General features: G+C 55.5%; 6 protein-coding genes across 19 annotated transcripts; 5 read left to right on the top strand and 1 right to left on the bottom strand.

Moving 5' to 3' along the window:
* Positions 1-17,082: 17,082 nt before the first annotated feature.
* TAB1 (TGF-beta activated kinase 1 (MAP3K7) binding protein 1) lies at positions 17,083-38,627 on the top strand. Of its 5 annotated transcripts, none has more exons than XM_037160223.2 (11): positions 17,083-17,157; positions 26,516-26,652; positions 27,002-27,155; positions 28,145-28,231; positions 28,733-28,871; positions 29,781-29,894; positions 30,470-30,581; positions 32,235-32,379; positions 33,827-34,049; positions 35,082-35,244; positions 36,875-38,627. In XM_037160223.2, the coding sequence occupies exons 1-11, from the start codon at positions 17,125-17,127 to the stop codon at positions 37,080-37,082; spliced, it is 1,515 nt and encodes a 504-aa protein (XP_037016118.2). In that variant the 5' UTR covers positions 17,083-17,124; the 3' UTR covers positions 37,083-38,627. The 5 variants fall into 5 exon arrangements, with proteins under 5 accessions (XP_037016118.2, XP_037016117.2, XP_037016116.2 ...); XM_037160222.2 differs by having other exon boundaries at positions 33,757-33,988; XM_037160221.2 differs by having other exon boundaries at positions 17,105-17,157; positions 26,504-26,652.
* An 8,115-nt stretch (positions 38,628-46,742) lies between these two features.
* MGAT3 (beta-1,4-mannosyl-glycoprotein 4-beta-N-acetylglucosaminyltransferase) lies at positions 46,743-96,721 on the top strand. 6 transcript variants are annotated; one of them, XM_053662223.1, is made up of 3 exons: positions 77,767-77,831; positions 78,030-78,232; positions 92,225-96,721. In XM_053662223.1, exons 2-3 carry the CDS (start codon positions 78,048-78,050, stop codon positions 93,825-93,827), a joined length of 1,788 nt encoding a protein of 595 aa, XP_053518198.1. In that variant the 5' UTR covers positions 77,767-77,831; positions 78,030-78,047; the 3' UTR covers positions 93,828-96,721. The 6 variants fall into 6 exon arrangements, with proteins under 6 accessions (XP_053518199.1, XP_037016588.2, XP_037016587.2 ...); XM_053662224.1 differs by lacking the exons at positions 77,767-77,831; positions 78,030-78,232 and adding an exon at positions 46,743-46,892; XM_037160693.2 differs by lacking the exons at positions 77,767-77,831; positions 78,030-78,232 and adding an exon at positions 65,010-65,110.
* Positions 96,722-105,227: 8,506 nt separating this feature from the next.
* On the top strand, positions 105,228-107,536 carry LOC119060218 (MIEF1 upstream open reading frame protein). Of its 3 annotated transcripts, none has more exons than XM_053661717.1 (2): positions 105,228-105,343; positions 107,293-107,536. In XM_053661717.1, the coding sequence occupies exon 2, from the start codon at positions 107,321-107,323 to the stop codon at positions 107,531-107,533; it is 213 nt and encodes a 70-aa protein (XP_053517692.1). In that variant the 5' UTR covers positions 105,228-105,343; positions 107,293-107,320; the 3' UTR covers positions 107,534-107,536. The 3 variants fall into 3 exon arrangements, with proteins under 3 accessions (XP_053517692.1, XP_053517693.1, XP_037016096.1); XM_053661718.1 differs by lacking the exon at positions 105,228-105,343 and adding an exon at positions 105,362-105,788; XM_037160201.2 differs by lacking the exon at positions 105,228-105,343 and adding an exon at positions 105,810-106,226.
* A 17-nt stretch (positions 107,537-107,553) lies between these two features.
* MIEF1 (mitochondrial elongation factor 1) lies at positions 107,554-119,467 on the top strand. 3 transcript variants are annotated; one of them, XM_037160198.2, is made up of 5 exons: positions 107,554-107,643; positions 113,110-113,260; positions 114,102-114,279; positions 114,483-114,745; positions 115,376-119,467. In XM_037160198.2, exons 2-5 carry the CDS (start codon positions 113,117-113,119, stop codon positions 116,180-116,182), a joined length of 1,392 nt encoding a protein of 463 aa, XP_037016093.1. In that variant the 5' UTR covers positions 107,554-107,643; positions 113,110-113,116; the 3' UTR covers positions 116,183-119,467. The 3 variants fall into 3 exon arrangements, with proteins under 3 accessions (XP_037016093.1, XP_037016094.1, XP_053517690.1); XM_053661715.1 differs by lacking the exon at positions 107,554-107,643 and adding an exon at positions 111,695-112,507; XM_037160199.2 differs by lacking the exon at positions 113,110-113,260 and having other exon boundaries at positions 107,558-107,643.
* A 2,403-nt stretch (positions 119,468-121,870) lies between these two features.
* ATF4 (activating transcription factor 4) lies at positions 121,871-123,973 on the top strand. Its single transcript, XM_037160200.2, has 3 exons — positions 121,871-122,071; positions 122,649-122,966; positions 123,071-123,973. Exons 2-3 carry the CDS (start codon positions 122,741-122,743, stop codon positions 123,898-123,900), a joined length of 1,056 nt encoding a protein of 351 aa, XP_037016095.2. The 5' UTR covers positions 121,871-122,071; positions 122,649-122,740; the 3' UTR covers positions 123,901-123,973.
* A 2,432-nt stretch (positions 123,974-126,405) lies between these two features.
* RPS19BP1 (ribosomal protein S19 binding protein 1) lies at positions 126,406-129,655 on the bottom strand. The gene is made up of 4 exons (XM_037160807.2): positions 129,570-129,655; positions 129,277-129,405; positions 127,172-127,269; positions 126,406-126,932 (listed from the first exon to the last, which is right to left on the bottom strand). Exons 1-4 carry the CDS (start codon positions 129,619-129,621, stop codon positions 126,798-126,800), a joined length of 414 nt encoding a protein of 137 aa, XP_037016702.2. The 5' UTR covers positions 129,622-129,655; the 3' UTR covers positions 126,406-126,797.
* Between the last annotated feature and the right edge of the window lie 963 nt (positions 129,656-130,618).

Raw genomic sequence — 130,618 nt, 5'->3', positions numbered from 1 at the left:
CAGAAGGGAGGGAGGAAGGGAGAAAAGCATCGATGTGCAAGAGAAACATGGATTGGTTGGCTCTTCCATGCCCCCCACTGGGGACCTGGCCTGCAACCCTGACTGGGAATCAAACCAGCGACCTTTTGGTTTGCAGGATGACACCCAACCCACTGAGCCACACGGGTCAGGGCTATTACTATGATACCTAATTGATCATTAGATTTTCCTGCAAATTCATTTATTTGGTCATCCAAATGTGTACTTTTGCCAACTTCGTTTCAGCTGACATATAAGCACACCTTACTTTGCTTTAGTGAGCTTCCCAGACGTGATTTTTGACAGACTGGAGGCAAGGCCCTCCCCCCGGGTGAGAAGATGTCGACCTGCCTTGTTGCGGTGGTCACTTTATTACAGCGCTCTGGACCCGAAGCCACTCCAAAGCTCGCCCGTTAGTCAAGTATGACTGGTGTTCCTGGCAACTGCAAGATCACAAATAAGTGTTTATAATTTTTAACTTGGAGAGTTTTAATAATTCGGTGAATGCAACCATCACTGGAGTTGTGAAGAACATTTCATGGGCTGTCACATTAGGAGACACTTCTGATCAATTATTTCAAAATATAAATTTTAGTACATCAAAAGCTGATGATTCTTGTGGAACATTTTTCTTTAAAAAACTTTAAATTTTTTAAAAGTTAATTTTATTTATTTTTAGAGAGAGGGGAAAGGAGGGAGAAAAAGAGGGAGAGAAACATCAATCAGTTGCTTTTCGCAGGCGCCCTGACCAGGGACCAAACCTGAAACCCAGGCGTGTGTCCTGCCGGGAATCAAACCTGCGGCCTTTCGCTTTGCGGTACAACTGCAAATGAACCATGCCAACCAGGGCTTCTCTAAAAAAATTTAACTCTCTGTGCAGATCAATTCCATATAAGTCTGAATTTAATTGTATATGTAAAAGTACACGGTGAGACTTTAATGTTTCCTCTAATGCTTTCTGTAACTGGTGGCACAAGAAATGGACAGCGAATTCATGATTTATATATAATTTTAATAACCTCTTTAGGCATTTGATTGCTGTATCTTTGATTACAAGGAAAACTTGATTTTAAAATTGCCTTTCTCATTAATAATGAAACTTCACACAAAATAGAATTATTTTTATAGTATTATTATTCTAGAGAATGTGATCTTTAAACTTAATTTTTATTTCAAAGCCTGGGACTATTTGCTTGGCAGTGTTGCAGCAATTTTCAAAATCAGAGATGCTAAACGCTGAAGAATTTTAACTCTCAGATGCTTTTTTGCAACGTCCACACGGATGCCCTGGTTCGTAAATAATGTGCTCATGGGTGGCTGCATGAATGCTGGCAGTCCCCACCCCAGACCTGGGCTGCAGCACTTACATTTGTGTAGCTGCCACACCACCGGCTCTGCCTTGTGGGGTCCCTTCTCTCACCTCGGCCTTGGTGGACCACAGCCCATCTTCTGCTCCTGCCAGTCTGGGCACAGATCCCGGCCCGGCTGCCCCCTGGCAGCCCCACGGTGTCCCAGACTGCCCGGCCATGTGGGTGCACGCCAGGTGGCCAGGCCAACTGCTCAGCACCCGTGGAACCCACTGCTCCGCCGTGCTTACTGGCAGGGGCCTGCTTGCTGCCACCTGGTGTATCTTCTCTGCTGACACACATGCTTCATTGCTGAATTGGACTTCTCTTACAAAATACAAGTTCGAAGACAAAATATTAAGAATTTCAAGATGGCAAAGGTAGAGAGATTTAGACCCTGAGCGGAGTCTATTCCGAGAGCAGCGCCCTGTGTGGCCTCACGGGTCACACACCCCTGAGTCCAGCCTGGCCCAGAACACCACTGATTCCAGTCCCCTCTCCACTTCCCTTTATCCTATTGTGAGGCTTTCTTTTCTTCTGCTTTTAGTGTCTTTGTCAATTAGACAAGTACGCTTGGTTGTGGGCTTATAACATTGTGCTATAATAAGAAATACACATTTGGTCTTCATCCTGTCCCAGTTCCTGGCACAGAACTCTTAAAATCTTTGAAATGCCTGCATGCTGGGGGTTAAGAGGAGCACCTTCCGTCGTTTGGAACCAGGCCCTTTCAACTACACCTGGGTGCATTTTCATGAGGTGCTTTTGGAGAGCCCCTAAAAATGGGAGGGAGGAGGGGTGGTGGCTGGGACAACCAGCCTTGTGATTTGAGAGTCTGAACTTCAGCCCCTGTGCCCCCCACCCCCGCCCTGGCCTCTGGAGAGGAGGGAGGAACTGACGATTGAGTTCAAGCACCAACGGACAACGGTTCAATCAGTGATGCCTGCGTAATGAAGCCTTTATACAATCCTAACCACAGGGGCTCATAGAGCTGCCAGGGTGAACACATCGAGGTGCCGGGAGGGTAGTGCACCCAGAGACAGCAGAGAAGCTCCGCATCCCCTCTGCAGACCTTGCCTGATGCATTTCTTCCATCCGGCTGTTCCTGAGCCAAATCCTTTTAAAATAAACAGGTACTAGTAAGGGAAGCACTTGCCTAAGTTCTGTGACCCGTTCTAGCAAATCGTGGAGCCTGGGAAGGGGGCGTGGGAACCCCTGATGTACAGGTCACTAAGGACTCAGGATTAGCCTCTGAAGTGAGGATGCTCTAGTGGGACTGAGCCCTTCCCCGTGGGACATGACCCCTACTCTAGGTAGACAGTGCCAGTGAACTGAAGGACACCCAGCGGGGATCAGAGAATTGGCCGGTGTGGGAAACAACCCTGCACACTTGGCGTCACAATTGTTGGTGGCTTTTCTTCTGGGGCCAGAGCTCCACCGAGCGCTTTGCTGTCATTTTCCATTGTATTTTGCTTCTTTCAAGGCCTGCGATAGAGGCACTGAGCTGATCCCTCTGTACAGATGAGGGGCGGGGCCAGAGAGGTGGGGCACAGCCAGGGTCACCCCTGGCAGGGCCTGAAGACCCACAGGGCCTCCGTCTTCAAAACTCACACTCTTGGCCACTCTGCTGCCTTTTATTAAATTATCTTTATACACTCTTGGCAACTCATATATCCTGAAAGCTTTGTGCAAACGCTCCCTGGCCCTGCATGTTTGGGGATCAGCAGACTTCAGCTCTGGCTACCCGTCCATCCTCCGCGGTGTTCACCCATTTCTGAGTCTTCCCAAGCCTGTCCCGGTTAGACATCCTAGAAACGCTACTTCAAGCATTTGAGATGGCTCCAAGACCAAATGCCCTTCATGTCAAGCTTTTTCAAAAGTCTGCAGGCTTGTCAAAGGTGACATCCGCTGGGCGGTGGCTTTGGTGGAGCCCTCGCTGTCAGCCTGGCAGACGCCCAGGCCTGTCCTTGCTGAGTCCATCTGGTCTCACGGCTTTAAATATTCACTGTGTGCTGACCCGTCCCGACCACGTGTCCCAGCTGGGGTCACTTGCGCATGCAACTGCCTTCACACTGAGATATCTAGTTGTCGTCTCTGATTTAACACGTTTAAAGCTGAACCCCTCACCTCCCTCCCCCAAACTGCTCCTTCCAACCTCCTCATCTCAGCAAATGGCAACTTCACCTTCCAAGTGCTCAGGACAAAATCCTTGGAGCCACTGTGGCCAGTCTAGTCCAGGCCACTGTCACCATTCTCCTGGACTGCTGCAGCAGCTGCTCCAGTGACATTCGGCTTTCACGCTGGCACCTGCAGTTCGTCCTCGACGCCAGCAGCCATGGTGATAACTATCATAGTAACTGCTCCGTCCCTGGCCGGAGTGGCTCATTTGGTTGGGCAGTGGTTGTCCTACAAACCGAAAAGTAAGTGGTCTGATTCCCGGTCAGGGTACGTGTCTGGGTTGTGGGTTTGATCCCTGGTCAGAGCGCATGCAAGGGGCAACGGATTGATGTTTCTTCCTCACGTCAGTGTTTACCTCCTTCCCTCCCCCTTCTATAGAATCAAGAAAATAAAACAATTTTATTATAAATTAGCCTTGGCTGGTGTGGCTTAGTGGATTGAGCACCAGCCTGTGAACCAAAGGGTTGCTGGTTCGATTCCCAGTCAGGGTACATGCCTGGGTTGTAGGCCAGGTCGCCAGTAGGAAGTGCACGAGAGGCAACCACACACTGATATTTCTCTCCCTCTCTTTCTCCTTCCCTTCCCCTCTCTCTAAAAATAAGTAAATAAAATCTTTTAAAAAATACTCAAGCATCCTCCAGATCTCGTTGACTCAGCTTCCTAAATATTTTTCAAATCATCCACTTCCCGCCATGGCATCAGCCACTGCCTTGGTTCCGCCCCTCCATAATGAATGTCTAGAATGCCTACGATAATATACCGAGTTTTCAGATTTGAATTTTTCAGAGTCCTCTCCATCTTCACCCTACTCTGTCGATCCCCAAGACCTCCCAGCCCAGGTCCACGCCAGCTCCTCCTCCAGTGCTCCTTTCTCGGTAACTCGGTCACCATCTCCCTGGCTGCCTGAGCCATGCACCTGAAGTCACCCTCAGCTCCCCTCTCTCCCACTTCCCACCCACTGCTCTTTTCTCTTTTCTCTGCCAGTCTTTCTCTTTTACTATCTGGGTATTTCTGAAAACTGTCCACTTGCCTTCATTCTCGTATCCTCAGGGCCACGGCCTTAGGCGAGGCCATCACCCACTGTATCTGGGTATCTCAACAACCTCCCATTACCGGGCTCTCTGCCTGCTGCCCAGCTCTGGGTGATCTTAAAACTAGTAAGTATGATCACGTGACTCTCCCACTTCACTGAATCTCTGCCCCGTCCGGGCACTTGCACGCTTCCTGATGTGTCACCCCAGCCTCCGGCCACACTCAACTTCCGCCACCGCCACTCCCACTGTACGTGCAAACTGTGATCATGCTCTTCCCTTGGCTTAGGACGCCCTCTCTCCCTTTTCTGCCTGTCCAATTCCTCCCCGTCCTTAGACCCAGCTTCAAGGTCACCTCCCCTGTGAAGTCTTCCCTGACCTCCTCCCGCACTTCCCCAACACTCAGTAATTACCATGGTGGGGGCAGGCTCACTCAGCAAGGTCACACTGGCTGAAGTGCAAACAGGCCCAACAGCAGTTTGGGGACCCAAGAGTGAGGCCTTCGTAAGCACCTTCTGTGTATCTGGATCTGTTCCCAGAATCCTGAGATCAGATCAAACGGTAGAAGCACACGGCAGAGGGGCGGCCAATGGGTCTGGAAGAGAGAAAGAGAAGGGAAGGGAAGCAACATGACTGGAGAGGATTCTATGTTCCCGTTCTAAAGGCTTTGAAAATACTACCTCCTCTAATGGTCAGAGCATCCCTGGGAGCTAGAGATTTGAAAAACAAAGGAACTGGTGTGTAAGATTTACAAAACCAATAAAGGTAGCATTTCAACACGTGGAGGAAAGAAGGGATTATTCAATAAAAGACGTTAATACCAAACTGGCCCTGTGTATGGAAACAGTCAGCTGGGTCCCTTGCAGCGCATTAGGACACCAAATGGAGCAAACACACCCACTTAAGTGAATGTTTACACGAATCTGGGTCGGGAAGGCCTTTCTCTGCTTAACACAGAAAACAGAGACCATGGTGGAAAATACTGAGAGATTTGTCTACATAAAAACAGAAATGTGTAGCATGTCAAAAATAAATGAAAAAAGTTAAAAAGAAAGTGGAAAACTGGGAAAAATATTTCCCACATGTGAGCAGACAGAAAGAGAGGTTCCCGATCTAAACAGACAATTTGCAGAGGAAGAAAGTTCAATTCTCCTAGTAGCCCTAAAAATACCAATTAAATCAAACCGAGGTACCATTTTTCATTGGCCACATTACCAGACATTCATTTTAATAAAACGGCAGTGTCAGGGAAGCCATGGGAGAATGCATCTTAAAACTGCTCACGCCAGAAACTGCCGTTTTAGAGGCTGTAAACAGTTTTTGCATTCTAGGGCAGAAGAGGGAATCTGCGGCCCTGGCTGGTGTCGCTCAGTGGATTGAGTGTGGGCCTGTGAACCAAACAACCGTGGTTCGATTCCCAGTCAGGGCACATGCCTGGGTTGCAGGCCAGGTCCCAGTGGTGGATGCATGAGAGACAACCATACATTGATATTTCTCTCCCTCTCTCCTTCCCTTCCGCTCTAAAGATAAATAAATTTTTTTTTAATTTTTTTAAAAAGAGGGACTCTGCGGAGAAGACCTTCCCTTTCTACTGGATTATTCTGGAAGGACCACCGCTGTTGGCCAGGCAGCTATGAAGGAAGAGCCCCCATTGCTCCTGGGGAAGCCCAAAGCCGCTGCTCTAGACTAAGATGTTACATGTTCCATTCAGTTATATAAATGGGGTTTGTTAGGTAGAGAACTTTCTTCCTCTGATCTGGACTTTGAACCGCTCTATGCAGGGAAATTGCATGCTCATTTGCACGCGTATGTGCGTGTGCATGTGTGTGTGCATGTGTTGGTTCCACCATGTGCAACCGAGGGTGGCTGAGGAAGGCAGGCCACTGGAGGGAGGCTGCCCAGGTTTAACAAAGAGCCACTGGCGTGGGCTTTCGGGCTGCAGGCTCTGGAGCCAGCCTGACCTTGGGACACACAGCCACGCGTGTGATGGTCTGGCCTGAACAGGCTCCAGGAAGGGGGCGGGGGTTCCCCCAAGGGAGGGCCAAGGTTCCTCCTGCCCTGAGCGGGGAGGGGCTATGGAGGTCTGCACTCTGGGCGATAGGGACCCAGTCAAGGGCATTCTCACTGGGGGAGGCCAGCCGACCCCTGCTCTGAGGCTAAGGGGGACTGGGAAGTGCGGCCCAGTGGGGAATCTCAGACTACGGACTCAGACTCGGGGTGGTAGCAGCGGCCTCCAGTCCAAGTCTACCCTCTGTTCTCCCCAAACCTGTGTACCGCTTTCCTGGGCTGGCGGTAGTTGTGTTTCAGGGAATTTGGGGAGGGCGCTGAGTTCAGAGAAGCCATCCTGGGAGCTGAAGCCTGGAGATGTCACCAGATGGCAGGATGTGACTCATTTCTGGGGAGCAGGGCAGTTGTCCGGAGGAAGGGAGGTGGCTGAAGTGACAAGCGGCAGCCTGGTCAGAACAAGGAACAACATTGCTTGGAAGTTGCTTGACGAAGGCTTGGTCTCACCGGCAGACACACAGGCTGTTTTTGTGTCCGATTTAAAGAACGAGCAAAGTAGCCACGGAGATGGAGAGTTTGCGGACTCCTGGATAGAGGCGGGAGGTAGGATAGCACACCGTTTTGGACACTGGGTGAGCGGAAATTGCAACTTCAAACTGGACGACGACAACTTGTCAACTGCTAACAAAACTCTTAAAAATGTGCATACTCTATGACCTAAGAAAAGCATCTTTAAGAATAGCCCTGGCTGGTGTGGCTCAGTGGGTTGCGTGCCAGCCTGCAAATCAAAGGGTCACTGGTTCAAATCTCAATCTAGGGCACATGCCTGGGCGATAGGGACCAGGGCACATGCCTGGGTTGCAGGCCAGGTCCCCAGTAGGGGGTGCACAAGAGGCAACCACACACTGATGTTTCTCTCCCTTTCTCCTTCCCTTCTCCTCTCTCTAAAAATAAATAAAAAAAATTTTTTAAAGTATTGGTAAGAGTATATCCTAAGGTCGAAGAAAGGTTACTGGATAACAAGGATCTGTGAACCTGGATGGGGAACAAAAACGTTACATCTCTTTTCAGGGACCGCTGCATGAAACGTAGCATTGCCTTCACTTACCGAATGCAGGCAACAAACTCCTGTAGAAAGAGCAGTACCTGTGGCGTGGCGGAGACCCTGTGGCGTGGCGGAGACCTGGAGCCCTTGTCACCACTTCACAGTTCTGTCCTACGGGCCCCACTACTGAGACCTTGCTATCAAATGCATGAAAAAGAAACTCATCTGCGACTATAGACCTTTTTTTTGTTTGTTTGTTCCAAAATAGACTTTATTTTTTAGAGCTGTTTTAGGTTTGCATAAAAATTGAGCAGGAAAAAAAACCCCAGTTCTCATGTAATTCCTGTCTCCCTGCCCCTAGAGCTTACCCTGTTTATTAACAGGCTGCATTATTAGTGGGATACATTCGTTCCCATTGATAAACCAATAATGATACATTACTATTAACCAAAGTCCAGAATCCACATCAGGGTTCACTCGTTGTTTCCAGTCCCGTGGGCTTTGACAAATGCATGTCACCTACCCACTGTCACAGCATCACATAGCGTGTGTCCACTGCCCTGAAAATGCCCTGCACTCCACCCACTTGCCCCTTCCCCTGTCTCCCTGGACTCACGAATTTTTCACCGTCCCTAGTTCTGCCTTTTTGAGAAGGTCATACAGTTGAAGTCACACAGCATTTAGCCTTTTCAGGTTGTTTTCTTTTGTTGAGCAACATGCATTTCAGGTTCCTCTGTGTCTTTTCCCAGCTTGCTCGCTCATTTCTTCTTATCTCTGATGATGTTCCAAGGTCTAGCTGTGCCACAGCCGTTTGTCCATTCGCCTGCTGAAGGACATCTTAGCGGCTTCAGTTTTGGCAGCGAGGACCACAGCTGCCATGCACATCTCTGTGCGTGTTTTCGCGTGGATGTAACTTTCAGCTCATTCAGACAAATGCTAAGGAGCCCAGTGGCGGGGTCAGATGGTCAGACTAGGTTTAGTTTTTTTAAGAAACCAGCAACCTGTCTTCCAAATTGGCTGCACCCTTTGGTTTCCCACCAGCAACGAAGGAAAATTCCTGACACCGCACATCCTTGCCAGCACCTGACGGTGTCAGTGTTTGGGACTGTAGCCACTCTGATAGGGGTGCAGCGGTGTTGACTTGTTAAATGGGGAGTTCCCTGAGGACACGGGATGTGGAGCATCTTCTCATATGCGCAGGTGCCATATCCACTCTGCATTTAACGACAAGCTCGGGCAAAGCCTTCTGTCGGCAGACGCCCTCCCTCCCTGGAGCAGTCGGCCTTGGCTGTGCAACGCACTATTCCAAAACTCGGCAGCTTCAAAACAACCACCGGAGACCTGGGGCGTTGTGGGGTTCAGCTGACTGTGTCTGGGTGGGGCTGGGCGCTCCAGCCCCCAGGGGTGGGGCTTCTCTGCTTCCTCTTCGGACCCCTTTAGCCCAATTGAAATATGGATTTTGACAAATATGCTTCAGTAGAATCGGTTGCTTTGGTCCTCTTATGCACTTTATACATTCAGCCCCATACCAGCAGTTGCCACGCTGCTCTGCCAGGGCCCGGCCCCTCCTGCGTGTGACCCCTTAGGCCGTGGGCTCCCGGAGGGCAGGCGCTGTGTTTCTGTTTCTGTTTTAAATTTTTTATGATGAAAAATGTCAAGTCGATGTGTAACAGGAGAGAAGAGCACCGGGAGAGCCCACACACCCCCGTCCCAGCTCACACAGCCTCCATCCCGCTGGCTCTCTCTCTCCCCTTCTGATTTGTTTCTTTGCTCAACGAGGGGATAGAGAGGATGGGAGAGCGAGTTGCTTCCCTACGCATTGCATTGCGCTCCTCTCACTCAGTCAGTGGTGCGTGAAGTCGTGAATCACTGTTTGTGGCAGAGCTGTTGGTAGCAGCCCCGACGGGGAACAGGCGTGTTAGCTAACATCTCGAAGGAGGGTGTAACCAGCCAACAACGTCATGTGGACACAGTCACGGGGCCAAGTGCTTGGGACCAAGAGAAATCCAGAAAGGCAAAGAGCCGGTCCAAGGTGCTCTCCACATGCTCATTTGGCAACCAAGCCAAAAGACCTGCCTGGGTTCCTGGGAGAATGGAGGAGGCCAAAAAGGAAGGTGAGGATGAGGATGGTGAGATGACGGGCAGATGTGCTATTCTCCCTTCGGAATATTCTTCAATGGACTTGACGTCATCTTTCCAAGCTGGTCTCCACCAACCAGAGTTGCTGCAGCAGCTGGCTGTGAGGCCCCACGAAGGACTGATGGAGTCCGTGGGCCCCATGGGGGAGCCCTGGGTGCACAGAAAGCCTGCTGCAGACCTTCTGGCAAGGGGTGGGCCTCCCTCCTCCCCAGCCCCCCTCAGGTCCTGGACAGAGACCAAAGGGCTGCATGGCTGTTCATCCTCCCTCCCGGGGTCTGGGGTCTGGAGTCTGGGAAGTTCGCTGTAGAATGGCAGGGAGTGATCTGATCTTCCGGCCACGTGTGCATGTTACAGCACCTCGGGGCCCTCCTCTCCCCAGGCGGCCCACCCGCCCGGGCCCCTGTGACAGGGCCTGGAGTTCACTCAAGGTACCTAAACGGTTTTCAGGTCAGCGAAACACTTGTTGCGGGTTGCCCACAGCAAGCGATTCTCCAGTTCGCTGCAGACACCAACTGAGTGCCCTGTAATCTAAACCAACACCAATACTAACTGTTGGTATTGGAAATCAGGCCCTTCCGTGGGATGGTAAGGAAAGCATTCCAGGAACCCCTGTGGTAGGCGTGGCCTTACTGGCCACACCCAGAGGGGGTGTGGCCTTGTGCAAGGTTTATTCAGGTGGAAAGATGCCCCTGCGTCCCCTCTCCCTGTCCTGTCATGGGAAAAATCCAACCATGTCTTCAGCAAGGCCAGAAACAAGGCCAGTGGCCAGAGTTCCCTGCTTTGTATTAAAGCTCAGTCCGTTGGAGCCCCAGCCATGCTGCAGGCCCAGGGTGAGAGGGCACAGAACAGGGAGAGTGTGGGTCACAGAGGGGGCGGAAGGGGGGGTGCTACTTTGTTCCTTTGGTCCCCTGGGGCTCTAATCAGGAGATTTTTCAAAACAACTTCCCAAGCTTTCTCTGGCTTTTGATGGTTCCACCCCCTAGTTAGACAGACAGGCCTCCACAGTCAAGCACTGCCTCCCCCCCCCCCGCGCCATTTGACTTCTACTGCAGGTGTGCTTACCTCCCCCTGCTCCCCCCAGCAGTCTGGTCCCTGAGGGTGGACAGTGCTCCTGTGGATATTTCCTGTACTCCTAGGATCACTCTCCTCGGTGGCAGTCCCCTGGAATGTGAGAATGAGTCTGTAAATGTTATAGTTTCTTGGCTAAGCAAGTGGACTTCTGCTCCCCAATTTATTGAGCTCAATATCCAATTCCCTTTATTCCCTTCCTTATTAATAATTAGCTAACTATCTACAGTAACATAAGTATCCAAGGTGAGTACAGACCCCACAGGTGAAGGGCAGATGAATGCCTCTTCAGACACCAGTTGCAAGTAGTGGATCCCCAGGTTACCTACACTGTTCAATTTGGCCACAGATCAGGAGTTCCCACGACCCCCTCCTCAGATTCCACACTGTGCTGTAAGAGCTCACAGGATTCAGGGAAACACTTGACTTGTTATTGCCAGTTTATTACAAAGGATACAAACAACCAGATGAAGGGTAAAAGGGTCCTCTCCGGTGGGTCCAGAGCGTGCAGGAGCTCTGCGCCCACAGGGTTTGGGTTGCGCCATGCCCCTCCCCCCGGGTGTGGATGCATTCAACAATGAGGAAACCTAAACCCCTTCACTGGGTTTTTATGGAGGTTCCATTACACAGGCATGATTGATAATCACTGGCCACCAGTGATTAACTGCGTCCCAGTTCCTCTCTTCTCCCCAGAGGTGGGAGTGGGGAGTGGAAAGTTCCAACTCTCTATCACATGGCTGGTTCCTCTGGCAAACAGCCCCTTCCCCCACAACCGGAAGTCATCTGGGGGCTTCCAGCCACCAGTCCTCTCATTAACACAAACTGCAGGATGCTGAAAGGTGCTTGTTATGAATCACAAATGCTGTTCCTATCATCTCCGTGACTCGAGGAGGACGGTGGGGCAATTCTAGTCCAACTGCCTCCCCTTCACCTTCTAAATCATCCTCTCTTGTCTATTAAACTTTTCCTTCGGCATTTAAACAGGCTCCCAGCCTTAGAGACAAAGCCATTTCTCAATCCCACGTTCCCTTCTTTCCCTCTTGCCAGTGCACCAGTGGGGAGGAACTGCCTGTTCTCAAGTTCTCCTCTGTGCCTCCATGTCCCAGCCGCCCCCAACTTACTGCATCTGGATTTCGATCCTACCATTCTGCCTCAACTGCTTGGGCAATTAGTTAGAGACCGTCATGTCTCATGGACTTTCTTCGGTTACCTTCTTTTTTTAAAAAAGAAGATTTTATTTATTTATTCTTAGAGAGAGGGAAAAGGAGGGAGAAAGAGAAGGAAAGAAACATTGATGTGCAAGTGCCTCTCATGCACCCCCTTCTGGGAACCTGGCCAGCAACCCAGGCATGTGCCCTGACTGGGAATCGAACTGGCGACTCTTTGGTTCACAGGCCGCACTCAATCCACTGAGCCACATGGGCCAGGGAGTTATCTTCTAACTGGACCTCTTGAAAGCATGTCACATTGTTGCCTACACCCTCCTTAGACATGCCTCGCCCTGGGTTCTGTGCTGCCTCTGCTCTGCCTGCCTTTACAGCTGCTCGTTCACTGTCTCCTTGGCCAGTTTAGCCTCTGCTTGGAGCTCTCGTCCTCCCCACCTAAGGACTGACTGGACTTCTTTTCTTGCAAGTCTCAACGGTCCAAAGTCAAACCCAACGTGTTCAAACTGAACTCATATCCTTCTTTTCTCCCTCCCCCCAAACTTAGCTTTAATGCCAAAAATCTGATCTTTTTCTTTAAAGATTTTATTTATTTATTTATTTTTAGAGAGGAAGGGAAGGAGAGAAGGAGAGAAATATCAATGTATGGTTGCCTCTTGTGAGTTCCCTGCTGGGAACTGGCCTGCAACCCAGGCATGTGCCCTGACTGGGAATCGAACTGCGATCCTGTGGTTCCCAGGCCCGCACTCAGTCCACTGAGCTACACCAGTCAGGGCCTGATTCTTTTATATAACTCTTCCCATCACCACCCACAACCAATCCTTGCTCAAGCCTTGTTGACTTCATTTTTAAAAATATATTTTATTGACTATGCCATTACAGTTGTCCCATTCCCCTCCATTCCCCTCCACCCTGCACACCCCTCCTCCTCTCCCCCCCCTTTAGTTCATGTCCATGTGTCACAAGTTTTTTAGCTTCTACATTTCCCATACTATTCTTGCCCTCCCCCTATTTTCTACTTACCTTCTATGCTACTAATTTTCTGTACCTTCTCCCCCTTCTCCTCCTCCCACTCCCCTGTTGCTAACCCTCCATGTGAGCTTCATTTCTATGGTTCTGCTCCTGATCTAGCTGTCCTTTTAGTTTGCTTTTGTTTTAGGTGTGGTTGTTAGTAACTGTGAGTTTGCTGTCCTTTCACTGTTCATCTTTTTTATCTTCTTTTTCTTAGATAAATCCCTTTAATATTTCATATCATAAAGGGCTTGGTGATGATGAACTCCTTGAACTTGACATTATCTGAGAAGCACTTTATCTGCCCTTCCATTCTAAATGAAAGCTTTGCTGGGTAGAGCAATCTTGGATGTAGGTCTTTGGATTTCATGACTTGGAATACCTCTTTCCAGCCCCTTCTTGCCTGTAAGGTCTTTTGAGAAATCAGCTGACAGTCTGATGGGAACTCCTTTGTAGGTGACTGTCCCCTTATCTCTTGCTGCTTCCAGGATTCTCTCCTTCATTTTAATCTTGGCTAATATAATTATAATGTGCCTTGGTGTGTTCCTCCTTGGGTCCAACTTCTTTGGAACTCTCTGAGCTTCTTGGACTTCCTAGATGTCTATTTCCTTTGCCAGATTGGGGAATTTCTCTTTTATTATTTGTTCAGATAAGTTTTCTACTTGTAGCTCTTCCTCTTCCCCTTCTGGTACCCCTATAATTCAGATGTCGGAATGTTTAAAGATGTTCTGGACATGAGGGAAGGTTCCTGAGCCTCTCCTCATTTTTTTTTTAATTCTTTTTTTTTTTAATATTTTCTTTCTTTCTTTTTTGAGAGAGGGGAAGGGAAGGAGAAAGAGAAGGACAGAAACATCAATGTGTGGTTGCCTCTCATATGTCCCCTGCCGGGAACTGGCCCGCAACCCAGGCATGTGCCCTGACTGGGAATCAAACCGCCATACTCTGGTTCGCAGGCCCTCGCTCAATCCACTGAGCCACACCAGCCAGGGCTTTTTTTGAATTCTTGTTTCTTCATTGTTTTCTGTTTGGTCATTTCTTTCTTCCTTCTGGTCCACTCAATTGCCTTTAGTCCCAGTTTTGTTTCCATCACTATTGGTTCCTTGTGCATTTTGCTTCATTTCACTTAGTGTAGCCTTCATTTTTCCATCTAATTTGTGACTAAAATCAACCAGTTCTGTGAGCATCCTGATCACCAGTGTTTTGAACTGTACATCCAATAGGTTGGCTATCTCTTGCTCATTTAGAAGTACTGGCTCTGGGTGCTAGAAGGGGAAGAGGAACAGCGATGAGTGGAAAACTTATTTGAACAAATAATAAAAAAGAATTTCCCCAATCTGGCAAAGGAAATAGACATCCAGGAAATCCAGCAAGCTCAGAGAGTCCCAAAGAAGGTGGACCCAAGAAGGAACACACCAAGGCACATCATAATTATATTAGCCAAGATTAAAATGAAGGAGAGAATTCTAGAAGCAGCAAGAGATAAGGGGACAGTCACCTACAAAGGAGTTCCCATCAGACTGTCAGCTGATTTCTCAAAAGAGCCTTACAGGCAAGAAGGGGCTGGAAAGAGGTATTCCAAGTCATGAAATCCAAAGACCTACATCCAAGATTGCTCTACCCAGCAAAGCTTTCATTTAGAATAGAAGGGCAGATAAAGTGCTTCTCAGATAAGGTCAAGTTCAAGGAGTTCATCATCACCAAGCCCTTATTATATGAGATGTTAGAGACTTATCTAAGAAAAAGAAGATAAAAAAAGATGAACAGTGAAAGGATAGCAAACTCAGTTACTAACAACCACACCTAAAACAAAAGCAAACTAAGAGGACAGCTAGATCAGGAGCAGAACCATAGAAATGAAGCTCACATGGAGGGTTAGCAACAGGGGAGTGGGAGGAGGAGAAGGGGGGGAGAAGGTATAGAAAATAAGTGGCATGGATAGTAGGTGGAAAATAGATAGGGGGAGGGCAAGAATAGTAGGGGAGATATAGAATCTAAAGAACTTGAAACACGTGGTCATAAACTAAAGGGGGGAACAGTGGGGGAGGAGGTGTGCAGGGTGGAGGGGAATGAAGGGGGGAATAGAACAACTGTAATGGCATAATCAATAAAATATATTTAAAAAAAAAAGAAGTATTGGCTCTGGGACTTTGAGCTGTTCTTCTGCTTGAGCCATAATGTTTTGGTCAGGTCATGCCTGTTTACTTACGAGGGGCAGAGGTTTAGGTATTCACCAGGGTGGGGGAACCCATGATGCTGGGTTGTGATGCTATATGTGGGGGCAGGGTCAGAGAGGGAGCAATGGCGTTTGTTCTGCTCTTTTTCTGATTTTGGTCCCCTCTGCTGCTTCCCACAAGCAAATTGGGCTGTTCTGGTGCTGGTTCCTGGGTAGGTGGGCTTGTATACATTCTAGGACCCTGTGGGTCTCTTCAACGAATTCTCCCATGAGGCTGAGAGCCTCTCCCAGCACCTCAACACCTGAAAGTTTCTCTAATCAGTGCTTTTAGGCTTTAATTCCTGTTGCTGAGGCCCTGGGTTGCTCGGTCTGTCTCACTGCTCGTTCCTCAGCCAGACCTTTATTGGTCTGGATGAATGGTTCGTTGTTGTTGGACTTCAGTACAGTTCAGTTTTCTGTCTATTTTGGTTGTGTTTTTATTTCTAAATCTTTGTTGTTCTTAAACTTGGTTGTGCAAGGAGGTACAGTATTTCTACCTACGCCTCCATCTTGTCCAGAAGTCCAATTTGATTTTCTAAATAAAGCCCATTCACTGCCATCAGCCACTCAAACCACTACCATCTCTCCTATAGAACTAGTACAACAGTCCCCAAACTGGTCTTCCTGTCTCCACTCCAATCCCCCTAAAAATCTTTTCTGTACACAGTAGTCAAAGGGATATTTCTACCAATGGGGTCATGTCAATTGCTCAGAAGTCCACAACTTCCTTTTTTTTTTTTTTAAGATTTCATTTATTTATTTTTAGAGAGAGGGGAAAGGAAGGAGAAAGGGAGAGAAACATCAATGTATGGTTGCCTCCCACGCGCCCCCTACTGGGGACTTGGCCTGAAACGGAGGCACGTGCCCTGGACTGGGAATCCAATCGGTCAACCTTTGGTTTGCAGGCCCGAGCTCAATCCAGTGAGCTACACCAGCCAGGGTCCACAACTTCCCTTTTTTTTAAAAAAAAAAAAAGATATTTATTTATTTATTTATCTTTAGAGGGGAAGGAGAGAGGGAGAGAAACATCAATGTATGGTTGCCTCTAGTGTGTCTCCTGCTGGGAACTGGCCTGCAGGGAACTGGCTTGCAACCCAGACGTGTGCCCTGACTGGGAATTGAACCGCGATCCTCTGGTTCGCAGGCCTGTGCTCAATCCACTGAGCTACACCAGCCAGGGCTACCTTCCTTTTATCTTCAAATAGTCCAACTCCTGCCTGGGACCCACAAGGTCAGAGCCTACCCTTGACCCCCTTCATCTCACTCCCCTTCCATGTCTGTTCCAGCCACAGTGGCCTTCTGTAACACGCATGCTTCTAGAATGGGCACACTCCCTTTTCTCAGGCCTCCTGCACTGGCTGTCCCCTCCGCCTGGCTTGGCCTTTCCTTCCCTGTTGCCATTGTACACCGCACTTCCATGCCATATCCATAAACTTCTCCTAGCATTTGGCAACACTTGAAAGACGTATGGAAATATTGTCTTCCCCAATTAAAACGTCACCTTTTTGAGGTCCTGTCTTGCTTGTCATTTCACTCCTAAAAGGCCAGACAAGTTACTCAATGAATACTTATTGAATGAATGAATAATTCACCCTCTGCCCCCATCGTGTTCATAGAGATCCCTAACCTGGCGCTTTGGCAGTCTCACCCGAAAGGCATCCTGGGGAATGCACATAGAGACGGGCTGGGCGCGATCACCTAAGGAAGTCTGTAACCTTCGCCCAGGTGGAAGAGCGCGCCTGCGCGCACGGCACGCGCGCGCCTCGGCCCAGTCCCACTTCGGCCCGCGGCGGGGCGCTGGGCGAATGCTCCTGGGCAGGGCGATCCTCCAGGCTGGCTGCTGGCCGCTCTAGCCGCCCTTCTTCTCGCCTGCTCCGTTGGGAGACGGGAGCGCCTACAGGGTCCCTCCAAGATGGCGGCGCAGAGGAGGAGCCTGCTGCAGAGTGTGAGGAACCGGTCCCGTCTCCGGCCGGGGGCTGGGAGCCTAGGGGTGGGATGGGGGGCTGTCTGGTGCAGGTGCGGCTCCCTCTTCGCCTTGGGCTGCCTGCCTCTCCCTGGCAGGGTGCGACCGCCGCCCTCCCCTGCCCCGGGCCGGCTCCCCGCCCATTCCCTGGGACCGGGGCGCCTGCGCGCTGCCGGCCGGGCCGTCAGGGGCTCGGGTTCCAGGTCCGGACTACCCGAGCGTCCGGGGCACGTCGCGGGTGAGAGAGTGCTGGAGCCGGAAGGGCGTGAGGCGCGGGCAGCGAAGAGCGCCGGGGTGGTGAGCCCGACGCGGGGTAATGATGATCACAGCAGCATTTGTGCGCCGCTTACTCCATCCCAGGCTTTGTGCCGATTGCCTTTTCATTTGTAACTTTAATTTTCCTAACAGCCCCATGAGATGGGTACTGGGGTTACTCTTATTTTAGACACGAGGAAGCTGAGGCATTTGCCCAAGACCGCACAGCCGGTGAGTGACAGAGGCAGAGTTAAGAGCAGGCAGTTTTCTCTTTGCTCTTAACCTCTGACCTCCACCGAGGAACGACTTGCTTCCTGGGTTCCGGCCCTGGCTGTCACTCACTGTGCCTCACTGTGCCTCAGTTTCCCTGTCTCTAAGGTGGGAGCAGGCAGTGGGAGCACTGTCTTGAGATGCATCCCTACCCTCAGTCTGGACCCGCATTGGTTTGTCCCGGCGTCCTCCAGCCCCTACATGCTCGGGATACTTGTGCATGTAGAAGCACACACGTGTCGGCACCCGCCAGGTCAGGGTGCTGGTCCCTCGGGTCCTCCGCAGACATACATGGCAGTCTGTTGTAATTGCCTGTGGACTTGCCTGCCTCCGGTTCTGGAAAGTGAACTCTTTGAAGACAGAGGCTTGTCATTTTCAATGAACAGTGTCACCAGCACCTGCCACCACTAGGTGCCAGGCATTCAACAAATATTTGTAAAATAATGAGTAAAGCATTTGTAGCCAGGTCCAGTGCTCATCCCTCCAGTGTCTCAAAGCATCAGAATTGGGGTGCAGGGGTTGAGTTTCACTGCTGCATGTTAATGGCAGGCTTTGTGTAGACTCCGAAATCACTCTTCCAGGACAACTGCTCCCAGTTTGGTGGGGGAGCATGTAAGATCTCTTCCTCTCCACACTTTTGGCCACCCCCTCTTTTTTTTTTTTTTTTTTATTATTACACTGCTTGGCATTGAGTTAGGCGGACCTGGCCCTCTACTTGGTAAGCTCCCAGAGGTCAGGCCCCTGCATAAAAGTCCCCATTCTAATAAACATTCCAGACACACTAGCTGGATAGCAGCAAATGCAGAAAGTGATAACCATGGCAGGCTGACTTGGCTTGCGGAGGAGGCTGGCTGCCATCTTCCCTCCTGTCTAGGCGTGCTGAAGCCCAGGGGCCTCGGGTTAGACAGCAGGCGAGCTTTACCGGCTCCAGAATGTGTTCCTGAGTAGTGGCACATTCTTTGACAAATAGGATAGTTAGCTATAAGCACATAGCAGCAAATGAAAGGCAGAGGGCTGCCAGGCACATCTGCAGCAGGCCCCTTCCACCCTAGTGATGATGGGGGCATTTCTGCTCACAGGGTGGTGAGTGGGGCTCTCTGTCCCGAGTCTGGTGAGAGCAGCTCCAACAACATCGTTCCTCAGTGACTGTGAGGGCTGCTAGCTCGGGCCTGGAAATACGAGGCTGAATGAGGCATTTGGTGCCCTCGCTACATTTGCAGACCAGCTGAGGAGAAGCAGCCACATAGCACTTACACAGGGCATAAGGCTCCCTGGTGCCAGTGTGTGGAGGGAGCTGTGGGCTGGCTGGACCGGCCAGTGGAGGCTGGCAGGAAGGGCTGGTGAATCCGAGGATGGTGCTGGAGGGGTGCGCTGGGGCCAGGTGACAGAGCACAGAGTAGGATGACATCCCAACGACTTCCCTTTCGTCCCCAGGCAGTGTGGTACCTTCAAAGGTGTTCTGAAGAAAAGAAGAGCTTTTGAAGGTAGCTGGATGTGTTCAAAAGAACCTGGGCCCTTTCCCACCTGCTAAAACAGAGTATGAATCTTGTATGGCCTTGGGCAACTCACTTAACACTCCTGAGCCTTGGTTTCCCAACCTGAGAGGCTTCCAGAAGTGTCGTTAGTGTTAAGTGAGCGAACACGTTAACATGCGGAGCCTGGCAGGTCACACCGCAGCCGTGAAGTTCCGCCTTTAGTTCTGGGGTTCATTCCCTCCAACGTCACTGAGCACCCACGAAGTGCCAGGCACTGGGTAGGTGCAGGGAACATGGCCTTCATGAAGCTTATGTTCTAGCCTAGGAAAGGAGACAGGAAACAGGGAACAAATACATATTGCGTATGATGTAATAATATCTGTGACGTAACATCAGTTGGTGCTGTGAGGATTAGTCTGGATTCACACATAAAGGATCGTGGAGGGCCACTTTAGACCAAAGTAGAGGAAGACCTCTCAATGAGATGAGCCCTGGGCAGGCAGCTCAGTCAGTCAGAGCATCGTCCCTATACACCAGGGTTGTGGGTTCAATCCCCAGTTACGGCACATGCAAGAAGCAACCAAGGAATGCAATAAGTAAGTGGAAGAACAAAGTGATGTTTCTCTCTCCCTATAAAATCAATAAATTTAAAAAATAAAAAATACTTGATGAAATGTGGTCGGGGATGTGGGAGGGAGTATTCCTTCCTGGGGGAACAGGGATGCAAAGGCCTGCCTGTTTGGGGAGTGACAGGGAGGCCGGCGTGCGTGGAATGGAGTACGCTGGGGGGGCGGGCGTAGCCGAGGCCCAGGCGAGCCTATGAATCTGTGTGTGGACCCCGGATTCGGTTCTAAGTGTGATGCAGAACTCTCATCTGGTTGTGAGTAGGGGTGTGATGTGGTCTGATTTGTGGTTGGAGAAAGCCCTTTGTTGAGAAGCACTTGAATGTCAAGAGCAGAAGCCTGGGACCTGCAAGTGCGACTCGGTTGTCCAGATGGAAGGTTCCAGAAGCTTGGGCAGCGTGATGGCAGCGGAGTGGCGAGGAGGACCAGGCTCTAGCTGTATATTGGAGGAATACCTGAATGGCTTTGTTGGCAGATTGGATGTGGGGGACATGACGGAGGAGGAAGAAGGGTCGAGAAAGACTACAGGGTTTGCATTGCAGCAACAGCAGGGCCCTGCACTGAGGTGGGGAACCCAGGAGCGCACTGCAGGCCGGGAGAGTCAGGAGTTTGGTTTTGCCTGTACTATTTATTTACTAAGTCATTTTAAAAATCAACTTGAAATCAATTTTTTATAACTTAGACATATCCCGAGCAATTATATCTACACAATCACAGATGCTAGCTATGTATTTTTCTAACGTACGTGAAAATAATCATATACCCATTAAAATAAAAACCTCCATTAGGCCGTCAACACCCACCACCCCTTAGCGGGCAGAATGTGGTCCAGCTGCTCCAGCACACAGTGAGTGCGCCCGTCATTATTTCAGAGAGTGCCGGGCCTGTTTGCGATGAAAACATAGGAACCTTTGATGGAGGCCCTGGTGGGAGAGGTGGGAGCTCCAGTGTGGAGCCGGTCCCAGAGGAGTAAGGGAGGAGAAGGGGGTCATTCAGGAAGACGGGGGCGGCAGCAGGCGTTTCAAGCATTTTGGAGGGAGAACTCGGCCCCCACCCCGCTCCCTCTCCCCTGGGGCATTATTCTCCCCCTGAGCTTCCTCTTTCCCTCTAAGGAGCTCGGTGCTTTCAGCACAGAAACACTCGGCCTTTTCATGCTATAATTTGATATTCAAGCTGTGGCCTGAACTCAGAACTGAGCTTTGTCCGCTTCTGCATCCCAGGAGTTCGAGATGAGCCTCTGTGGGCACTGGAATGAACCCTTTTTATGTGACGTGCCCACGTGGGTATGTGTGGAGCCGACGCTTACATATAGGTACGCAGGGTGTTTATAACAGCCTTAATGGGTTGAACACAATTGGAGCACGAAGAAGCTTTTCATTCCAAAATATGAATCTGGGAAACTCCTTCACACGATCGAGTAAAAACTAGGCTTTTTGAAACAGCGTTTTTTACCATACTTCCTGTTAAATTTCTTGTGAGAAATTAATGTGTAAGCCATCAAAGAGTTAAAGTTGTATGTCGTGCACATGTGCACGGCTCTGCGAGGAGGAGGCTGTGTGAGCGGAGGCGCTGGCCCCCTTCTCAGCTTCCCGGCCAGTTCGCGCTCTGGGTGCAGAAGTGCCACTTGCTGCTGGTGCCGCCGGGCCTGGCATTTGGGGCGTGGGAGAAAGTATGCATCAGTGTGCGCTGGGGTGGGAGGTGGGTGGTTTGTGTGAATAGAAAAATCCACGACCTTTCCAAAAATTGTGCAGAAATGTGGAGGAAGGAAGCAAGAGACCGGGAGTCCGGTGCGTTGGAGTGGAGTCAGCCATGGCGTCTCGGTGTGGAAAATCCCCGGGCAGGTGGAGGGAAGTGGGAACCCACAGTCACCACACAGCCCGCCCACCACAGCAGTGTGGGAGTGACAGCGGGGCCACCACTGGAGTCTGGGGGGACCACATAGTGTCCTACTCCCACTCCCACCGGTAGAACCTCCTGTGACTCTGGCCACTCATTACTGAACGTTTGAGGTGCTGGGGACTGTGGTGTGGGCAGGCCCTTCCACCGAAGGAGGGTTCACAAGTGTCTGAGAAGTTGCCTGTATGTCACTGGGTCCAAGATGCCATTAATTGTAAGGACACGTCGTTATTGTACATGCTACTGAGGAAGAAAACACACTGCTGATAACCACAGTAGGCCAGCTTCAGAGACGTTGAAGTGTGGGAAGTACCTGTGTTTGAATCAGTGGAGCAGGGTAGCTAATGGCCAGGCCACAGCACGAGAGTCGCCACAAAGCCAGATGGTGAAGGGGCGCTGAGCGGGGTGGCCCGTGGGGCCACAGGGCTGGGTTTCTCGGAGAAGGGGCCCCGTGGCCTGGGCGGTGTTTTCCCAGAGTCTGGGACACGTACAGTGAGATGGTTTGGTGTGCCCTGGTGTGGGGTTCATCTTTGTGCATTGTGGAGGGTATTTACTTTTCGGCTCTTTTGTACATTCCCTGATGACGTATGCAGAGAAAGGCTTGGTTGGGTCCTAGCTTACGTCCTAACCCCTTTCTGGTTCTCGCTGATCTCTCCTTTTTGTTAACAGAGAGAGCAGGGCTCCAGCTCAGACTCTGCTGCCGGCAGTTGGTTCAACTAGAATGTAATAACCTTATTTTCTTTTAGTTTTTTCATTATCTTCAAGACACAGCAAATAATGCTTGGTTTCCACTCAGGATCCTGAAAAAGTGTACATCCACAATGAAGTCATTTGCATAAAACGAAGTGTGTCTATTTAAAGAAAAACTATGAAGTGGATGGTTTCTCGAGGATGGTGGGTGGATGGTTGAAGTTTGGGAAGTGCGGCCTCTGGCCCTGGCTGGGCGGCCGGACCGCTGTGGGTGGGGAGGATGGGGAGGACAGTGGAGGGCAGTGGAGGGCAGTGGGGGGGGGGGGGCCTGGCCTCGCCGAGGAGAGACATGTATATTTGGCAAAGTCATTTATTTGTGGTGCTGGTACAAAAATAGTCTCAGCTGCTAACTTTGGTTGTGTTGCTGGTGCCAGTGTCACCATGGATACTTTTTAATATGCTCTTTGGGTGTTTTTTCTTATTTCTTCTTTATGTTTAAGCCAGCGAAGTCACATCGGCTAGGAACTTAATGTTTAAAGAGGGCCGACACGAAGTAAGCAGGGCTTTGCTTGGCAGTGTTGGTACGTGTGGGCCATGGGCTTGTTTGGAAGCGCAGGCTTGTCTCCGTGACTGCTCTCGAGGGTCAGCAGCCCCATCGTTTGAGGCCCCAAAATGGTACCCACTCTTCAGGTAGCGCAGACCCTTAGTGCAGGTGTCGCTCCCATGCTGTGTTGGTGCGGACACCTGCCCGAGGCAGGTTAGCTTTGCACCCTCTGTGTCTGGTACAGGTTTTCAGAAATCAGTATAGAAGGCCTCTCCCTGTACCAGCCAGGTAGCTGAGTGAGATTGTTCATCTGTCAGAGGGCGATATTCAAAACTGCGTGAAGGACATTTAATTTTCGACCAAGATGCAAAGGTAATTTACTGGAGAGAGGGTAGTTTTCATCAGACAGTATTGGAACAAGTGGACACCCGTATGCAGGAAAAAAACATTGAATTAAACCTTTTTTATACAGAGATTAACTCAAAATGGATCACAGGTCTAAATGTAAAACTAAAACTTTCAGGAAAAAACAGGAGAAGATCCTGTGACTTGCAGCTGGACAGAGCGCCATCCACCTGACACCAAAGCATGACCCGTGAAAGAAGAAATTGATCACGTGGCTGCATCAGAACTGAAAGCCTCTGCTCTGCGAAAGGCACTGTGGAGCGAATGAAAGGACAAGCTACAGGCTGGGAAGGTATTTGCAAGTCACCCGTCCGACAGGACACGTGTCCACGTATGTAAAGAACTCCCAAAACTCACCAGTTAAGCAAACAGCAGCCCATTTTAAAAATGGACATAAGGCTTAGCTGCTTCACCAAAGAAGACACGAGGATGGCAACTAAGTGTGTGAAAAGATGCTCCACACCACCATCCTCCGTGAAGTGCGAGTCGAAGCCACAGTGAGACACCACACACTCTTACAGGTCTAAATCAAATTGGAAAAAAAGCACCTTGTGGTGGCGAGGATGCGGAGAGCGCCTGCAGCGCTCGCAGTGCTGGTGGGAGCTCGCAGTTGGGCGGGTTCTGGTGAGGGCGAGCCGCAGCCTCACTCCCCCTTCTTCGCCCTAGAGAAACGCCAGGCTGTGTTCACACAGAACCCTGCCCGGCAGTCCTGACAGCAGCTCTCTTCGTGACTGCTGAGAGCTGGAGGCAGCCCGCACGTCGTCCTGCAGCGGGCCTGGACACGGTGGGCTGCACCGGCGGGATGGAACCCTGCTCTGCACCACAGGGCACCGACTGCAGATGCAGGCCATGGTGTGGGGGGCCGCAGAGGCGGAAAGCCAAGGGAAAGAAGCCTGTCTCAAAAGGTCATGTAGCCTGGCTGGTGTAGCTCAGTGGATTGAGCACGGGCCTGTGAACCAAACAATCGCGGTTCGATTCTCAGTCAGGGCACATTCCTGGGTTGCAGGCCAGTTCCCTGCAGGCCAATTCCCAGCGGGGGACGCACAAAAAACAACCATACATTGATGTTTCTCTCCCTCTCTCCTTCCCTTTCCCTCTAAAAAAGATAAATAAATAAAATCTTTAAAAAAAAAAAAAAAAGGTCATGTAGCTAAAGACACAGGGGTTGGTGGTGGTTGCCAGGGGCTGGGGCGAGTGGAGGATGAGGAGTTGGCACTTCGTGGGGGCGGGGTTTCGATCTGAAGCAGTGAGAAGAGTTTGAGGACGGATGGTGGCGACGGCCGCACACCGTGTGCGTCTGTTCAACCCCACGGAAGTGTTCTTCTAAGACGGTGGATTTGACATTATGTGTGTTTCATCCCAACGAAAGCAACAAGAAAGGTCATGTGCTACATGATTCATGTACAACATTCTCACGAGGACAGTGCAGTGACAGAGCCGTGGTTGGTGGTCACCAGATTCCCGGGGAGGGTGTTTGGGGCAAAACTGAGCTGTGTCTGGGATGGTGGGGGCCCATTAAAACGTGTGGCCGTCACACCCCAACCTTCCTTTGCAGCGTATGTTAACTTAGAGGTGAAAGCAAACTCCCACACCCTGCAGAGGTCCGCTCCAGGGTACAAAGCACAGAATCGAAGCTCCCACCGGTGTCCAGCCTTTTGGCGTCTCTGAGCCACACCAGAAGGAGAGGAGAAGTTGTGGACCACACATCAGATACACAAACACTAATGAAAACTGATGAGCAAAAAAAAGATTTTAAGTAAATGTACAGTTTTGTGTGGGGCCGCATTCGTAGCCGTCCTGTTGGATGTCCCTGCATCATTAAAGCAATTAAAATGAAAAGAGAAGAGAAGGCCATAAAGTCACTCCCTGTCGATACGTAAAGAAACAGAAGATGAAATGTGCTGCAAAAGCTAACCATGGGCTTTTTACATGTCTGACTGCAAAAGCCTGTTGAAGTGGCTTTCACATCCTTTTTGGAAGGTTTACTGCTGACTTGTAAGGAGCTGTGCACAGTGCTCATGCTTACTTAACATTCCAGTAGAGCTTTCAATCCCGATTTTACTCTCCTTGCAGCTGGACTTTGATCCTCCCAATCGATCGTTAGCTCCTGTTCCCCACAGTGGTCCTGGGAGCGCCCGGGGGACAGGCTCAGTTCTCTGGTGGGGTCAAGTGGGAAGGCTTTCACCGAGGCAGTAGATCGTGCGTTCAAGTCGTTTCTGGAGCAGAAACGCAGGTGCTCATAGTGCACCCTAAGGAGATCTGGGAAGTGCAGTACCCCTGTCGGGCTGGGGCCTGCACGTGTGCACATGCACATGCGTGTTCAAGCTCTGCCAGAATTACACTGGGCAGCCTGGTTTGAGATCCGTGGGGGAGAAAGGAGTCAGACACAGATGGGCACGCATGAGGGAGACAGGTTACAGGAAGACACAAGAGGGCTGTCAGCGGAGCCTGCAGAGGGACTCTGAAGAATGCCTTCCTGGGACTGGCCCTTCCTGGGGTGGCAGTCCTGAGGGACGTGGAGGGCTGCTGGAGAAGGATGGGAGGGCGTTCTAGGTGGAGGGAGAGAGTGGGGTGTGGGCGGGGCACTGCCAGCATTTCGTACAGGCGAAGAAGGTGTGGCAGGGTGCAGATGGGAGGGGACACACTGGAGCAGGGACCAGGGAGTAGATGCCTCAGTCCCAGGGAGGGTGACTAAGGCTAGCTTGTAGGTCAGTTTCTCAGAGTGGCCTGGCCGGAACTGACTACAATGCTGATACCCTGGGCCCCTCCGGGAGCAGACATTGTGGGGGTGGGGCCTGGAAATCTGTACTTTCATCCAGCGCACAAGGGATGGGAGTGAGAGCCGCTGCAGGAGCCGCCCAGGAGTCTCTCCCAAGAGTTCACTTCGTTGTGTGCGTGTCTCGTTCATGTTTGAGACATCGCTGGCTCCGGCAGTGCACTGCTGAGCCCTGTGTCTGGGTCTGGGTCCTTTGTCAGGGAACAGGTTTGTGGGCTAGCCATAAAAAAATGCCAGCCCTCCACGGTGTCTGTTCACGCAAGCAGCATCATTTTGCAGAAGGAAGTAGAATCCTCTGTGCAGGCTCTGGGCCCGCTGGGTTTTCGTTGGGGAAGAAAAGGAAGGTGCGGTGGGGCCTGCCTGGAGGAGAAGGTGACACTTTCTAATTTCTTAGTGTCCTTCCCAGGAGCAGCAGCCAAGTTGGACAGATGACCTGCCGCTCTGCCACCTCTCTGGGGTGGGCTCGGCCTCCAACCGAACCTACTCTGCTGATGGCAAGGGCACGGAGAGCCACCCGCCGGAGGACAGCTGGCTCAAGTTCAGGTGAGAGTGCTGGGAGTACACTCCTGGGCATCGGAAGTGGGTCTGCCAGCAAGAAAAAGCAGCATTGTAACTGTCTCAGGTGGGGCTTGCCGGGGAGATGAGGCCCATGGGGGGTGGCATCTGCTGCTGTCCCCTCCACACCTAGACCTCAGACCAGCCTAGCAGCTACAGCTTGCTGCAACAGGGAGCATCCCTGAAAACGATGGTCACAGTGGTCCAGATGGGTACCCGAAGCTGCAGCTGCTGTGCTTTTGGTCTCCCCAGTTGCCCCCCCTGCCCCTCTACTCTGGAGCTGGCATTACTCCCCCGTGAGCCTCTGGTCTCAGGCCGCCTCCCGCCTCTCTGTCAGGAGCGAGAACAACTGCTCTCTGTACGGGGTCTTCAACGGCTACGACGGCAACCGGGTGACCAGCTTCGTGGCCCAGCGGCTGTCTGCAGAGCTTCTGCTGGGCCAGCTCAGCGAAGAGCACGCAGAGGCCGACGTGCGCCGTGTGCTGCTGCAGGTACAGTGCTCGGGCCGGCTGCCTGCCCCCGGGTGGGTCCTGTCCCCTGGGAATGTGGAATGTGGCCCTGCAGCTGTGAGGTGTGGGTTAGCCAGGGGTGGTCTGCAGGCCCTGCCCGCTCCTCTGCTGCAGAGGACCCCGCTTTGGGAGCCTCCCTCAGCAGCAGGGGCCGCCCACTCCTGGGGGTCCAGGAGCAGGCAGCCGGCAGCAGTCCTCACCCCCAGCTGGCTGGGCTGGCTCTGAAGGAGATAGTCCTGGGGAGCGAGGAAGTAGGGATGGAGCCTTGGACAGAGGGGTGTAGCGGGGTGCTGGGCAATTCAAGGTGGCCCCTTTCCTTCGGGTGTGGCTCAGGTGCTCAGCCTCTGGGGGCAGCCAGCTCCCTGGGCCTCACCTCCTCACTTCTGGTCTCCTGGTGCTCCCGGGCCAGCCCTGCATTTCTGCTTGCTCCTGTTGGGGCGATTTTCTTCCTGGCATCTCCCTCTGAAAGCACATCTGGAGGCACTTAGTTTGGGTGAGGAGGACGGACTCCTGTTCCTGGAAAGCGGTGCTCCCAGCTGTTCCCCCTCCTCCACACCTGGGGCCGGGCTCCCTCCCAGGCCTCGCGCCCTGTGCCTGTGATTCCCAGCCAGTCCCCCAGGACAGGCAGCAGCATGACCGATGCAGTGAAGACATCAGCTGTCACTGACGCAGACTTACCCTGAGCCCGTCGCCAAGTGCTTGGCCACCCTCAGAACAGCACTTACCTCTTCACAGACGAGGAGGCCAAGGCTGCCAGCTGGCCTCATTTCAGGCCTGTGCTCTCAGCTTCCATGTCCTTTGCCTTTACTTCTCTGGTCGCTCCACAGAGCCACGTGTGAAGCCCCACCACCTGGTGACCTGCCGTTAATACAGTGTGTTGCCATTAGTCCGGGCGTTTCAACATCATTTGGCAGTGGTGTTCCGAACCGGCCGCGGCCCTGAGCCCTGTGCCTGTCCCCTCTGTGCTCTAGGCCTTTGATGTGGTTGAGAGGAGCTTCCTGGAGTCCATCGATGATGCTCTGGCCGAGAAGGCAAGCCTGCAGTCCCAGCTGCCCGAGGTAACCTCCCAGCCTGCTTCCCGGGAGAGGCGTGTCCACACTGGCTCAGCAAGGAACGTGGACCCATCTGCTGTCACTCCCAAGCCATCGACACCCCTGGGCCAGAGCAGCAGGAGTTAGGGGACATTCCTGACTCGGGGACCTGGGGGGTGATGGGTTTAACCTCCAAGGGGCCTCCTGAGCTGCTATGGGCAGCTTTATTCAGGCTCATTATGGGGTGGACAGTGAAGGGTATGAGGCAAGTCCCTTTCGGGTCAGACTTCAACTTAGATCTGTCCACAGCCTTGACACCCACCCACCCACCCACTCGCATTACCCACCAGCATTTTTGGAGCCCACAGAACAAGTACGGGCACCGCTGGCTTTTTGGAAGAGCTTGCCTGGAAGGGTGGCTTCCACCATGGCTGGGCCCCCAATGCCTGCCCTTTAAGGGGGTTGGGTGGTTGGTGAAGTGGTCTCTGGCGGACCAGGCCTGTGCTGACCCCCAGCGGTGACTTGTAGGGTGTCGCCCAGCACCAGTTGCCGCCTCAGTATCAGAAGATCCTTGAAAGACTCAAGGTGCTGGAGAGGGAGATTTCGGGAGGGGCCATGGCTGTCGTGGCCATCCTGCTCAACGGCAAGCTCTACGTCGCCAACGTTGGTGAGCCGCCTGAGTGTCCCAGGGCGGGGAGGGCCGAGAGGGTCAGCTTTGGGGTCGGTGTGTTCTCTGGGCAGGGAGGACCTCCTGCCATCCTGAGCCTGCCGAGGCCGTTGAGTGCATTTCCCTGTTACTCTCCGAGAGTGTCTCGGTGCAGTGGGGGAGCTGGAGTACCAGCTGGGACATGGGTGTCTTTGGCTGTAGTCCCCGTGTCGCATCTAACCGATTGGCTTGTGGCCTTGTGGGAGGTGTGCCCCTGCCTGGGTCACCTCAGTGGCTTCCTCTTCTGAAGAGACTGTTGTCTGGAGAAGACCCACTTGGCGACCCACAGAGGGGCCATAGGGCAAGGCGTCACAGGGACATCGCGTGGGCGAAGAAGAGGCCATCTGGGACACCGAGAGGGCCGCGCCCCCGACTGCCAGTTACTGCAGGAGCCCGGAGACCACACTGATTGTGTCCCTCTTCTCTTCCTCCCTTCCTTATGATTTCATTCGGAAAAAAACTACAAGTGAAAAAAATGGAACGACTAGCCTGATGACCCCTCTCGTGCCTGTCCCCAGTGCCGACAGGCATGTCCTTATGGCTGGTCTCTTTTCACCTGCAGCCTTTGTCGCTGCGAAGCAAACGCCAGGCACCATGGCTGGTGCCTGTAAATACTGCAGTGCGTCTCCCTAGACAGAAGACACCGCATGAAAACCATCATCGTAGTCATCCTGGGGTGGCACTGGGAGAGTTTAGCCTCATTCCTGCTGCCATCGGTGCTCCCTGGCTGGTGGCTCTCCTGGGGGCCGCTTTCGCTGCTTGTTTCAAGGCTTCTCCGTGTGAGACACCTGCCTCAAGTCTCTGTCCCCTCTGAACGTGGCCTTTTCTCCCACGCCTGGTCTTTGCTCAGCTGCTCAAATTCCGCTGCAGGTACGAACCGTGCACTTCTCTGCAAGTCCACGGTGGATGGGCTGCAGGTGACACAGCTGAACATGGACCACACCACGGAGAACGAGGACGAGCTCTTCCGCCTCTCTCAGCTGGGTGAGCCGGGGACAGTGGCGGGGCCCTTGGGGCTCGCCCTCGCTCTCTCCTGGTGGTCGTCCAGAGAGATGTGTGCAGTAGGTGGGCTGTGCCTTGGGCTTGGGACCAGCCTGCCTGGGGGTGAACCGCAGCTCTGCGGCTTACTGGTCGGTGATGTGTGGGATCGACTTGGGTTTTCTGTGCCTCGGTTTCCCCATCTGCATAATGAGGTAGCAGTCACACTTGCCTCGGGCTGTGGTGAGAATGGAAAGGCGAGTGTGTGGAAAGTGCTCCCTGCGGGAGCTGCTGGCACGCTCACTGCTGTTGCTGGGGTCCGAGGCCGAGGAGGCCCTGAGATCTCGGGCACCGCCGCAGCTCTCCCCCTTCCCAGGCAGGAAGGGCTCTCAGTCCGCAGGTGTTCTGATGGGGATGGGGACAGAGGACCCTGGGGAACGTTGGGTTGGCCGCTCTCCAAGGCACCAGATGTGGCTTCATTTCCTTGGGCCCCTGGTGCCTTGTTTCGTGGCTATGTCTGTCCTCTTCTTTATGTCCGTCATTATGAACAAGGTCTGGCTTGTCATGTTCTCCCCTGGTAGGTTTGGACGCAGGAAAGATCAAGCAAGTGGGGATCATCTGTGGGCAGGAGAGCACCAGGCGCATCGGGGATTACAAGGTCAAATACGGCTACACTGACATCGACCTACTCAGGTAGGTGGCTGGCCCAGTGCGCACCCCAACCCCACCTCTGTTAGGCTCTCAGGACAGAAGGTGCAGTTGAGGTAGCTCAGGGCCCAAAGGGACTCTTCTTTCCTCCCTGCCAGAGAGGCTGGTGTGGGGCCAGGAGTCGGGAGCTGACAGAGCGAGGTTACCAAGGGGTCAAAGCCAAGGAGCGGCATCCCGTGCCACAGAGCCTGGCAGGAGAGGCCAGGGTTAGCCCGAGATGCTGGTGTGGACACGGACAGGCCAAGGACCTGTTGACCAGTGCTGTGTATGTCCTGGGCAGAGGCACAAGACAGGCTGCAGGTTCCCCCAGAGCACTGCCCTTCCAGCTGGCGCCGGGCGCTTGTAGCAATGCACAGGCGGTGAGAGCCACTGAGAGCCTGGACTGTGCCGGCCTGCGCACAGCCCTGCACCTGCTGTCTCCTACTCAGGCCTCGCTCAGGCCCTAGAACACAGGTGCCGTTACTGCCCAGAGGTGTTTTCACAGGAGGAAACTGACCGGCCAGCTATTGGCTGAGGCAGGACTTGAACCCTGAATTCTGAGCATGTGTCCTTAAATAGGTGTGTGCGTGCACATCTCCTCATAGCATTTAATGTCACAACCAGAGCCGCGGACGAATCACCGAAGACCCACGGTCAGAGGCTAGACCGTGCCCTGCCTCGGAGGCACGAGTTAGAAATCTGCTCTCACGGGTTAGGCAGTTGAGTTCAGAGCTGTTTGTTTCTAATTTGTGGGGTTTTTCTGCTTTGTTGGAAAGGATGCCTGTGGTTTAAAATAATTCAAACAGTGCCAAGGACGTGCCGAGCAAAGTGTGTTTTCCTCCTACCCCAAGCCAGGGCTCCTCCCCCAGAAGTGGCTGGTGCCTTGTGCCCCAGCCCGAAGTTCCTGTGTGCGTGCACATGAATGCATGTGTGTGTGCATGTGTGTGTGTGTGTGTGTGTGTGTGGTGGGAGTGGGGCCGGGGTGGGCATCCTTTCCAAACACCCAGTAAGTGCTGGCTTCCCCTCGTGGGTGTGTTGCACCTCGCTTTTTCCATCCAGTGTCCATCCCGTTTCTGCACACTGGCGGCTAGCACTGGCAGCATTCCTCGTAACGGCAGCCCGGCGCCTAGGGCGTGGCCATGTCAGCCCTTTCCACCAGCCCCACTGATGGACCCTCAGGGTGTTTCCAGGCTCTGCTCTCCCAGAAACCTCTGGGAGTCCCTGTGTGCACACACACATGCACAAACAGGGCCCTTCATGCGGACCGAGTGTCCGCGGGGTCCCGTCTGCTTGACACTTGCTCTGGAGGAGCCCAGGAGGAGTGGGCTTTACAAAGAGAGCCCCACTCCCTTGCTGTCCCACCCTCCCCCTGCCACTGCCCAGGTTCCCTGGGCAGGAGATGCTGTGTGGGGCCAGGATTGGGCATTTGACCTTTGCCACCCTGACCCCAGCTGCCCTCAGCCTTTCTGGCCCACAGAACTTGATTTTAGTAGCTGCCCTCAGAAGACAGGTCTGTTTTTCTGCTTTTCTCATTCCTCTCTTTTCCTCTTGTCAGATGTGTGTTTTGTATGTCTGAGCAGATTCTGCCCCTCGGTAGTATAGATGTCCCCTGGGGGCCATTCCAAGCACAGCGGTCCCCTCCACTCTCTCTTTCCCCAGCGCCGCCAAGTCCAAGCCAATCATTGCAGAGCCTGAAATCCACGGTGCACAGTCCGTGGACGCGGTGACCGGCTTCCTGGTGCTGATGTCCGAGGGGCTGTACAAGGCCCTGGAGGCAGCCCACGGGCCTGGCCAGGCCAACCAGGTGAGCTGGGCCTGAGCGGAGCATGGCTGGCCAGCTGCAGGGGGGCGCGCTGCCCTGGGGACCTGGCCAGCCCTCCTGCACAGCACCAGGTGCCGAGGGACTTGTGGCTCTGGTTCTGAAATGCCTTTGCCAGGCTTCCCCTGGGTTCAGAGCTGGGGAAGAAAAAGCCCAGAGCTTCATGAACACCCATCCTGCCCAAAACTTTGCTCATTCTGGGCTTGAAGCAGTGTCAGGTCTCTGGGCCCCAAGCAGAGCCTGAAGGGAAGGGGGTGAGACGGACGTGGACCTGCAGAGAAGGTCCTGGCCAAGGAGGAGAGCTCCGAAGTGTTCTTATCTCTGCAATGGGGATGATAACAGCAGGGGATTGTGGTGAGGGCCGGGTGTGACTGGTGCAGGTCCCCCGCCGGTGGGAACTGCAGCTTTCCCTGCTCCTTGGAGTACACACGTCTGGCAGTCGCCACTAACGCAGTCACTTCAAGGATGACTTTGAAGCAAGGCCACCTCCACCTGACCTCGGGTTGCTGGGTTCAGATAAGTTCAGGTTGGGTTTCTCCTCCCATCTGTGAGTCTTGTAGGAAAGTAACTGTTTCTGCTTTGTCCTTTCTGATGAAAACCTGTGAGGGAGTCTTTGGTGCCAGGCTGTTGATAGCGGCATTCAAAGCTCTCCCCCTGTTCTATCTCACTTCTTCCAGCAGCTTGTGGGTGGAGGGGCAGCCGCTCACCATCACACCCAGTTAGGGAACTGGGCGCAGGAGTTCAGGGTCTGGCCTGAGGCTATGGCTGGTCAGCGAGGGGGCTGTGCCTCCTGTGGCCGGCCCCAGGTCCCTTCCTGTTACCTGTGCCTGCCCACTGCCTCCGAGAGACTCTGGCCAGCCAGAGTCAAAAACCCCTAGAGGGTTTTGTGTGTTTGATTTTATCATTACGATTCTTCTCTTTTCTTTGGTCTTCACAATAGAATTACTCAGTGGCTTCTACCGAGTTCTAGAATGCACTGGACAGTGGACTTCTCTGTGGCAGAGACCCTGTCCTTCTGCATCCCCCATTTCCCGATGGAATTGGCTTACACACAGCCTGCAGCAAGTCTGCTCCAGGAAGGAAGGCTTGGTGACGACCACCGTCTGCACAGGGCCGTTCGGCAGTCCCGGGGCTCCCTCACATCCATCATGTTATTTAAGCCTCATAACAGTCCAGTGAGGGGGTCTGGTCCCTTTGTCATTGGTGAGAAAGCCAACAATAAGAGGGGTCACAGGGTCACGCCATTTCTAACAAGAAAGTTCCAGAAGGATTATCCTGAATATCTTGAAAAGTTTGATTGTAGGCATGGCTGGTGGGGACTTCCTTCACCTGCTCAACCAGTGACCCCTCTGTCCTGATTAGGCTCTGGAGTCCCGGCCCACAGTCCCTGGGCCTCTGTGCTTCTTACCAGATGTGCGCCCCCTGCCCCCAGGAGATCGCCGCCATGATCGACACCGAGTTCGCCAAGCAGACTTCCCTGGATGCGGTGGCCCAGGCCGTGGTGGACCGGGTGAAGCGCATCCACAGCGACACCTTTGCCAGTGGTGGGGAGCGGGCCAAGTTCTGCTCGAGGCACGAGGACATGACCCTGCTGGTGAGGAACTTCGGCTACCCGCTGGGCGAGATGAGCCAGCCCACGGTGTCCCCCGCCCCAGGTAGCGTGAGGTGCGGGCAGGGAGCCCCCTCAGGGGGCCGTCGGGGCTGGGCGGGGTGTGGAGTGGCCGAGGCGCTGGGCCGCGCAGCCGGGAACATGGGAGGGGGAGGGAGGCCTGGCTCTGAGCCATCCTGATCCACGTGCTCTGACTTCCGGCCACTCTGACTGCCTGTGTTTGTTTGTCCTTTTTATCTGAGCAATGAGGAAGGACCATCTGCCCTGCTCCCTCCTGGTGACCTGCCTGCAAAGTGCTTGCAGAGGCGCCAGGCCCTGTGATAGGGGTGATGGCCCACACCGACTGCCTGTAGTCCTTATTAACAACCCTCAGGAAGAAAGCACCCCTTTTGCAGAAAGGGAAACTGAGGTTTGGGAAGGAAGAGACTTAAGTGAGGCTAGGCATCCGGACAGAAGGCCCCCGAAGCTGAGCTCTGTCCCTGGGCTGAGTCGGGGCGAGAGCGATGCCCTTGACTTTCCCCTTTTTTTGTTCTGGAATTGAGTTGCTTAGGAGCAAGGTGATTGTTCTTTCTGCACTTCCGACCCACACTGCTTAGTTCCTGGGTCCTCACTTCTTTTTTCTTTTTTCAAATAAGCCTTAAGGCTCAGGCATGCCTGGATGGATTTGTTCTCCCATGGACACCAGGGTTACTGGAGTTTCTCTAGCTTGTTGCTATTGCGACCATGTTTTTGCTGGGCCAGCCTCCACTAGGAGCCTGCGTCTCCCCTCAGGTTAAAGCATCGTCACAGGAGCAGGCAGTAACCCTTCCATCAAGCAGCTCAGCACCGGGTTCTCCTCCTGCTCTGAGCACCAGCGGTGCCATGCAGCCAAGCGCAGGCCCCTGCCGGCCCTGCAGGTTTCTGCTGCGGGACACTCTCTGTCCCGAGGGGTGCAAGGCCAAGCTGCAGCTTGGGGAGCCTGGTTGGGTCACCCCCTCCCCCTCTGAGCCCTCAGACACCGCCCCGCCAGGCCCTGGAGCAGCCCCCTTTGCACCGCCCCAGCCAGTCCCTGTGGCCCACCGCTCTTTTCCCCACAAAGCTGCAGGAGGACGTGTGTACCCCGTGTCCGTGCCTTACTCCAGCGCCCAGAGCACCAGCAAGACCAGCGTGACCCTCTCCCTCGTCATGCCCTCGCAGGGCCAGCTGGTCAACGGGGCCCACAGCGCTTCCACCCTGGATGAAGCCACCCCCACCCTCACCAAGTAAGCCCTCCCGCACCCCTGGCCACTCTCAGGCCTGTCTCCGGGGACAGCCCTTCGTGTCTGAACAGGAATGCAAAGAGGCCAAGTCCTACAGCTGAGCAACCTTGGGCTAGAGGGCCTGTGGCCCCCACTTCTCTAATGCCCCGTCTCCCTTCCTGGGAGGCAGGAACTGGCAGCGCTGCGGGTCCCTGCAGCTTGCTGAAGCGGGGCCTGGGTTGGGGCAGGTTTCCAGGGGCCCAGCGGCTGGGCCACCAGGAGGGAGCAGGGAGGAAGCAGGCAGCTGATGCTGACAGCCTGCCCGTCACATTTCTTTGTGGGTCCTACGCGTGCCCTTTGAATGGGAAGGCTGTCCTCCTGTTCTCTTCTCCCGCCTTGAAGTGTGTGTCGTAGGGGGGCCTCCCCACGGCACCTTTGTGTGGGGGGTGTTGTTTGGCCAGTCCTGGCTCGTCAGAGCTAGTGCTCTCTGACTCAGATGTCTGATTTGGCTTTGAAGTGAGTTCTCCAGTTTAAGGCAGGGGGAGGGGAAGAAGCCGCAGGAGGTCTGGAGCCTGCGGTGGGGTTGGCAGGCCTCTTCCCAGCTGCGGACCTGCCTACAGGTCTGGTGTCCAGCCCACCCCCTTCACATTGGAATGTGTGCCCCCCACCCCGGAGACCAGGATCCGGTTTCCACATTCCAGCCCTGCCCAGAATAATAGAGACGCCACACCCAGCCCACTCAGGGTGCAGCAATGGGAGGGGCCAGCAGGACGGGAGTGGTGTGGGAGTGGTGTTGGGATGGCAGGGTGCTGAGTCCCTCTGCCCGGAGGGGTCCTCCCTGCCCCCATGCTGCTGCCAATGCCTTCACTGAGGGCTGAGGGGCTCGCCACGCGGCTGAGCGAGGCACCCCAAGCACAGTCGGGGTAGCTTCCCTACCCTAGCAGGCTGCCCAGAGGAAGCCACTGGCTGTGTCCACAAAGGCAGAGCATTATAGCCATGGCCCCAGACCAGGCAGGAGAAACAGCCATCTCTCTGCACCTTCAGCTCCCTGGGCCCCTAAACAGCCCCTTTCCCCAGCTTGCATCTGAGCATTAGTCGGGCCCCACTGGGGGCTGACCTGGCGCCAGGCGCCGGGTACCAGGCAGTGCTGGGAGTTCATAGGACAGTGGGCTAGCGAGTGATGCCCAGCTGTGTGGTCTAGGACAGAGAGTGGGGGTCCAGGGAGCTCTGAGACCGTGGGGGACCCATCTTGCCAGCTGGTGCGAGGAATGAGAAGGAGAGAGTAGGGCAGGTTTTCTTGGAGAAGAGCCTCTGCCGGCCTGTGATCAGTGCCATTTGGATCGGGACGAATGGAGAAACTGGCGTGGATGACCTCTAGCTCAGTGCTGCCCAGAGGGTCGAGAGGCATGTACAGTAGCCACTAGCCATGCATGCTTATTGAGCCCCAGAACTGAGGGATCCGTTTTAATTCTGGTTCATTTAAATGGCCACATGCAGCTAGAGCTTAGAAAACACGGACTTTTCATCTGCTCCTAAGAACACGTGGTCAGCTGGCTCTTTGTTAGAGAGACCTTCGGCCTAAGGCAGGGGCCTCTCCGTCCCCCGGCTGGGAGCTGAGGCCCCTGACCGGCCGTCTCCCCTGTCATCCTCACAGCCAGAGCCCGACCCTGACCCTGCAGTCCACCAACACGCACACCCAGAGCAGCAGCTCCAGCTCAGACGGGGGGCTCTTCCGCTCCCGGCCCGCCCACTCACTGCCGCCTGGCGAGGATGGCCGCGTTGAGCCCTACGTGGACTTTGCTGAGTTTTACCGCCTCTGGAGCGTGGACCACGGCGAGCAGAGCGTGATGACGGCACCCTAGCCCTGCCCAGGGAGTGCAGCCCGAGCAGGGTCTTGCCTGAGGACAACGGGGCCAACTCTGGGACAGGGTGGGTTTCATCCTGTCGCATCTGGTGGCATGGGGGCCGGTGGGTGCCCGGTCCTCAGCCCGCAGCCCTGAGCTCTCAGTGTGGAAGAGAACCTCCTCTCGGGAGCGCCGGTGCAGACAGACCCGCCGATGGACCTCCTCACAGCACGGGGAGCAGGGATGCCTCCAGGCAGCCTCAGCCAGGACTGTGCCCGTTTCCCAGAACAAAGGGTGCGAGTGCAGAAGCTGGGCTGGCCTGCAAGCCCACCACATGGGGCAGAGTGTGAGGAGGTTCTCCTGTGACCCCACAGCTTCCCGCACTGCCTCCCCCGGGGGGAGCCTGTGGCCAGTGCTAGTGCCCCTCACCACTAGGTGGGGCTCCCCTTTCTTCTCCAGCCTCCAGAGTGAACCCTAATTGACAGCTGCACTCTGAAGCCTGCACCTGACCCTGGGCCCCTTGCCTAGGCCAGCCTGGTTGTTCTCGGTGGTAAACATTCAGGAAGATCAGGTTGGGGGTCTGGGATGGCTGCAGAGGGGCCAGGTCAGGGATAAAGGAGCTAGAGATAACTGGTCCTAGAGCCCCCCAGAGAGGTGGGCTGGGCTGGTGGGCTTCCCCAGAGATGGGTGTGCAGGAGAGGTGAGGATGTGTCTGACCCTAGTGCGGGGCTGTGGCTGCCCTTGTCGGGCCCCTCTAGGGGGCGGAGGCTCCGGATCGGGGTGAGCAGACTCTGCTGGGCTGTTCCCTCCTGGAGCTGGAGAAGGCCGCAGGCTGGGGAGCCACAAAGATGAGCGATCTGCAACATTAACGACGATCTCTGTGGGCCCCAGAGCAACAAACAGGCCTCAAGTTGGGCCTGGTTCGTGTTGTGTGAGAGGGAACAGTGGGAAATGGCTCTGAAAGGGTGCAGCTTCACTGGTACCTGCTGCACTGTCGTCAGGCTTGGGCTTGAGATGTACACTGCCTTTACCGATGCCGGGGCAGGCTCGGGCAGCTGGGCCCCGAGTGAGACCGTCATGCTGCTCCCTGCCTGTTGTGGGGAGGGGCTGCACCCTGTGCACAGGGGAAGCGAGCCCTGGAGACTCAACGGCAGAGCTCAGGCCTCCTGCCGGTCCAAGGGCCCTGGCTTCTGCCGGCCCCTCCCCCCACTGTCCCCCAGGCACCGCTCACCAGGGACTGGCCACTGTCGGTAGCCTCCTGAGGCCTGGACTCTGAAACATTAAAGGCCCGTTCCAAGGCCCTGCTTGCGTTGTGGCCCCAGAATGCAGTTCCCGAGGGGAGTCTGGCCCCAACGAAGGAGATGCTACGTCTCCAAAAGAGAGCCCTGCCCCTCCACTAGAACACCATCTCTGTTGTTCAGGGGAAGCGATTTAAAGTTGGTCACAAATGCTTGGAAACAAAGGGAGTTCTCTTCCAGGAATGTCTCAGTGATGCTCTCTGGTCCCGAGAAACAGAATCACTTACCACAGCAAAGAAGTAATAAACGGTGGTGTCATGCATCATTGTGACTGTGGTGGCAGTACTCTAGCTCCTGTCTCCTGCAACACAAGTGGCCTGGGGTCTGGGTGGGCTGGATGCCTCCTGTCTTCCAGTTCCCCAGGCTGGGGCTGGCCCCCACGCTGCCGCCTCACAGTCACTCGGGGGCAGTGCTAGGGCGTGACGCCCTCCAGGCCCCCCCGGCACAGTTGCAGAAGGTGGCAGTTCTCCCCTCTGCGGGCCAGGCCCCCTGGGCCCCTCGGCGGTGGAGGGACTGGTGCAGCCCCCACTGTTCCTGACCGCCAGAGGCTGCAGCTGTCACAGCTTCAGGTCACCAGGACAGTAGATGTTAGTGGGTGTTCAAGGGGTTCTTTTGCGTTATTTTGGTTTTGTTTGGGTGGAGGATATTCTATAAATACCATTCCATGAAGTGCCTCTTCCTGCCTTTGGAGACCTAAAAACTCATCCGCTCACAGGAGCAGAGCGTCTGCAGCTAAAACTGAAACCTGCTGTGGCTCAGGAACAAAGCAAACTCGGTGGGCAGTGGGTGGTGGGCTCCCAGGCACGTCCCTGCCCTGGGCCTCCTCAGCCGGGCCCCCGGGGCCTGACCACCCGGAAGGTGTGTGGGCCCAGCACCCTGGGGAAGGTGGCGGGTGTGTCGTGGAGCTGAGCAGAGGCACCGACGGCCCAGTCCCAGCACAGGTGGCCCATCAGGCCTCTCCGGGCCTCTCCCAGCTCTGCTTTGCCCTAAGCGTGTGGGGGCGGGGCACTGCCCAGCTGGCTTTGTGTCCCCTGTCCCCTTGAGCCTGCTTCCTGAGGGTGTGGGGGAGCCAAGGAGTCTTAAGATTTAACAAGGGGCAAGGGCCAGGACAAGAAGAACCGAGGCAGCCAGCCGAGGCCGTGTGGCCGTGGGCCAGTCAGCACCCCTCTCAGAACACAACGTGGGTAGATTGCCAGCTGGAGCCCACCCAGCCTTTGATCCCTTCTTGCTGGTGGGTGCCTGTTTTCCCTGAGGCTGGGTCAGGGAGAACCAGAGGAACCCACCCCCACCTGCCACCTGTGTCCCCTGGCTCCTTGAAGGCACCTGGTTTCCTCCCAGCACAGGACTGGATCACAGCCTGGACTGAGGCCCTGGCCTGGGTCAGACCAGATGGGGCCAGGCCTTTGGGAGCCACTGTGTGTCCTGGGCCAGAGGCAGGTGGGCAGGACGGGGACTTTGGGCAGGGCCAGGAGCTCTGGATGCCTTTGGGCATCTTCACTAGGGTTTGTGTTGGTGCTTCCATCCTCATCCGGGCCTCCGATTCCCACGACTCAGCCCTTGGGCTTAGTAAGCAGTTCCCACCACTGGCTTGTTGGCACTGAGCCCTGTCAGGAGCCACTCAGGCCTGTGACATGGACTTTGTAGGAAAAGGTACTTGATCATGCCCTTTATGTGTTGACTTCCTCCCTATCACTCCGGCCTCAGCACAAATGCCACCTCAGAGAGGACCGCCCTGGTCCCACACCACCCACTCCCGCCCCTCTCCCTGTTTGCTTCCCAGAAACTCACTGCCTGACATTTCTGGCTCATTTGTCTCTGTAACTAAGATGTTCACTCACTCACGAGAGTGAGTTTCTGTCTACCTTAATCCACTGGGTCCTGGCCCCAAGGTCAGGGTCAGCCTGTGGCAGCCTTTCACATGTGTGTTGAATGAATAGGTGAATGGTCACATGATCTGGGACAAGCTATGTGACCACGCTGAGCCTCCATTTCTTCCTCTACAGAAAGAGGACCTGACCCGTGTCTCCATAACATGGCCTGATCTGTCTGAGCCATAGAGGCAAGGTTTGTCCTGTCCCGCAAATGCGGACGTGGTCAGGGACACGTGGCAAGGGTGTGAGCTGAGATTCCTGCCCCTCCACCACTTCCCGAGCCACCACACACGGTGTGCGCTATAACGTCACCAATAGGGAAGGTGGCAGCTGGGGGCTCAAGTGTAGCGGGTGTGCCTGCTGCAGCCCCTGCAGCCCAGACGCTGAGGAGCGGCATTGGGGCTTGCCCCTTCTCCACCGGAGCCCCAAGTGAGGCTCTCAGATGGGCCCCCAAACGTGTCTTCAACAAGGGCATCTTTCATGATTCTTCCACTCCCTCTCAGTTTGAAACCAAACAAGGACACAGATCACTGCCGCTCCCGGCGGGCTGGACATGAGCACCCGCTTTGTTCCCACGCAGAGGTGATGTCAGCCTGGAGCAGAGACAGACAGGCACTTGACATTTCCATGGGCCTGGGTGGCCTCGGCGGCACAGTCTGGCAGTTGGCTTTCAGGAATACTGGCGCCAGCTCCCAAACTCCACCTCGGCCCTGAGAGGGGTCAGAGGACCCCAAGCTGTGCGGACCAGTCGCCTTGTGCAGGCCCTTCCTTGCCTTCTTGTCCCAGGTCCCAGAGTGGGCCCAGGGCGGGACATGGTGGGCCCCTGAGCCCACCCACTGCCTCCAGGCCAGAACCCCCCAGCTGTGTCCACACCCTCCATGATCTGGCCCCCACACTTGTCACTTCATCCTTCAAGACCCAGCTAATGTGACCTCCCTCTCCAGGGACGCCTTCCCCAGCTCAGCCCCTCTCCCAGGCTCTTTGGCCCCTATGTGCACAGGGCGAGGCCGCAGTGGACCTGGGGCTCCTGGTGAGGGACCCAAAGACCTTCGGCGTCCGCGTCCCAATGCCCCGTGCGCAGCAGTGTCTGTGGTGTTGAAGGCCGCTGGCCCCAACTGTTTCGAGGGGAGGACTGGGACCCCACTCAGACCCTGGGCAGGGGGCGGGGACACATTGGGACCTTTGTGGCCTCTTCTTCCACTGAAAGCTGTTAAAAATTACATTTTGACTGCAGTGGTATAAAGACATTTATTATTAAAACTTTTTAAAAACTAAAAGTCAATTTCTTTTTCTGATTTAAAGGAAAATAAACTATTTCCGTGGACCCATAAAAGTACGGTGGGCCTGGGGCTCCACGTCCGCACAGGGACCACCAGGGCCTCAGTGAGCTGCCTCTGGGGGGGCGGCCTGCAGTCGAGGTCCCAGCCCCAGGCTTCCCGAGCTTCCGAGGGCCCTGGCCGTCCTAGACCCAGGAAGAAGATGCGAGGAGGGTTCAAGAGCAGGTGAAAGAACATCCCATCCCGAGGTGCCCCTCCCTCTTGTTCTCTCTCCAGCAGCAAATCAGGGAGAGCACCAGCCTGTTCAGCCCACACTAGGGACTGTGTTAGGGGGGTAAAGAGAAAGGAGGGTCATAAATTAGTCATTAACTCTCCTGCCCTGGAGGGGCTCCCAATCTCCCAGGGAGATAAGCCAGCACCTGGGATTCCAGACAGAATGGGGCCTGAGACCCAGGCGGAGGGGCGGGTTCCCTGATGGGTTCTGGGAAGCTTCCCAGCTTGGCTCTGGGCCCCGGAATATTTCTGAAGGGTAGGGGCATCCTGGGCCTGCCAGGCCAGAGACGGCAGATTAATTAAACCCATGCACCAAATTTCTCCCCCTCTAAAGCCCTATGAAGATTACAGATGGGGATTTCTTTTCTTTATTTTAAGGTGTTGGCCCCCGAGGATGGGCAAGCAGCACATCCGCACCGTTTCTGGAGCTGGAACGTCGGTGCAGAGCGCCGCTGGCCTAGGGACTCGGGAAGGCCACACGCGGAGCGAGGAGGGCTGAGCGCCAGCGTGATGTGCCCACAGAATCGCCAAGGGTTCTGCCCCCAGCTGGCAACCCCAAGCTGGGGCAACGGGTAGGAGCAAAATAAGGATCAGTCAGACCCTCGAATCCCGTCCCAGAACTGCCGGGCACTCACCCTCTCCGACCATGGCAGCGTACTGGTCCTTCTCTGGTGATGGCAACCCAGGGCTCCCCGGCCCGGGGGGAGGGGAGCCACCAAAAACAGAGAGCCGACCCCCTGGGGCTGCGGGTGCCGGAGTCCCTGCTGGGCCCCTGCCCTGCTTCCAGGGGCAGTGGGGCCTTTCCCCTCCCTGAAGCGTCTTCAGGGGAATCGACTCCCAGACACTGAAGCATCTTCCCTGGAGAATCTGGTCTTTCTGACAACAAGGTCCTAAAAATACTGACACTGGGGGGTCCCCAACCAGCAGCCCTCCAGACCTCCCTCAAGTGGTGTTCAGGGGTCTCTCTTCAGGGTCACACCCTGAGGAGCAGGTTGACTCTGTCAGTGTGTGTCTCTGGTTTTCATACATAAGTAAAGTGAATGTTAAGAAGGACAGACAGAACCCACGTGACCTGATGACCCGGCAGTTCTGCTCCCAGGAACTGAAAAGCTGTGTCTGTGTGGAAATTACACGCCAACGTTCCTAGCAGCCCAGAGGCAGAGACGCCCCAAACGCCCACCAGTGGAGGAGAGGGTGTGCTAACGGGGGTCTGCCCGGGCACGGGGACAGCACTCAGCCGAAAAAGGGAGCGCGGTTCTGACACGCGCCCCCAGCGTGGGTGAGCCTCCAGGTCGTGCTGCTGGATGAGAGAGGCCAGGCCCAGAGGGTCACATACTGTATTGTTCCTTTTAAAGAAATGTCGGGCACAGGCCAATCCACAGACACAGAGAGCAGATTAGTGCTTGCCAGGGGCCAGCAGCCGGGAGATGGGGCGTGATTACTGCATGGAGACACGTGTTTTTCTGGGGTGATGAAAAGGTCTGAAACTAGAGAGAGGTGGTGGTTCTCAAACCCTGGGGATGTACTAAAAGCCACTGAGACTTGTACAGTTCAAAATGGCTAACTGTACGTTATGAAGAACTTCACCTCCATTCAAAATAAGCACACACGGTGCTGGCCACGGCTCCTGGGTTTTGGGCGGCCCTGTAGACTCGGAGAACGGCGGGATTAAACCGCCCGGTGAGACCCCCAACTCGAAGATGCTGCGAGCCACAGGCTCCATGTGGGATTCTCCAGGCATTTTAAAAAGTAAAAAGAAACAAGTTGCAGTTAGTGTTCATGCTGTCGTTTCTTCAACTCGACATAGCCAAAATATCATCATTTTAACAGCAGCATGACTAATTGCTAATCAATATCTAAAAATTGCTAATGAGATCTCTTTCCGACTAAGTCTTTGAACTACAGGCACACTCGCCCACTCGACCGCAGGCCCCGGGCCACATGCCGCTCTGGACATCCCACACTGGAGCCTCAGGACACCATTTGCCGTTTATGAGGCTTTTAAAATGCCGTGGGTTTTGAGTCTCTGAATTGAAAACAAATTGGCTGTTGGCCCTGGCCAGGGCGCTCGGTTGGTTAGAGCGCTGCCCCAAGATGCCAAGGCTGTGGGTTCAGTCCCCGGTCAGGCCACATGCAAGACTCAACCAGTGAAGGCATGATAAGTAGAACAAATTGATCTCTCTCTAAAATCAATACATTTTCTTAAAAGAAGCACTGCGATAAAAATGACTGGGGACAACCCCAGGGTCCATGAGAAATTTCCTCTTTAGAAGAGACGCCCCACGTTGGAGGTTTTGAGCAGTGCCTCGCTTTGGTTTCCGGGTCTGTCTCCCTCGGGGCACAGTCATCTGTGTCCCCACAGGGCTGACACTAGAGCCAGTCTCAGAACTGTCTTCTGAGTGTGTGAGTGAGTGGACACATGCATGCAAGTGGACGGGAGGGGAGAATTCATTGTGGGGCTGGGTGCAGAGGGGAAGCATCAGGGAGGGCTTCCCGGGGGAGGGGGTGCAAGAGGGAGTTTGAGGACACAGGGTGTAGGTGGCCTATTAGAAGCAAGGTTTCAGTGCCTCCCAGGGTGAGGAGACCAAGCTAGATTCTGCCCTGTGATATCACCCTGGGGACCCAACCTGAGCCCAGCTGTCGGGGTGGGCGACCAAGGTGCCAGCCTTTCATATCCGACACCCCGCTGGGGAGTCGGCTCCACAGGCCCTCTTCCGCCCCCACACAGACAGCACCTGTCCTGTTGGTCTCGCCTCCCCTCTGCAGCCCCACCCCACAGGGCTCAGCCTCCGTCGCCTCTGCCCTCCATCCCTGCGCCTGCCAGTCTGGCCCCATCTGACCCCCTCGGTCCGGCAGTGAGGATGCTCCAGTGCACCCCGGTTCGGGCAGCACCGATTAGGACCAAGCAAAAGCCCTGTTCGTCGGGGAGGCGCACCACAAACACGGAAATGATACAAATGTTCTCTGACAGCGAACAGCGCCAAACTAGAAGGAAAACAGAGGGGCCAGGGGAGGGGTCCTTGTGATGCCTTCTCTGGGCTACACCTCGGCTTCCCCGGGGAGGGCTACAGCAACAGGGATGAAAAAACTGGACTTACTGAGGCCCCAGGAAAAAGGAGGCTCAGGGAGGGCCACTCGCCCGAGGTCACACAGCAGGGTCACAGGGGTGAGGGCTGGGTGGGGGTGCCCCTTGGGTTGGGGCAGGGCCCAGGCCTCTAACCCCACTCGGCCAGGGCGTGGCTGTGTGATCTTGGGCAGGTCACCGACCAAGGCTACCAGCTTCTCCACCCCAGGACGGGCTCAGGGTCCGTGGGCCGGAGCACGCAGGAATCAGCAGGGCCTGGACTTCTGCTGGAAAAGCTGGAGCAGGCGGCGCAGGGAGGGAGAACTGGCTGTCATCCCGACATGATTCAGAAGCAGCCCCTCCGCTGGCCCCGGGGCCGGACACACCAGCATCTCCAGGTGGTTCACAAACACAGACATAAAAGGCCTGGCCTGTGAGCCCAGGTAGCAGGTGCCCCTCCTGCAGCCTCAGGGGCTGCCATGTGACCATCAAAGCCTCTTCCTGCCCTCAGGGCCCGAGTGCCAGCAGGCCTGGGCCAGTGGGTGAAGGGGGCAGGTAGGACGAACTGCCTGCTTTGTGCTGGGCACCGGAGGACACAGGGTTCAGAGCCGGGGCTCTGAAGCCTGCCAACAGGCCTGGGTGCGGGGCTGGCCGCATGTGCACTGGCTCTGGGACCCCTCCCAGCCTCTGTTTGCTCGTCTGAAGATGGAGTTGGGCCCCTGCCTGGAGGCGGTGGCTCCCGACCCGGAGGAGCAGGTGCAGGTAAGGTGGATTGCCCCGTGCTGTGAGCGAGCGTTTGTTTGACCTGGTGATCGTCTTGGCAGCAGAGGAGGGATGGTCACTGGAAATGGGGTGGGGTTAGCGGGGCCGCCTCATGTCCTCCCCCGGGCCCCAGAAGAGCCATGTCCATTTCCTGTGAACTGCTGAGAAGTGGTCAGGAAGCCGGGAGGGAGGGGGCTGAGATTTTGGCTCAGCTCGGTCTCCCTCCTGCTGTGAGACGCGAGCCTGCTGCTCCCCTCTCGGGGCCTCTGCTTTCTCTTTGGGGTCTGGTCTTGAAGACAGTTCAGGAACCGGCACCTCAGGGGGTCCATCCCCAGGACCCAGATGCTTTGAACCGCCTCCCTCCCTGGGGGCCCCTAGTGTGAGGGCAGGGCTGTCAGGACGCAGCCAGCAGTGAGCCGTGAGCATCTGAGTCCAAGGCCAACAGGAAAGGTGGGGGGGGGGGGGAGGCCAGAGCTGAGTGCATGGGTTGAGGTGCTCCACCAGCCTGGGAGGGATGCACAGCTCAGGTTTACAAAAAGGCCAGCTTGCTGTCGAGAACGGCTCCGGACACCTCCATTCCACAAGATGCTTCTTGCACAAGCCCTTCCTGTGTAGAAATCGGGTCCCACAGTCCCTGGGGAGGGGCGAGTGCCCCTGCTTGTCTGTGGCTTCTCAGACAGGAGAGCGGAAATGAGCTGAGGGGGGAGGGGAAGGAACTCGGTGAGAGGGGACAGCAGGTGGGCTGGTGGCTGCCTCCTGTCATGTGGCCTGGCCTCTGCCCCTCTTGGTTCTGGGACTCAAAGCTCTGCCTGGACCATCTTGGTGGAATCCTTCCACGGCTCCTTGCGCCACAGAAGTGGCCCCCCTAGGGACGTGTCGGCAGCCGGGCTCGGTGCGCTGGTGGAGGTACGGCGGGTGCTACCCCTCCCACCGGATGGTGGCCACTGGCCACCTCCAGCTTTCTCAGAAGAGGAAAAGACCGGGTGGGGAGGAAGGACATGCGAGGAGCTGCCAGTCTGGGTTGAGTCACAAACACCTTGACCCTGGGGAAGTTGTGTGTCTCACATGGTACACCTCACCAGAGAGTGAGGCTCAGAAGCGGTGTCGTCCTCATACAGACAGGACTCGGAGTAGGACCCGAAGCAAATGGCCTCCACGGGATCCTGGAACCTCCAGATCCCTGGAGCCTTTGGCCACCGGGGCAGGTGGCCCATCTGACTCAGTCCTGGAGAACCTTTAAACTCTGAAGACCCCAATTCCAGGGGCCTGATGGCTTCCCCAAGGTAGGAAAGGAGAGCACCCCTGTGTCCCTGCTCTGACCACCCGCAGGGTGGGTGGAAGCGGCGACCCCAGCGGGCACTGTCTGTCCGCCAGGAGGAGAGGAAACAGACTGGGTGTTCCAGCAGTTGCCTTCCAGGCCTGGGAGATGCGGCCACGGGGCATCCGCTGGCACACTCACCGTGCAACCTCACCTGGGCCACGTGGCGCTGTCCTCTCTGTTTGGGGTAACCAAGTCCCAGAGAGAGAGCTGACGGCACTCGCCAGGCCACGTCTCTGAGAGGCTGAGATTTCAGGACTGGACGTGTAGCAGGCATCCACTGCTGAGCAACAAGCAGCCCCCGGTGCGGATTTGCTCACAGTTCCGTAGTCCAGACAGAGCTGGGCGGCACCGCTGGACCCCTTGTGCAGGGCAGGCTGGCTGGGCCGACTGGCCTCCCCGGGTCTGATGCTCTGGTGGGAGTGGCCGGACAGCCAGCGGCTCTCCCTCCAGGTCTCCAGGGCTGCTCCCCCACCCCCACCCCCGCCGTGGCCTCTCTCTAGCAGGGTAACCTGATTTCCTCACAGGCCTCTGGCTTCCGGGCCAGAGAACGTGGATGCTGCAAAGCCTCTTAAGGCCGAGTCCTGGAATCTCTCAGTCACTACCACCTCATCCTGTTGGTCAAAGCAAGTTGCACACAGGCCACACTCCAAGGGCGGGGAGGCCCCAAGTTACCAGCTGGGGAGGAAGTGACAGCAGCCATCTTGGCAGACATTGTCCCACCCAAGGATCCTGCCTTCACAGTGTTGCCTGCTGGCAGGCTCCTGATCAACAAGGGGTGGACAGTGGACGGTGGCCCATGAGGTGACGGAGGGGGGTGGGCCCAGGAAGCTCCAGGCTCAACTACAGGGGGACGAGAAGAACAGGCTGGCCTTGGCCAGGCCCAGGGGGACCAGAGGCCTCAGAGGCCTCGGTCTTCAAGCCTCGGGCCTATCCCCCTGGGCCTCACCCACGGTGCCCCCTGCCCCCTGCCCTCGGAGGGTGGGAGCCCCAGGGGGAAATGAGGCCAGGCCTGCCCTTCCCGCTGGGGACCACATTCTGTGGGCCCACTGTGGCTTTGCTGGGATGTCACGCTGGCAGGGAGCCCTGCTGGGTTGGTTGTCCCCCACCTGCCCTGCCCTGCCCTGCGCCTCCCAGATCTGAGAAATGTTCTGCCAAAAGCTCTACCTCACCCCACCCCAGTCTCTCAGGTTCTGAGAAAATAGTGTCGCCAGATCATGACGTTCACGGGTCAGTGGGGAAGAGGCGGTGCAAAGTCTCCCCCCACCTCTATCCTCCGAAGACCTCGGGAGTGGCACAGTGGCCCCCGGCATGGGCCTGGAGCTCAGCGCCCCTCTGCCTCTCATTTACCCTCAGGTCCTGGGCCCGACTGCTGCCACCCTGGTCCTGGCTGGGGACAGGGGCCCAACATTCTGAAGGGGGACAGTGCAGAACCTGGGGCAGTGATCTGGCCTCGGCCTCGAGGTTATGGGGTCTTGTCCTAGCAGCTGCCTAGAGCCCTGGGCAAGTCCCAGCTTCCTTCTGAGCCTGGCTTCCTCACTGGTACAGTAGGGGTAGGCGGAACTCAGTGGCCTTCGAAGTCCCTCCCACCTAGATTTCCATGACCCTGACCTTCTAGAAGGGGAGGAGAAGTCACCGAGAAGGACTGGGCAGACGAGTTTCTAGGCAACCACCACTGAACAGAAATCGCAGTATCCATAGCACCCACTGTGTTCTAAGCCGTTAACATGTCCAAACCCACTTAATCCTGGCGACAGCCCAATGCAGCAGGTACGGCTCTGATTCCCACCACGCCAAAGAGGAAACTGAGGAGCAGAGGGGTCCAATGACCAGCCTAAAGCCCCACTGGGGCAGAATTCGACTCCTCCTCCTTCACCCGTGGTCTCAGCCCGAGTCTTCTACCATCCTGTGGCTGAGGTGTTTTGAACCAAGTTTTTCTGAGCCCCTGAGCTTTTCCAAGTTCTAGGTTCCTTCGTGCAGCAGCGGGCCATGGGAACTGGAGGATGGGCCGGGTAGGGAGCGGAGGGGCCCTCTGTGTCATGTGTCTGTGCTAGTCGGGCTGGGCCTGGGGGAGGGCGGCAGCACAGGGGACAGTGGCTGGGATGGAAAGGTCTGGAAACCCTGCCAGAGGAGGAGCCAGTAAAGAACCTGGGACATGTGATAGAGGGACTCTCGCCAAGTTTCTGAAGGACCGTGGCGCCAATGCAGAAACGAAGTTGCTTTGACCAGTTCCAGGTGGCTCGGTCTAGGATTTCTAGCATCCAAATCTGACCCATGATAAAGAGCTGCCATGGGGGATAGCGAGTGTCACTTCAGAGGTGTGTGGGACAGGGGGACTGGAGGAGATGACCTTGAGCAGTGCAGCCCCCCCCCGCCCCCGCCAAGTCTGCAGGCGTGAAGTTTAATAGAGCCACGTTTGTACAATCCCGAAGGCCTCGGGGTGTGCATATGCACAGGTTAAAGGTCAGCAGTTGAACCTTTTATTGCCCCCTGCAGCCTGCAGAAAGCCAGCCCAGTGGCCTTTCCCTAACTCAGGGCATATTTTGTTGGTGACTTTTCTTCTAGTTCCACTCATCAGCCTGGCTCCTTCTGAACTGAAAGGTTTTCTAGGCTCCGCCGAGGAATAAATGCCAATCAGCCACAAAGTTAGGCAATATAGAGCTTTATTGGGGTTTGTGCGCCCGGGCAAGGTTTCCCAGTCCACAGAGCGGAGTCGAGGAAGTCGTGCCCAAGCAGGGAATATGGCATGTTTTATTTTGGTTGTCTCTCTTCATGGGAGCTGGGGATTGGTCCCCTTTGAACAAAGTGGCAATATATCATTGGTGGCTTTCCCGGGGCTCAGGTTGCTATGAGGATAAAGCCCGCCCTTTTGGTTCTGGTTTGACATCAGCCGGGTTGTAGTTCAGCTGCCATTTTGTCCTACCCCCGCCCATCCTGACATTCCGACCTCTGGAGAAGGGGCACCGTGCTCAGTCTGGCCAGTCCTGCTGTCAGGGGGGCGCGTAGAGGGGAGGGGCCAGAGGTAGGCTGTTTCTGATTCGTCAGGGCCTGAAGCAACATCTGGTTGAAGGGAACCCCTTTAAGTTTGTGTGGGAGACAGGAAATTGGGGTCGGGATGGGAAAACATTGGGCCATTTTAGGCGGATGACGACCAGGGGATGATGAGAAGCCACAGTTGGGGTAGAAGTGTCCCCTACTTGTGGGTTGACGAGGGAAGGGGAAATGGGCAGAGCTGGAGGAGGAATTAGATTTTCTGACAGCGGGAGGATAAGGGAGGAGGAAGGGGTTGGGTTTTGCGCGATCTGACAAGTGGCGCCTAATATTTGGAGAACACCCCTTCCTTGAAGCCAAATAGGGCCGAAGGGTATGACAAGGAATGAATGGGAAAAGGGAAAGCCGTCGAGACTGCAGTTAAGCAGGGGGGTTCGCCACAGGCGAGACGGGGTCCCGTCAACCCCCATGACCGAGATCTGGGAAGGAGTAAGAGGTCCTGAAAAAGATGGTAAAACAGAGTAGGTAGCCCCCGTGTCCACTAGGAAAGAGATGGACTTACCCGCTCCCTGCAGCGTTACCCTGGGCTCGGCGAGGGTGATGGGGGTCTCCAAGCCCGGGCTGCTTCAATCACCTAGGAATCCGAGAAGTTCTGGTGCGGCCAGGGAAGAGTCCACACCTTGATCGGCTGGTCCCCTACGTGGAGGCGCTGAGGACAAGCCTCTAAGGGGACAGGCATCCCTCCAGTGGCCAAGCTGTTGGCAATCGGGGCAAGGCTTCCTTGGTGGCCGAGGTTGAGGACACTGGCGGACCCAGTGCCCTTCTTTGCCACACTTGAAACAGGTCCCTGGTGGGGTGTTCTTTGGCCCGGACTTAAGCTTCGCCCCCGTACCGGTGTTTATCGCCAGCTGAAGGGCCGCCAGCATGGCCTGGATTTGCAGGGCTACTTTTTTCTGTAGGCGAGCTTGGCGGGCAGCCTCAGCCTCTGCTTCCCGGTTATTGAAAACCTTAAATGCCATATTTACCAGATCTCGGATGGGGGTTTGGGGGCCATCCTCAGCCTTTTTGTTTCCTTCTAATATCTGGGGCCGACTGGGAGATAAAGTGAGTAGCTAAGACAGTGACCCCAGCGTTAGAAGCCGGGTCAAGGTGGGTATGGAGCACCATTGCCACAGTTAGTCTGTTGAGAAACAGCACCAGATTTTCTCCGAGGCCTTGGGTGACCTCTCTGAGCTTTCTGGGCAGATTGGTGCATACCTGCTATTAGGCACTCGACCATTTGGTCTCGGCGCCTCCGACCCGCCTGTCCTACCTGGTTCTGCCTCTCGCACGGCTTCAGCCCCTACTGGCATGAGGGGATTGGTGGCATGGGTTTGGTCTACATAAGCCCTAGCTGCAGTCTGGACGTGGTCACGCTCATCCGGGGTCATGGTGAAAGTTAAAATGATGGTCATGCCATGTGAGGTCATAAGCCTGGACTAGATACTGGAATTCCCTGATAAAATTGGTAGAGTTAGTGGAGAATGAGCCTAGGCGTTTTGCAACTGAAGAGAGGTCAGTTAGTGAGAAGGGGACATGGACCTGGACAACACCTTCTGCTCCTACCACTTCCCAGAGGGGGCAAATACAGGAGTCTAGGGGCTCTAGATTCAGGTGGGAGCGAGTACGTGAGCTAACCTGGGAAGAAAGGTCTTCAGAGGGAGGGAGAGAATCCGGTTGAGAGGGGAGGGCCGAGGCTGGAGTAGCCGTTGGCGGGAGCTGATGAGGAGTGGGAGGAGGGGAAGCAAGGTCTTCAGGGGAATCAGAAGAGAAGGGAGGTTCTGGGACAGTAGGCTTAGGAGGCTGGATGGGTTCAGGGTTCCCTTGGGCAAGGAGAACTTGGGCTGTGGAGCATTGGGCCCAGAGATCTGGGTGGGAACGTAAGGCCCAAAATCCCTGAATGTAGGGGACCTCAGACCATTTGCCAGTCTGTCTGCGAAAATTATCTAGGTCAGTAAGGGTAACAAAATCAAATGTGCCTTCAGGAGACCAGGTTTCATGATTATCAAGCTGATATAATGGCCAGGCCCTAGTGGATAGAAAAATCAGCTGTTTTTGCTTGAGGCCAAGGTCAATTACTTTCAAATTTTTCAGAAGGCACCCTAAAGTCGACTTAGGATCTGGCTTGGACTCCTGCCCCCCATTCCTGGTCCCACGAGGATCAGCAGATGGGAATGGGCGTCCCTCAACCCAATCTGCTCATCCGGTCTGGTAAAAATGGGGGTCCGGGTCCAGGGACGTCTCCTCTGGTGCCCAGAACCTCTCAGCAGGGCGGGGGCGGGGGGCAGCCTCTCCCAGAAGGGTCGCCCCGACACAGCGCTGCAGTTTTGGTGTGAGATCAGTCTCTCTTAGCAGACCAGAGCCCGGAATCGGCTTTTGGGGACCAGAAATTTAAGGGCAGGGGCACTTACCCTGGTTCTTAGTCTGGACTGGTGGGGTGGCCGCGAGGCCTCCTTGGGGAGTGGGGAGAGGAGCTGTCTTCAGCAGACAACAATTCCTCCTGGGTTTCGGCACCAAATGAAAGGTTTTCTAGGCTCCACCGAGGAAGAAATGCCAATCAGCCACAAAGTTAGACAATATAGAGCTTTATTGCGGTTTGTGCGCCCGGGCAAGGTTTCCCAGTCCACAGAGTGGGGTCGGGGAAGTCGTGCCCAAGCAGGGAATATGGCATGTTTTATTTTGGTTGTCTCTCTTTGTGGGAGCTGGGGATTGGTCCCCTTTGAACAAAGCGGCGATATATCATTGGTGGCTTTCCCGGGGCTCAGGTTGCTATGAGGATAAAGCCCGCCCTTTCGGTTCTGGTTGACGTCAGCCGTTTTTTCCAGGTTGCAGTTCGGCCGCTATTTTGTCCTACCCCTCCCATCCTGACATGAACAACCCAGCCTCCTGATTGGGGCTCCCAGCAGTTGATTAAATTTCTTTCTTTTTAAAAAAATTTGCCCTGGCTGGTGTAGCTCAGTGAATTGAGCATGGGCCTGAGAACACAAGAATTGCGGTTCGACTCCCAGTTGGGGCGCATGCCTGGGTTGCAGGCCAGTTCCCAGCAAGGGGACTCATGAGAGGCAACCATACATTGATATTTCTCTCCCTCTCTTCTTCCCTTCCCCTCTAAAGATAAATAAATAAAATCTTTAAAATTTATTTATTTATTGTTAGAGAGAGGGGAAGAGGAGAAAGAGTGGGAGAGAAACATCAGTGTGTGGTTACCTCTCACGTGTCCCATACTGAGGACCCAGGCACGTGCTCTGACTGTGAATCAAACCGGGAACCCTTTGTTTCTCAGGCCGGCACTCAATCCATTGAGCTACACCAGGCAGGGCTTGTTCATTAAATTTCTGGTCATCAGAAAGACCAGAGAACCTGCTGACCCAAAGGACCCCAAAGATCCCTTGTGGGCCCCCTCTGGGCCTGTGGCTTTCGGGCTCCGAGAAGTGAGACAGACGGGACACCCCAAAGACTGCCTTCCAGGCTGAGGAGATAGATGTGGCCGTGGGGCTGTGAGCAAGGGCTGGGCAGCTGCAAGGACCGAATCTTGCTGATGGGCCCTAAGAGCTGAAGCGGCTGTAGAAGAACAGGTGGGAGCTGGCATCGCTAGGCTGTCCCTGCCTCTGTTTCTGGCATCTTTGCCAAAGTGGGTGCTGGCTGTGGGGTGAAGGCAGGGGCGGATGTCAGGAGAGGGGTCTCTGGGGGGCTGCACCCTGCCCTGCCCTCCCTGTGGTGGCCCCGTGGAATGTTGCCTTATGAACTTGTGGGGAGTGCCAGCCGGGCTTTGTGGGTACAGGAAGGCGTTTCTGTGTGTGCACGTGGGGGGTGTCTGCGGGCCAGTGTGTACGAGGTTCGGTGTGAGTGTGAGGGTGTGTGCGTGCAGCACTAGGGTGGGGAACCTCCCAACCTGCAGGCAGGGCGCCCCTGCAGGCAGATGGGAGCTTACCCCGCAGGCATGTGCACACAGGTCTGGGTGTCTCTCCTCTTCTCTGCTGGTGCAGCCCCTGGTGTGACCCAGCCTGGTGCCCTGGGGGTCCAGGCCCCAATGCAGCAGGCCACGTTCCTGCGCTGGCCACAGGCTACAGTGGGTGTCACTTGCTCAGCTTCTGTCTCGTGACTCAGACTAACTCTCAGCATCTGTGGCATCCTTGGAGCTTGTGGGGGCCTCAGGATGAATTGCTCCCTTGGTGCTGCCGCTTCCTTTCTGGCTGAAGAGTGGAGGGGGCCAGTCTCTTCCAGCTGCAGCACCTCAGTCGCTCCCCTGGGGACTGGGTGTGTGAGGCCGCGTGGGCAGCCTGGGGAAGGCAGAGGCGTGGAGACAGAGCAGGCTCTGCGTTCCCAGGGGCGGTCACCAGGGCCCAGTTAAATGTGACGCTGTGTTTGCCTCCTCTGTCACATCCTTCTGCCACTGCACTGCAGCCCCGGCCCTCATGGGAGGGCTTCTCTGGTCCAAAGGTCTCCCTTGCCTGGAAGGCTGGCACTTTTCTCTCTACACTCCCACCAGCCCTCACACCCTCCACAGAACTTACAGATGAGGGATGTCCCCCCAAACATGCTCACAGAGGCCACCACAGGGGGTTACTGAGGCCTCCTTCCTGGGCAACAGCGTTTCCTGGGGAAGTTCTGTGTGCGAGGCTGTGCTAGGAGCTGGGAGCCGCCAGCAAAGTCAGGACAAAAATCCCTGCCCTGGTAGTGGTTTTGTTCAACGGGGGAAACAAGCAAAAGAACAAAAACATGGAAAGTACCTCGTGTGACAGAGGGTGAAAAGCACTATGGAAGAAAGGACTGCAGGCCGAGGGATCAGGAGAGGGGAGGCCCTGAGCCACGTGGTACCCGGAGAAGCGAGGTCTAGACAGGGGACGGCCAGTGCAGAGGTGGATGAGTGCAGGGGGTGTGAAGGGAGGCGCCAGGCCAGGCCAGGAGGGCCCCTGTGGCCCCCGAAGGACTCCGGCTTCACTGTGGGGGGATGGGAGCCACAGCAGACTCAGCAGAGGCCGGAGGTGACCCTACAAGTGCACTCCAGGATCATCCTAGCTGCTGGGTGGGGCAGGAGCAGGAGCAAAAACACCAGAGGGAAGTTCTGGCAAGAAGGCAGTTGAGAACCAAGGGAGGGGTTGCGACAGGATCTTAAGAAGCTAGGAGAATTCCTGGGCAAGCGGAATCGAAATCGGAAAAGCCTGTCACTACCTGACCCAATAAGCAGACAGAGGCAGGGATTGAATCTTTGTGGGCGTTTGATTCAGACGGTCGGTGACCTGAGAGGGTGATGGGTTATGTACGCTAACAGACTGTCTTCGACTCCATTTGAAACCGTGCCTTTTCATAAAGAGAAGAAGTGTAGGTAAGGGGTTTGGACTTCAGGCAAAAGGTAATCAGATAAAAGCTGCAGGATTCTTTCATCTGGGTCCTGGGCGGTGGGTGTCTCCCCGCCCCCCCTCCCCAGCACAATGGCTCAGATACCATCCTGACCTCTGGCCTGTCCTCCTTGGGCACATAGAATTGATGGGGTCTCCTGGAGTCAGGGTGGGACATACATTCAGTTCCTGGAACAACAGCTTTTTACAAGCTTATTAGCTGTTACCTAAACTAAAATTTTCCAACTCTTGAGTCACCCATCAGAATGGGGAAACTCAGACAAGAAAATTAAACAAGGCCAAACAGTTCGAGCAATTTACAGCTAGCTGGTGACTCGCAAGACCTTGTCATCCCTACCCGGAGAATCCGTAACCTCCTGGCTGTAAACTTCGGGCGTCCAGGGGAGAGAGCAATCTGGAGCATTGGACTTCTAATTCAAAGCTTGTAGGTTCCGGTCCTACCAGACTCACCAGAACTAAACCTGGAGGGCAACCCAGTCCAGGCCTCCGGCCGCCTGCCGCTGCTCAGCCGAAAAGCCGAGACAAGGATTGGATTATAACTGCTATCAGAGACTAGCAGCCTGAGAAGGTGGCGGGTTAAGACCCTAACATCCCCATTGCTCTGAGCTTTCAGAGCAAGTTTATATAGGGTAAGAGTGGGAATTCGGGAGGGGTAAATTCCTAGGGGGAGGGAAGGCTTGCTGCTTCTCTTGGGAGAGGGAGCTGAAAAGGAAGTCAGCAGCTTCTCCCCAGCCGCCTCCTTTGTTCTGGTGTTATTTCTCCATTTGCATTAGAATTCCTCTCTTCCCCCGGACGCCAGCCGGGACTTTACAGCCAGGGAGGTTACCGATTTTCTGGGTAGGGAAGATAAGGTCTGGCGATCCACTAGCTGGCTGTAAATTGCTGAAACTGTTTGGCCCGACTTAATTTTCTTGTCTCAGTTTCCCCATTCCACTCGCTCAGACATTTTCCCAGCTTCTTACTGTCCTGTCCCATTGCAAGAGCACAATTCTGGAGCTGCCAGGATTCCCTGCTGTGGGAGGAGGCGGGAGGGATGGGGGAGGAGCTTCTGAAAGGGCGGGGGAGCCGGGCGCCCTCCACCTGGCTCCTGAACGCTTTGAGAATCCGGTAGCAGCCAAGGGCCCTCTCCCAGAAAAACGTGCATATGTGTGCACACATGTCCACATGGAGACAGGCGCACACGTTTGTACGTGCCCGCACACACATCCACACAGGAGTGTATTCATTCTTGAGTTTCCACACAGGCATGCACACTCACACGCTCACAGACACACCGTGCTACAAGGAATTTCAGCCCATTCCTGGACCCCCGTCCCCCAGGTAATGCGCCCCTGTCTAATCCATTCCCTCTATGTGACAAGTGTGGAAACAGACTAGATGAGCGGGACTTGTCCAAGGTCACACAGAGAGTCTAACCCTCGTACTGTTACCGAACAAGAGGAGGTGGTCCGAGGGAGGGGCAATACAATATTTGGCCCACCTAGGGATGCCCAAAACTGCTGTACAACAGGGGCCCCTCCCAAAACCAAAATACTAAAATCTACTGGGCCCTTCTGTCCGCCGCCAATTGGAAACACATCTCTTATGCCAGAGATTTGTGAAAAGGAAACAAAATGTTTATTTAATGCTATTCAGGCTACTAAAATATCAAAGTCCTTTAGGTTATACACCTACACCCACACAGCGCTCCCTTCCCTCTTGTCCCAACTCCGGGTACCGTAAATCAGGAAAAGAGCACACGTCTGTGTTGCAGGCCGCTGGCACCGTCAGCTGTGTCACCGTGCAGGATCTCGAGTTAATCCCAAGTACTGTGGTACCCTCTCATGGTCCACTGGCAAGAGTCCTTTGTATCCAGTTCCAGTCAAAATCTCTGTTGCTTTTCAGGCCCCGCGGCCAAAGGGGGCACCCCAAAGCCGTGTGGGCCTCTTCTACAAAGCTGCAGGGGTCCGCACTCCACCAAAAGCATGTGGCTGTCTTCTTCACCTGGCTGCAGGGATCTCCATTCTGGCAAAGCTGCGTGGTTTTTCCCTTTCACCTGGGAAAGAGGGGGTCCACACTCCGCCAAAACCACGTGGTTCCCTCTTTCACCCCACCAACAGGGGGTCCTCACTCTGCTGAAACCGCGTGGCTCTCTCCCAATGGCTGCCGTGCCTGGCTCTTAAATCCCAGCACCCTTCTCTCTGTACCCCTATTTCCGACTCCTCCCAAAATCAGTTACACCTGCCAGTATTCTGTATTAATACAAGTTTACTGGGCTGCCATCGTTAGTCTGGGCAGTAATCATCCCATGTCCTCGAGCCAATCTTCTCCAAGCCCCTACGAAGCGCTGTAACTTGGGGGGACCTGCCCCCAGTTACATCTTGGGGGAAGTGACTTCATCCCCCTAGCTCCAAGCCTGGCCACAGCCATTTAACATATCCAAGTGACCGCCAGAGGCTATAGATATGTTAAAAGACAATGCCATGGATTAGCTGCAAGGCTGTGGCTGTGCAAAACTGTCCCCTTCCCCCCCAACTCACACCTGTGGGGGTGGGGTGAGGACATCTTATATGTCTCTCCATCATTCCCATACACTTTGAATTCTGGACACCATTCCAAATCTTTTTCTGGGGGGGCCCCCTTTGGCTGCACCCTGTATCAGTACTAGTTCAGACACCCAACCTGGGAGACCCCTGCCTTAGGGCCTTTGTCCCCGGCACTGAGCTGGGTGCTAGGGGACACCCCTCTCGTTCTTGTGCCCAAACAGCTCACAGGGAGGCCAGGGTATCAGAAAGGCAGTGCTCAGGGTCCCCAAAGGGCCCCTGACCCTGTGGGGGGCCACGCAGTGAAAGGAAGTGGAGGGGACTCTGAGATGAGGCACCTGAGCCTCACCCCGGAGGCCGAGGTGGTGCAACGCACACCAGCCCGCAACTCGGGGGACGTTCAGACTCGTGGAAACTCTTTGGTGAGTTTATTTGAGCCAAACTGACGACAACTGCCAGGAAGCAATGTCTCAACAGATTGAGAAGTGCTCTGGATTGAGACATGCTCTGAAAAACGGCAGTTAGCACCTTCATTTATACCCTAGAATCAGAGGAGGGGCCATAAGGCGGTTACGCGGAGTCCACTGGTGATAGATTAGGGGGAAAGCAAAGTGGGGAAACCTCCGGGGTTGCATAAAAGGTAACATGTTGGCCACATCCCTCTTCCACATACGTGGGTGAGGAATAGTTCACAGACGACAATTAACATGACAACAATAGCAAGGAGGGGACTTGTGGTTTCCTCTTGTGCCCCCAGGGATTTGGGAAACTGGGCGTTACCTTGACATTCCAAAGGTCTTTCATAGATGCAAAAAGACAATAGACAGTTTAGTTAAGGTAAAGATTGACCTTTGTCAGGGAAAAAAAATACTGGCCTAGGACTGGAACTGCTTTTAGTTAATGAGCTTTAATTTTAGAACATCCTTTGTGGTTCCTTGAGGGCTCTGAGTCTGTGAGGCGCCTCGCAGGCCTCCCCTGAGCTTGTCAGGTTAGGACACGGCCCCTCCTCTTCCACCTACTGACGGTGGGGCTGGGAAGGCCTGGCGCGCCGAGCGCAGCAGCAGCAGCGGCCGAGGCCCTGAGGTGGGAGCTCTCCAAATGGGCACCAGCAGGGCCTCTGAGCACCGGAAGCCAGAGCAGCCTCCGAGGGGAGGGACACTTGGATTGGGTCTGAAGGTCGAGTAGGAGTTTTTCCAGAAAGGCTCTCTGAGCAGAAGGACTAATATATGCCAAGATGCAGAGAAGAGGGAAGCGGAAGAAGCTGCAGGTGTTTCAGAGGGCTGCACGCTGGCTGCCTTGGGGAGGGGCTGGGATGAACACATGAATGAGGAAATGAGTGAGTGAATGGAGTGCCTGTGCCGGAGGGTAGGAGAGGATGCCACGTCTAGTGACTTGATCCAGCAGGTGATGAGGAAGAAAAGGGACCAAACGTGAACTGAAAACCTCTGCTGCCAGCCGTCAGGAGGCCACCACCCTCACGGCCCTTCTGCAGAGGACAAGCCAAAGCCGTGAGCCGGCGGACTCTGCCGGTGGCACAGGTCAGCGTTCCTCACCCAGACCCAGTGCTGGGCCTGAGATGACTCAGAAAGGGTGGAATGTGAACGTGGCTTCCTGGGGCCCGGCAGCAGCTCTTGAAAGAGATAACAGACCTTGCAGTTGTTCCCAGAGCACAGACAGGTCCAGGTGAAAGGGGCTGGCAGAGCTGTAAGGTGACACCACGTGGGGCCGGCTAATCTTGTATCTCCTCTGAGCTCCGGGCCCTGCACAGCCTCCCGGTCGGGCAGCCTGGCCCCAGAGGAGGGGCTGGGGAGGGAGGACCACCTACTGAGCCCCAGCACGCTGCCACACTCCGTCTGCGGATCGGGGACCCAATGGGAAGGCAGGCGAGGCTGGCGGGCTCCAGATTCCACCGACAGCACTGTCACGTCTGGACGGTGATTATCCCCGTTTTCCAGATGAAGAAACTGAGCTTAGGGCACAGGAGAGACTGGAACATGCAGCAGAGACGTATTTGAACCCAGGTCTTCTGAAAAAAATTGATTTTAGAGAGCGAGAAACATTGATTTTTGTTCCACTTATCCATGCATTCACTGGTTGATTCTTGAATGTGCCCTGACTGGAAGGTGAACCTCCAGCCTTGGTGAATCTGGGCGATAAGCTAACTAGCTAAACTACGCAGCCAGGGTCTTGAACCCAGGTTTCAGTCAGGATCGTTTCAGCTTCTCCACCTGTCAGTACCTGAGTGGCAGGCCTCTAAAATGTTGGAAGGGAAGAAAGAGGCTGAGAGGGAAACCTGTGCAGGTTGTTCCCAGCCCTGGCCAGCTCGCTCAGAGGGGGGCTCCTGGTGCTGCTGGGCCTGGGCAGGTTGCAGGTGACCGAGCAAACCACTTGTCATCTCTGTGGAGCCGGGAGGGCAGGCATGTGTCACACACAGATCCCCAGACACTCTGAGAGCTCAATGGGCAGACAAGCTGTCTTCGATATGACCCCAACCAAGGGCTGACTCTCCTGTGGCCTCCCAGGAAGCCTGGAGTCTGGAAAGGTCGGGACACAAAGGCGGGAGTTGAGGGGTGTGGTCCGGGCAGGGCAACTCCACTCCGGTTCCTCCACGTGACTGCCCTGGGGTGGGGGTGGGGTGCTTGCCTTTAGGTTCCTCCCCCTGCATGGGCCTAAAGGTGAAACTGGACAGGACACCGGAGTTCTGGCTGCCTGTCACTACCAAACCCAATAAGCAGAGACAGGGACTGAATCGTTAACAAGTGGTTTATTCAGATGGCCGGCGATCTGAGAAGATGGTGGGTTCATACCCTAACTGACCATCTTGTCTTTCTTTCCAGGCCAAGGTTTTTATAGCAAGGAATAAATGAGATGTGGTAAGGGCATTTGAAATTCAGGGAAATGTTAGTTGGATTAAAAGATGACTACAGCATTCTCGTCCTGGGTGGTGGTCTTTAGCTGTGCCCCAGGTGGTCATCTCACCCTGGAGCACAACAGCTCAGATATCACCTGGAGTTGCTCTCAGTCCTTCTGAGAACAAAGGTGGAACTGCTTATGGTCTCCTGGAGTCGGGATGGGGGGTGGGGGGGGTCAGACCTTCAGTTCCTGGAACAAAAGCTTTTACATGCATTGATTACTAAGCTTATTAGCTATTAAACTAAAATTTTCCAACTCTTAAGTCCCCTATCAGAAGCACCAGCATGTGGGTGGGGGGGTGCCCTGCTGAGGGGTACAGGGTGTAGCCCACTGAAGCAGGACTTAGGGACACAGCTTTCCCACAGTGGCCATTTTTAGACAGATCAAAATGGACAATCACCATTTTTTTTTAGTAAGTGGTAAGTGTGCACACAGGCGGCATTAATGTATTCATTTTTTTTAATGTATTCATTTTTTTTAGCAACATTTATTGAGCGTCTTCTGTGTGCCCAGGCCTGGACTCTGGAGACAGACAGTGGCCCTGTAGTCATAGTGCCAGCCAAGACTGACTGGATGACAGGCCCCAGGTGGGGCACCCCCCCCATATAGGGGTCCATTTCACCCCCGGAGCAGCCTTGTGAGGGAACCCTCCTTATTTCCATTTCACAGATGAGAAAACTGAGAATTAAGCGATTTGTGCAAAACCTCAGACTGAAACCAGTCACCGCTGGGCGAGAGGGCCCTCCCCAGCAGTCCCTACCTCTCACCTGCCCTCTGGGCAGGGCGGTGCGGTCAAGGGCAGGTGGGCGGGTCTGTTCTATACTTGATTTAAAAAAGAAAACGGAGGGGAGTTGGTGCCCTCAGCTTGGGAGTCAAGTCCCAGGACTGGTTTTTAGGTCACAACAAAATGGTTTCAATTCGGCCAGGCTGCACCCCAAAACTCCACGAGGGTGAAGCCCTTAGAGGGGAGCTGGGGGAGTCCGCCTTCTTCCTTTCTGGTCTTACACGGACACCCTTCAGTAATTGTCACATTTGCATAGCTTGGCTGTCATCTAGTCACCCAAATCACTTCACAATTTTCAAAGGACAAAAAGCCGAGCGAGGTGGGGGCTGGGGTGCTTACTTTCTGGTCTTACTTGGACACCCTCCAATGATTTTCAAATTTTCACAGTGTGGCTATTATCTATGTACCCAAATCAATCTGCAATTTTCAAAGGATATCTGTGCATATCTGTAGCTCGGGCCTTGCTCCACGCCTGCAGGGCCCAACGTTTTGGGGGGAGCAGAGGTCGCCATGGGCAGAAAGAGCACTGCCTAGAAGGCAGATGAATGCTGGACTGCCCCTGGGCACCCTGGCAAAGAGAGCAAAGGAGGGAAAGACCCCCACACACACACATGGGACTGGGGATCCCAGTCTTGTTACCTTGGGCAGGTCACTTCACCTCCTCTTCTTTGCTGGGAGCTGTGAAAATTAAGGGCTATGATAATTTGTGCCCAGCTTAGGACTAGGGGGTGTAGGGGAGGAAAACGTTTTATTCTCCTCTTTTAGCTTCTGTTGCTGGTCAAATGAACACAAACCAGATTAACAGAAGGAAAACAAATTTTATTACGTACATACTGGGGCCCCCACAAGACTGTGAAACCAGGAAGGAGTTGGGCAGTTGGGGGCTTACCTGACCCTCTGAGCTAAGGGTCGGAGGCTTCCCTGGGCCCGGGACGAGAACAGATGTGTGGCATTCAGGTATTTGTGTTGCCTTACAGAGATCGTTCGAATAAAAAGTCATCTTTCATTCTGGGCCAGACACCCATCTACATTTTTTTCTAGGTAATTAAGGGAGGGATAAACATTTTTCTTGAGTCTGCTGGGACTTGATTGCCTTCAGCTCAATATTGTCCACATGCCAAAGTGGCACATTTTGGGAAGGCTTGTTCTGAACCCTTTCAGGGGCCAGCCTCGAGGTTTCTGAGATGCCCGGAACAAACCCACTGGGGGAGCCGGACCTCAAACAGTGCTTCTGTCATGTAGTGCCAGGGATGCCCAAGCTGCTGCAGGAGGCCGGGGGGAGGGGAGCAGATTCTCCCTCCGAGGTCCGGGGTCAGGAGAGTGTCTCTGAGCTGGCCCTTCCGGCTGGCAGGGGCTCCCAGGTAGAGTCAGGGAGCCTTGGAGGAGAGCACGTGTGAGCAGTGGTGAGGGGTCCGCAAGAGGTGGAAAGAGAAGGACCGAGGGAGAGTCAGCTGGAGGGGGAGGTGGGGGAAAAGAGGTGGCTGACACTTTGGAAGTGGAGTGGATGGGACTTGGGGACTGCCTGTGTTCATGGGGACACCTGTGAGTAGGTGAGTCCCAGGGGTGGCACGGAGACTTTGGAGGCGTGCTTAGAGCAGTGCTGGCTGGGGACGGTTTTCAGTTTCAAATGGTTGGGGGAAAGCAAGACAATAATGTTTTATGACATGTGAAAATAATATAAAATTCCCATCTTCATGTTCATAAATAAAGTTTTATTGGAACACAGCCATGATCATTCCTTTACATATCGTCTTGAGATTTTGTGCTAAGGTGGCAAAGTTGAGTCACTGAGACAGAGATCCGATGGGCAGCAAACCTAAAACATTAACAGTCTGGCCCTTCCAGACAATAGTCTGCCCATCTTTGGCTGAGAAGGGGCCTGCCTGGAGAGGGCAGTGGGCCGTGAGGCTGGAGAACAGGAGAGGGGCCATCTGCCCTGCCCAGGCACAGAGTGTAATTAAGAAAGTGGGAGTTCTGGGAGAAGGACCTGTTCCGAAGAATGTTGGAGAAGGATTCTCCAACTGTGGCTTCTTGGCAAGGATGCATGGAGGTGGGCCGTGGGCACCTGAAGCAGGGAGACCAGCTCCAAAAGCCCAGCCAAGGCCCAGGCTGCCCTTGAGGATACTTGCTGAGACCTAGCCTTGAGGGGTCTCTGTACCTACGCCCTGCACGTTTGCTGATGGCCTGACCCACAGTGGTGCTTGATACATACCCAGGATGCCTTGCACATAGGGGCGGAAGTCATTGTCCGGTGGAGCCTCCAAATCAAAAGGAACTACAGGAAGGGCGGGAAGCGAGAGAAGCTTGAGGAGGCCATCTTTGAGCCCCAGCAAGAGCCTGATGGGCCAGAGTGTGAAATAGTGGGCGCTGGGAGAACAGCTGCAGGTGGAGACCAGGCTCAAGAGGTGAGCAGGGCAGGCTGGCTTCTCACTCACCCCTAAGGCGATTGGGGTGAGGTTTGCGACTGGGAGCCCTGCGAGGCCCAGGAGAGAGTGGGCACATAGGGCGTATCCGTGGATAGAGGGAGTCGGAAGGATACAGCAGCCGAAGCCCTGTGGAGCTGGTGTACAGTGGCCACCCCCAAGGGCTCACAGACCTGTGTAGACAAGATAACAGGCCCTGCATTACGCTCGAAACACAGTAAGCCCAGGCCTCTCTACACGTCACAGATGGGTATATACCTCCTCACAGCCGCCGGGGGCCAGGCAAGCACATGACAGGAGACCTAGAGGCCGCTCTGCACACGGTCATAGTGTGCACACAATCGCGGTCCAGGTACAAGCAGATGTACACCGCCGCGCACACCGAAACAGTCCCAGGGACACACTGTAGGCCACATAGACCCGTGCACACTGTAAAACACAGACGCACACATCCACGGACACGCAGACCCATGCATACGCCGGACGCGCACACTCCCTGACCCGCCCCGCCTCCCATCGCACACACACCACCGCACAGGACGCACCGGGCCGTGGGCCGGCGCACGCACGGTCACAGGCAGGGGCGCGCGCGCGCGCGCGCACACACACACACACACACACACACACACACACACACACACACATCTGATCGCACACGCGGGAGGCGCGGAGCAGCGGCGGCCGAGACTCGCCCGAGACGCCCCAGGGCCAGCGCGGCGAACAGAGCCCGGCCGGCAGTGGAGGGGAGGGGGCGCGGTGGGGGCGGGGCGGGGACCCGAGTCGCCGGAACCCGGCGGGAGCGGGCACCTCTGCGCGCCGCGCTCGGGCCTCGCCTCAGCACCCCCAGCGCGCCTCCCGCGGAGCCCTCCCCCGCGCCGTCCGCTCATCGGGTCCCCGCCGCGGCCCCGGGGTGCAGCCAGGCGGGGACCGCGGGACGGGGTGGAGGTGGGGGCAAGGGGCGGGGATCCGGGCCGGGCTGGGGCCGCGCTGCCTGCGATGCCGGGCGCCCGCCGCAGCCGCAGCCACAGCCGCCGCCGCCGGAGCCCGGGATGGGGCGAGAGGCTGCGGCGGACGCCAGCATCTCCCCGCCGGGGGCCCCGGGGGCCGCGGAGCCGCCGCCGCCGCTGCTGCTGAGACCCAGCGGGCGATGGGTGAGTTGACCCTGGTGTTCTGGGGGCCCGCGCCGCAGCCCCTTCATCCCGCAGTCCCGGCCCTCCGCTTCCATCTCCGGGCCGCCTCCTGCTTGCTTGCGGCGCCCCCAGTCATGGCTCCCAACGCCCCCTCCCCGAGCATGACCTCTGGGGCCGGGGGCGAGAGCGTTAGGCTGGGGGGCTTGGTGGGGGGCGCTGAGATAGGGGCGGGATGCTGGGGCTCAGGCGCCCCCTCCCCCAACCGGCTCCTCGGTGGAGCTTTCCCTGGCCCCAGGGGGCAGATCCTCATCCTTTCGACCTTTCTTTTCCTGGTCCCGGCGGGGAGCGTCCCGGAGGCACCCGGCTTGAGCGGTGCTTTGTGCCCTGCGCCCCAACAAACCTCCAGCGCGGGGCGGGGAGTGGGAGGCCTTAGCGCCCGCCTTCCCCACCCCCGACCTGGGGCTGCGGCGGCGGCGTTGGAGGCCCAGGCGCAGTTGGGGTGGTGGGCGGGGGCAGGACTGTGGTTGTCGTTGGGGACCAAGCAGAGGGGAACGGGAAGAGACCCGCAACTGCATTGCCCAGGGCAGGGGAGGGAACCTGGCTGGGGGAGGGCGCTATAAATATCTGCAAACCGTGAGTTCTGGAACCTGGGGTGGGGAGGGGAAGGGAGCGAGTCTGGGTGAGTGGCGGGGTAAGGGGGTGCCTGAGCTCTGGTTCCAGGGGAAGCAGAGATGGGTCTCAGCCAGCCTTGGTGACCTGAGGTCGGGGGACTCTCTTAGCCCTGCAAGATGTCCCAGAAAGGGTGTGGGCAGGCACACTACCCCAGTGAGATCCCTGCATGGTCCCCCAGAACTGGCACTCTCTGAGCCCCCAAAGCACTTCTCCTCTCTCCTGGGACACTACTCAGGATCTGCCTTGAGGAGGGAGTTATGGCCACTGGTGTGCCACCTCCCCAAGGGCAGTTACTAAAGATCTGAGCATGGGGCCAAACCTAAGGGTGGAGGGAAGAGCAAGACAATCCAGCCCGCATCCCACCTGGGAGCTGGCCATTCTGTGGGGTCATTAATGCTTCCAAATGCTGGGGGGGGGGGGCGGAGGCACAGGGTTCTAGGGAAGTTGAAAGAGGTGCTGCCGGCCCAAGCAGGGAGAGAACTTGCTGGACGAGCTGATAACTGGAAGCAGGAAGGGTCTGTTCATTTGGTAGAAAACGTAGGAAGGGCATTTGGTCAAGGGAATGGCATGAGCAAAAGCATAGACAAACCAGTGCCCGGTCTGTGTTGAGAGATGGAGGTGCGGGATTGTCAGGCACTGCAGGTGGCCCAAGTGAGAAGCCAGATGCAGAGGGGGAGGGAGCCAAGGCCTCAGGGAGGGAAGGCCAGGTGGGGAGGAGGTGGTGGGCCACACCCCTGGTGAGCTGGCACTCTGTCCTTCCGAGGGTATGCCCAGTGTCCCCGCTGTGGTCAGTACTGCTTGACCCGCGCTGGGATCCCCTTTCTGGGGTAGTTGGACCACCTCAAGCAGTCAGCGTTCTGAGTCTCGGTTTCCACATCTGTCCAATGGGAGAGTCTTTCCTACCCGTGTGGAGAGACTGCGTGAAAGAACAATGTGCGTAGGGTGCCTGGCACCTGAGAGGTACTGGCTGCTGCGTTGGTATTTTTACCTGTAAAACGGGGACATCGATGCCAGCTGGCAGGCTGGGCTCACTTCACCGGGTGGTGGTGAGGATCATGTGCGGGCTGGATGTGACTGGGAGGGAGCCAAAGGCTGGGGGGGGAATCCTCCTTCCAGGAGGAGAAGAGAGAAGCAGGAGTGGCTGGGGGCCGTGTTGTCCTCACAGACATCCTCTCCTTGCTCCTCTGGGTCCCCACCACCTTCTGGCCTCAAGCCATGTCATTCAAGGGACCCTGCTGTGCACTCCAAGGCCAAAGCCTCTTTGTTCCCCATACTGCATGGTGCACCCCCCACCCGGCCAGCTCTAAGCCACCACATGGGGACCAGGGCTATTTTCCAGAAGTTTCTTCAGACATACAGGTCAACAAACATGACTCCCTCCTGTGAGGGGCGCTGTGCCAGGCAGCCAGGTGGAGAGGATGCAGGCCTCACGCTCAGGAGTTTAGAATCTGGCTGAAGGGCAGATACCACTGGACACCCAAGGGCTCCCTAGCGCTTTGGGGAAGGAGGAGAGGCAGTCGCTGCACCATGGGGTGGAAAGCAAGGATCCTGCATCCAAGGGCCCAGGTTCCAATCCTAGCCCCGCCACTTCTCACTGGGCGACTGTGGGCTGTGCTTCAGTTCCTAAAGTGCAACGGGGAGAACGATCGCCGATCGTTTCAACGTTTTGGTTTTGGTTCAATTTCTGGTGAGTGTTCACGACCCTCCTTGCAGAATCAGTCTCCATGCTCCCACCCCTGCCCCCTCTGAGACGACACAGCCGGCCACGGTGCACTCCACATCCCCGTTGTCCTCCTCTGTCTGGGAGTCCCCACGGGCAGGGGCCTGCCTTTCTGTGTCCACGCTTGGGCAGAGGGCCGTGGCATGCTGGCATCTGGCTCTCCGAGGAGCAGCGTCGGCCCATTTCTGTGTATAAATCTTCCCAGCAGGGCCCGTTTCAGATTGCCGACGGCTTAATGGTCTCCTAATGGAAGCAGGTGCACGACAGCTTCAGCACCCAGGCATTTAGTAGGTGCTTCATAAGTGGTGGTCGAACAAGAAGGACAGGCCCTGGGGACTGGGAGACTGTCGGTCGGCTGGATCTGGGGAGCTGCCTGGCCATACTGTCTGGAAGAGGGCCTTCAGGGGCAGGCGCTGGGCAGGCCGAGGATGGGGCCAGAGGCCACCCTGAGTAAACACCCTCAGTGGGACCGACGGCAGAGGGGATGGAAGGCTGTCATCCTCCTTTCTTGGGGCTCCACACCTCTGACCCTGCCTCACTCTCACTTGAGGCCCTTCTCCCAGGGTCTCCCCTTGACCTTGGCCTGGCCTTGGGGCTTTGCACAGAGTGGCCTTTCTGGATCCCAAGATTTCGCTTAAGAGAGCTCTGAGATGTGGTCCAAAGAGATCTCCAGCCTCAGATTCTGTTCCTTCGCTTTTGCTGTTTCCTCTGCCCGATGTTCCTTCTACTCACTTCTGCCCCCTGAAACTCTGTCACCCAGTAAAAGCCCCTTTCATGAGGCCAGCCATCCACCCCGAATCACACAGACCCTTCTCTCCTTTCTACTGTCATCCCTGGCCTCACAACCCCTCTCATGGGCTCACCCATAAAAATGCCAGCAGCCGACATTTGTGGCATCTCTACAGCAACCCATGGCAAGAGTACCACGGCAGTGCTCTCTGCAGATGGGGACGTCGAGGCACCGTGTCTTGTTACCGCTGACCTGTCCTTTACGTCTTAGCTTGAGCGTCGCTTACGTAGGGAGGCCTGTGAGTCTTGGTCTCCTGGCCGTGGGCCCGCAGAGCACCGTCCCTGTGTCCTCACCACGGGGGTCCCACTGGCCCGAGCCCCGCAGACCTGTAGGAGCTCCAGTGAGACGGTGAACGATTTTCAGCCCAAGGGAGCAGCCCTGCTCTTCGGGCCGTCCCACCCTGTCCTTCATCCCCGGTGGAGGAGACTGGCCCTCCGAGGGTAGCCTCAGGCTACGGCGAGGCTGTCACATGGACCCTGCTTGTCCACATCTCCCAGAAGGGGACAGTGAAGCTGCAGGAGGGCTGAGAGCCTGCTGGTGGCAGGAAGCAGGCCAGGTGGGAGGGTGGTGAAACGCTGCCCTGGGGTCTAGAGGGGGGCCCACAAGGGAGCCCGAGGCTTGCCCAAAACACAGGAGGTTAACAGGGTCTCTCGCATGGAAATTTCCCTGTTGGAATGGAAATTCCTCTCTTGTTTTCACTTTTCTTCCTAAAAATAAAATGGAAACAATAGCAATTATTTATATACCTAATTACTTTGTTATTTTAGGAATTCAGAGCTTTTTTGGCTCAAGACTGGTTCCCACTGAAGTGGAGTCCGTGGGGGTACGGGCGGGGCGGGGTGCAGGCCGGGAGCTGGGACCTCCTCGGGCCTGTCCTCCTGCTGCCCTCTCGGGCCGGCTGCCCGCCCGGAAGTCCCCGAAGGCGCAGTGCAGACCGGGTCTGAGCAGTGTGGGCGGGGGCGCAGAGGCAGTGGCAGGCTCCCGGGTTCTGGCTGACAGAGGCCCGTGATAGATGATTTTCCAGGCTGTTCTCCCCACTTCAGCCTCCCAGTCATCATAATTTGCTGCTATTTATTGAGCACTTGCTGGGTGCTAGGCACTGGGCCAAGCGCTTTGTCTGCATTATCCCATGAAGGCCTAACCTCCCAAGAGCTAGTGTGTCTCCTCCCTGTTCTGCAGTTCACGGGAGCCCAGGACCCAGGGTTCAGGGCTGGGAAGTGGTATGGCTGGGACTGTAGGACCCCAGACAGGGCTTTCTACCTAGGTCCCCGTGGTCACCCAGAGGGGACTGCTCTCTGAGGCTTGGGTGCCTGAAACGGCTGCCTCACCCGTGTCCTGGTGGCCTGTAGGCCACCCACCTCTGGGCTCTGCGCCCTCTAGTCCACCCGTAGTCCTGGGGCTGCTGGAAGCCTCGCTCAGTCTCACCTGGGCGGCTTCAGGAAAGTCCCCAATCCCCGGGCCCCTCCCACCCTGCTGAGTTAGAAATCCAACCGGAGAGGGAGGTTGCAAACCCAGTTTTTAAAATGCTGCCTTGGGGTTTAGAGGCCTGTGGACTCCAAGGCCCACTGTCTGGCCCCATGGGGTCCGGGCTGCCTTAGGAGAGCCCCTGTCCCCTGGGTTGATGGTCCCTGTGACTCACGCCTCTGCTCCACGCCGCCCCTGCCCCCTAGCTCTGCACACACCGTGACGACCCCCACCCTGTACCCCCATTGCTTTTTCACGGGAGCACCCGTTGCTGCGGTCTCCCCTGGGAAATAAAATGGGTCCTTGCTGGCTGCAGAACCCCCCCAGAGCTTGCTCAGGGCTCTGGGTCAGCCTCTGGTGGCTGCCCCCGTCTCGCCGCCTGGGTGAGTCGTGGCTGGTGACTGACGGTGGCCGGCAAAGGGAAACCAGCGGCTTGGGCTCCTGGGCTGGCACACGTGCGTGTGCTGGGAGCTGGCACCATGCCCAGCACGGAGAAAGCGTTCACTCAGTGATTCTTAACTCTTTGTGGAATGGTGAGTGTGAGCACGTGGCGTTGCGGCTGGTGTGGGCGAAAGCTTGCGAAGGCTCCGTCCCACGGTATGGAAACTGAATCCGAGACGGGAGGGGTGACTAGCCAGGGTCACGCAGCCGGGAGGTGGCTCTTCGGGCCAGAGTGTCCCTGACTGGCAGAAGCATGACTAGGCCTCTGTGGCCCTTGCAGTTAAAAAGCACTTCCACACCCACCAGCGCCCTTGGTTCTCATGTGGCTCGGGCATGGCTCTCCTCACCTGTGCCCCCAGCCCAGGTTAGAAGACCCGCACTGGGGGGCGTCCTGTGTGCGCAGGGTGGGGGCAGTGAGGGGAGGGCCTCTGCCCAGGCCTGTGGAGACAGAACCGGAGCAGCCAGTGCTGGGGGCCCACGTGGCCAGTAGGGGCAGAGCCAGGCCTGAGCGCAGGCTGGAACACGGGTTGGCCCCGTCGGCTCCTCCAACAGCCAGGACACTCTTCCGTCTCGAAGCCGAGGCCCCCGGTGTGCGGCGGGCTGGTCCAGGGTCACCGCCTTCTTCCCCAAGATGAAGACCAGAGAGTGTGAAGCTCTGCCATGGCCGGGAGGGTTGGGGAGCCTGGCAGGCAGGCTTGGGCCACACAGAATGGCCACTGCAGAGTCATTACACAGCAGGGGCTGGCCCTGAAGGATATCCAGGCAGACTCCCTTTTAGGGGTATCGAGGGGCCAGGCCTCCTCAGGCTGGTTCCGGGGCCTGGCAGGTCACGGCTGTCCGAAGTGTTTAGGGCCACATGTGAGCACGGGCCATGGCCCTGTGGCCACCACTGCGGGGAATGTGGCAGAAACGCCGGCAGTTGCCTCCTCCAGGCCCTGGCAGGTGGGGACGGCAATGCACCGGCACCCAGACCAGAAATCCAGGCACTGGCTTTCTCCTTGGGCCTTCGCAGGCACTTGGTCTCTCTGCCCAGGATGCCCTTCCCCTCTTCTCCTGGGCATCCCTTAAAACCCCTCCAGGCAGCCATGGCTGATGCCCACCCCAAGGGGATTTCTGTCTGTCCCTACGGATGTGGGAACCTTGCGGGCAGGGCAGGTCTGTGGAGGGCCTGGTGGGACATGCTGGTGGCAGGGAGAGAGGACTGGGCCGGGAGGACGAGGCCAGGTCCACAGGCCAGCAGTGGATCTTACCGGCTGGTCCTTCTGTCTGGATGACAAGCCGTGGAGTTCTGGGAGAGACCAAGGGGCCCCTGGTGCAGCTCCCAGAAGCAACCATAAGGTGCAGCGCAGTCCAGGGGACTGTCACCTCATTCCAGAGGAGGCGCCAGGCTGGGGAGCCTGGAGGCCACGTGGCCGGCTGAAGCTACCCATTTCACAAAGGGAACCTTGAGGCCTGGGACCGACCCGCAGTGCCACGGAGAGTGGCCATGGGTCTCCTTTGTGGTGTGGAGGGGGGGAGCCCGGGGCGTGGGGCTGCACTCTGTTCCCGCCCCCCAGCCTGTTCCAAGTCGGAGCCTTTCTCAGTGGGACCTGCCGGGTCAGGTCTGTGTGGGGGATGGGAAGGAACCGAAAAGGGCAAAGTCCCCAGGGCGCAGGGTGGCACTTCAGCCTTTCAGGGTGGAGGACAGTGCGCCACAGAGGAAGTGCGCGTCGCCCCAAAGCCGGCAGGAGCTCTGTGTCGGTGAATCGCTGCAGCACGGAGGTGCGTGGGGAAGGTGCACAGCATCACCTTCAGCGTCGGCCCAAGAGGTGGCGGGCGGGACGGCACATGCTACTGTCCTGCCTCTTCCACCGCAAGCCCCAGATTTTCTAGAATGTGGCAAACTTCTATAGCCAAGAGGATAGGGTTATGCTTTGAAGGAGAGAGGGAAGAAGAGGTGCCCTGAGAACAGCCAGCTCACCATATGTCTGTTCCGGGGTTGCCACTTGTGCAGGGTCTGCAGAGGTGCCCACTGTGGGGTTGCATCAGTGGGCTTGTCTTGTCCCCGGCACACCCCCCGGAACAGGTGCGTGTCTCTCCTTCCTGGAAATTGCGTCAGTGAGTGTCCAGGCCTGGGGCTGCTGGGGTGCAGTTCTGCTCGCATTCAGTCCAAACCTCTGACCCCCCTCCTAGGGTGACGGTCTGGCCTTCACTCCGCTCTCCCATGTTCCCCTCCCATCCTGAGTTCCAGCCTCGGGACCCTTGCTGTTCTCTGCACACGGTCCTCTTCTGCCCGCCTCCACCCTTTGATGTCCCAGGCCCCCTACATGGAGGCCAGCCTACCCCCCTGCAGGTGCTGCTGTCCACCTGGGAAGCCATTCCTGCCCCTTCTCCCAGCCAGCGCCAGCTCCCGGGCCGTGGGCGTCACCTCCATCCCCGCTGCCCAGTGGGAGCACAGCATCGCCATCGACCACCTTCCTGACCGACCAACCCTGTCTGGAGGTGGCCCCGCTGCGACACGGTCCAGCTCTCCCTTGTGTTGCAGGTGTTCGTCACCTCAGCTGAGCCCTGATCCTGGGTGGGGACTCCACCTCTGTCTCTCCCATGGCCCCTGACTCTACCTGGTACAGGGCACTCATGCATCCATTCAGCAGTTACTCACTGAGGGCCCACTGTGTGCCAGGGGCGCGGGCAGACCTGCCCACTTCACGGTGTAGCAGGTCTGTGCTTCCCAGCAGAGGTTTCGTGCATATCACCTGCACACGCACACAGCTGAGCATCTTTGTCATGGGTGAATGTGTGTCCCTCAGGCTGAACCCCTGTGCGATCTTGCTAGTACCTGGGGCCATGCCTGGTGAATTCACTCAGCAAGTGTTAATCGAGTGCCCACGAGGAAGTGCCCTCCGTCCTTGGGGGAATGCCCGTTTTGTTCGGCCACGGCAGCACGGACTGGTGGGGCCGGGGCCAGCAGGGGTGGGAGCAGTCAGGAGGGCGTCCTGGAGAGACGAGCTGGGGAGAAGGGTGGGGAAGAGCATTACGTCTGCTAGACGCCCTCTGCCCCCACACTGGCCCGACTCGCCCTGCTTGCTGCCTGAAAATGCCCCTGAGGGCTGATGGAGCAGTGGCTGTGAGCCCCGTGGCGGGAGGCTGGGAGGAGAACGCGGTGCCCTGTAGAGGAAGTGTGTTGGCTGGAGAACACAGAGACGGAACCCGGGGGGCAGGCTGGAGACTCCAGGCTGCAGAACTTCCTGGGGACCAGACGTCAGAACACAGTGCTCAGAATGTGGAACTTCAGGGGAATGTGGGGCCGCGGGCTTTGACTGGGGACCTTCTGGAACACGGAACATGGATGTCCTCTGAGGTCTGGAGGGAGGGGGTGCTCTTGGGCCTTGGTGAGCAGTAGCTGGGCTGACAGCTCTCCCTGCAGCCCCCTGGTGCTTGACCTTGCAAGCCGTGTCCCCTCTCCAAGCCTCTGTTCTGTCTGTGAAGTGAGGCTGCGAGGATGAGCTGAGATGGAGGGGAGGGGTGCTGCTCTTGGCGCCCAGGGCTTCTCAGGAGGTCAGGGGCATTACGGAGACTGGGATCCTGGCCACCCGACCCCTAGACCAGCCTCGCCCTGTGTGGACGGCTTTGTCGCTGCCATCTTGTGTCGTCTCTCCTCGAAGCCAGTGATGGGAAGCCAGATGCAGCAGGCGGGAAGGGCTGGGCAGCCTGCGGAGCCAGGACAGATGGGCGGCTCCCTTGATATTAAGGAGGCCCACTGCCTGCAGCCCTGCGTGGGGCTCCCTGCCACTTGGTGAGGGCCTCCGGAACGTTCCCAGTGGAGACAGCCAGGTCCCGACCCACGGCAGCTGGTGTTCTCAAAGGCAGGGGCGGACGGAGAGGAGCTGAAGGAGGGAGGAGGAGAAAGGGGCCGTTGTTCCAGCTCCATGGAGGCCTGCCAGGTGCCCAGAGCACGGAGCCAACCAGCTGTGCACCTGCCCCATCCGGACCGCTCCCAGCAGGAGGTTACCTGTGGTGCTTGGGGTCCTAGATCCAAGAGCCGCAGGCTCTGGGCCAGGGGCAGCCTCGTCACCTTCCCAAATCCCTCTGAGTGCCTCGGCCCGCGAGACAGTCAACGGGGTCCGACCACCTACCTAGAACAAATGAGTTGGGGGGACAAGAGGCGCGAAGAATGGCAGCAAGACAAAGGATTCTGATCAAGCTGCAAATTTATTTCAAAATGGAGGGAGTTATATAGAGGAGGGCAGTGGAGGAAGTGCAGTGGATAGGTGGCTTCAAGGCGTGCTCTAGCCTGTGATTGGCCGGGGGGTGCATGGCAGGCGCGTGATCAAGGCACTGATTGGTGTGCCACCCGCATGTCCAGGAGGTGGAGTTCTATGGCTCCTGACTGCAACATCCTGCCATTCAAGGCGTATCTCTCAGGTCTGATTGTATCAGCCTGTTTCAGGCTTATCCCAGCCCCCAACATCTCCTCCCTTATTTTTATTTTTAAGGTGAGGAGTGGACATTAACCGGCTAGGGGGAGGCAGAGGTCTGGCTCCTCCTGAGCTCGTCCCGAGCTCTGAAGCACCCTTTCGGAGGAGAGGGTTGGGGCGCTGACCTCTATGCAAGCCGACTTGCCTCTCAGGAGACATGGCAGGGCCACCTTCGGGGTAGCTTCTCCTTGCGATGCTTTGCTCTGCACCTAGCGGTATCCATTACAATTCATATGTAAAGTATAATGCCAAGAGTTATACTGTTCTCGTAGGAGGTGGGGGTGTAAAAAGGAGTTTATGCACGAGGACATTCTCGGAGAAAACGCTGCGAGTCAGTGCCAGGTTCATTCATTTCTAGCTGGTGATAATGTATCTGGATAGGCTTACCAAGAAGGGAGTTAAGTTGGTCTCGGATGAGGTTTGTGGTGCGCCTGAGAATCCAGGGAGCAAAGGTCAGGAAAAGAATGATAGCTATTAAAGGCCCGAGGAGAGGGAGAAGAAAGGGGAGCAGTCCGTTGAAGGCTGTAAGGAAAGGGCTCTCAGTCAGAGCTTTTCGCCGTTTTTTCAGGTCTTCTTGAAGGGTCTTGATCTTGTCCCGTACGATGCCTGACTTGTTGGCATAAAAGCAGCATCGTTCCTGTAAAGCTAAACAGATACCTCCCTGCTCTGCTGTGAGTAAGTCTAGACCTCATCTATTCTGTAGGACTACTTCTGCTACGGAATCTAATTGGTCTTGAATGTCAGTAATAGTATTTGATAAGGCTTGTACATCATTGACAAGTTGTTTGGAAAGTTTTGTATAGGAGTGAATTGCGACTCCTAATCCTGTAGTTCCGGTAGCTACTGCTCCAGAGACTCCTAGACCAACAAGCAGGGGAATAACAGCTAAGGCTCTTTTGTGTCGTCCTGCGAAGTGGTCAAAAGCAGGGACGGGGACGGGCTCATCTCCTGGGATGATGTCTATGTCAGGTAATAAGGCAGCTAAGGCACATAGCCCTGTCCAATTGGCAGGCAAGGCGGTGAAAGCTAGATTATTACCACACACGAATGCTCGCCCTGGGCCAGGACAGAGGGATGTGCTGTAATTAAGCGTGTGGCTACAATTGGTAAAGCTGGCGAAACCAACAGAAATATCAAAAGAATTATTTTGTGAACTTTTATAGATACAAGGGGAGGAGTCAAAGAGCATAGGCTGAACTCTAAAGGGTATGCTGAGGGTGCAGTTTTGTTCGGTGATATTCAGGGCTGATATGTTGGTGGAGACAGCTAGAGGCATGGGGGTGCCTTGCACGCCGCGGGTGAAAATGGCGGACGCGCCATGTGCTGAAGGCAAAATGGCGGCGGCGGGTGCGTGAGAGGTACTATAAGGAGGCGGTTTGAATGGCGGAAGGACTGCCGCCACGAGTGGTGGCCAGTCAGGATTATTGTAGCGAGCGGCCTCATACTCTAACTCTGCCTGTTCAGAGGGATTTAACTGGTTGCCGGGGAGTGACTGCGGAGAATTTCTTGCCCTTCTTTGCAAAGGCGCTGTATGTCAGGGGGATTATTGTGGTTTTTAATAGTCATTTAGACAGTCGCCTACACGGCGCCAGACACGGGAGTCAATGCTACCCTCCTGAGGAAACTATGGGCAGATTTTAAAAACGAAAGTGAAAAAGGAATTCAAATTTTTTTTACGAACTCTTATCTTGCGCACCTTGAGAGACTCTTTTTGTGAACATGCCTGTCCCATGGCTGCGTCTTACCTTTGAAATGCCGCTGTCGGGGAACGGGGTCCTCTGGGAAATGCCGGCGCGCGCGGTCGAGTAGTCGTGTGAGCCGGGCGAAACGCTGGGCGAAACGCTGCGATCGGAGGGGACAGCGGTCCGCACAGGCGATCAGTGGGGCCCCACGTTGGGCGCCAGTTGCCTCGGCCCGCGAGACAGTCAACGGGGTCCGACCACCTACCTAGAACAAATGAGTTGGGGGGACAAGAGGCGCGAAGAATGGCAGCAAGACAAAGGATTCTGATCAAGCTGCAAATTTATTTCAAAATGGAGGGAGTTATATAGAGGAGGGCAGTGGAGGAAGTGCAGTGGATAGGTGGCTTCAAGGCGTGCTCTAGCCTGTGATTGGCCGGGGGGTGCATGGCAGGCGCGTGATCAAGGCACTGATTGGTGTGCCACCCGCATGTCCAGGAGGTGGAGTTCTATGGCTCCTGACTGCAACATCCTGCCATTCAAGGCGTATCTCTCAGGTCTGATTGTATCAGCCTGTTTCAGGCTTATCCCAGCCCCCAACATCTGAGGACCAGCCTCTCCTGTTGTGTCTCAGCAAACAGGCCGGGAGAGGGTCAAGGTCCTGTCTGGGGTCCCAGGACTGGGGTGGCAGAGCCAGAGTTCAAGCTCATTCCTGCAGTCAGCAGTGACTTGTTGAGCACCTACGGTGTGCCGGGCCCATGGCCACGAGCTGCCGTGGGGAGGACCCTAACCCACTCTGAGTCGTCGCTTCCTGTGCTGCCCCTTCCCTCCTGAGCGGCCTCCCGGCCATCAATCACATCGCTGCTCAGACGGCTGCAGTCCTTGCCTGTCTCCCCTCTCCACCCCCGCCCCCCATGGAAGGGGCCCTGGGAACTCATGGAGGTGAGCCAGCTCCTGGCAGGGTGTGAGCCCCGGGCGCACTGCAGGCAGGACTAGGACCAAAGCCACTTTTCCAAGCCCCAGGCCAGGCCTGAGAGCCCAGCAGCATTTACTGAAAGGTGCAGGTGTGGGGTTTGGTAGAGGGTCATTTATTCATTCAGCAAACCAAGGTTGACACACACCTTCATGTCAGGCCCGGGCCGGGGGAACCCAGAACACCTCTCTGGGTAGCACAGCCTTGGTTTAGGGTAAGGGATGGCGGGGGCAGCAAGACAGGGTCTTTCCAAAATGGAGGGGGTCAGGGAGCCCTGGAGGGCGCCGAGGTCAGTGGACCCGGCTGAGACAGACGGGGATGGGGGTGCAAGGCCGTGCACCGACTTGGAGCCTCCTGGAGGGTTTGGACTTTATCCCAAGGTCAGCGGTTCCACCGTGCAAGGACCAGGCAGCGTCAGATGTGGCTTGTACTTGGCTCGTGGTGGCAAGCCTGGGAGCCCTTCAGGGAGGCTGCTGCCGTTGTCCAGGTGATCGCTGGTGGTGGTGCGGCCAGCACAGACCTGGAGCAGACCTGGCTCAGTGACAGGTGTGTGGGGTCGACGAGAGGGGGAATTCCTGGCGTGGGCGGCTGGGCGCCCGGCACTTCGCTGACGCCCCGGAGGAGAAACTCTGGGGATTCCCGAGGTCCACCAGGCGTTTCTGGGTGTCAGGCTCCTACCCCAGGTCATCGGCTCAGGTTGCTGGAGCCACCATTTGAGCGAGTTCTTTGCACCCCATTTTGCAGTGGAGGGTCCCAGGCAGGATGGAAACTGACCGGACGCAGGCCCTGGCCTTCCCTGTGGCCTGGCCCCATGCCCCGGGTCTGCTCCTCTGTCTCCCAGACCCCACTGGCAGCCAGGCCTCTCAGGACACAGGGGTCTCCACAACCGGCCACCCTGTACTCACGGGGAGGTGCCCACAGGAGCGCCCCCCACTCCTACTGCCCAGGTATGTGGGGGTGCCCACCGCTCCCACGCCCCCAGGTGCGGTGCATGGAGCAAAGCCTCTCCAGCTTAGCTCGGCTCCCCGGCCCTATGCTGGGGAAGGCCCCGTGAGGACAGAGGAGGGTGGGGGTGCTTTCTGGGCTGGAGACGGAGCTGCGGCTCCGCACTGAAGTGGCCCTTTGTATACTGTCCCCGGAGGACACGCAAGCCTGGCGGGGAGGGGCTGGCACTGCCGGGGCTGCCTGGGCAGGACGGGGCTGAGAGGGTGGGGCTTTCTCTGGGCCCCTGGACAGGGGAGGGCCCCCTGCTTGGGGTGGGCATGCACTGGCTGGGCCTGCTGCCCGTGCACCCCCAAACCAGGCGGTACTTTTTGCTCGGAGTCTGTCACTGGCTCTCGTAAGAGTTCCGCTGTCATTCAGCAGCTGTTCACCGAGTGCTGTGCCCAGGTCAGGCTGTGTCAGGGGTGGGGAGCAGCGGTGGCCCGTAACCACGGCCCACAGTGACCCTGCTGTCCTGCTGTGGACATTCCGAGTGAACAGGGTGTGGCTGGGACAAGCAGACCACTAACACATAAACAGGGAGATGGCTTCGCGGCGAGGAGTGCTGCGGGGCAGACAGTCCAGGAGGGGACACTGCTTTAGCTGGCCCGTCACGGAGGGGCAGGTGGCTGGCATGGGGAGATCTGAGGGAAGGGCATTCCAGGTGGCAGGAACTGCCAGCTCCAGGTCCCTGAGACAGGCGAACCCGGGGTGTGGGGGGGACAAAGAGGCAGGGACTGTGGGTGGGGCCGAGTGGACAAGGGGGGGCGCAGTCAGCAAAGAGGCAGGGACCAACCCGACAGGGTGTGTGGACGCAGGAGTTTGGGTTTCATTCTGAGTGTGCAGGAGTGGGGGAGGGAGGGTCCCGAAATTTAAGAATTTCAAGTCAGAATTCTTAAAAAGGGGGAGGTAGGAGGGAGGCCGGTGAGGAGGAGGATTGGGGTTATGTCCTGGGAACCTTTTTGGAGGGAGGTGTCCGCAGGCCTCGCAGCGAGCGCCCCAGCCAGGCACGTGGTGAGGAGCTCAGGACTGGTTGAGGTTAAGGCTTTTCGGATGTTACCCCTTTTAACTGTCACTGAGTGAGGGTCTGGGCTGGTCCCATGAGGAGCCCCAAGGGGTAGGAAGTGACCTGGTCACACAGCGGGGCCAGGAAAAGCAGGGGCAGGGTTTGAATCCAGCCACCCCACCCCCAACCTCTCCTGCCTCCTGAGACACTGGGCGCAGGGGCGTCTTGCACAGCCGGGCCCAGGAGCGAGTTCTTCCCGGGTGCAGGGGTTCAGGGCTCCGGGTTCCGTAGAGTGTGAGTGGTAGGCTGCCTGGGGCTGGGCTTGGTCAACGTCTGTCCAAAGGCCGGCTCCTCTCCACGAATCAGGAAGGGCCGTGTTCTTTCTCTCATCGGCTCTGTTAATGATTACTCACTTGCTCAGTTAGTTATCATGGGCTGGGGCCACCCCCCAACCGCCTTGACTGTGCCCTGGCTGGACCCTGGTCTCTCTTCCTTCTTCCTCCTTCCTCCCAGGGCTCCGCACCTGCCCCTGCCCTCCAGCCTTCTGTCCCGGCCAGGCTCTCCCTGCAGAGATGGCCAGGCCCCTGTGCCCTTGGGAGTCCTCTTGACGGTCCTTCTCACGTGGGCCCTCAGCACCCCACCCTGGTGGGCACCGTCCCCTCTGACAGGGGCCCACTGAGGCACAGAGGGGCGTGGGGCCTGCCCACAGCGAAGTCCTTCACCGTGCGCTGGATGTTCGCCTCCCTGTCGTCCTCTGTGCGGCTGGCTCGGGAGCGGGACTCGGCACACCCTGCGTTCAGGGCAGGCAGGTGGGCCAGTGGGAAGCTTCTCTCCAGGCTGATGGGGGCTGCTCTGAGCAGGCTGGGGTTGAGGGCAGCCCCCCCGCCGGGGAGGCAAGAGCTAACCTGGGCTGTAAAAGAGGGGAGAAGGGGACCCCGGATTATGGGACAGCATCTTTTTTAAAAGATTTTTAGAGGGAGGGGAAGAAAAGGAGAAGGAAAGGTAGAGGAACATCAGTGTGTGGCTGTATCTCGAGTGCCCCCAACTGGGGACTAGGCCCGCAATCCAGGCATGTGCCCTGACTGAGAATCGAACCTTCGACCCTCTGGTTCACAGACCGGCACTCAGTCCACTGAGCCACACCAGCCAGGGCGGGACAGCATCTTTAAAGGCCCTCAGTGCACCCCCCCCCATACGTCCACCAGCAGCGTGAATGGTCGAGGCCCCGCTGCCCAGCTCTCTTCCGAGACAGATTCATGTCTTCGCCCTCCCAGGAGCAGCCTGGAGAGGGTGACTCTGAACAGAGGGACCGCATGCCCTGCTAATGGTGAGCTTGGGCATCGAGCCTTCACGGGCAGAGCAGGAGCTGTTTGGGGGTCTCCTCTGGGGCCCCAGTTTCTCACCCGTGGTCACACACAGACTCCTCCCCCAGTGGCACCAGGACCCCCCAGCTCACCCCACCTGTGAGCTTTATTCAAGCTCTTGCACGTCACTCCTCTGCTTCCCACCTGTGTCCTACTGAAAGTGCCCCGGAGCCCCTTGAGAGAGAGGACACAGTTCAGGGTGGCCTCCGGTCCAGAGGGAACCAGACAGAGAGGCTCCAAGGGGAGGTGGGCCTGCGGCTCCCTGGGCACTGACGGGCTCTCACCTGTACACGGAAACCTGGAGGGCCCTCAGCGTTTGGACCCCCGCCTTGGGGAGCGGCTCCAGTGGGGTGGAGCACGTCTCCCTGCTTGGTCACCCTTTTCTTTTTCTAATCCTCACCCGAGGGTATGTTTACTGATCTTAATTTGAAAGAGAGAGAGAAACTTCGATGGGTTTCCTCCTGTGCGCGCCCTGCCCGGGATCAAACCCGCGGCACAGTTTTCCAACCAGTTGAGCCACCCGGTCAGGGCTGCTTGGTCACCCTTTTGTACAAACAAGAAGACTGAAGCTCAGAGAGGTTAGGCGACTCGGCTGGGAAGAGGTGGGGCCAGGAAAGCAGCCCAGGAAAGGGCAGAACTGGCACCAGCCGGACAAGGTCAGTTCCTCACACCGCCACCTAATCGGGGCCTGCACTGGGCCTGGGGCGCAGGGGGCAGCCCTTGGGGAGAAACAGCTGCCATGGAGCTGAGAGACCAGGCACAGGGTCGAGGGGCGCGCTGCAGCAGCTGGGATGGGGCAGCGCCCCACCCGTGGCCTGTGACCCTCCTGAGGCAGGTACCTGGTTAGGTGAGGGGAGGGGAGGGGAGCTTGGAGGGGCCCAGGCAGGAACCCGGCAGGCCTGAGGCAAAGTGGAGTGGTGGGCACCGACACACCCTGCCACTTACTTACTGGGTGAGTGGGGAGCGAGCCAGGCTGGTCTCGGACTCTGCCATCGTGATGGGTTGATGTGACAGTGAAATTAGAGAAGGGAGCTGAAGCCCTTGCTGGGGTGTCCAACCTGCGGCCGGTGGCATTCACGGGACGGCTTTAGGAATTTTTTGTGTGATTAAGTGTCACAGTGTATTTAATGTGCGGCCCAAGACAACTCTTCTTCCAGTGTGGCCCAGAGACGCCAAAAGGTCGGACACCCCTGCCTTGGAGCATGCCGCAGTGGGTGGCTCAAGAATGGGCTCGGACAGGGTTGAGGTGTCCCCAGGCCACGCAGCCAGGTCCCGCCGACTGGAGGCCAGGGTCAAACGGGAGGCCAACAAACCTCCAGGGTGTGGGTGCAGCCAGTCCGAGACCCTCCAGGAGGCTGTGGACAGGGGCCTGCAAAGCAGAGCAGGAGGAGCCCTGCCCCCTCCGGGGCTTCAGGCCCCCAGAGCCTCCTGCAGGCCAGGCCTCATCTCAGGTTTTTGACTTTCTAGAGCACCCACCCCCTTCAAGCTCCTGGAGACCCAACACAGGCCCCTGTCGGGGAGATTTACTCCCGTTGCAGTTCGTGGGGGGATGGGGCAGGGCCCAGGGCTTGGGGAGATGTGGCTGTGACTCACTGTGTCACAACCCCCTGGAGTGTGGCCTGGGTGGAGAGGGCAGCCGTGGCATGGGGGTGGAGCTGTTGCTCAGGGGCAGCTTTTCCGGGCCACATGCAGAAGGGAGGCCCCCCGGCCCCTGCTGGGGACGTGGGCAGAGGCGAGCGGCCAGGCTGAAGGCAGCAGCAGCCTGGACCCTGTGCCGACCTCCTGACTCAGGACCCCCAGCGGTGGTGTGTGGGTGTGAGCTGAGTGTCAGGCAGGTCCCTCCGCTGCCTGTGCCCACCTCACCACGCGGTCACTGGGAGGATACACACAGAGCAAGGCCAGCGCACACACAGCGTCAGGCACCTGAGGGCATTCGGTAGGTGCCAGCTGCCAAGAAGAAGGTGATGCCAATGGAAGCACCATCCCCTGGGAGGAATGTTCCGGCCCCCGCTCCGCAGCCCTGCCCACATGGAGGGTTTACCTGCGTCAGGATTGCAGACCCAAGGGGGTGGCCACCAAGCAGCCCGAGGTGAGGGGAGTATCCTTGCCACTCCATGTGCTCCTCGCCAGACTCAGGAACCCCCACTTAGCTGCGTGGCACTGGGCGTTCCCAGCACACAGGCCTCTGTGCCCCCCAGACACTGGGTGGGGGCAGCAGCTCCTGCTTGCAATGGCTCCTGCTGGACCTGGGGCCTGGGCTGAAACATCCTCTAGGAGGTCCTCCCTGGCACCTGGCCTCCTCCGTCGGCCCGTTTTCTCATGTGTCCGCTGTCCCTCCACTGAGCTGAGCTCCGTGAGGAGCTCATCCGCCCACCTCGCTCCCTGCTGCCCCCTATCTCCAAGGGCAGAAGCCCTACCAGTTCCCCCTGTAGCCCTCCTCCTGCTGATCTGGGATGTTAGGTGGTCCCCCCAGGGCTGTGCCCCTTCCCCCCTTCTCTCCTTCCATCATCCGGGATCTGAGGCACCTCGGCAACAGCTCACCACTGTCCCCCACCCTTCTGCGTGTCCCAGGCTGGACGCCCTGGGCTGCTTCCTGCCCCCCAGCACCACAGCCGTGCCCCACAGTGTCCTCCCCGCCCTCCCACTGTCTCGCCCCACGTGCTGCCCCACCACTCCCACTGTCCTGGATCAGTGGACCCGGCCTCCTGGCTCTGTTCTCCCCAGTGCAGTCTAAACCGATTCTGTCCAATTTGGTAGCCACTAGCTGCATACGGCTATTAAAATTGACATTGTATTTAAATGACAAGTTCCTTTATTGCCCCGCCCCTAGTCAGTTTCAAATGCTCAGTAGCCAAGTGTGGCTAGAGGCTGGTGCTTGGGCCAGCACAGGCCTCGATGTTTCCACCATCAAAGAGCGCGTCACGGGCAGTTGGGAAGCCAACAGATCAGTCATCTGCAGGCACAGGTCGATGCTGCTGCTGTGCTCAGAGCCTTCAGTGGCCTCGGGCTGAGGCCACCCTGCCTGGTGCCTCCGAGCAGACGCCGCACAGACCTGCAGCCCCGGAGAGCAGTGGCTCCGTGCCGGCGGTCCGAGGAGCGCACTCCATTGTGCTTCACCCTCTCAGCCTCAGTTTCCTCATCTGTAGAATGTGGATGATAATAATAATGCCTACCTCCAAAGGTGACTGTGAAGGTCAAGTATATGTGCAACCCAGCCAATGGCTGGCATATATCTCAGCACGTGGTAAGAAGTGTCCGTCACATCGACATGAATGAGGCCACAGGGCCAGGTCGAGGGAGGCAGGGTCAGAATAGCTGTGGGCCACCTCGGGCTTCTGGGCACAGTTGCCCTGTTAGTTGGTACCCGAGGATGACTAACCTGTTCAGCCTGCAGTGCTGTCCGCAGGACAGTCTTGGTGGTAGGAATGTTCTGTATGCCCACTGGCCTCTGGGGACTGATGTCTCAGGCAGGCCAGTGACTGGTGTGGGAAGGGGAGGGGGCCCCAGGGAGCAAGGGCAGGCAGGTCCAGCCTCGGGAATCAACTTTCCCAGGCACCTGCTTGCCCTCTGTGGCAGCAGGCAGGAGCTGGGACTGAGCGGAGAGGGACCGGCTGGCTGTGGAGCAGGGGGCGAGGCGGGTTCATCACGGAAAGGGCTTCTGGGTATGGGCGTTGAACTGAGCAGCCAGCCCCGACCTGGAGCTGAGCCAGTGGAGGAAGCGGGGCCAGGACCCTTGTGCCAGGCAAGTTGCGTATTCGAGTGGCACGGGTGCCCGGCCCTCCTCCAACACTGCCGAGATGGTTCCCAGTGTAGCGCTTCCTCTCCCTGCCGGGGCTTGGTTTCCTTATCTGTGGCTGTGACAGCTGCTGCCTTGTGGTGAACAGTGTTTGCCAGGACTCTGGTCACCTGGAACAGATGGCGTCCTTGGCCGGGGCTGGCCCCACGAGCTAACTGTCACTCTGCAGAGTGCCAGGGGAGCAGAATTCCTGGGGACTGGGGTCTTGGCACACCAGACAGTCCCTTGGCCCTGGCGTTCGAGGTTAGCCCAGGGCAAGGGCAGGACCCAAAGTCTGCAGCCCCGCTGGGCCCCCAGTCTGTCTGTCTGCAGGCGCAGGGTGCCTGGGGGAAGCGGTGTCGGTTTCCATCTGTTCCCTTCTCACTGGTGCTGTGTGGCTGACAGGTACCCTGACCTCCCCAAGCCTCTGTTTCCTCAACGAGATGGAGACATACATTTGTTCCTCCAGTGCTGGCCTCCTGAATTGGGCCCCAACTCCTCTCCAGCCCTTGTAGCTGCAGCACCTGGCATACAGCAAGGTCTCAGTGCATGGCCACCAGTAGCCTGGATAATGTGCTGGCCGTAGAGTGACCCCTAGTGTAAGCTTGACCTTTGGAGTCCTGCCTGCTAGAGACGAACTGAAGGAATGAATGAAACAATGAGATTTGAAGAAATAAACACAGTGTCAGTTTTGTGCATCTTGCCCGAAACCCTGAATCTGTCCTGTTCTTTGGGTTCACCTCTGCCCATCTTCCATGTAGGATCATGGAACCTCATGTTGGAAGGACCCTTAACTGAGTCCCAGGGACGGAGGAAATACAGAAATGGTCACTGCCTTCTGATCTCAGACACTGACTTGCCTGCTTAACCCTAAGAAAGGACCTAGAAGCAATAGCAGAAGCTCCAAAGAAGCTGATTCAGGCCAACAGAAGAATTTCTAGCAGCCCGAGGGCTTGGAATGGGCAGTTTTAAGAATTGGACAAGAGGAAGTCAGGTGGGCAGCTTGGCAGGACACCTGCCTGGGGTGAGGGTTTGGGCAGTATTCTTACTTCAGGTGCCCTTCAGACACTGGCAGAGGATTCTGAACACTTCCTGGGGCTCCGGATCTCCCAGGTTCTGGCCCCGGGTTAGGAAAGCCCCCTGAGTCCCTGAGAAATCCCCCGGAAGGTGGTAAGCAGCCCTGCACCTGGCCCAGCCCTTGCACAAAGCTGGCCAGGAGCCAGGCCTGGCAGGATCAGTTGGATCGTCTGCGTTTGCTCGTCTGACAGGAAATCCAAACGCAAGGAAAGAAACAGGCACTTTTAGAGCATCAGCCCAAGTGCCAGGCTCTGTGCAGGCAGGTGCTTTGACATTTCGGCTCATTGAGATCTGCCACAGGACTGCAAGGGAGGGGATGACATCGTCCTTCTTCATCTGAGGACGGGCTCAGAGAGGCTAAGTAGATTGCTTAAGGACACATAGCTAGTAAGTTCTAGGGCTGGGATTCAAACCAGGTCCTCCGGACGTCAGTGAAACGGGCAGCCGATATTTCCTGAGCACCTACTGGATTCTTAGGCTGGGTTACTAGTTCTCGGCATGGGTCAGCTGGTTTGATTCTCACAGTAGCCCTACGGAACGGAGTGCTCTGTCTCCCTTCTATTTAGAGGGGCACTGAGGCACGGGGAGGTAGAGTAGCTTGCCACGGTGAGATGCAGTGCTCAGATCTTTGCAGTTGGCTGCAAGGATGCACCTCCTTTCCTCATGGCCAAGGGCAGAGCCTTCGGGTCAGTGCGGCAGGGCGGGGCTGGGGAGGAAGGTGAGCACAGGGAGGTGGACTTCAGCTGGAAAATCAAGATGGCCTTCAAGCAGGTGAACTCTTGAAAAGGTGGGGAGGGTCCATCGAAGGTGCTCCCAGGCTGGGGGGCTTAGATGGGCAGATTCCTGCCCAGGAGTGGAGACTGAGGGAGGACGGCTGACCTCCGGGATTAACCCCATTGACAGAGTGCCCTGAGCACCTACTAAGGGTTGGCCCTGCTTGCTGCTGAACACAGACCACAGCTGGCCTCCTCTCCCAGGTGGAAGAGTTGAGCGACCCCAGCTGCCCTAGAGTGGAGGACACCAGGAATCAGGGCTGTGAGGCAGGTGAGGAAGAAGTAGTCCTTAGGACTCAAGCTCCTGGGCTACGGAGGAGCCTGGCAGGGTCCTGCTGGAGGCCGCCTGAGGGCACCCCCAGGGCTGAGCTAGGGCCCTGGCCCGCATAGGCGAGCTCAGGACCACGGAGAGCTCCCCGGGCGTCTGGTCACCCCAGTGACAGCTGTCGGGGGTTGTCTGCACCTGGGAGGCTGCTGCTTGCCTGGCCAGCCCCCACGGGCACAGCTGGCAGCCTCCAGGGAGCACCCCTCTTCTCTCTGGCTGGGACCCCCCCAGACTCAGCCTGAGCCCTGGCCCTGAGGTCATGGCTGTGTCATGGAATTGGGGCTCAGCTTCTCTGCACTCACTCCCTCGGCTTTCCAGGCAGAGCCTGAGGGGGGATGTGGGGGGGGGGAACCTGCCAGCCTGGGACCTCCTGGCGGCGATGAGGGGGCCAGGGGCAGGCTGATCCTGTGGCCATCGTGGACCAGGGTCAGCTCAGCCTCCCTCGTCCATGATTATCCGGCTACCAGGAAGCACCTGGCCCACCCGCCGCCTCCTTCACACACTCAGAGGAGGACCCAGCCCCTGGGGCTGGGCGTGACTCGTGGAATATGTTGGGGGTCCTGGTAGGGAGGCTCCCAGAGACCCTCACGGTACTTCCCACATTTCCCGGCCCACTCCCCAGTCAGGTGTGGGCTCTGCCCAGGCTCCACTTGCTCAGGCCTCCACTCTGCTCAGCTCGGCTCTGAGACAGGCCCTGCCAGGGCCCAGCTCCGAGCCTTTGCCCTTGCTCCTCCCCCAGCCCCGTTCTCTCGACTCTGCCAGGCTGGGGAATAGCAACAGCAGTAAGAAGAGCTCAAGCTCACTGAGCACTTGGTGTGTGCTAGCACCTCACATGGGTTATTACTGAAAACTTGCGTAGATAAGAAAAAGGAGGCTCAGAAAGGTCATTAGCCTGCCCGAGGCTACCCAGGAAGCGGCAGAGCCAGGGCTGGAACTGGGCAGTCTGGGTGTGCATGGAAGTGCTGCCAGCACTGTCCTTTGGGGAGGCCCAGGGCAACGCAGGGCACTCTTGTTGAGTACTTGCTGTGTCCAGGTTTTGCCCTGTGAGCTCGTGGTCCTGCCATCGGAGAGACAGACATCTGGGGAGATGAGGCCACTGCGGAGGGCATCGGGAAAAGGACAGACTGGTCTGGCCTCCCTGATCCAGTGTCTCGTTGAAGGTGGGCAGGGCAGGCCTGGTCACATTCCATTTTGCAGAGGGGGTTGGACTCGGCAGAGGCTGGCCAGTGCTCCCTGCGGGCAGCCCGGAAGTGGGGTGACAGAGCCCCCCTGCCCTGCCCCGGGGGTGGCAGTCTCCGCAGAGCAGCCAAGTGAGCCATTCAGACCAATGGCAGAGCCAGTCCCTCTTCTCAGAGCCCTCCTGGGACAGCCACATTGCTGGCTGTGACCCCAGGCCCTGCGTGATCCGGACCCGTCCGTCTCCCTCTGGTCTGCTGCCCTTGCAGTTCCCCCGAGTACTGGCCTTCTCTTCCTCCCCTGTAGCCTCATCTTTGGGTCTCACTCCTCCTGAGGCCTGCCCCAACCCGCCCCCTTCCTCCCCTTTATCCTGCTTTATTCTTCAGAGCACGACTCTTCCTAACATACAACATTACTTGACTCGTTTATCTAGTTTATGACTGACCCTTCTCCCACTCACCCAAGCACACGCCTTGCTCCTCAGGGCCGGGGGTCCTTGCTGCCTGGTCCCCTGTGCGCCTGGGCCTCGGCACAGTGCCTGGCACCCGGCATGCTCGCTGGTAGTCACTGCTGAATGAATGGAGGATTCAGGTGCGGTGAGCACCCTGGGGGTGTTGTGTGCGTCACATGCGATGGTGGCAGTTCCAGCCATTGGGTTGTCTTGCCAGGTCACCGGGGGACACCTCATGGGACCTTGTTGTCTACTTGGGTTGAACTTGGCAGATGGAAGGGGCTCAGGACAACTTTACCACGGGACTAAGTCCTGCTGTTGACCCCACAGAATCGAGTCTGACCCTTCTGGATTGTGTGGTGCTGAACAAGTCACTTCACTTCTCTAGCCTCGGTCTCCTCATCTGTGAAACGGGGGTAGCAGCAGTCCCCACTATGTGTTGGAAGGCTTCAGGGTGGTCGTGCGTGTCATGCACTCAGGACAGCAGCCGGGCTGTGTCAGTGGCCATTAGCTCTGTGGTCACACCTGAAGGTTTCTCCAAGAAGCCGACAGTGGACTGGGAAATGCTCCCCGGCTGTAGCCCGCAGCCAGGCCACCTGCACTGGGGAGGGGCACGGTTGCGGCTGTAAGGGGGCGTGTAGCTGCCGGCTTGGGAACAGAACTTATGTTCAAGTCTCAACTAGGCCACCTACTGAGTGTCCCCAGGAAAGCCTCATCAGCTCTCGGAGTCTCACTCTCCCCGTCTGTAAAGACAAAGGCAGTACAAAGACCTCCCAGGGTGGTTGAGACTTAAGTGAGGCCCCAGCTCCCAAATGCTTATTTATTTATTCTGTTTCCTACTTATGTGCCTCTGGGTCACAAGATGTATTTGAATCACTTATCAAAACACATGAAGATAAAAAGGAAGTAGAGCAAGAGGAGTGAAAGTTGAAAAAAATACAAGCAGCTATGAGTGAAGGTGTCCCAGAAAATGCAGTTTATGAGGCACTGACTCTGGGCTGACCCCTGTGCCCTTTAGAGCTTCCTAGTAGCCTAAGTGATGAGAGAAACATGCTCAGTTCCATGATTCTCTGCAGCAAGCTGAGCTGGGGCCCAGTGAATCAGGGAGGTCCCAGGCATTGGTGAGCCTGCCCCTCCCTTGGGCAGAGAGGGCCAGGAGTAACCAGATCCTGAGAGCCAGCCTGGCCAGGGGGGCAGGGTCATGGTGACCTCGGTGGGATCCAAGGGCCCCCCTTTGCATACAGCAGGGTGTTCACTTCCGCCCTGAGCTTCTTACCTGCTAAGGCCTTTGTTGGCTGCTGCCAGGGGATTCAGTCCTGGCCCTGCCCTGCCCCTCCACAGCCCACAGGCCCTTTCAGTCCAACCAGGGCGAGGCAGCGGGGGTGGGGGTTGTGCCTTACAGAGGCAGGTCCCAAGTAGGGGAAAACAGCTTGCAAGAAGGATCGGGGCTCCCTTGGCAAGCCCTGAAATCCTCAGGTAGGTCACTCTGGAGGCTTCTGCAGTGCTGACCTCTCTCCACGGTTGCCTTATACCTGGTCACTGCCACGGCAACCGCCCTCCCCGCCTGCCTTTATTGGGCCTCACTCATTGCCCCTCCACTCACCCTGCTGGCCTGCTCTGCCTGGTCTCACTTTGCAGAGCAGGGCTGGAATCCACTGTGGAGCCCAGAAGACCCCCCTGAACAGGCTGCCGAGGGGCAGCCCCTCCCTTCTGCCATCCGAAACACTAGTGGAGACCAGCCCCACCTCTGTTCTGGGACAGCTGATGTTCAGCAGAGGTTAGGCCCCCACCCCCAGTAGGCAGCTGGGCTAGCCACCTGTGGGGCAGGTTCCAGGAAGGTCAGGCATTTAAGCTGAAGGAGGTGCCGCTCTGGCCAGGGGATTGGCAACTCCATTGTTCTGGACTGGCTTGCTCAGGATTTCCCAGAAAGGTGAGGCCAGGGAGGGTGCGCAACAAAGGAGTCAAGCCACCCAGGTTCACCCAGCTTAATAACTTTGAGCAGGTCCATTAAGTCCGTGGGTTTCCTCCTTTATAAAAAGGAAAGTACCCTGATAGGTGTGCCTCAGTGGACTGAGTGTGGGCCTGCAAATCAAGAGGTCCCTGGTTCGATTCCTTGACAGGGCATGTGCCTGGGTTGCAAGTAAGGTCCCCAGTAGGGGGCATGTGAGAGGCAACCACACATTGATGTTTCTCTCTGTCTTTCTCCCTTCTCCTCTCTCTCTGAAAATAAAATCTTAAAAAGAAAAAAAGGAAAGAGTTGGAGGAAATGATTTGTACACTTAGTTCTAGGTCAGACATTCGTGGTTCTGTGCCCTCCGACCACGGAACTTTTCAGAGAAAATTACATGCTGAGAACTCTGTATCCATCTCACAGAGGTAGCAACTGGGGTTCAGAACGGCAAGCGCCTTGCATAGTGTCACAGCGGTTTAAAGCCAAGTGCACAGTGCCCCACCACCTTAAGTGTTGGGAGGTGGAAGGGAGAGTGTGGCAGGAGGACACCCGAGTGACCCACAGAAACAACCAGAGGAGAAGCCGTGGAAAGGAACACTTTAGGGAAAAGACTTCGAGGTGGAAGGACAGTGTGCCACTCACCAGGATCTGTGGAGGGGAAACGAAGGCACCAGATGCCATAGGCCAGGTGTCTGTCTCAACCCCTCCTGTGACTTGGTGGGTCATTGCAAGCAAGTTCCTGGTCCTGCCCCCCAAAACGGTACAACCTCCCAACCAGCCTGCCCACTTCCCTGGGCTCAAGGACAGCACAAGCCGGACCGTTAGGGTCACACATGAGATTCAGTATTGAACATCCAGATAAAAAGTGGAGTTCAGTCAACAGTGCGGTGCCCATTTCAGTCTCCTAATTGGGACAAAGGTACCGTGCTGATGTAGCTGTTAACCCAGCGGAGGCTGCGTGAGGAGCATGAGGGAACTCTCTGTACTGTCTTTGCAACTTTTCTGATAAACTGCAGGTAATCTAAAATGGAAGGTCTATTTAAATTGTAATATATATGTCTCTGTAGTCATCACGAATTGATAACTTCGTGTGAAGTTAGCTGTGTGAAGAGAGAATGGTTTTGTTCATGAATCACTCATGAATAGAGACTGATTCATTCAGAATAACCATGGATTATTATGTAGAATTTAAAAGGAAATGGCAGGTTTATTTCCACTGATCTGAAAAATCTCTATTATTCATTTAGCAAAAATTTGATTGGACTTGGTGCCCAATGTGATAGTTATGAAACCCTTTAAACCAAGAACTGAAAATCGCACCTAAAACCAGTGATAGACCTCTAACAGGTCCAACTGCGCACCCAGAGAGCAGTGCAGTATAGGGCATGGGGTAATGCGGGGAATTTTCATTTAAGTTTATTCTTTCGATGTTAGAATTAGATGTTGTCCCTTGAGACCTGTGAATTTTTTTCTGTGAAAAGGTATTGGAAAGGCTTGCCAATGTTCCCCACACACAATCAGAAGGTAGACAGGTAGCAAGAAAGAAGGTAACCCCTGGGCAGTGCAGGGAAGGGCCCCCATGCCTGCAGCCTGCCAGCTCTCCCCCTCTTTTGGGGCCTGTGAACCCCCAGGCAGATTCTGCAGCAGGGTTGAGTTTTTCCCAGGATGCATTTTGTACCTGGAACAGTGCAGCTGGTGAGGGGCAGGGGCGGGGCAGTGAGCCAGGTGGAGAAGCCCACTGCAGAGGCTGGATGTGTGGTGAGCTGGTGGTCCCTGGGGGCTGGGCTGGTGAGCAAAGGGCAGGAGTCCTCAAACCAGGAGGGGAGCTTCCTTGACACATAGGCTTTCAGGGGCACTGGGTACAGCAAGCTGGACTAGCAGGTTTGACACTTTGGCGGCAGGAGGCGGCTTCATACAGGGTCACCAGCAACTGGCCAGGACATTCACAAACGTGGTGGCGGCCAGGGCCTCCTCAGGTCCGGTTTCCAAAAGAGCCCCATGCTCCCCTCACCCAGGAATGCAGACCCCTGACCCGTCTACTCTCTCCCTCTTCCCTGTAGGATGAAGATGAGACGCTACAAGCTCTTTCTCATGTTCTGTATGGCCGGCCTGTGCCTCATCTCCTTCCTGCACTTCTTCAAGACCCTGTCCTATGTCACCTTCCCCCGGGAACTGGCCTCCCTCAGCCCTAACCTCGTGTCCAGCTTCTTCTGGAACAATGCCCCCGTCACGCCCCAGACCAGCCCAGAGCCGGGGAGCCCCGACCTGCTGCGTACCCCGCTGTATTCCCATTCGCCCCTGCTCCAGCCACTGTCACCAAGCAGGGCCACCGAGGAGCTCCACCGGATGGACTTTGTGCTGCCTGAGGACACCACTGAGTATTTCGTGCGCACCAAAGCTGGGGGTGTCTGCTTCAAACCAGGTACCAAGATGCTGGAGAAGCCCCCATCGGGGCGGCCAGAGGAGAAGGCGGAGGCGGGGAATGGCTCATCTGCCCGGGGCCCAGTCCGGCACCTGCTGAGCGCCCAGGAGCGCGTGGGGAGTCGCGGCGGGCGGCGCAAGTGGGTGGAGTGCGTGTGCCTCCCGGGCTGGCACGGGCCCAGCTGCGGTGTGCCCACCGTGGTGCAGTACTCCAACCTGCCCACCAAGGAGCGCCTGGTGCCCAGGGAGGTGCCGCGGCGCGTCATCAACGCCATCAACATCAACCACGAGTTCGACCTGCTGGACGTGCGCTTCCACGAGCTGGGCGACGTGGTGGACGCCTTTGTGGTGTGCGAGTCCAACTTCACGGCCTACGGGGAGCCGCGGCCGCTGAAGTTCCGGGAGATGCTGACCAACGGCACGTTCGAGTACATCCGGCACAAGGTGCTCTACGTCTTCCTGGACCACTTCCCGCCGGGCGGGCGGCAAGACGGCTGGATCGCCGATGACTACCTGCGCACGTTCCTGACGCAGGACGGCGTGGCGCGCCTGCGCAACCTGCGGCCCGATGACGTCTTCATCATCGACGACGCCGACGAGATCCCGGCGCGCGACGGCGTGCTCTTCCTCAAGCTCTACGACGGCTGGACCGAGCCGTTCGCCTTCCACATGCGCAAGTCGCTCTACGGCTTCTTCTGGAAGCAGCCGGGCACCCTGGAGGTGGTGTCGGGCTGCACGGTGGACATGCTGCAGTCGGTGTACGGGCTGGACGGCATCCGCCTGCGCCGCCGCCAGTACTACACCATGCCCACCTTCCGGCAGTACGAGAACCGCACGGGCCACATCCTGGTGCAGTGGTCGCTGGGCAGCCCCCTGCACTTCGCGGGCTGGCACTGCTCCTGGTGCTTCACGCCCGAGGGCATCTACTTCAAGCTCGTGTCGGCCCAGAACGGTGACTTCCCGCGCTGGGGAGACTACGAGGACAAGCGGGACCTCAACTACATTCGGAGCTTGATCCGCACGGGGGGCTGGTTTGACGGCACGCGTCAGGAGTACCCGCCGGCCGACCCCAGCGAACACATGTATGCCCCCAAGTACCTGCTCCAGAACTACAACCAGTTCCGCTACCTGCTGGACAACCCCTACAAGAAGCCCAAGAGCACGGCGGAAGGGGCGCCGCGGAACAGGGGTTCCGATGGACAGCCGCCCGCCAGGGCCAAATCGGAAGCGATGGAAGGCTAAGGTTGTGCGATCTTACAGGGCCAGTGGCAGGACAGCGGGTGGCGACTTCCGTCATCTCCCTGACCCCAGAGGGGTTCTTGAGAGGACCAGGAGTGGATGGGTGGGGGAATCTTCCCTGTTCAAGCCCTTGTGACTCAGGGGTCAGGCCTGTGAGCTCAAAAAGCATCATTCCTTGACAGGAGAGGGAGCCCAACCCTTCTGCCCTCCAAGAGGGCTGTGGCCAGGTGGTGTCGGTGGAGAGTGCATGAACGTTTCTGGGTGCCGGGGGAGGGTGGGGGAGGGCGCGGAGGAACTCCGTGCTCAGTGGAAGCTGAGGCCCCCTGGGGAGAAGCCCGCCATTTGGCTTCTTGGTGTTTTGGACCTGCAGTTGGAAGGTACGTGCCAGGAGGTCCCCAGGCTCTGTAAATAATTGTTTGGGCCCAAGAGGAAGAGGGGACACCAAGAAAGGAGAGGATAAACAAAGAGCACCCAGCTGGGAGTAGCACAGTGTCCTCAGAAGTGCTGGGCCAGAAGGAGCCCAGACCACCACCTGCCCGCCCCACAGGGGCACCACTGTGCCAGCTGTGTCCCCCAGCCCCTCCCAAGCCGACATAGGGGTGGGGCCTGGGGAGTCTGGGCCTGGCTTTGATGTTCCTTTTTACTTTCTACATTGCTGTCTTGTGGGCTACTTGCTAGTCCCTGCAAGGCCAGGAGTTCAGTTCTCAGGGTGGCACAGGGCATCAGCCAGCCTAGTAGGTGAGCCCCCGGGGCCCCCCATCACCCCTTCCCACTGGAGTCCACAGCCCTGGCTCTCCACCATCTGAGGTGGAGTTGCCCCTGTGCCCCTCTTTGGTGCTGGCTGGGGGCCAGGAAGGGGCCATGAGGGACATTATGGCCAGTTGTATGTTATCTCATTCCTCATAGCATGCCTCGTGAGGGCAGGAGATGGACTCACGGAAGTAGATTCTAAGCTGCTGTAATTAAGAGACCCCGAAATACAGTGAGTGGTTTAAGTGAGACAGAAGCTCGTTTTGGATTTAACCCTCTGGAGGGAAGTGGTCTGGATTGAGGAGGGCGGCTCTGCTCTCCTCACACACACCTTCCAGTTATTGTTAGGGCACCTGCCCCAGTTCCCACCGGCACACGTGCACCCAGGCCTGGGGCCGGCAGAGAAAGGCAAGGGAAGCGCAGAGCCTTTCCTGTTAGTGGCGTGAGCCAGAGATGGCAAAGTCACTTCTGACAGCATCTTGCTGGTCACAGGTAGCTGCAAGGGAAGCTGAGCTGCCGTGAGCTCAGCGTCAACTTAGTTCTTTTACATTACAGGAAGGCGGGTATAGGGGCAAGGGGAGAGAGCGTAGAAACGACTGTTGCAGTCATAAGATCATCCTGCCTTGTGTGGAGCTCCTGGAACAATCTGCCCCCTCCCTGCCAGCCCGGGGCTGGGGTGCACTGAGAGCCTGCAGTTATGGGAAGGGTGGGCCACTCAGTCCCTGAGGCCCCAGTAGATGCTCACCTGATAACACCAGGACGCAGAGGCTGCCTGTGGAATGGTATGTGTGTGTGTATTTATGGGCATGGGTGCATGCTTGTGTGTACTTACGTATGTGTCTGTGTCGCTGTGTCCCTATACATAATACTTGTGTGTGGATGGCCCCCCTTCCTCAGAATCCAGAGCCTGTGACCCCACCTTCTGCAGCTCCCCAAAATGACTGAGGCAGAAAGCCCTTGGGGAGTCCGGAAAGCAAGGCTGAAGGGGTTGCAGGGGCTGCCCGTTTGTCTGTCTGTCAGTCTAAGGGATGAGAACCCTTCTGAGCTGAAGGCTGCATAGCTGCCCGCCCACCATCTCCCAGCCCCTTGGGCCCTGCCCATACCCTTCGGCCCTGTGCCCTCTGGCCCCCAGCAGGGACTTTCTCTGGGTGTTCCTGCATGGGCTGGAGGAGGAAGGTGTCCCTTTCACCACAGCTCTGTCTGGAGAAGTTCCTGGTGTGGGTGGGGTGTGGCAACTGGCTGAGAAACAGTCTCTGGGGTAGGAATGAAGAAGGCTGAGGGGGCTCTGTTGCCCCCACTCCCCCTCCTGTCTAGAAGGACCTCGAGGGAACCCCTCTCTTGGAGTTATAGCAGCCCCCCTCTCTGATTCCTCTTGGGGCTGACAAGTGGCTCAAGAGGTCAGCCACCATCCCTGCTCACCACTGGACAGGCAGCCTCGGGGTTCCAGAGTCGTGCCTGAGCCCCAGCCCAGACACACCTCCCTGCCTGCGGGCTTTCTCACCCCACGCCCTCTCCTGCTATTGCGGGGCGCCCCCTCCAGGCCGGTCTGCAGTTCAGCAGCTTGGGCGGGGGAAGAAGGGAGGAGCTCAGCCCCGCCTTTCCTTTCAGACCCAGGAGGGCATGTTCATGTCCACTGTCGAGTGAGGCCTAGCCATTGGGTGGAGATGACAGCTGTCAGAGGGGTGGGGGGCCAAGGCACGGGGTTGAAGAGTTTCACATGTAATCACATCACATGCTGGGAATTTGGGGGGCAGAGGAGCCCTGGGCCACTCACCCAACGCGAAGGGAAACCAAATTGTGAACGCGAGTGCTGGTGTTCCACTGGCCCTGACAACACACCCAGAATTCTTATCCCTGGGGCACATGCCCTGGACCTGTAGGCTCAAGGAGGCCCAGCCCACCCTCAGGCCATGCCGGGTCCCAGGGTCAGGTGTGGGAGAGCTTTGGGGGGCAAAGGTGACAGTTGGGGTCGGGAGACAGGACTTACCCACAATGACAGCAGGGCCCTGGGAAATGTATAATTTAAGGACACCATTATTTTTTTTGGAAGGGGAAATTGATATGTACATTCTGAAATCATTTTCTCTGTAAATGGTTGGATTTCATTTCACCCTTAAAGGGATGCTTAAGGTAATATTAATAATAAAAACAGCTATGAAGTATGTAGCGTGTCTGTGTGGCTGGTTTCGGGGTGCCCTGGGGCAGGAAGGGCTGCAAGGGGGTAGCTCCGGCCTTGCCGAAGCCGCTCTGGCTATGGAGGGCTGGGTCTGTGGGGTGAGAGCCTTCCCAGGACGCCACGGCAGGTGAGGAGGGACGCAGTTACCTCCACCAGCACCAGGGGGCATCCTTCCCTCCCACCGGTAGAAATTAGCTGAAGAAAGTGCTGGACAGGGGCCCCCAGAAGGAAGGAGAAGTGGGCCCGGGACTGGCCACACCCACCCTCCTGAGGCAGGGGGTTCCCTGGGGATCTGGGTAAAGACTTGGTGCCTGTTCTGAGGGCAGCAGTCGCCCTACAGTCGGGTTGTCGAGGCATCAGCTGTTTCCTGCCCATGCCTGTGGGTCCTAAGGTCATACAGCCCCTGATGGCAGAGCAGGGCCGGGCGTGGACTTGCAACACGGTCCTCAACCCCCTGGGGCAGGTGAGGATGGCAGCCTCTGTGTTTAGCCTTTTCTCCCCCATGAAACTGACCTTGGACTTGGGCCGTGATGGTACCTGGCGCTGCGGAATGCTGGGGGCGGGGGGTTTCCTGTAGGCTTCCTCCACCGGCACTGGCCCCGAGAGGAGGGCCCTCTGGCGTTTTCTAAGGAAGGTCCCAGAGACGGTGGGAGGGGACACCTCTGAACCCTCCCTCGGTCCCCTGTGGGGAGGCTGTGCAGCCTCCAGGTTAGATGGGGAGACCGAGGCCGGAGATGGGAAGGAGTGGCTGCAGTGTGGTGGCCAGAGCAGGGGCTAGTGACTTCTGAGCACCTACAAGGTGCCAAGCCCTTCACAGGCGGTGGGTGATGGAGGAAGGCACAACGTTCACCCAGGGGCATTGGAGGGTCAGCTCTTCTCCTGTGGGATTTAATGGTATTGGGGGGGGGGGGTTCCTCCCATTTCCCAGCCTGGGAGGTTGGAGGAGGGGAGGCTAGGATTTAGGGAGATTAAGGGTAGAAACTGCTCAAAGGCACGCAGCCGCCAGGCAGCGGGGTCTCCACCACTTCTTACAGTGCTGCACTGCCTCCTAGTGGGAGGGCGAGGCATGTCCGTTACAGGTGGCGCAGGCTTCCCTGCTCCTTCCTTTTTCTCCTCAACTGGAAGCCGCAAAAAAAACGGAAAAGAAATTATAAAAATTAGAATCATGGAAAAGTGTAATGTGAGAAGAAAACCAAGCCTGGGAAATGCCACAAATGATGAAGGCAATGCTAGGGAAACGTCAGAGTGTTGAAGTCGCTCAGAGGGGAGGGGCGTGTCCTCTTTTTCGCTTTTCCAGGTGAGGAAATGAAGCCTCCAGAACTCGAGGGAGGTGGTGAACACTGACGGCGGGCACCTCAGAGCGTCTCTCTTGTCCAGCGGGCGTGTCTTCCTCACTTTTATGTGCCCAGCGCTCTGCTCGCGGCCGGGCAGTACCCACTGAATCCCGCTGAATTGTACTGACGTGAGGTGCATGTAACAGCTCGCCCTTCGGTGGGCGACCCACCCCCCGGCCTCTAACTTGTGCTATTAGTGGTCGTTGTAGATGTTGGCATCGACCCTGCCAGCATGTGCCCCAACAGTCAGGCCCCAAGGACCCCTGCGCCCTGGCAGCCCAGGGTAGCTACCTTCCTCAGTCGGGGTTCACTCATCCCCTCTGGCTCACGGAGGACAGAGGCCCACGTTAGGAATGGCTTTCCCGCTGAGGAGCTGTGTTTGGGGAGGGCTCCTCCTGTTCTCCAGCCTGCGCCTGGCCAGTGGATAGCCGGCCACCCAGGGAAAGAAAGGCTGTTTGCCAGCAACCGAGCAGGAGGGCATCGGTGGGTCACATTCTGAGACTCAAAGGACGGAGAATGTGTGCAAACATCACAGCTCGTCATCTGAACTGCAGTTAGTGTCTTTCCCAGCTCTGCTCCTCCCCTGGGACACACCCTGACCTGGAAATGCAGAAATTGTCTCTTGCTTCTCCTTCTCCCTCTTCCAGTCTCCCCCAAGCAACCCATTCTCCACACAGGGCTGCCCCAGTCCACCGAGGCCTGTGTGCAAATCGGGAAGGGCACCCATTTGTCAGGATGTTTTACTTCCATCTATTGAAAAATTGCCGCAATGGGCCCTGGCCATGTAGCTCAGTTGGTTAGAGCATCGTCTTGACACACCAGCGTTGCAGGTTCAGTCCCCAGTCAGGGCGCAAACAAAAATCAACCAATGAATGCATAAATAAGTGGAACAACAAATTGACCTCTCTCTCTCCCCCTTTCTCTAAAAATTTAAAAAATTGCCATAATGTGCTGGTTTCATTAGAAAAAGACAACTCACTGCCTCTGCCAGAGACATGTCAGAAGAAACACACAACTCCACAGGGCTCACCTTGTGAGGTGTGGACAAGGGCTGTGGTGTCCTTGTTCGGTGTGTGACACAAACGACCACCCCCAGCAGCCCTGCCGCCGTCCCAGATCTGCCCCCATCATGACCTGCGCACAGTCTCCGGTCCCCTGTCACCTGCGGTGCTAAGTCACCCTGCTGCCCCGTTACGCTGGCTACTTGTGCCATCCCCTTGGGCTGGAGTAGACTCCTGACTCAAAGGCAGCGGATCCGCCTACAGGCTGGGCAGTGCTGCCCGTGGCGTGGCTGGGTTTGAAGAGGTGAGCTGGGTCCGTCAGAGGGCGGCGGTCGGGGGGGGGGCGTGGACAGGTTCAGAGAGAAGCAGCCATGGGAGGCCAGTAACCTTGCCAATCACTGGTCCTGGAGCATCCTCAGGACACACCTGACCGCCTCAGCGGTGCTCTGCCCTGTGAACTCACAGTCGCCCCATCGGAGCTGTGACCTGGGCAAGGTCACGCTGATGCCGGAGTCGGCAAATTCGAAGTAGTCACAAAATTCTGAAGACCTGAAGATGGGGTTCTCGAATACACACAGTATTTGATAAAAGTGGTTTTTCATGGCATCGGGAGAAAAAAAGATTAATTTATAAATATCTGACAGCCATGTTTTAAAAAGTCTAGTTACAATCCCTCCCTTACACCCAGATGAATCCCAGATGAATTTACCAAAGGCATTAAAAGTTTAAAAAGCACAATTTTAAACAAGATTTTATTATTTTTTTAGGATTTTATTTATTTTGAGAGGAAAGAAGGGAGAGAGTGGTTGCCTCTCAAGCGCCCGCAGCCCAGGCAAGTGCCCTGACTGGGAATTGAAAGGGTAAGGGAGGGAGAAAGTGAGGGAAACATCGACTGGTTGCCTTTCACATGCCCCCAACTGGGGACCTGGCCTGCAACCTAGGCGCACTCTCTGGCCAGGAATCAAACCCGTGACCTTCTGGTTCACAGGCCAGCATTCATTCCACTGAGCCACACCAGCCAGGGCTAAAAAGTACAATTTGACCAGTCTTTTCTCTCCCTGGGCCGCCGCAGGGAGGGCTTGAGTAAGTAAACTCTCAGGTCTCCAACAGCCAGGACAGCTGCCATTCGTTACACCCTGACCCTAAGCCCCAGGGACCCTAAGCCCGCCACACACACCCACCTGCCTCCTGTATCACTTTCCCCCTGACCGGAATGTCCTCAGCTCTCATTTCTCCATCCCTGCATTCTGTTTTGGAACTACTAGCAGCTCCTTTCCTGGACTTTTGAGGCTTTTACCTTGAACTTGAGTCCAAGTTCAAAATGAGTTATGCCATTTCAGATTTTTTTTTAAGATTGTTTATTTATTTTCAGAGACAGGGCAAGGGTGGGAGAAAGAGAAGGAGAAACATCTGTGCGTGAGAGAAACTTCAATTGGTTGCCCCTGGCGTGTTCCCAATTGCGGACCTGGTCCAAAACCCAGGCATGTGCCCTGACTGGGAATCAAACCAGTGAACTTTTGGTTCACAGGCCAGCGCTCAATCCATGGAGCCACAGCCACCATGGCTCGGTTTTCTCTTTCTATATGTTAAGGCTCAGTGCTTTGTGATGGGAACTGGGAAGGTATGTCAGGGAGTATACTCATTGTGACCCTGGGAGGGGGGGTGTCAGGTTTTGTCTTTGATTCCTTTTCCTTCCCATATAGGATGAGAAACCCTCATGAGGCCTGGCAGACCCAGAAAACCAAAAGAGCCCAACAGGTAATGGAGTGAGCACCCATGTGTGAGACAATAGAGAGTGATGGGGATTGGGGTGAGCCGGGGAGTTCAAACCCTGCCCGAGGGGGAGGACTATTCCCCAGCACAGGTGGGGAGGCTGGTGTTGCCAGATCTTCTAAATATTTGAGCAAACGTGGAAAGCTGTCTTGCATAACTGTCTGGGACTTACAAAGCTCTTAGCATAGCAAGGAGAACAGTTCTTGGTCCAGTCTAGCATGTAGGCTTCCAGCTTGTCCTTTGAGGATGAGGAGGTGGAAGTGCAGGTGGAGGCTATAGCCAGCCTGGATGGTGCTGCCTCATCTGTAAAATGGGTACATGGATACCTGGCCCTCCCAGGGCTGTGGTAGAGGTCAATGGAGACAAAGGATGTGAAAGGAATCCAAGTAACATTCACCGAACAACTGCTCTGGGCCAGGCTGGGTACTCAGCCTTCCCCACTTTTTCCGAAGTCCTGGAACTCACAGCGGTTGCACAGGTGGGAAGCGGAGATGCTGGGATCTAGGCTCCGAAGCTGCACATCTGCCAGCCCCCGGCCCCCACTCCTGCAGCCTGGTAAAGGAGGGTAGTCAGCAAACAAGCTTCCATTCCCTGTGTCCTTTTCTTTTTTTTCTTTTTTTCTTTAAATATTTTATTTATTTATCTTTAGAGAAGAAGGGAATGAGAGAAGGAGAGAAATCGTTGCAATCGAATTGGCGCCGCACTCAATCCACTGAGCTATGCCAGCCAGGGCTCCCTGTGTCCTTTTCAACACCACCTGGCACAATGTGGGCAGCAAAGATTTCACTGGCTTGAAACCTCACTCCTGCCCAGGGATATCCGATTTTAGTCTGGTGAATACAGGATCGATGGCACTGATTACAGCAAAGCCCATCATGAGGAAGGCGGCTCTTTCTGAGAGTGATTTCCAGGTCCCTGGCAGGCTCAAAATCCCAGAGCTTTGCTGATCCGGTTACAGCCAACTCCTCCATGAGCCTCATAATGATAGTGCCTGACCTTCACTCCATCCTGGGCCTGCCCCTGGGGGGGTTGGGGAGGCGGAGGTGGGCTGGACCGAGTTTGCTGTCTTGTCATCCAGTAGCAATTTCCCTCCAATTCAGAGCAGCCAGCATTTCCAGAGAGGCTTGAATTTGTAAGGCAGCTTACTGGGCAAAGTGAAGGAGATGGGACTGGTGAGATGCCCGCCTTGGAGTGCTCGGCCTGCCGCCCTGCTGCCCCACTGGCAAAGGGGCGCCAGACCTGCTCTTTCACTCTCCCTTCTCTCTCCTCTGTGCCATCATTCTGGTTGGACTGACCAGACACGGTCCCTCCAACAACCCTCTCCTTGAATTGTCCTTTTCTGCCCTTTTTCTTCCCAGAAGAACCATCTCCATCCTGCTTGCCATTTACTGTTCAGCCTTTGTCCGCAAGGGACTGTGGGGAGAGCTAGGGGTTGGCGTGTGTAAGCGCTGGCACACAGGAACTCTCACTGCCCACCAATGACTCTCTCAAGGGGTCCCGCTGTGCCTGCGGCCTGAGCTCCTGCAGTTTCAGCCCACCAGTCCATCCCCCACAGAGTGGCCAGGCTGCTCTATCCAACACCCGTCTCTGATCACGGCACAGACTGCTCAATGCAGTTGGTCAGGGCCGAGTTTCCAGCCGTGGCCTTCTGGGCCCTTCCTTCCTTACCAGTCTCGTCTTGGACCCCTTTTCCTGCATTCTCTGGGCTCCAGTCCTGTGAGTTCTCTGATGACCCACGACCTTATTCTTTTGCCCAGACTGCTCTCTGTTCCATCACCTGGTGAGCTCCCTAAAACCTCAGCCAGAGTCATAATTCTCATTGCAGAAATCTGCTTGACCTGCTTGTCTCTCCTCACATTTTAGTTTGAGTCAATTTCAAGTTCTGATTGCTTAGGTACTTATATTAATCCCCATTGCCAAGCGTAGAAAGCAAGGCCCAGAGAGATCGAGAACCTTGTTGAAGGTCACCCAGCCATTAAGAGGAGGAGCTGGGATTCAGACTCGTGACTGACTCCAGACTAATGGTGCTGGTGCAACTGCCTGAAGCACACCTTGCCGGCCATCACTTCCTCCCTGGGCTACCTCAGGATGCTCACCTGTCCAGCCTCTTTATCCCCTCATCTCCCTCCCTTGTGCTACAGCCAGGTCGAGCCCACCCCTCTGCTCCTGCCCTGGGTCACAGGCTCTTCTGCTTCCCACCGTAAAGGCTTCTCTACTGGTTTCTGTCTGTGTGCCTTTCTGACTCTTTCCTCGACCCGGGGCTTCTTGAGGGCAGGAACTGCGTGTTTTATTTCTCATACCCAAGTCTACTCCTGGCTCATACTAGGTGCTCACGAAATGGTGGATGGGTGACTACTTGGTCAATACATTGGGAGCAATAGAGTTGGTTCTCATGGACCATGGAGCAAAAATGTTTTGTCCACTGGACAGATGAGGGAAACAAAGGCACGCAAAGCCTAAATCACTTGCCCCATGCTCGTCACCGCCCCATATGCCCCTTTCAAATTAGACTTGACTGGCCTGACTCAGGGGAAATGGACCATCTCTCCCAAACCCTCTACTTTTGTGGAAAATGTTAATTAATTAGTTAATTAATTCCACAATTAAATGCCTACTCTGTGTGAGCTACTGCTTCGTCAAGTAAGTTTCCCTAGTGCCCTCTAACCATGACCCCATAAGAGGTTGTTGCCATCATCCAGATGTGAGACCTGAGGTTATGTCAAAATTGCAATATCAGTCAAAGATCGGGGAAGGCACCTTGCCCATTAAACCCAGCAGAGCCCTGAGATTTGGGTCAGTGCCCCTTGCTGGGGTCTCCAGCCTACAAAGTTACCACCAACAACTGAGAGGGCCGGACGCCTGTCTGGCTGCCCTGCCTTCTCCCCGCCCACACGTTGCCATGGAAGCACTGAAAATGGGAGGAGCCTTGTGCTGGAAGTAAAGAGAAAACTCTGAAGAACAAGAAGAATCTGGGAAATTATCTGAAGGGCAGATCTTTAAGGGACCCCCTCCTTTCCTCCTAAAAATAATTCTCTGTAGAACAGCAGGGTCAGGAGGGATATGAAAGGTCATCTGGTCTTCCAGCTAGAAATGTCACCATTTAGATTTATTCGGGTCACAGAATTATTTGTTTAGAGAGCAAAGTAGGGCAGCCTGGAAAGGTGAAAAGAATATGTTTTGGAGTCAGACAGACTTGGATTCCACTGCAAGCTTCTCAGCTGCCCAGCTCAGTGCCTTAGAGAAATTACCAAACCTCTCTGAGTCTCGGTCTTCCCATCTACAAAGTCAGACATGGACTCAGATCAGGGAGGTGGCAGTGAGCAAGGGAGTGGTCAGATCCTGGGAGGAGTTGGAGGCTGAGCCACCAGGACACCAGGGCTTGGTCTCTGTTCCCTGCACTGCCGGTGGCAAGGCTGCGCACGTTAGAGACCCTCGGCCAGGGTTTCCTGCCTCTGGCCACTCACTGTTCCTTGAATGCCAGGTACTTTTCAGTCCTCACCACAGCCCCACCCTGAGAGAGATTAGGCAATTTTCCAGAGGGCAGCTGTCCTGAAACGGTGGGGCTGGAATAGGGAGCCAGCTGGGCCTGACTCCAAAACCCAACATTCCTCGGCTTCACTCAGGGCTGGGCACCCAGTGAGGGGCTGGGGGAGGGGGTTTATAGATTCCCTAAGACATGGCTCCTGCCCTCGAAGCTGGTGAGAAACAGAGAAGCCAGTGCATATTAAAACACAGTGCCTGTGCAAATAACAGGTGTCAGGAAATAACTGCTTTGTCGTTGACCAGCTTAGGAACCCTACTAGTGTGCTGACATTTCTATGGGGCCCAAAGGAGGCACCTAAGTGCGTTGGATGAGGGGCAAGGAAGGGGCTGGAAGACTTCCAGAGGTGACATCTGAGGTGGACTTTGGTAGGAGTTTGCCAAGAGCCAAGAGGCCTGGGAAGCTGGAACAGCACGAAGGAAAGTAAAGATTCGAAATCGACCTGAGAAAATGGACTTGGAAGAGCTTTGAAACCTATAGCTGGGAATGTTACTGATGACAGAATTCCCACAGATATTCCCATGGTCCCTCCCAGAACTTGCTACGGTCTGGAGGCCTGTCCCACGCCCCACGCACTCGCGCTCTGCCTTTCTGCGGAGTGCACGCCCAATCCCGCGGCCCTCTGCGGGGCGGGGCCTGAACGCCCCAAACCGGCCGTGCCCGTGTGACGTCAAGAAGGAGGCGGGGCTGAGGATTGTAGGCGGGGTCCAATCCGGAGAGCTAGGGCCAATGAAGCTCCTGGCCCCGCCCGGAGAGTGGCTGCCGCAGCGAAGGCCGGAAGTTCTTCCGCCTCCGTCCGCCTCCAAACTCCCCTCAGTCCCTCCCCTCGGCTGCGCGCACAAGGTCGTGTCCCGGAAGTGAAGGGGCCATGTTGGTGGGTGACCTGGAGAGAGGTACCGGGCGAGAGGCGAATCCCGAGGAGTGGTAGTGCGCGCGGTCCGCGGGTGAGTGCGAGGAGGCGTGAGGGCCGCCGGCCAGGACCCGCCGAGCCTCCTCTTAGGGCGGTGGCGGGTGACCCGCACCCGGCCGGGGCTGCGGGCCTGGACGCCGGGGGTTTCACCGCAACCCTCCCTGAGCATTCCCTGCGAAGCCGCTCAGGTGCCACGAGCCGGCCTACCCCAGCCTCTGGGTCTTCCACCCTGACTCGGCTGATCCTCCCCACGGTCGGGAGAGGACTTGGGGACCTGCCGGGACTCAACCGTCCACTCGTCGAGAGACCCTGTACTGACACCCCTTGGCTGGCAGTCGCTTCCCACTTCATAAAGCACTTGTCCTGTTAATTTCGCGGATTCAGCTTCCCTTCTCCGGGAGGCCCTTGCGGCTGAAGGGGGCTCCTCTCTAGTTGAGGAAAAAGGGACAGTGGCTCGCTCAAGCTCGCGCAGGAAGTTAGTAAGGCCGGAGAGGGACGGCTAGCTGACTTTGGGTCCAGATCTTTTTACCAAATACTTCCCCTGTTCAGTCTCATTACTTCATTTCTGAAACGGCGGCGAGCATTTCTTCCACGTAGGGACGTTGAGAGGATTCCCTTTTTCGTTCAGCTTCGTTTTTGATCTCCTGCTGGGTGCCAGGCGCTGTGCCGGGGAAGTTTGTGGAGCACCCAGCAAGTGCGGTGCCGCGTGGTAAGGCCCCAGCGGGGTGCCAACCGTCCTTCCAGAGGCAGGCGGAATTGGGGTCAGGGGTGCAGCCCGCCTTTACAGCTGTGTCCGTGGGCAAGTTACTTCCCTCCGGGAGCGTCAGTCTCCACTTAAAGTGGGGATGACAACGACACTGGGGTTGTTGGTAGAGTGAGATGCAGGATGTGCTTGGAACCTGCGTGGTATGTAAACAGTAAGTGTTCACTATTATTACTATGAGCCTTGGCCACTTCCTAGGTTTCTTAATTTAAATATGGTAATAGATGACAAAGCACTTTACCAGTGATAACACTCCGTACTTGTAAAAGGGTTTATTGTTACTGAAGGAGGGTAGTGGCAGCTTATGTGGAACTAAATATAGGACTCGTTGAGCCCTTACACACCAGGCTCAGTGGCAGTAGTAATAGCTGTCCCTGTTAGAGTGCTTTGTATGTGCCAAGTGCTGTTCTAAACACACTTTCATGCCTTAATTCATTCCATCTTCATACAAACTGTATGGGCAGGATGCAGTTTTAATCTTTATCTTACAGATGAGGAGCTGAAATAAGCACAGAGGGGTGAGGAAACTTGCCCAAGGTGATCAGCTCTCTAGTGGTGATGCCCAGGTTCAAGTATGGCTGAGAGTCCTTGTCTTCAACCCGGCTACACCCCTGTAGTGAAGTTCTGTCACTGTTTCTTTACATGTATTATCTCACACAGTTCTCAGAACTATGTAGTGGGTCCTTGTAACATAACATCTTCATTGTACAAGGGAGAGAGCTGGTACTTAGAAGTGTTAAGTACTTTGCCCAAAGTCACGTGGTAAGTGGCAGAGCCAGGATTCGGGCCCAAGCAGTTAGGCTTCCAGACCCTGGCCCTTCAGCGCACCCTGTACTGTCAGCATAAAGAGGGGGATTGAGAGGTTGGGGTCTAGCCCTAGCCCTGTCATTCAGTTGTAGTGTGGCCTTGGGGGTCTCCGAGACCTAGATTAAGAACTCTTGCCCTGGCTGGTGTAGCTCAGTGGACTGCAAACCAAAAGATTGCGGTTCGATTCCCCGTCAGGGCACATGCCTGGGTTGCAGGCCAGTTCCTAGCAGGGGACGCCACGAGAAGCAACCATACATTGATATTTCTCTCCCTCTCTCCTTCCCTTCCCTTCCCTTCTAAAGATAAATAAGTAAAATTAAAAAAAAAAAAAAGAACTCTTAAGTTTTGGATAGTCTCTGTAGGCTCTTCTGTTATTCTGATTCTGGGCTCTGTTTTTTCCCTTGTGCTTATAGCTCGACGCCCAGCCCCTGCCAGTCCCCCATGGCCCCGTGGAGCCGAGAGGCGGTGTTGAGTCTCTACCGGGCTCTGCTGCGCCAGGGCCGAGAGCTTCGCTACACTGATCGGGACTTCTACCTTGCTTCCATCCGCCGTGAGTTCCGGAAGAATCAGACGCTAGAGGATCCTGAGGCCCGGGAGAGGCAGCTGGAAAAGGGCCTGGTCTTCCTCCACAGCAAACTGGGGGGGATTATTTAGAATCCTCTCCTTTCCCATCCTAATTCCAAGGGAAGGAGGGCAGAAGTGCCTTCTGTAGACACCCCGGCTCCCTCCCACACCCACCTCACAGATGCAGTAAGAAGCTTCAGGTAGGTGGACCCTTGTCATGTAGGTTTCATTGTTTAATCATTTCATAGGTTTAATCATTCAAAGTCAATGGAGAAACTGTAGACGTATTAACAGAAGTCTGTTTTCTTATTGAGAAAAATTAGGCCCTGAGTTTCAAGCCTTACCAGAATAAGATTGTTCACCATTTTGAATAGAACAATTTACACATAAAATGTTAGAGAAGACATTGGTTAAAGCTATTAGGGTTCAGTTCCAGCCTGGCTCATTCTTCAGTGTACTCACTCAGTTGTCTTGTGGGACTGACCACATTCTCCAGACATAACTGTATTTTGTTACAACCACCCTTAATACAAAGTAGAACATAGTGTACAGATGCTAGAGGACGGTGCCTGGGTTCCCCTGCTGGCACTGTTGCTAACAGCTGAGGGATTCAGAGCAAATCGCTGCCAGGCCTGTTTCCTCATTTGTGAAATGGACGGCAACCTCCCCACGTTATCATGAGAGTTCAGTGAGACAGTGCTCACACAGCACTTAGAATTACTTCGAGAGTGGTTTTACCTCTGTGTACTCCTGATACCGCTGTTACTAAGAAGTCCCACCAAAAATAACCTAATGATTATATTTGATTCAGTGACTTCCCCATTCAAGACTTTCCATGTGGCGCGGCATTCTGTAGGCTCGGAGATGGAGATGTGTGTTAAACCAGTCCGTTGAGGGACTTGGTCTGTCGTGGGATCAACAGGAAGTAGTTCCAGCGTGAGCGGCTCTGTGTTAGAGGGTTGGGTGCAAAGCTTACAGAAAGGGTAGAAACACAACTGCCCTGGGTAGGGAATGGGAGAGGGAATCACAGGTCGCTGTTGAAAAGAGGACATTTGAGGTCTGCCTCGTGAGAAATAGAAGGTTGCTGAGTAGATGGGCAAGAAAAAGTAGATGTAGAGGTGGAGACTGTACTCTGTAGTCTGGAAACTTGAGTCTGGCGTGGCTAGAATGGAGCACCTGTAAGGCAGGTGGCAGGAGTTGAGGCTGGGCCAAGGCCGGAAGGACACTGAATCCTCTGTTGAGATTGTGACATCCTACAGTAGGGGCACCATCATAGCTTTTTAAGCGGGTGGAGTGTCGTGGGGGAGGGGTCGTGGCAGTGGCAGCTTGGAGAATAAACTGGTGAGAGGTTTAGAGGCAGCAAATCTGGCCAGATGAGACTGAGGGGCGGAGTGGCCACATGGAAATACAGTGTGAACTGCAGTGAGGCTTGGTGACCAGTTGGCCAGAGGCAGGAGAAGGAGAGAGAGTGAAGGCTGAGTTGTAAGGCTTGCCAGCTGGGTGGAGGGTACTGTTTCCAACTTCCAGAGGGAAAGCAGGAGGAGGAACCTTATGTAATGGCTTTTGTTTCTGCTCAAACCACTTCAGTTGATTGGCAGGCCAGCCTTTGGCAGTGTAGGGCTGGGATGGGTGGTCGCCTGTGGGGGCCTGGAATGAAACAGTGAGTTACGGAGTCTTTATGCTCCTCATCTGTTTTGACTGTGAGTTGGGTTACAGGTTGCAGTCACTCTTGCCAAAAAAAGAGAAGCCATTTATGCAACAAATATTTACTATGTGTCAAACACTGCTGGCCCTGGGTGGTAGCAATGAAGGAGCCAAAACGCCCCCAAGAAGCTGTGGTGTAGTGGTTAATACAGGGAAAGTGTGAGCAAGTCACCTGAGGCCCCTGTAAACTACTACTACGCGGCAGCATGAGCTCTAGGTTCAAATCTCCATACAACTTGTTGCCATGGTGACCCTGGGCTATTAACCTTTGCCTCAGTTTCTTCCTCTGAGAAGTTGGAGACAACAATATGACCTTGTGACATGTTTGAGTCACATGACTTTTTCAAGCAAAATAAGTTGGAGTTTTCATAGTTCTTTGCTGCCACCCCAGGAAGCTGCAGGGCCCCACATTGCTCACCACCACGATGTATCCCTTTTCCCGTTTTTCCGGATCTAGGGAGGTCCATTAAATAACTATTTATCCATTAAATAACTCCCCTGAATGCTGGCAGTGCTTGGATTCTCCACCCCTGCCTTGCCCACCAGGGCCGTGCTCTTTCTTTTAAATATTTGAGCCATTTGTTAGTGTACAGTCAGCTCATTAGTGTTAAGAATGTGTTTATGCCACATGAACAGAATCACAAATTTGGTTTTGGTGCTGTTTGTTCCTGTTTGTGTTCAGTTGTATTGTATTTCCAGATTCAAAATTAGAAGAAAAGCTGTTTTTGCATCAAATCATCTAAGCAGTAAATGTTATATTTTAAAAATGGCCCTCCCCCAAACAAACAGAAGTATTCACAGTGCTGTGTAATATCTCCAGAATTCGTCTTGCAGAACTGACACTCCATACCCGTTAAACAACACCGCTCCTTCTCAGGCGCCCTGGGGAGCCAGGCCCCTTTGCCCCTCACCTGGTGGGTGGAAAGTATCTGTCTCCCAGGAGGCTTCCGGCTAGTGCGGCTGAGCCTGAGTGGAGGAGGTACAGTCGACAAGCACTTTCAACTGGAACAAGTTAAATTTTAAAATAAGGGCTCATATCTTCCTGTTGGAGGACGTGGGTACTCTCCTTGCCCCGGTCGCTGGTCCTCAGATGGGAGGGACACACCGCACTAGAGTGGGACGGCCTTCTCACAAGCCGCTCAATCACACGGTTTTGATCTCAAGCCCCGGATAGCATCAGTGTGAGTTTTAGAAGCCATTCTTTTTTTTTTAACTTATTTATTTTTAGAAAGAGGGAGAACAACAATTAAAATAAAAGATTTTAGAGGATTCTAATGAGAATAACAGAATAACAACTTTTGTTTGAGTACTATTATAAAACCATAATTCTAAGTATTTTTATACAATGAAAATAAAACATCTAGTTTCCAAAAAAGAGAGAGAGAGAGAAACATCTATGTGTGGTTGCCTCCTGCATGCCCCTAGCTGGAGACCTGGGCTGCAGCTCATGCATGTGCCCTGACTGGGAATCGAACTGGTGACCCTTTGGTTTGCAGGCTGGCACTCAGTCCACTGATCCACACCAGCCAGGGCTTAGAGGGCATTCTTACCTCTGTTTCAGAAGGTCGCATGTAACTTAGGGGACAGTCTGGATTCCTGACTGCTTTCTGGAAGCTGACCTTTTGTCCTGTAGGTGGAAATGTTAAAAGACTTACTCATAAACTCAGATACCTGGAGTACTTTTACAGTTTATAAAGTGTTCACACACAGTATTTTAGTACGTGTTTTTTCCTTGCCACACCCCTATGATGTAGGCCACAGCAGCGTCATTATCCCCTTTTCAGAGTGAGGGGTTAAGTGACTCCTTTGAGGTCACCCAGCTAATTAGTCAGGGCTCCAGGATAAGTTCTTGATCTCGGGATTCCCAACCCGGAAGCCCAGGTCTTTTCTTTTTTTTTTTTTTAATGTTTATTTATTTTTAGAGAGAGGGGAAGGAAGAGAGAGAGGAAGAGAAACATCAATGTGTGGTTGCCTCCCATGCACCCCCTACTGGGGACCTGGCCTGCAACCCAGGCATGTGCTCTGACTGGGAATCAAACCGGCAACCCTTTGGTTCGCAGGCTGGTGCTCAGTCGACTGAGCCACATGGGCCAGGGCCCCAGGTCTTTTCTGTTCTGCCATATCACACAGTCAGAGCCTTGCTCTTACTGGTAACTACATCACATGGGCCAGGGATGAAGTAGCCCAGGAAGGCTCATTCTGGCTTCTGCTAGGGAGGAAGACATGCTCTTCCGGTCTATTGCACGGCATCAGAGGACCACCTGGAGGGCGCCTCCGCCCAGTACTTCTTCCTGTTGTAAATAGACCAGTAGAAGGTGTTTCACTTTTATAAAAATAAAATAGTGGTCGTTGTGTGTGGGAACTGCCGTCCTGGTTGCACTGATTACTCAGTGGCCACTGGAAAAAGGATGACAGGCATTCTTGCGTGACCCCCACCTGTAAGTACAGAGTTAAGCTCTTCTTGGCCTTGCTTGCTCTGTGCATATGAAGTGGGACTATTTTTTATTTGCCTGAGTGGTCTTATGTGTCCCTAATGTGGAGCTTCTGTTGACTCTAAAAGGTGGAGGAAAGAAAAGTGCCACCAAGGTTGTGAGCTCTAGTTAGGGAACAAATGTCTTTGGACTTGACAGTGACTCTTAGGCAGTTGCTGGAGTAAGTAGAGTAGAGGCAGAAATGTTTCTTTTCCTTTTGGGGGTGTGTAGAGCTGTAGGCAGAGTGTGGGCTGTGAAACTGGTGATCTCAGTTGTGACAAGGCATAGAAAGAATGTTACTTTATACCGGAAGGTGCGCCAGGGCCTTGTCTCTCTGCGGCCCTTTTCGAGTGTACTGGGATCCTGACCGGCATGTGGCTCCGTCCCTGTGTAATCCTGGTGTACGGGACACGTGGTAGAAGAGAGGAGTGCTGTTGAGAGCCATGTTCAGATCTAAACCATGTCGCCATCCCCTACCGGGTTGGGCCAGGCCTCTAACTCCATGGGAAATGGGCTTGTTTGGGGTCCAGGGGGGCTTCAATCAGGATGACTCCATCGTTGCCGGGGAGCAAGTGTGTGCGGGCCTCTTGGGCTGGGTACTGGGTCCTGTGTTGTACCAAAGGACTCCTTTTAGGTGCCCACATCTTTAGTTCAAGTTCCAAGTGCATGCGAGCAGGTGGGGGTTTTGTTTGCTTGTTTTTCAGTTAACAGTCAAGTCTTCAGTGTTCTGTGTTTATCCTCATTCTCACAGTGCCAGCCTCACCCGAGCCTGGGGTAGTCGCCCCGCACCCTTGCCCCAGGAAACAGCATTTGTCCAGCGGGAGTGTCCACGAGGGTTATTTTCTTTTCTGGACCTGTGTCACGGGTGGACTCCTAGTCAGTCCTATATGTATGTGTGTGCAGGGTGTTTGGTCCGTGTTATTTTGTGGGGTTTTTGCTTTTGTTTTGGGTGAGGGTAGATGTGATCCAGTAGCAAAAGCATTGTAGTAGGAGTTCTACAAAGGAGTGCTACAAAGCATTGAATCCAGAGTTCTGGAGGTGGCTCTGCCATTTCCTTTCACTGGGACCTGGAGCAAGTCACCTCCCTGTGTGAAGTGATGCAATGGGATAAGATGAGCCTCCTCTAATCTATTAGATTAGACCTTCTCAGATCTGACCTTCCTGAAGCGGTGGCCTGCACGTAGCATGGGTGGGGAGAGACTTGTACTGCGTGCCGGGGCGCTCTAATGCGAGGAGGGGCTGAAGTAAGCCTAATGCTCTGTGCAGTCTCAGTGGATTGGTGGGGAGGTTCTCCCACAGCAAGTGTGACTGGCTCCCCTCTTATACCCAGATACATCTGGGGACCTGGCCTCTCTCTCTCGGCCCTGGAGCACGCAGTGTTAGAGGCAGGAGGATTTGCTGAACTGCCCGGGGACTGGCCTGGTGGGGAGACAGGAGGGACAGTTCCTGAGGTCCCAGGGGGTCATGGCTGTGTTCTGCCTTCTTTCTCAGGTGAGCAATGGCAGGCGCTGGTGAGCGCAAAGGCAAGAAGGATGACAATGGCATCGGCACGGCCATTGATTTTGTGCTCTCCAATGCCCGGCTGGTGCTGGGGGTGGGTGGAGCAGCCATGCTGGGCATTGCCACACTGGCAGTTAAGCGGGTAAGTGCCTGCAGCCGGGCCAGGGGTGGGAGAGGTGGGGGGCTACCTGCGCAGAGTGGAGCTGACCCGGAACACGACGCAGTCGTTCAGCATAGTTAGATGAGACCTTAAGAGAAGTCAGTTCAGTCTGCTGCTGGGTCTCTGCCCCGAAAAAATCACTGGAGATACAAACAAAGTTTATCCCAGGGAGTAAAAAATTGTAAATAACCAAAACCTCCTTCCGTGACTACCTTATTTTAAGTAGCAACACCCCCACCGCATAATATGCTTCCTAGTTTCCTTTCCTCCTTCATTTCCCTCAATGGCTGTCTCTGTCTGCGTACTTTGTGTTTAACTTGTTTGTGTGCTGCCTGCTCCCCCCTCCTGGACCGAAAGCCCCATGAGGGCGGGGAGGTCCTTTGTCTGGTGCTCTACTCTGTGTGCCCAGACCAGTGCTTGGCACACAGTAGCCGCTCAGTAAGCATTGGGTAAAGAAACGAATCAGTGTTCACTGTTACAGTCTTGGCAGAGTGTGCCTGGATGTTGAACACCGATACATTTTCAGTGATACGGGGAAATAATAAAGTCGTAAGTGAAAAAAAGTAAGGTTTCAAAAATATATGTAGAGTAGGATATTGTTTCCTTAAATCTATTTTTTTTTTCAGGAAAGAAATACACCAAATGTTAACATTCATAATATTAACATTATGGATAAGTCTGTTGCTTATATCATTTCCCATTTCCTGAACTTTCCTACGTGGAGAAAAGTGTTCTGTAATCTAGAATAGAACAGAGGTACTGAAAGATGGTGGAAGGAGGAAACAGACGGAGGTGCATGTGCGGGGCCTCTCTGCTGTTTCAGATGTACGATCGGGCAATCAGCGCCCCTACCAGCCCCACCCGCCTGAGCCATTTAGGGAAAAGAAGCTGGGAAGAACCAAACTGGATGGGCTCCCCCCGACTGCTGAACAAGGACATGAAGACGGGCCTGAGCCGTTCCCTGCAGACCCTGCCCACGGACTCCTCGGCTTTCGACACCGGTGAGAGGCCTGTTGCCCCTCCTGGGCCTTTTCTGGGGGCTCTCGGCCCTACTGCATTCAGCAAACGTTTCTTGAGCGCATAGGTGCCAGGCACCGTGCCAGCATTTGCCTTTTGTGCCAAGCCCTTCTTTCTGGGGTTGAGGCAGCCACGGGTGGAGCAAGCCTGGGAAAGGCTGACGTGCTTCTCTCTCTTGCCTTGGCAGATACATTCTGCCCATCCCGGCCCAAGCCATTGGCCAGGAAGGGCCAGGTAGACTTGAAGAAGTCACGACTCCGCATGTCCCTGCAGGAGAAACTTCTCACTTACTACCGGAACCGGGCCGCCATCCCTGCCGGTGAGCAGGCTCGGGCCAAGCAAGCTGCTGTGGACATTTGTGCTGAGCTCCGGGGCTTCCTGCGGGCCAAGCTGCCTGACATGCCGCTTCGGGACATGTACCTGAGCGGCAGCCTCTACGATGACCTGCAGGTAACAAGGTGGTTCTCACGAGGGCGAGGGTTGGGTCCTGACCGCGATGCTTCTGAGCGGTGCTGTTGGCAAGAAGGGTCAGTGTCCCAGGCTTGCCAGAAAGGCTGAAGTCTTGCTGCCTCTGAACTCTGCTTACTAGCAGCGTTTGGAGGTCACGGCTGGAGTCCTCTTTGTTTTGTTCCTTTAGATATAGATCGCACTTACTTATTTTTTTTATTTTTATTTTTTTATTGAATCCATCTTGGTCTTCTTTAACCCTTTCTTGTTTTTTGGTCATACTCACAACTTGTAGGAAACCGTAAGAGGCCCCCTCCATCCTCTGTCCTCCGTTCCTGCCCTGCCTCCCCTTTCTAGTTCTCTCTCTCACTGGGTCTTCAGGCTCACTGGGGGATGTCCTGGTACTTCTGTGCCCCGAGACCATGCGGTCTGAGCGTGGGCTCTGGAGTCTGATGGGCCTGGGTTTCGGTCCTCACTACTTCTCTGTCTGAACTGGAAGGCTGACAGGGAACAGTTCCTGGTTTCCCTCACTGCTGTGGGAATGCCAGATGGGTTCCTGTGGAGACCTGTGTTTGGGGAGGCTGCTGTCTTGAGCAGATTCAGTCCCTCAAAACCTCTGTGATTCTCTGATAGGTGGTGACAGCCGACCACATCCAGCTCATCGTGCCCCTCGTGTTGGAGCAGAACCTGTGGTCGTGCATTCCCGGCGAGGACACCATCATGAACGTCCCTGGCTTCTTCCTGGTCCGCCGTGAGAACCCGGAGTACTTTCCTCGTGGCAGCAGTTACTGGGACCGCTGTGTGGTCGGGGGCTACCTCTCCCCAAAGACGGTGGCAGACACGTTTGAGAAGGTCGTGGCTGGCTCCATCAACTGGCCGGCCATCGGCTCCCTCTTGGACTATGTTATCCGGCCAGCACCGTCCCCGGAGGCCCTGACCCTGGAAGTGCAGTACGAGCGTGACAAACATCTTGTCATTGACTTCCTGCCATCAGTGACCCTTGGTGACACCGTCTTGGTGGCCAGACCGCACCGGCTAGCCCAGTATGACAACCTGTGGCGGCTGAGCCTGCGCCCTGCTGAGACGGCGCGCCTGCGGGCTTTGGACCAGGCTGACTCGGGCTGCCGCTCTCTGTGCCTCAAGGTCCTCAAGGCCATATGCAAGTCCACTCCGGCGCTGGGCCGCCTCACTGCCAGCCAGCTCACCAACGTCATCCTCCACTTGGCCCAGGAGGAGGCTGACTGGTCTCCTGGGATGCTGGCCGATCGATTCCTGCAGGCCTTGCGGGGACTCATCAGGTACCTAGAGGCCGGGGTCCTGCCCAGTGCCCTCAACCCCAAGGTGAACTTATTCGCAGAGCTCACCCCAGAGGAAATAGATGAATTGGGATACACTCTCTATTGCTCGTTGTCTGAGCCGGAGGTGCTGCTGCAGACGTAGGGCAAGTGAAGGCCAGAGCGGGTGTGGGGCAGTCAGGCTCTGGATCCTCTGTCAGAAACACCCGGCCACGCGGTTGGTGCCTCGCAGGGTCCCTAGGTGCCTCCTGTCTTGCCCTGGTCACTTCATGCTGATTAGAATGACATTGCTTGATTTCCTATTTTCTCAAACCCAGCCCTTTCTATTTTTGTTACCAAACACTGTGCTCCCTACTCCTCCACAGCCCCTTGCTCCGGGCTGATTTTCTGGAATGAATTGAGAAGGTTGAGCACTGCCCAAGCTGTTGAAACTGCTCGGTGTTCTGCTGCCCTGCCCTGCCCTGCGGCCTGTCTCTCCTCAGTGTTTCCTCCGACTTTCTCTTTCCCTCGAGTTTGCACCTTTTGTTTTGTTCCTTCCCCGGAGCACACCTGCCTGATCCAGATGTTGCCTTTCGTTGAATGTCACCGAAGTTATTGCACAATTCCAAGCTGAGCTCTGCAGAGAGTGCTCAAGCAGTATTTAGGGTGCCTGGCGGTGAGATGGTGCAAGAGCTGGCCTTTGACCCAGGTTCCTGGAAGAGAAGCCCATTCCCCCAGTCTCCTGATCTGCTCACATCTGTACTGCTGAGAAGGTTTCTCATGGGAACACTGTTAGTGACCCACCCAGGAGTGAGGGCCCAGGAAAAACCAGATGCCATCAGTGCAGAGTAGGAGAGCCGGGGGTGGTACGGGGGCCTGGGAGAGGGTCTGTGTGCCTGACGTCTGTGCTGCATCCTGCTCCAGACATTGCCCCTGTGTGCGGGAGTCAGGTGCAGACAAGGGAGGGAAGGAGCCGCAAGGGCAGCACCTCTGCACAACTGTCCTCGTTCACCCCCTTTCTCCCTGATTGCCAATCAGGACGAGGCCTTCAAGAACCCAGCCTTAGCTGTAGAGGTTGAAGGGAGCTTGACAGGCAGTAGAACGTCAGCTGGAAGATCCAGTCACCAGTTGGTACTCAGTGAGCACATTTTTCTCCCATCAGGCTCTGCCTTTCTAGGACATTGTCTTAGAGCGAGAGCCAGAACAGGCTTGACTGCTGTAGGTATGCGAGGGCGCTGTTTGCTGAGCTCTCCAGGCACCTCCAGAGCCAAAGGGCCAGCAAGCCTGCTCAGACTTCTCCCCACCCCCAGTCCCGTCTCTGCCCAGCACCTGGGGAGATTGGTGCTACCTAGGAAGAGTGCACACAGATGAAACACATGTGAGAGGGGGTAGGGACTTCCTGTGCTCCCTGTTTCTGGCTGCTAAAATCGCAGTATTTATTGTAATGTAAAAAGTGTCCTGAGTGGGGACAGGAGTGATGAATACACAATACCAGTGCTGCTTGTTCTGTGTGTTTTTTCCTGTTTATGACAAGAGTCTGATAATTCTGTTTCTGATCCACCCACCCAGTATTTCATTCAGCTCCCATGAAGTGGTGGTATTTTTTTTCTATTCTTACTACCTCTCCAATCAGTGATTCTGGGGAAGCTCTCTGCAGCTGTTTCATTCCTTCCCGGCTACAGCAACAGGAAATGGCTCTATGAATAGCACTGGAACCTCAGCTACCCTCTGAGTTTAGGGTAGAGACTCCTGTCTTTCATGGATCAGGGGGTTGAGAACTGGGGTTAATTTTGGCTATATTTGGAAAGTCTTCCTGCCTCTGAGATGTGTATAAGGGTTCCTTAAAGTGGCTTTGTTGTTTCGTTTCTATGAGGCTGTTGGAACAGAATGAAAAGTGTAAAGCCCAGAACCTGGAAAAAGATTATCCACCCTGGCTGTTCATCAGAATTAAATTGGAGTTTTAGAAACTCTGTACTCCCAGGTGCTGTCCTGCGTGAGTGCCTGGCGTAGTGTCCAGGAGATGGGCGGGCTGAGGAGGCGTTGACAAAGCTCGGGTCATTCACAGAGATGGCGGATTTGGTTTTCCCAGTCTCGTATAAAGCCAAGTTTTCCCAAGCTCAAAAAAGATTTTAAAGATCAGGTCTCAGATTATCAAAGCTAAGTGTGATTGTGATTTGAGTTTATCTCCTCTCTTAAAGAGCATCTTTCTGAGGGCATCTCTGCTTCTTAACTATGTTTCACAAAACCAAAATCTGTAACTTTGCCATTTCACAAACAAGAACCTTCTAGAAGCCCTCAGAACTGGAAGCAGTGGGAATTCCCCATCCTGGTGGCTTTGCTGACCAACTCAGCAAGCCTCACCATAAAACATGGACGGTCGAGGTTTTTCAGATTCTTGGGAGGAAGAGGGAACATCCTGTCCCCTCCACCTTTAATCTTTGGGGAAAGATGTGGTGCCTTTCCCACCATTCTGTGTTTCCACTCAGTAACTCCTGCCTCTTCTGATGTCATAGCATCTGGTCCTACTTCTCTGTCTGAGGTTTTTTTTTTTTTTTTTTCCACACCATCTAGGTTAGCAAACCACACAGCCTAATGCTTAAAAAATATACTCCATCTTGACATTTGTGTCAATTCCAAAGTGTATTTTTGTTTTCCCTTCCTTCAAAAAATGAGTTTAGGACACCAGTATTTTTCTTTATACACTTGGTTGTGACTTATTTTTTTCAAATAAATGATTGATGCTCATGTTTGGAAAAGCTATGTTGAGGCCTACAGTCTTTCTTCCTGGGTCTCCGCCCCTGCTGGTCCACCGGTGGACGTTCCAGATTAGCTGGGTTTGCTCCCGTGTGTTCCACCGAAGTCGAGAGCGCAGGTGGGTTTGAAGGGAATCAGTCTCAGGATCCAAAGGCCCTGGAGAGGCCCCAAGGGGTTTCTGTAAGTAGGGTCCCTGCACATGTCCTGAGCCCTCTGCTTGGGCCACCTCCGTGAGACTGTGATCCTGGCTGGGAACTCTGCCCTTCCTCCTGAAGCTCAAGGCCAAAGAGATGCGTAGGACTAGAGATGTGAGGCTGTCACCCTTTTAGACACTGCTGACTCTAAGTGGCCAAAGTGCCCGACATGGGGGTTCATGGGGGTCCTTGAGTTAATGGATACAGTGTACTGTTTACCTTTTCATTTTGATCACCTTGTAGTCTTTAAATTTTTGGTCCGACACCAAGTCCACAACTTGTCTTCCAGTCACTTGCCTGCTCTTCAGTAGCAGTTGGTATGTTTGGCTGGCAGATTTGGAACCAGTCACCAATCTTTCTGTCCTGTCTTGGTTAGCTCCATGTACAAGCAGCTTAACCCTGAGACCTGGAGAACAACTGTCCTTTTTCTTCGGGGAGGAAATAGAGAACATGGTGTCCTTCCACGGCATGGGAAAAATAAAATAAAAGCCTCCTTTCCAACAGCTTTGACTTTTGTGTGTGGTATGGCACCTTTTCCCACAGGAGTGTACTGATTCTTCATTTCAGTGAGAGCATTGGAGTCCTTGATCTGGGTCTCCATAACAGAGTGGATGGGACAGACTGCCACTGAAATCGTGCACGACCTCTACAGTGTCAAAACTGGGGCACGGTTACTTTCTTTAATTCTCAACCATCTGTGTGGTTGTCCCTCAGGAGCCACCGATAAGTCTCTCGATCCAGATCCCTCAAAAAGAGGGCGTGCCGCATGGGGCCTGAGTCACGCCCCGGGAAGACTTGAGTAGTGGGCAATGTACACAGGTCTCCATACTTGTGACCATCCCTCACAGGGAGAGAAACACCACACGTCCCAGCACCCAGTATGCTTTGCGTGTACTGGTAGTTTAGAGTTGTCGGCTTCATCTCAGTAAATAGTAGGGATCTTCTGAGGAAGCAGGATGATGTACTCGAAGCTGAGGAGGGGGTATTGGGGGGCTAGGGTCAGAAGACCTGAGTTCTAACCGTAATCACTTACTGAGCACTTACTGGGTACCAGGTGCTTTGCTCAGTGCTTCACACATCAGTGATTTTACTTCATTGTAAGGATAAGAATACTACTCAATTTTACATCATTTTACAGATGAGTAAACAGGCTCAGCAAGAATAAGTTACTAACCAGAACTTTTCAGCTAACAAATGGAAGAGCTGGGATTCTTTTGGGTTTGTCCCTAAAGTCTATCTTTTAATCCCTGCCCTATGCTGTCTCCACTGGGAGCTCTGTGACTTAGCAGGGCACCTCACCCTGTTAGACCTCTGTTCACCATTGGGAAGAAATCATGCTGGATGAACCCAGTGAATGTTGCCAGTTACCTAGAACAGTGCTTCCCAAGTGTTCTGACAGCACAGCCTTCTTAATATTTGTATGACCCACTGAAGTGAATGGAGACAAATCTTGAGTTTCTGTCCTCACAGGGTCTGACTGTGGAGGGGAATGATGGATGGCACACAGCTTTCTCAGCACTTTTTAAAGAAAACATTGATTTTAGGGAGAAGGGAGGAGAGAAACGGTGGGTTGTTGTTCCACTTATTTAAGCATCCATTGGTTGCTTCTTGTATGTATTCTGCCTGGAGATAGAACCCACAACCTTGGCACATTGGGAGGACACTCTGACCAACAGTGCTACCAGAGCAGGGCTCTCAGCACTCTTAACAACTCCCCAATAGAGAGCAAGTTGTTGGCCCTGACCTGGACAGCTACTTCCAAACACAGGAACCCCTGCCACTGGGCCTGGGCTCTCCTCACAGGGCCATTAATTAGGACTTGCTAGGAAGTGGATGCCTGGGAGTTACAGAATGGGTAGTGGGTTGAAATTCCTCTCCAGTGAAAGATCCCAGTTGAATAACATCTCTCCGTGTTCTGAGAGACTCTGAACTTACATAAACCAAAAAGCAGTTCACCTGTGATTGCATATGTGAACAGACTAGCAAACATATTTTAGTAGAATGGGCATGTAAAAATATAATAGGTTGGATTACAGGATTACGCATCTTCCCGTCTCAACTGTACAAAGCTGAGTAAGAACGGAGAGCTGGCCTTTGTTGGTACGTGGGCATGCATCAGGTGACCTGCCTGAGGTCCTGTCTCCCGTTTCAGCGACTGAAGGGCTTCCGTGTGGTGAAATCGCACACATGACATTTCCTTCTGCCTAGTTTCCTTTTCCAGCTGCAACCTGGTCCCTAGTTCTGCTTACAGTAAGGGGGGGGGGGGCAACGAACAACCACAGTGTCTGGGGAGAGCCGATCTAGGCCAGCTACAGGCAGGAAAGCGAAAGGGACTGCAGACGGCTGCCCCCCAGAGGAACAGGCAGATTACACAGGACTCAGGTGGAAACGCATCAGCAGCTCCACCCCTTCCCGTGCGGACCCTGGGAAGTGTCACGGAACGGCTTACCTACCTGGGGGCCTGAGCCAATACAAACTCGAGATATATGTTACTCATCACGTCTGACCAATCAGCTCGATGCGCGCCCTCCGCTGGCAACTCGCGCGAGAGTAAGGCGGCCTCGAATTTCACAATGGAAATCTTTCTTGGGTAGAGAAGCCACTCCCCTGCCCTTCAGCTAACACCGGAAACGAGGCGTGTCTGGTGGATCCCTCCGCGCTTCCAGAGGCATAGGGAAGTGTGACTCTTTGATCTTAAGAGTCCTGTAATGTAGTGCGTCTTTCCTTTCTGAAGGCCTGAGAATAACTCATTCTCTCTTTAGAGTTCCGCCCGGAACGAAGAAGTCATTGGTTGGAAATGGTAGGGTGTTGACAGATGAAAACAAATGGTGGGTCACGTGGCCTCGGCGGAAGGATTTTCTCTGTGATGCGTCCCACAGGGAAGTTTATAAAAGACCCGTGGTGAAGCTGCTACGGCCATTTCTATTTCCTCCGTCCTCAAATGTAGAGCGTTTGTGCAATTGTGTGCTTTCCCTCCTCCGTTCCCGCAAGTCCGCAGCCGCCATGGCGCATTAGAGGCAGCAGTGCCTGCGGCAGCATTGGCCTTTGCAGCGGCGGCAGCAGCACCAGGCTCTGCGGCGGCACCCCCCAGCGGCTTAAGCCATGGCGTAAGTACGGGGTCGGACCACTCTGGCCGCGGCCCCTTGGGTTGGCTAGGGCTTACGATCTACTCAGGCGCGCCCTGCGGCCTGGCGGTGTCGGGGAAGCAGAAGCGGTTTTACGAGCGCTCGGGCACGCGTGGCCGCTGTTTGGGTGTTCCGAAGGCCTCAGTGGGGAGAGTGGCCTGGATCTAGGGGTTGAGAAGCCTTCGATTGTCTGCCGCCGAGCCGGCAGGAGCCCCGCTTGGCGCCCCGCGAAACGTGGCAGGAGCAAAGATGGCGGCAGGGCGGCGGCCGGCGCGGTGTGAGTCACGGGGGGCGGGGGTGAGGCCCCGCGGCCGAGGCCGTATTTGGGCATGAGGAAGCGCGCCTTCCTCTTGTGGCCGGTTGGGGAATGGCCGAGCTCGGAGGGCGTCCATCTTGGGCGGCCTGCCAGGGAACAGGGAAAGTCGGCCCAATGGTTCTGGGGCCACGTTTCCCGTTCTGTACAGGGAAGTAGAGTTTGCCCATCCGCCTCAGGAGTAGAAAAATGAAATTTCCTGACCAACTGGTCGTTAATGGGACTTGGTTTCTGGTTCCTATTCAGGCTTTTCACGGCATTCAACAGCAGCATTGCTGTAACCTACAAAGACACCTTCGAATTAAGCACATTCCTCGATTCCAGCAAAGCCCCACAACATGACCGAGATGAGTTTCCTGAGCAGCGAGGTGTTGGCGGGGGACTTCGTGTCCCCCTTCGACCAGTCGGGCTTGGGGGCTGAAGAAAGCCTAGGTCTCTTAGACGACTCCCTGGAGGTGGCCAAGCACTTGAAACCTCATGGGTTCTCCAGCGACAAGGCTAAGGCGGGCTCCTCCGAATGGCTGGCTGTGGATGGGTTGGTCAGTGCCTCAGACAACAGCAAGGGTGAGTGCCCAGGAATCCTCACCTTTCCGGTAAGACCTGATCATATGAACTTGTTGCCTTGTGCATCTGGTCGATTTTATTTCATTCTTTTAAATCTTTTGCAGAGGATGCCTTCTCCGGGACAGATTGGATGGTGGAGAAAATGGATCTCAACGAGTTTGATTTTGATGCCTTGTTAGGTTTAGATGACCTGGAAATCATGCCGGATGAGCTTTGGGCCACGTTGGAAGACTCGTGTGATCTCCTTGACCCCCTAAACCAGGAGATTAATAAGGAGCCCCCCCAGACAGTGAACCCAATTGGCCATCTTCCAGAAAGTTTACCAAAAACCGACCAGGTTGCTTCCTTTACCTTACTGCAGCCTCGTCCCCTTTCCCCAGTGGCCCTGTCTTCCACTCTGGACCATTCCTTTAGCTTAGAGCTGGGCAGTGAGGTCGACATTTCTGAAGGAGATAGGAAGTCTGACTCTGATGCTTACATTATCCTAATCCCTCAGTGCATAAAGGAGGAGGAAGCTGCCTCAGACAATGACAGTGGCATATGTATGAGCCCAGAGTCCGATCAGGGCTCTCCGCAGCATTGTCCCTCTACTTCCAGGGCCTCTCCAAATAGTTCGCTGTCCTCAGATGCCTTCTGTGGCTCTGTCCGCCCCAAACCCTATGACCCTCCTGGAGAGAAGGTAGTGGCAGCTAAAGTAAAGGGTGAAAAACTAGATAAAAAGCTGAAGAAAATGCAGCAGAACAAGACAGCAGCCACTAGGTACCGCCAGAAGAAGAGGGCAGAGCAGGAGGCCCTCACGGGTGAATGTAAAGAGCTAGAGAAGAAAAATGAGGCTCTGAAAGAGAAGGCAGATTCCTTGGCCAAGGAGATCCAGTATCTGAAAGATCTGATAGAAGAGGTGCGCAAGGCGAGGGGAAAGAGAAGGGCCCCCTAGTTAGGGTAGTGTGTGCGTGTATATAGGAGGCTTGTGCTGGAGCTGTGGTGCAATAAATTATTTTGTAGTGAAAGTGCTGTGCAGACTTAATGTATCTGATCTAGTGAGTGACTTGGAACTAGATTCTTTATTGGGGAGAGAGCTCAACATGGTTCAGATGGGATGGATCCTAGAGAGATGCGCTGGGCCCTGTGTGCCATGGGGCAGGATGGCTGGGGCACGTCCATTGGCCCTTTGCTAGCCGGGTTTGGGCTAGAGCCCCTACAGCAGGCTCGTGGGTGGGTTCCCCACATCTGAATTGGTTGGGCTTAGGTTAGTCCTTGGTTAGGTGCATACAGGCTTTAGCAAACTGAGGGAACTGGGTGGCTGGGAGGAGCAGTCAGGTTCTACTTGTTCCTCAATCTGGTTTTTTGCCAACAGCTGTTAATGGAAGTACCAGATAACACTGGTGATTATATTTTACTTCCAAGACATACTTTTCTGCAGAGGCCTCTTCCTAGAAGAGCTGGTCATTCAGAGAAAACCAGCTCTTTGTTTCTGCTGGAAGAAACCTTAAGGAAGTCCTGCTGTCTTGTCACTTCCTAGGAGGAGCTGTGTGGTCAGGGACCCCCAGTCAGTCACCCCTAGAGATGTCCAGGAGCAGCAGCAAGGGGAAGCCACCTGTGCTGCTTGTTGCAACCCTGCTCCTATGACTGGATTAGCCTAGTGCAGGATAAAGCAGACTTTTGTCTTGGGCCTATCCTCTGTGGATGTCCCTTCATGTCCTTGGGATCTGTTTCCTGTCTACGAAGGTCAGTGTAGGTGCCTTGGAGCCTGGCTGGGATGAAGGTGTCACTTATGATGGTTAGACACTGATCTAGTCTAACCAGGTAAAGGTGAGGTGATTGACTCTCACAAGGAGAGGACTTTGGAGCAGAGTGGTAAACCTTTTTCTTGAAGGACTTGGAAACTGAGGAACTGGTCTACTTGGGGTGCTGTGGGTGGTGAATCAGGTGGGCAGCCTGAAATGGGTGGTGCCCCCCCCCCATTTTAAGGGGGAAGGGAGAGAACAATGTGAGGTTACCTTTTGCACATCCCTGCTGGGCACCTGTAACCCAGGCATGTGCCCTGATTGGGAGTTAAACTGGTGCCCTTTTAGTTCACAAGCTGGCACTCAAGTCCATTGAGCCACACTAGCCAAGTGGACTTGGTGAGCTTTGAGGTGTCCTACCCGTTCAGGAAAATGATCCACAAGGCCATGAGCCTCACTCAAGGCAAGGGAGCCATACATCCCAGTACAGAAATAAACTCAACCGAATCGCCCCATCATAGCTGCTTGACTTAAATCTATAGGGATTTACTGGCCCCAACAGTTGTCAACTTGGCTACATGCGTGCCCCAAATCTGTCAGTGCCAAACCATCTGAGACGTTCTCAGGCGCTTTACCTCCATCACCATGTTTCCACTGGGGCGGGCCGCTGCCTCCAGTGTGTAAACTGTCCTCTCATTTGGGCCCTCTCCCAGATCTTATGGCGCCAGGCCCTGGGACCTGCATGCCCTGCCAGGCCCCTCTTGCTTCCTACATAGTGATTTCCCAGCATGAGTGAGTAGCAGCACCCTTTTCTGTGGCCCTGCTTCCTGCAGCTCAGATGGCGGGCCACCCCTGCAGACGATCAGATTCAGCTCTGCTGCAGGCAGCTCTGGCTGCTCCTGCCCTCAGAAAGCTGGCCAAAAGCTAGGTACAGAGTTCAGAGCAGTGGGTGAGGCTGTGGAAGCCCCTCCCTGGCACAGATGAACCCACTGTGGTGCTGGTAGACTCGCTGTTCCAGCCACAGGGGACCCCTCAAGTCCTTGATCAGACAACACCATGGCCTATGGAGCCCTTTGGTGGCAGGGAAGAGGTAGGAGAATTGCCCCAAGGTGTCCAAGACCACCTTTTCCAGGAGGCCTCCAACCCCTCCAAAGGGCCCTGGTTTCTAGGACTTCTCTCCACACTGACACTTGTGCATTTGTTCAACACGTGCTTGTGCCAGGCACTGCTGGCTGGAAGGGGCCTAGCCCCGGCCTCCAGCTCTCACTGCCTTTCTGCTGGGGCACAGACCTGAGTGTATACCTTGTTTCTGGAAGTCAGCTTCTGGGTCACCCCCCACCGCTCTCCCAACTTGCCTCAAAAGACTTAAGAATAAAACAAAAAAAGCAGCCTTTGACACCCCCCCCCCCCCCCCCCCGTGCTCACAAGAGCACAGGGCCTGGGCAACTGGCTGGCAGCACCCCTCTCCCTGGACCCTGAATGAGGGTCCATGGAGCAAAGCCCCTGGCAGCTCTGGCTGCCATCACTGGTATGGGCACCCCTCTGGACTCTGCCAGCAGATGCTAGGTGACCTCTCCAGGTGGCTGCCTGTGCTGGGGCTGGACTGGAGGACTTGAGCTAGGGCTCTAAGAACCATGCTGGGAGGCAGCGAAGGCCCCTCTGAGCCACAGAAGATGACAGATACCCCACGAGTCAAGCTGCAGCACACACACAGATCTTGGGCCCACATTTATTAGAATCCTGAAGTGGACCCAGCAGCCAACCCCATCCTAGAGGTGTGGCCCCCGAGGGCCCAGGAACTGGCCTCTCCACAGCCAGCAGCCAAGAGGCCCTCCTGGGGCCCAAACAAACAAGTCAGAAATGTTCCCTTCTGGTGGGGAGATCGCTCCTCCCAGGCCTGCGGGTTTCAGTTCCTTCTGAGTTGAAATCCTTCCCCAGGTTTCCAGCTCCCCAGCTGCACTCCAGCCTGCCCCTGGCTTCAGCTCCAGGGCTTCCTTGAGTCACCCTGGCCCACGCTGTGCAAGGCGGGTCCTAGGGCCAGCAGTGGCTGTGAGGCCAGAGGAGGACGCTGGGCCCCAGTGCCTATCCCACTGCGCCCTCTGGAAGCCTAGCTGCCAAAATATTCCTGCTGGAACTTCTGGAAATCCTCCTCAGTGAACACGGTGCCCTCAGCCTTCTTCTTCTTCTTCTTCTTGCCCACAGGCCGGTCACAGGCCTTGCGGCCCCGGTTCTGGCGCACAATCTGAGGCGTATGGGAGGACACGAGGGAGCTGCACACCTTGGCCCAGCTGGCCAAATGCTGCCCCTCACCTGGTTTGCACATGTGCCCCTCAGGGGGCAGGGCCTGGTCCAGCCTCCCACCTCCCCTGCTCTGCCCCAGCCCTTCAGGGGAGAACCCTCAGAGCACAGCAAGGTAGGAGCCTGAGGGGTGGCCCAGCCTTCACCCTATGCCCAGGCTCCTCACCGCCATCCCTGACAAACCTGCTGGGTGACAGACTCAGGCACGGTGCTCCTTGCACTGGTCATAAACTTCAGGTTCACTCCGAGGTAGCCCCGACACTCTCGCTTCTGGAACTCAGCTGTGAGGGCGGGCAAAGCGGCATCATTTCTGAGTCACTCCCTGGAAGCCTTCTGGGTCTCCTTGTGACAGCTCTCTGCCCTGTACCACCCCCAACCTCCACTGCTCTCATGGAGCTTACATGCCAGTGGGAAGAGAAGTGGTAAATAGTGTTTAGAGGGCAATATGTTTTATAGTAAATGGGAATGAATGCTGCTAAGGTCAGAGGGCTGCAGTTCTAAACCTGAGGGTCTGAGAAAGCCTCAGTGAAATGACATTTGAGCAAAGACTCAAGGGAGAGTGTAATGTCTGGGGGAAGGGCATTCTAGATAGAGGGCACAGCCTGTGCAAAGGCCCTGGAGCAGAGCTGTGACTTAATACATCTGAAGAACAGAAAACGGCTGGAAGGGGAGGGGAGAGCAGCAGAAGGGGAAAGACATGTGGGGCCCCAACAGCAGCTGTAAGAATCTGGGCTTCACAGGAGGGCGCAGGGCAGAGAAGAGAGGGGTCCAACAGGATTTTATAAGGTCCCATTGGCTGCTGTGCTGAAAACAAAATTAGGTGGGTGGTGGTGGGGTTGGTGGAAGGTGAGACCAGCTGGGAGGCTTTTGCAACCGTTCAGGCAAGAGGTGATGTCTAGTTTACAGAGGTGGCTGCCACAGAGGTGTCCTTTAGATTGGCCACTGAGGCTTGAGGGTCCTCTCCCTTGTCAATGAGGTAGTAATTATGGGACAAGATCTGGGCCGGATGAGGGCACCTCTGGCATCCTGTGCTCTGCACATCAACATCGCTTGCTCAAACAGGTCTCACTTTCCTGCCTCCACACTTCTCCTTGGGCTGTTTCCTCCCAGAAACTCGCAGTCCTCTTAACAAACACGTGAGCACTGTTTACGTGCCAGGTCCTGGGGTTCGAAGACACCCTAGGAGCTCACCGACTCCTGCCACATAACCTCCCACCATCCCTCCCCTCCGCAAGTCTGCATGTCCTTAAGTGGCACCACATCCCTCACAGGATGTAGTGGTGCTCTTTAGGCGCTGGGCTCTGTTCTGTGTCTCCCTCTTCCCCCATCCTCATAGCCAGTTCACCACTACAGCCCATCAATGCTCCCTCCTCACCCCATCCTCCCCCTGCACAGTTCTCTCATCTCTGCACCCTCGCCACTGCCCAGGTCACAGCACCTCCCACTTGAACGGAATAGGTGAGAGCAGGGTTCTGAAGACACACCACATGGCTGCCACCTGCACCATCTGTACCGCCCTCAAGGCTGCAGTGAGGGATTAAACGAGTGAATATTTGTACAGCGTTTAGAACAGTGATGGGCACGGACCATTAATTGTTAAATGCTCCATCTCTGACCCTTGTTGCCTACATGTCACCTTTACCCAGCTTCTTTCTTTCAAAATTTCAAAGGCAACAAACTTCTGGACGCTGCATACTGCTGTTCTCTCTAGGATACCGTATCCAGTGGTTCGCTCTATACTCCCTTCAGATCAGGACTTAAATGTCGCTTCCTTGGTGAAGTCTGATTTGGCTTTTTATTTGAAGTCCCTCTCAGAGCTTTAAAGCCCTCATCAAACTTAGCTGATTTTGAAGCTCTTTATTAAAAAACTCTTTTAAAAAGATCTTATTTATTTTTAGAGAAAGGGGAAGGGAGGGAGAAAGAGAGGGAGAGAAATGTTGCGTGTCTCCCGCTGGGGACTTGGCCCACAACCCAGGTATGTGCCCTGACTGGGAATGGACCCTGGGCCCTTGCAGTCTGCATGCCGGCACTCAATCCACTGAGCCACACCAGCCAGGGCTGATTTTGAAGCTCTTGGATTCCTTTCTCCCCAGCACGGTTGCACACTACGAGAACTGGGACGATGTGTTTCGTTCACTGTGTTACCAGGACTCCGCTCGGTGCATGGCGCCCGGTAGGTATTCTAGAAGTGCCTGATGAACGTTTTAAGCCTTGCCTCAACTGCCCCTTCCTTCAAGCCGCAGACCCCGACCCTGGGGGTGGCATGTCCAGCCCCTTCCTGAGCTTACCCAACGCCGACTTGGGCACTTTTCCCTTGGCCGAATTCCGCAGTTTCCCGGCCTGGGTCGCCTTCGCTTTCCGGGTCCGCTTCACCGGAGCCCCGTTCGGCTTGGCCTGGCCTGGCGCGACCTGGGGGGCTATAGGGGAAGAGAGAGAGGGACGGACCTGTTCGGAGGGAGAGCCTGGTTCCCATCCCACCCGGGATAGCCCGGACTGGATCCTTCCGCACCCTCCGAGATCCCGCTCTTAGCCACAGCCGCCCCCCGCCCCCGTCAGCAGCCTCCGTGGAGACTCTCCTCACCCTCGGGGGCGCCCAGCAGCTCCAGGCCCCGCCGCAGCAAGGCGGCGGACATTGTTGCACTTAGCCCCACCCACACGCTCACCCTACTTCCGTCTCGGCGCTCGCGTAGTCTGGGCGGAAACCCGAGCGGGAACGGAAAGTTCCGAAGTGGGCAGGCGGAAGTGACTTTACTCTTGAGGGAGGAGGGGCGGGACTCAGGGGCGGGGGTAACGCGCAGACGGACGCATTTGTTGTCCAATTCCAGCCCAACCGCTCCTAGGCGCGCCAGGCCACGCCTTCTCCCGGAAACCACTCAGGACTAGCCTACTTTGATCAGTCAGACCTCTCCGGTCTGGTCGGTCTGGTCGGTCCGGTCGCTCGGTAGTAGGCAAAACCGGGGAAGGGGCAGGGTGTTAGTGTTCTCAATTTTTACGAAAAAGAATGTTGAGCTGGATTTTTTTTCGTATACGCAAACCGAAGCAACATATCACACGGACTGAGTATGGCACGAGAATTCAGCTGTCTTTCATTAAGCCAAGACGCTGAAGACATTTGAGAAAATGCAAAAAATATGATTTCACACTATTTTGTTGTTTTAGAAAAGACAACTACCATAAAAATATGTTAGCATGCAATGAGGTGGTTATTTTAAAGAACTAGTAAATATTCAAAAGTTTTCTTGGTTTTGGTTTCTAATATGGCAAACAGCTATAAATATTTACATATACAAAAGCTCTTTGGGATTTTGAATTGTTTTTTAGTGTAAAGAGGTTCTTAGACCAAAAAAAATTTGAGAGCTCTTGACCTAGAAATTACTCTTCTTGCAGTGGAAAGAAGCCGTCTTTCCTTCTCATTACTACCTGGCATGCAGGAAGCACTCCATACGTGGTGAGAGAAGGAACCGCTGAGCCCACCGAGCAAACACGTTCTGAGGGCTGTCTGTAAACCCGACTGTGGCTCAGGGAGGACAGTGATGATTCAGCTGGTCCTTCCTGGATGAACTCACTGTCTAACCTCCATCGACTCGGCCAAGAGGGAAACACCTAAACAGACGTTAATAACAAAACTAT

The sequence above is a fragment of the Artibeus jamaicensis genome, unplaced genomic scaffold (genome assembly GCF_021234435.1).
Source record: "Artibeus jamaicensis isolate MK-2021 breed Jamaican fruit bat unplaced genomic scaffold, CSHL_Jam_final contig_233, whole genome shotgun sequence".
Classification (NCBI taxonomy): domain Eukaryota; kingdom Metazoa; phylum Chordata; class Mammalia; order Chiroptera; family Phyllostomidae; genus Artibeus; species Artibeus jamaicensis.
This window is presented reverse-complemented; position numbering and strand designations above follow the sequence as displayed.

What these genes read in the sequence shown, in the direction of transcription:
- TAB1 (XM_037160219.2), top strand. Translation starts at nt 17,125, where the DNA reads ATGGCGGCGCAGAGGAGGAGCCTGCTGCAGAGT. An exon ending in GGAGGAGCCTGCTGCAGAGT is followed by an intron (nt 17,158 to 26,503) that starts GTGAGGAACCGG and finishes CTAATTTCTTAG; the next exon opens with TGTCCTTCCCAGGAGCAGCA. An exon ending in GCCACCCCCACCCTCACCAA is followed by an intron (nt 35,245 to 36,874) that starts GTAAGCCCTCCC and finishes TCATCCTCACAG; the next exon opens with CCAGAGCCCGACCCTGACCC.
- MGAT3 (XM_053662223.1), top strand. Translation starts at nt 78,048, where the DNA reads ATGGAAACTGACCGGACGCAGGCCCTGGCCTTCCCTGTGGCCTGGCCC. An exon ending in CCCCCACTCCTACTGCCCAG is followed by an intron (nt 78,233 to 92,224) that starts GTATGTGGGGGT and finishes TCTTCCCTGTAG; the next exon opens with GATGAAGATGAGACGCTACA.
- LOC119060218 (XM_037160201.2), top strand. Translation starts at nt 106,189, where the DNA reads ATGCAGGATGTGCTTGGAACCTGCGTGGTATGTAAACA. An exon ending in ACCTGCGTGGTATGTAAACA is followed by an intron (nt 106,227 to 107,292) that starts GTAAGTGTTCAC and finishes TTGTGCTTATAG; the next exon opens with CTCGACGCCCAGCCCCTGCC.
- MIEF1 (XM_037160198.2), top strand. Translation starts at nt 113,117, where the DNA reads ATGGCAGGCGCTGGTGAGCGCAAAGGCAAGAAGGATGACAATGGCATC. An exon ending in CTCCTCGGCTTTCGACACCG is followed by an intron (nt 114,280 to 114,482) that starts GTGAGAGGCCTG and finishes TTGCCTTGGCAG; the next exon opens with ATACATTCTGCCCATCCCGG. An exon ending in GCCTCTACGATGACCTGCAG is followed by an intron (nt 114,746 to 115,375) that starts GTAACAAGGTGG and finishes ATTCTCTGATAG; the next exon opens with GTGGTGACAGCCGACCACAT.
- ATF4 (XM_037160200.2), top strand. Translation starts at nt 122,741, where the DNA reads ATGACCGAGATGAGTTTCCTGAGCAGCGAGGTGTTGGCGGGGGACTTC. An exon ending in TGCCTCAGACAACAGCAAGG is followed by an intron (nt 122,967 to 123,070) that starts GTGAGTGCCCAG and finishes AATCTTTTGCAG; the next exon opens with AGGATGCCTTCTCCGGGACA.
- RPS19BP1 (XM_037160807.2), bottom strand. Translation starts at nt 129,621, where the DNA reads ATGTCCGCCGCCTTGCTGCGGCGGGGCCTGGAGCTGCTGGGCGCCCCC. An exon ending in GCTGCTGGGCGCCCCCGAGG is followed by an intron (nt 129,406 to 129,569) that starts GTGAGGAGAGTC and finishes CTTCCCCTATAG; the next exon opens with CCCCCCAGGTCGCGCCAGGC. An exon ending in AGTGCCCAAGTCGGCGTTGG is followed by an intron (nt 127,270 to 129,276) that starts GTAAGCTCAGGA and finishes CCGCCCTCACAG; the next exon opens with CTGAGTTCCAGAAGCGAGAG.